This window comes from Podarcis vaucheri, assembly GCF_965113315.1.
Source record: "Podarcis vaucheri genome assembly, chromosome: 2".
Classification (NCBI taxonomy): domain Eukaryota; kingdom Metazoa; phylum Chordata; class Lepidosauria; order Squamata; family Lacertidae; genus Podarcis; species Podarcis vaucheri.
The window spans coordinates 60,903,161-61,024,499 of record NC_138760.1 but is presented as its reverse complement, the minus strand read 5'-3'; the positions used below and the strand labels follow the sequence as shown (position 1 = coordinate 61,024,499).

At 42.3% G+C, this 121,339-nt stretch overlaps 1 protein-coding gene across 1 annotated transcript; it reads left to right on the top strand.

Moving 5' to 3' along the window:
• Window positions 1-51,212: 51,212 nt before the first annotated feature.
• On the top strand, window positions 51,213-112,263 carry PDLIM4 (PDZ and LIM domain 4). Its single transcript, XM_082210994.1, has 7 exons — window positions 51,213-51,505; window positions 66,469-66,620; window positions 76,285-76,369; window positions 104,093-104,271; window positions 105,838-105,995; window positions 109,112-109,232; window positions 110,225-112,263. The coding sequence occupies exons 1-7, from the start codon at window positions 51,413-51,415 to the stop codon at window positions 110,427-110,429; spliced, it is 993 nt and encodes a 330-aa protein (XP_082067120.1). The 5' UTR covers window positions 51,213-51,412; the 3' UTR covers window positions 110,430-112,263.
• Window positions 112,264-121,339: the final 9,076 nt, after the last annotated feature.

The window sequence follows — 121,339 nt, the reverse complement described above, 5'->3', positions numbered from 1 at the left end:
TACAAAGCTATTGTACTACCAATTTTACTGTATGCTTGTGAAACATGGACCACTTATAAGCATCATCTCCTTTATTCTATCAACGGTGTCTCCGAAAAATTCTACATACCACTTGGGAAGACAGGCAAACTAATGCCAGTGTAGTGGAAGATCACCAGTGTCAAAGCAATGTTTCTTCAACATCAACTTCGTTGGACTGGTCGTGTTGTGTGGATGCCTGATTATTGTCTTCCAAAGCAACTACAGTGGTACCTCGGGTTACATACGCTTCAGGTTACAAACTCCACTAACCCAGAAATAGTACCTCGGGTTAAGAACTTTGCTTCAGGATGAGAACAGAAATCGTGCTTCGGTGGCGCGGCGGCAGCAGGAGGCCCCATTAGCTAAAGTGGTGCTTCAGGTTAAGAACAGTTTCAGGTTAAGAACGGACCTCCAGAATGAATTAAGTATTCTATTCCCAACTTAAGAATGGAAAGTGTAATGCTGGTGGTCAGCAAAAGAGGTTTAAAGACTCTCTCAAGGCAAATCTTCAAAAGTATAGCATAAACACCGACAATTGGGAAACACTGGCCTGCAAGCTCTCCAATTGGAGAACAGCCTTTACCAAAGGTGTCATGGACTTTGAAGATGCTCAAACTCAGGATGAAAGGAAGAAATGTGCTAAGAGGAAGGCATGCCTGACAAACCCTCACCATGATCAACTCCTGCCCAGAAACCCATGTCCTCACTGTGGAAGGATGTGTGGATCCAGAATTGGCCCCCCACAGTCACTTACAGACTCACTGTTTAGACTGTGTTCATGGAAGACAATCTTACTCGGCTACAAGTGATCACCAAAGAAAAAGAGATGCTCTTGTGGGGGTGGGGGGCATTATCGCATTCTAGGAGGCAAGGTGAGGCGACCGCCTCAGGCAGCAGGACCCATGGGGCAGCAGATCTTAATCTAGACCTTTGTAGGAGGTCAGGTAGGAGCAAGGGGCAAAGAGACAGGCCTAAAAAAAGCACTGGCAAGTGTGGTGGTGGAGGGTCATACTTTTGTATCTGAACTGCAAGATGTTGTCCTGTGTGCATGTCATTTACGCTGTGTGCATGTCATTTACCCTGATGGCCAGAAGAGAGAAGTCTGTTGTGTTGTGTTTTCATCTCTCTCTCTCTCTAAAACTGGTGTGTGGATCAGGGTGGCATCTGAACATGAAGCATAGAATTGTGTTTTGAACATGTGCTCCAGGTGTCATTCTGCTGCCTCCGCCTTCAGTGAAGTTATCACATTATAAACAAACTGACAAGTGAGCTGATTGAATGCTCATGTTAACAGACAGGTCTCAACCAGCTGTCTACAGGACGCTGTGAGGAAAAACACACTCACTGTTTCCAAGGTAAAGAGATTGTTTTACGTTGAGAAAAGCTTACTGCAGAGGAAGATATTGAACCAGATGGTCCTGGAGCCTGCAATAAAAGAATGTGAAACAGAAAAGTTGATCCTTAAAGTACACTCTGCTGATCACAACCAACCTGCTTTCGGATGACAGTTAGAGCTGCGTGTGGGCGGGCATCTGTATAGCTCTACATTCTTTAAACTTGCAACATTCTATTTCTGCTGCAGCAACATCTAGCACCTTTGGGGATTGAAGAACTTAACAGCCATGAACAACTTCATGCATGCTAAGGGGGGGGGGGAGAGAGAAAGCTTTGACCACTTCAGACTAATTGCAGCAGATTAGAGAAGGGAATTCCTCGTGGTCCTTTATGGCCCTCCACCATATTCCTGGAAGCACTTCAGTCTGGGAAGTGATACACTTAACAGCATTAATTGAAAGTGAAGAAATTATCCAATCCAAACCAACACGAACATCTTTGCAGTGTAAGGAATTTAGTTCAGTGTTTGCCTGTCTATATAATCAGCATGCTTTGATTTTTGGCTTCAGATCCTGATGATTTTCACAGACGACTGTGTGTGGTTCATTCATGGAAAACAAGAGAAGAAATGCAGAAACTACCTCTAATAGAAACAACTTTCCAATGAATATATTGTTATGTGTTTCTGGGTGCCAGACTCCACTGGGTTACAAGTTTCTGGGTGCCAGACACTGAACCCCTGGATTCAGCAAATGTTAACATATAAGCCAGGCCAGTTTCCTGGTGAGGAAATTTCCTGGGGTGATGAGCCATTAAGGAAGCCAAGGAGAGGGGTGTCTGAGCCAGATGGCATATGGGTTGGGGGCCCTTCTCTATCTTGGAGAAAGTGAGAAGAACAAAAGCCAGAGTTGAGGGTTTGCTGTGATGTGACCTAGAGGAAGAAGCTGTAGGCTGGAAAGGCAAAGAAAAAGACATGGCTAATTCCTGCTTGAATCCAAGGCTGTGACTATGGGAGAAACAAGATCCCCTGGGGGTGTTGATGCTAATAATAATAATTTATTATTTATACCCTGCCCATCTAGCTGGGCCTCCCCAGCCACTCTGGGCAGCTCCCAACAAAATATTAAAATACAATAGTCTGTTAAACATTAAAAGCTTCTCTAAACAGGGATGTCTTCAGATGTCTTCTAAAAGTTCGGTAGTTATTTTTCTCTTTGGCATCTGGTGGGAGGGTGTTCCACAGGGCAGGTGCCACTACTGAAAAGGCCTTCTGCCTGGTTCCCTGTAACCTGACTTCTCACAGCAAGGGAACTGCCAGAAGGCCCTCCGCACTGGACCTCAGTGTCCGGGCAGAACGATGGGGGTGGAGATGATCCTTCAGGTATACTGGACCGAGGCCGTTTAGGGCTTTAAAGGTCAGCACCAACATTTTGAATTGTGCTTGGAAACAGACTGGGAGCCAGTGTAGGTCTTTCAAGACCAGTGTTATATGGTCTCTGCGGCCGCTCCCAGTCACCAGTCTAGCTGTCGCATTCTGGATTAGTTGTAGTTTCCAGGTCACCTTCAAAGGTAGCCCCATATAGAGCACATTGCAGTAGTCCAAGTGAGAGATAACTAGAGCATGCACCACTCTGGCGAGACAGTCTGCGGGCAGATCGTAATAGTCTCAGTTTGTACATATGTGTAAATAAACCAAACATCTTAAAGGCATCACAGTCTCCACTGTTCCTCATTCCCAAAAGCTGAAGACAAGGGGGAAGGTGATGCCTCAGAGAAGGGTACACAGGCTGGAGTGGAGGAGCTGCTTCTCATTGAGTTCTCTCCTCCCTGGGAGCCTGCTGTGAAAAAGGGGGTGCAGGAGGGAAGTACTGCAAAGAAGGGTCAGCTGCCTGGAGCTGAGGAGCTACTGCTGATTTGATTCCTCCACCTGTTTCTGCTGTGTCTCATTTCCAGAAAGAAACACAAACCCTAGCTGAACACCTGGAATCTCACACTGCTCTGAAACGGGGGTAGTGGTGGTCTTGTAAAACAACTTTTAGTGAACCTTCTCCATTTGTCAAACCACATAACAGCCTTGCTTTGTTGGTGGACTTACAACAAACAATTGTGCTGCTACCTACAGATATATTGCAATGGGAGCATTTAAGTAGAAGGATTAGTATTTCCTTTACGCTGCTTTCAATACAATACATAAGAAGAAAACACTTGCCTGTATACTATTATTGAATCTGTCAGTAACATGTTGACTGACAGCCAGAGGAAAAGCATTCTTAGTAAGACTTCTTCTTACTAAAGGATCCTGTTCTTAAGGGTTGTGTTCATGTTAAATTACAAAACAAGAAGAGCATCTGGTTTGCAAATCATCCTTCAAACTTGCCTGGTTTGTTTTAGATTTTGAATTACTAATCAACAGCGGGCACTGTTCCTAGAACAATCACTTTTAAAACATACTGGTTATACTGAACAATGCACAAATCATGCTCTGAATGTTTTTCAAGGTTCTAGTCTTTTCGTTTAATAGTCTTTAATTTTCTTTGATTGCAATTCATCTCCTTTGTATTTCTCTTAACACATTTTTTCTCTCCCTCTGTTAAATACAAGTTTGTGTATTGATGTGACCCATGGGAGATGCCCAATGGGGTAAATATTAGCTTTAGATGGGGCAATTTCAATTGGGTGGTAAGGAAAGTCTCAAATCCCCTTTCCCCTCATACCATGATCCTACTCTGAATCAGGTGCCTGCCTGCCCCTACAACTTATTGTAAATTGCTACTATTTTAAAACAAACCCACTAGAAATCCTACTCACAGGTCTCCCTTGTCATGTTCAGTTTGGCCTTCAGTGATCTATAAGGTAATTGTCTTCATGTGCTTGCATTCCTTGATGGCAGAGATGTAACCATGAAATCAAATTGCAGAAATTACGGCAGCAGAATTACATTTCCCCCTTTTAACAGGTAGAAGCAAGAACTTAACTGACCAAAACCAAACTCATATATGATAGGAAAAAGCCCTGTTCAACAATAACATTCTTTTGCTTCTGCTAAATTTAAGAAACCAAGTATTGGCTGGCTGCAAAGTAACGGAAGCATTTAGAACCAAACCCAAGGGATGGTTTTGGAGGCTCATTTAATGTAATTATGGTAAAAGCAAATGATTCTCTGGCAGCCTTAGAAAGCATGCCCTCCTGCACGTTCGCAAAGGCACCAAACTGACATTTGGAATATGGGAAGCCCCAGCAATTGCCTGTGGCTTGCTTTATTTTTAAAATGTCTAAATGTTACCATGTGGCCAGACATGTCTCTGAGAGGTCAGAACCCACGGTGCATGTAAGGAGAAGATGGATTGATTTGTCTTTTTATGTGCAACAAATATAGCTTAAACGGTTATCACAAATGTTAGCATTTATTGTTATTCCACACCGGCAAAACTTTAGCAACGTTGCTCAAATCCTGTTTTGTACAAGGTCATAGATCTGCATTTTAAAATTGAGACATGATCTGATTCTCTCTTCTGCAGGAGAAGCCCAAGCTGGGCTCTACAATTTTTGAAGGTATATATCAAATGGAATTTTCCCATTGTCTTCAAAGCGATGTAAATTACAGCTGCTGCTTAAAAATAGGCATGACTACATTTCTCAGTTTATAGTTACACGCTACTCTGTGTTGAAAAGAGATTTTGGAATATCTGAAGGTCATAGTCTATTCTTTGCTGCCAGCTATATAATATTTTAACAGTATTTCATAAACACGCCAGAAATACACACCTCATATTGTGCATGAGTGATGCCATTTTGGCCACATAAGGATGGCACTTGGAGAATGAGTTCACTATTAGTTTTTTTGGGGGGGATCCCCTTAAATTCCTGGGTCTAATAAAAATTAGAATGAATCAAGGTTTGATTAAACTGTGCCAAAATCTGCTGGATTCAGTTCATGCTAACAATCCAGCCCAGCCTGGCATAGCTTGCTGAGTGTGGGTCATTGGAGGAACAAAGCTAATAAGGGCTGAGCCATTAACCCATCAAGAAAGCCATTAGGAGAGCAAAGACTATGGCAGACAAGGAGGGGTAGTACTCCTCCTCCAACTGTGTGCTAGTGGACAGAGATAAAAGGGTTTAAAGGGGGTAGGGTTTCAGTTTGGATGATGTGAGCGAATAGGAAACAAGGGTCAGTTTGGGAAGCTGGAGGGGGGCAGAAAGAAAGTGGGCTCAGTGGCAGAGCTTTATACTCTGGCATGGGGGGGGGGAAGAGCAGGCTGGGCTGGGGCTGGCACGCATCCTGGGGGCGTGGCACACATCCTGGGGGCGTGGCACACGTCCTGGGGGCATGGCACATGTCCTGGGGGCGTGGTGCCCAGCACTGGCAGGGGAGGCAGCCGGGATGACACCCCACCGGGACTGCACTGCTGGGAGCGGCGCGCTCCCCCTGCACTCCTCTTCCTCCGCCAGTGGGTGGGCTGTCTGTTTTATTCTGCAGAGAGGGTCAGACATGATTTTGGGGGGGGGGGGAATCGGAGGCTGCAGCAATGGAAGGAGCACGGCCCTATTAGCAAGTGAATGCTCTGTACTCTCTCCATCTAGACGCAGATTGTATATATGTGCAAATAAACTGTATATCATAAAGACACCACAGCGTCCGCTGTGCCTCATTGTCCAAAAGGAAACACAGACTCTGCTAAGCGAATCTGGTACCCTTGGAATCTCGCACCGCTCAGAGATTGGGGGTGACATGTAACACTACTATGATAAATGGCTAGTCCATATAGTCAGAAGCCGTGACTCATTACTCCCCACCTTAAATTAGCTCAAAATCTGATACAACGGTGTAACATGGAGAACTGTACGGGATTTGGCTTTCCCTTCTGACCACACAGCATTACTTATTTCCATGAGTCATGCTGAAATATTGTCATGCACTAAAGCTGTTCTCTGTGGAACACTGTAGTCTGAAGGTGTAGTTGATTCTGGGATAGGGGAGCAGTTGGTGGTTTTGACTTTGGAAAGGGAGTTCAGTTTTGGTCTAGTACAACTGTGATTCTGTTTTAAAAGCACTTTTCTCTCTCTACACATGAGCAGAATCCCATGCATGTGCTACCCAAAACTAAAAAAATATTTGATACTTTCAATATCCTTGTCCTCAGATCTGAAACATTTTCAGTAGCTTGATTAGAGAAAAGAAATTATTGCTGAGGTATCCTCAAGGTTAAAGCAGTAGGTTTTCTTCTTTGCCTTGTCAGTCATTAGCAGGGGAAGGGAATGAGGTAGATTCCTCGAGAAATGGTTAAGTGATGGAGTTCGAAGAGTGCTTGCTGAAGTGTTTTTTGATTTTAAGCAAACTTCCTGGAGTTAAACTATAACGCCTTATTCCTTGTTGGCAATTCCTTGGGCCCTGTTTGCACAGCAGAAGCAAATAGGTGGATGACTGAGCATGTAGACTCTTCAGAGGGCTGATTTATTAAATAAATTAACCAGCACACTTCACAGGGGCTTTTAGAATACGAGAAAGGGATTTCTCCCCTCTAGTGTTCATACATCAATACACGTGCAGTTTCTGGATTATTTTGAAAGGGATTTATTTTTATGTTAATCTTAGGATTTATGAGTAGAAATGCATACTTTGTAAAAAATAAATAAATCAGAGTTTGAACTCTTTCGTAGTTATGTACAGTGGTACCTCGGGTTATAGACGCTTCAGGTTGCAGACGCTTCAGGTTACAGACTCCGCTAACCCAGAAATAGTACCTCGGGTTAAGAACTTTGCTTCAGGATGAGAGCACAGAAATCGTGCTCTGGTGGTGTGGCAGCGGCAGGAGGCCCCATTAGCTAAAGTGGGGCTTCAGGTTAAGAACAGTTTCAGGTTAAGAACGGACCTCCAGAATGAATTAAGTTCTTAACCCTAGGCACCACTGTACTTAAGAGTACACTCTAGAAAGTTATTTTATAACTTTCTAGACCAATTAAAAAACTTTTAAAAATGGAATAATTCCTTCCTCTCCCTTGGGACTGTGCACACACCATACCTTTAAAGCACACTTGGAGCACATACTGCCCCCCAAGAATTCTGGGCACTGTACAGTGGTGCCTTGCAAGACGAAAAGAATCCGTTCTGTGATTCTCTTTGTCTAGCGGTTTTTTCGTCTTGCGAAGCAAGCCCATTGAAGGATTAGCGGATTAGCGCTATTAGCGGCTTTTAGCGGCTTTTAGCGGCTTATCTGCTGATCGGATCAGCTGATAAGCGGCTTAGTGGCTTAGAAAAGGGGGGGGGGAACCAGTAGGAACTCGCAAGACATTGTTGTCTTGTGAAGCAAGCCCATAGGAAATTCGTTTTGCAAAGCACCTCCAAAACGGAAAACTCTTTCGTCTAGCGAGTTTTCCGTCTTGCGAGGCATTCGTCTTGCGGGGCACCACTGTAGTTTGTTAAGGGTTGCTGGGAGTTGCATCTCTGTGAGGGGTAAACTACAGTGCCCAGAATTCTTTGGGCTAAAGAATGTGCTTTGAATGTGTTTTAATGGTATACTGCATACACAACCAGGGACTAAAGGTTTCCCCCCCCCAAAAAAAATACTTATCCTCAGCCCCTTTGCGGTTCCTTTTCCCTGTACTACACTACAGTCACACATGCAGGGGTAATACAGGTTTTATTTACCACAGAAGCAAGCTCATCCTGCCTGTACCATAGATGTCAGCTCCTAAGGGTCGAGGCACTTTCACCCCCCCCACCCCCCCACCCCGTGTTTGTTTTTTAGGGGGCTGGGCCCTTCAACGGTTCAGAGGACATTTGGCTCTGCCCCTGGCTTCACGCACTAACACTAGCATGACTTCAAGAATCACATTAGGTCCCCTCAATCATCTTGAGAAGATGGCACCTCTGGCCTGTACCAAGGGCTTCATGCTTTTAGTATGTACCAAGAGTGGCCTGTGTGTAGGGATGGCGCTGTGGAGCCACTTTCCTGACACCAAGATTGTTGCACAGCTACACGGTATGGTAGAGCTGGATTGGCTCCCTCAAAGCACCCACACAATCCCATCTACCCACCACCCTGTCCCACCTCAACCTCCATACAAGTGAGCTGCAGCAGTGCTGGTGTCAGAAGGGTGGCTCTGTCCATGCCCCCCCCCATGGGCCACTGCATGTATGCGGCTAAATATATAACATGTGAATACAACACACGTGTCTTTGCAAACACCAGTGTTACACAAATACACTAGACAGAGGAGTAGGATAGGATATGGCTTCCTGTCAAGGGTCCATGTGGTGGCAAACCCAGGCATGCCCTCAGTGTCATGTGAGAGACAAGCCCATGGTGAAATGAAGCCCCTGGGATGATGCTTATTGCACAATGCCATTTTAGCCAAACGTTCATACAAAACTAAAGGTTCTGCAGTGCAATCAGAGTACAAAATTAGCGTGGAAAATAATTAGTTTTTCATTGAATGTGCATGCTGTTGTTTCCACACTCCTGGGTGTGTGGAGTGCCGCAGGGCGCAATCCTCTCCCCGATGCTTTTTAACATCTTTATGCGCCCCCTTGCCCAGATTATCCGGAGCTTTGGGCTGGGTTGTCACTAATATGCTGATGACACTCTATCTGCTGATGGATGGCCATACCGACTCGATCCCTGACACACTGACCAGATGTTTGGAAGCTGTGGCTGGATGGTTTCGTGGGAGCCGATTGAAACTAAATCCTTCAAAGACAGAGGTCCTCTGGCTGGGTCGGGATGGTATGAGAATGAGGGACCAACTCCCTTCTCTTGCGGGGGCCCAACTAGTGACATTGCCTTCCGTTAAGAGTTTGGGTGTAATCCTTGACGCCTCCCTTTCCAGGGAGGCGCAGGTTGCAACAACAGCCAAGGCAACATTTTTCCACCTTCGCCGCATCAAGCAGTTGGTCCCTTACCTTTCCCGCCCCGACCTGGCCACAGTAATCCATGCGATGGTCACCTCCAGGCTTGACTACTGTAATTCGCTCTACGCGGGGCTGCCCTTGAAGCTGTCCCAGAAACTCCAGCGGGTGCAGAATGCTGCAGCGAGGCTCCTCACGGGGTCTCTGCCATGGGAGCATATTCACCCAGTGCTTTTCCAGCTGCATTGGCTCCCGGTGGAGTACAGGTTCAGATTTAAGGTACTGGTTTTGACTTTTAAAGCCCTTCACGGCCTAGGACCCTCGTACCTATCGGACCGCCTCTCCTGGTATGCCCCACGGAAGACCTTAAGGTCCATATATAGCAACACCCTAGAGGTCCCGGGCCCTACGGAAGTTAGATTAGCCTCAACCAGAGCCAGGGCCTTTTCAACACTGGCTCCAGCCTGGTGGAATGCTCTGTCTCTTGAGACCAGGGCCCTGCGGGATCTGATCTCTTTCCGCAGAGCCTGTAAGACAGAGTTGTTCCGCCTGGCCTTTGGCTCAGAATCAGTTTGATTCCCTCCCCCTCTTTCTTTTTCCTTTCTCCTCCTATGAAGAGATTGCTCCCTAATTGTTTTAATGTTGTGTCTTAATCTTTTAAATTGTATTTTAATCAACTTGTTTTTATTATTGGTTGTTAGCCGCCCTGAGCCCGGTCTTGGCTGGGGAGGAGGGGTATAAATAAAATTTATTATTATTATTATTATTATTATTATTATTATTATTATTATTATACAGCAAGAGGCTCTCAATCTCTTGGACATGGGTTCAAGTACCATCCTGGGTGAGGTGACTCTCATGGTCTTTTCCAACTCCACAATTTATGATTCTGTGATTCTATGAAATGTAGTTAGTAAATAAATAAATAAATAAATAAATAAATAAATAAATAAATATTCCTGAACTAAAACAAAGTAGGACAGCTTGGCTTCCCTGCGGGTATCACTGTATCATGGGCATAGCCAGGTTTTTTTATTAGGCAGGAGGGCAGGACTTTTGTTGGGCGGGGCAGAACCGAAGTGATTGGTCAGTTAGTTAGGTATTCTATTGTTTTACTTGAGATGGGGTGGCGCAGTTGCTCCCCTGCCCCCCTTGGCTACACCCATGCAGTCTATACTGTTCATGTATTGCCTATATACAAACAAAACAAATTCTCATACTTTTAGAAACTCCCATCTGATCATGATACTTGACTGAACCTCAGCTTGAAACTGACTGCTGCTCTAAACCGGTGGTTAGCTGGCCCAAAGCATCCTTCCAAGGAATGAACTACAGTATGTGTTAATACAGCACGATTTTTCCACAAGGGGGCACCAAAACGTATGACACTATACTGTATAGTGGTACCTCGGGTTAAGAACTTAATTTGTTCCGGAGGTCCGTTCTTAACCTGAAACTATTCTTAACCTGAAGCACCACTTTAGCTAATGGGGCCTCCTGCACGATTTCTGTTCTCATCCTGAAGCAAAGTTCTTAACCCGAGGTAATATTCCTGGGCTAGCAGAGTCTGTAACCTGAAGCGTATGTAACCTGAAGCATATGTAACCCGAGGTACCACTGATATAGCTAAAACAGGGAAACAACTAAATATGAACTCTTTCTTGCTTGGGAAATAGTTGCTTTTCTCTCTTCAGATTATAGGCAAAATACATTCATTCTATTCAGTATTTTATTTAAGAATAGGACCAGAATACAGAACACTGCTGCAGTTTTCTAGGCTCTGATTTATATTTTCTATGTCACCACAGGACTTTGATGGATGTGTATTCTTTCCTGGCAGACCTTGATGATGGGGAGAGCATCCATCCGGGGCGGGGGGGGGGGGGGACAAAGGAAAGGGTGTGGATTCTGACATTGAGTTTTCCAATCCAGTGCTCTGAGTAACAATATTGCAAGGTACTGAACAAACAGAAACAATGGATGGCAGTCACAAATTACAATCACATGCTCAATTTAAAAAACAGGTGATTTCAGTGTCGTATGTTGTGAATAACAATGTTTGTGCGTTCCACAAGTGGAATTTAAAATATTATCATAGTAAGGTTTTATGTATCAGAGCAGCATATTACAACATGCAGCTGAGTAATCAAGAATATATAGGAATGTTCTGACAATATTGGGCTACATGAAGGATACAGAATAAAAATGAGTCAGAGGAGGCTAGGAAGAGAACAAAAAACCAGCAGAGACAAGTAGATAGGTATCTGGGACACCTGAATTAAAACCCCATCTTTAGCTTCATCCTGTCTGGGTAGCCTTGGGGAAAAGCTGTTCTCTGTCCATTTTTATTTCCCCATCTATAAAAGAGGAATAAAGTTAACTTAATTCAAATCGCAGGCAGTAGTGGCTGGGACTTGTGGGGCTGAAGGCAGGGAATCTGACAGTGGGTGGTACCAGTTATAGTTTTGTCCCCATCTTTCTTCCTACTGTGTTCTACAAGGGCAAAACTGAGCCTAAGGAAGAAGAAGCCAGCAGTCAGGTCCACCAGCCCCTACTGTGGATGTAAGTAAGAAGGCAGGGAGGTGGAGGCTGACTGAGGGCCAGTGGAGGTTGGTGGGTCAGAGCCCTGTTTACCTTAGTGGATGGGTAATAAATGTGACCCCCACTGGTCATGGGGATGTAAGTAGAATGAACAAACTACCGGATCTTAACAGTGCCATACTATGCCTAAGGCTGCAATTGCACAATTGTTCTGCTGAACTCCACAGCGCTTACCTCTGAGCAGGTAGGCAAAGGATTGCACCAGAAACCAGTCAAGCATTTTAATTATTATATGCATTAATAATGATTAATAGTCAATGACTAATGACTAATAGTCAATGACTAATGACTCGTTCTACTGCGACAAGTTTGAAAAATGAATTTAAAATGCTAGGTTCTCTTGCATTCCAATATTAAGCCACATATGACTTGCTTATTTTTTTATATTAAAAGAAAACAACCAGTGTTTCTGTTGCATCTTTCCTAAAATGTACACAAGGAGATGTTAACAGTATGGCCATGAGGGGGAGCCTTGGCATTACAGATTCTCATCTGCAGAAATTCCACTATGAAATGGTAAAGGAACAAAGAGCAAAGAGCAAGGCTTTACTAAAAATGCCTACCAACAATAATACTAAAAAATTACTTTGGGTAACCCCCTCAAGGGTCCTTAATGTGCTCTCAGTTTTGCCCAGTGAATGCAGCTGGAGACATGGGACGCATGCCTGGGAAATGCAGGTACTTTTCCCTCTCTGAGAGTTCTACCTTCCAAACAGGAAGATGGGCAGACACTGTTTAGATCTGTAGCAGTTCCTGGCAATAGTGAGATCTGCAGTTTCTGTCCTGGGCTCCTTTGGGAGGAAGGGCGGGATAAAAATTCAGTGAATGCAAACAAACACTGTGGACCAAAAGGGGAGCAATGTAGGCAGCACTGCCCTTTTGGCATCACTGTAGCATGCCAGTTGCTGGGGAGCAGAAGTGAGGAGACTATTGTTGTACCCGGGTCCTGATTTTGATCTTCCCAAAGACATCCTGTTGGCCACGATGGGCCTTTGGCAGGCTCTTACTAATGTTGCTACTGCAGTGTGTGTGTATTATTATCATTATCATTATTATTTGAATTTATATACCACCCTATACCCAAAGGTCTCAGGGCAGTTCACATAAAAAGATCACGGTATATAAAATTAAAATAAAAACAATAACCCAATAATACCCTCCCCACAGAAAGAGCCACATTTTAAAAGGGTATGGGATGTTGAAACAGTGCAGCAGCTCCCTACACCTGGGATTTGTGTTTGCATCTCTGATACAGAGTGAGGAGGGTGATAGGGAAAGCATATAGCTGCTTCCCATCAACAAAACCCATCTACACAGTTTTGCATTTTGCTCCTGTTGCAGAACAGCTATGCAAGGTAATATAGGAAGCTGCCATGCACCAGATTATTTGTTCATCGAGCCTGGTATTGCCTACTGTGACTTCTGAATTTCGGAAAAACATCTTCCTACCCTGGGAGAGGCCAGAGACTGAACATAGGTAGTTCTTTCGCATGCTGAGTGTGTGTTCTGTAGTATTAGAGGAGATGGGCCTGTGCCCATCAACTGTCCTGCCAGCAAGGCAGGAAAGCCAAAACATTTCCAAGTATAACTGTAAATGTAAATGACCAGATATTGCGTTATCCTGGCAGATAGCAGAGCCAGGTGTCCCTGTCCAGCATGTCAGGTTTAGGATGCAGCTTTAGCAGTACAAAGCTTGCCCAATATGTGCTTGTTTGGACCTCCCAGTTTCTAAAATGTCAAGATTTACAATACAAATATGAGAACAAAGCAAAGAATGCCAGTACATTATCCAGGAGCAATCTCTCCCAATTTCTTAGGAACCCACACAGACTTGTATTCTGTGTGCGCAAAGGGGCTGAATGGGGTTGACACCCAACTGAAGAAATGTCGGTTAGTAGTGCGTATAGCAACACGTTAATCAATTAGTCCGTCGATTCAGTCTGCAGAAATGTATATATGAATGGCAATAGCTGTAAAGAAAAACTGCATTTTGTTCTTCCATATGTAAGGCAGGAGGCACCATCTTAGGAAGCATTCTCTCCTGGGAAAGAGGATGGCCACTGTGTCCCCCACAAATGGCTATCTACATATTAGCATGTGGGTGAATGGTAGTCATTTGCAGCACTTTTAAAAAGATGTGGGTCTCTTTCAATGAAACCTAGCGGGTGGAATTCAAGGATGCACGCTTCCGCTTGTTCCATCTGCACAAGCATCCCAGTTTGCCAGGTCTGCTGCCCTATCCCTGTACAGTCCTGGAGTTGTTCACACCCCTCTGAAACAATTTTGGGGTATGTGGGTACAGGGTCCATGGGGGGGGGGGAGAAAGATGGAGAAAAGCCCCACCGGGCAAGCAGAAGTCCTTGTGCAGGGTTCCACTGACAGGGCTTGTCGGGTGAATCCCGCCTGGTGGCTTTTCCAGAATATTGAGAACTTATTTTGTAAAGAGTTCCAAGGCATCATGTGGATTTACCACCACTGGTATGAATGAAGCTTAAAGATTAACAGCCACTGCATTTAAACTGGTTCTCTCATATGCCATAGAGAATTACACCAATGCAGACACATAAGCTGTTCTGACATACTCCCCTAATGCTGATCAGTGCCTTTGATGCACTCTCATAAAAACCTCTCTTTGTGGAACTAAGCCAGGGAGTTGTGGCATGAGTACACAAACAAAGCCAGGTCATTGAGATGTGGCTGACAGCTCATTTATAAACCTTGGCATTGCGTCTCACTTGTTATTTGCATGCCACCGTCAGGTTTGTTTATGAAATATTTCCTGAGATTCAAGTCATGGGACTCTCTTTGAAAGTTGCGGGAGTCCTGAAGCAAACACCACACCCAGCTTTTTGAAAATGGCTACATTCCATCCTACCTCACAAACATTAAGCTTTTTGTCTCTTAATGTTTACTATTGGATAAATCCTATGGGCCTCAATCAATATTTTGTTCACCTTGGAAACAACACTTAACTCTATCAAAATGGCTGCCAAGCCCAACTATCAGTGCCTCCTTGAAGGCCAGTTGTGTGTCGAGACCCTGAGACCACCCCCTTGTTGATGAATAAGACACAAGGACACAGATATTAGGTTAATGTTATTGGGCAAATTTAGGCCACAACTTTATGGGTTACAGAATGTGAGCGGTATTGGCTTAGGCATTGGAATTGACCCAACTATATCTGACTCCTGCCGTCATGCAGGGAGTCCAGTAAGGGTCAACCCAGTAGGGGGAGCCCCATCAATGCAAACCAACTCGAGTTCCCTTGGGTTCCCGTGGCATGGCCCTAGCCCAGCCCCGGACTTCGGACAAGATCCACACCCCTGGATTCCTTTAACAGAATACCCTTAAGATTGGAGGGGCGGGTGATGGCCACACCTCCCCTCCCCCATCATAAGTTCAACCAATGCCTAATCACCAAACCTGACAAAGCTGTGATGATTGCTACAAGGTAGGCGAAAACCAAATGGCCCATGACAATTTGCCAAATGGAAAAATTCCTACCAGAAAATATCCAGGGACAGAGAACATCCCTACTGAAAATACTAAGGTGGAAACCAGTACAGTGCAACCTGAACAGCAGGAAAAGCTGGATGGAGGGAAATACATATTGAAAGCAAATCCCCTATTAGAATTGTTAAAAACTGAGCTGCACAAACAGTGCTGGACCCCTTCATGTAGCTATGACTTTAGGCATGAGAGTAGAGGTCCAAGAGCATTTTGCCATGCATGGCTTTCTGAATGTTCCCCTTGGTTAGCCTTCTCTGTTGTTTTGAAAGCACCTGTGTGCTGTTATTGCATTTTATTTCCCCACAAGGGGTACAGGGCACATTTAATACCAAAGTCTGTACCAAGTACAAACAGCACTTACAAAGTCGATGGCATAAGGTTTCACATGAAGATGCTTTTATCTTCCTTTCTATCACGAACAGGAAAAAGGTGTCATTTGGCTTAATAAATCAAATGCAAGAGCTATCGAGGAAAATAAACAGAAGCTATATTCTAGATAATATCAACCATTGTGTATTGTGGATGACTTGGCTTTGCTCTTTCTTGGAAAACCAGTACAACAGGTAACAGGATAGACCTTTTGAGTTCTTGCTGAGGAACAGGATAGAATATTCAAAAAACAGTTGAAAACAGGCAGGAAATACTAAGCACACATTTGCAAGAAGGCACAGAATGAGTTAATAAATTTGTGTGGCCAAATTTTGAGGGAGACTCTCAGTTTTAGCAGATGAAGCAGCATACATTTCTAGCATAGGACTGTCTCTTGGTATGAGATCTGTGGTTGACAGTGATGGGGATGCATATGTACATGCTGAATTCTTTGGGTTCATTTCAATCTCAGACCAAACTATGGTAGGCATATAGGCAATGCAATTTGATATACTTTCTGGTTTTGGACTGGTGGAGGCAGAGTGGTCCCTTGTAAGGGACCGTAAATACAATAAACACCAATACATCCATCTTAATTTACACATACAGATTGATTGTATGCCACCCAGAGGTGCCTTTTATGCCTCTTTTCCAGCTCTGCAACAACCTTTGTGGGAAGCAGTGAACAGAAACTTGTTGGTGTTGAAATACCTTTTTGTATGGAGGAGCATACAATTGTGTGAGCCCCCAGCACAAATAGAAGAGCCCAGACATATTTTTAGTATTTTGGTGCCCAGCTCTAATTGTTGACACAAGCCTCCAGGGTGCAAGCCAAACTAACAGTTAAAGGATTTGTTTGTTTTTTGCTCCATTGCCTCCTGCTGTACACTGTAAATTATTCAAAAAAGGCTCCCTGCCAGCATTTTTTTTTAAAAAAGTCTCTTCATTTAAGCATTATTTATTATCAAGGTTTATAAGCACAGCTGGGCCTACCGGTATCTCCAGTGGCACCCACAAAAGGTTTCAGTAACTGTTTCCTCAGAAATCCACAGCACACAAGAGACTGTTCGCTTTTCCTGCTCAGTTCTTGTCTGCACTGCCTCAGTTGCTCTTACGTCGAACGCGTCTGATTAACATGCCTATGTTTCATTGGATGCCAGGATTGAATGCTCACCCTCCCATCTGTTCTGAACAAAGAGCTTATCTCTGTGGGCCCACCCCGCCGCCGACATTGATGGGGTGGCTGATGTGGGGTTAAGGGTTGGTGAGGTATCTTTTTCTGCTCTTGTAGACCCATTATCCCATGGCAACCATTTTCTCTCATGCCACATGCTCCACATCAGCCATTTTGTGCTATGCAGTTCCCCCATGGCAGCCATTTTGTGATCTATCTGGCCTAGTGCCCATGGCAGTCATTTGTAACTAAAACTAGAACTTTTTTGATGCTCCTTTGGCTCAAAAAGGTTGGCAACTCCTGGCACATATGATTCCCTTAGCATCACTGTTATGTATTGGGTTTAGCACTTTTTATGTTACGAGGTGCGTTCTAACCAATCATAATAAAAAAAATTCCTTCCAGTAGCACCTTAAAGACCAACTAAGTTGGTTCTTGGTATGAGCTTTCGTGTGCATGCACACTTCTTCAGATACACAGTGTGCAGTGTGCATGCACACGAAAGCTCATACCAAGAACTAACTTAGTTGGTCTTTAAGGTGCTACTGGAAGGAATTTTTTTTATTTTGACTATGGCAGACCAACACGGCTACCTATCTACTACTCTAACCAATCATATAATTGTTGGTAGACGAATGTTCTAATGGCAAGTAAGCGCATGCACTTTCAACTGTCAACTGTCAATGGTCAGTTCATGTTGGGGCTTTTATTGTGTAGTCCTGTGAGTTCGGGTTTTGTTTTCCTATGAGTGAGCCATTGTCACTGACAATGTTGAATAAACGTAGTTGAGGAACTTATACTGCCTTGGGCTTCTGACTTTTCCGAACATTTAACATTGGCAATGAGGATGGGATGTATGAGCTCCCGTCGGCTGCCAGAGGCCCAAGACCGCACCGCAGCACCACCGCCTGCCACCTCGCAGTAAGCGTGACCTTACTGCCCCGCTGGACTCAGTAAATAGTCCTGGAAACAAGACCGTGCCTGCCGCTTCTTCGCAACCACCCACAATCGCACAAGTGACTGCTCCAGGTCTGAGGATGGCCACCAGTCATAGTTGGCCACCACCGGACTTCGATATGAGCCATCCTGCAGAATGGCCGCAGTGGCTCCGCTGAATAAGGAGCTATGCCCGACTACAAGGCTTCACTAGGGAGGCAGACAAGGTGGAAGTGCTACTGACAGTGCTGGGAAGTTCCGCCATCACTCTACTGGAAGGTCTGATGGCACCCAGGGACACAGAGGCATGCAGTTTCGATGAGCTGGCACAGGCTATGACAAGACACCTCGCGCCCCAGCCAACTAAGAACCACCGCCACTATGACTTTGTGCACAGAGAACAACAAGCGCAAGAGTCAGCGAGTGAAAACATCACAGCGCTCCAGGCGATTGTGATGTATTCAAGAGAGCAACAGAATTCACGAGAGTAAATTCAGAAGGATCCCTCCCTGCCAAAATCCTGTTGTTGTTTTTTATTTGATGGGGGAATCTTCAACAGCAGCAACCCTACTGTAAATAAACTATTGACTCTGTGCTATGTGTATGTCAGATATCACTTGTGCAGGAAAACTGAAGGGCTGGATGTATAGTAATTAAATATATTCTAAAAAGTGGCATTTTTTATTTTAAAAAAGCCGTGCCGAGGAATTCCACATTTTCTAATGTCATTGCAAGCTAAAATGACACAATGCTCTTAAGTGTGCCTGTGTTTATCAGGTTCCTGTTCCAAGTTTCCGACTTTGTTTTCTGGGAATGGGCACTATTTCATAGAAGACACACCAGAGAAAGACAAAATAAAAGTGAAGGCAGCATAGTGTATGTTGTCTTGCTTATAAACAGAGGGGTAACTGTAAATATGCAGACTGCAGGTCAAACGTCTTCCAGAAGTTGATGAGAGCAGCAATTTATATGGAAAAGGTCAGAGTGAATTAAGAGACTAGCAAGTGAATGAAAGTGGTAATTAGTCATTCATATTTAGCTTCTTAGTTTTCCAAGACCAGAGCTCACTATGTGGCCGGCTCAAGATGTCAGCCTTCTTCACTGTAACCCTTTGATATTTTTGGTGTTCCCACAGCAACAGACGTTGGGCCATTATTGTTTTTTTCCATCTGCTCACACAGTTTCCACTAAGCTTTGGAATGGAAACCTATGTCACCATGTCTGTGAGAGAAGAAGCATGCCTGCATACAGCATCTGAAATGCTTGCACAAAGCTCAGGAGGAAGCTAAGTCAGATCCTCACCAGGTATAAACTGCTGGAACTCATTTGAATACTCAGATGCTAAATTTGATTTCTAGCACCTTGGTTTGGTTCCCATTCAATGTGACGGCAATGAAATATGGAAGCTAAAGACAATACAAAATGGAACAAGTTTTTCAAGAGCTTGCTTAGGTATCGGCCAGATCATGAAGGGATGCAGATCAGTGCATGCAAAGGTCTGGGAGAGACACTTATCCAGAATCATGAATAGTCGCTGCAAGTCAGTGTGGACCAGCTTCACCCATATGTTGTTGAACTCCAGATCCAGATCATGAAGAATGATGGGAGCTGTAATCAAAGAACATATGGAGGATACCAGAGTGCTGTAGACAACACTGAGCTTGTGGTCCTTCTGTACCATTTCCCCTGATTGTGGGATTGGCATCTTTAGAGCTTGTTTTGTTCTGGAGTCATACACTTGCTTACATCTTGACAGATTACATCTTGATCAGTCAGTAGAGCATGAGATTCTTAATCTTAGGGCATATTGGGCAAAAGATTCCTGCATTGAAGGTAGTTGGGCTTGACAACCCTCACGATTTCTTCAGATTCTATAGTTCTGTGATTTTATTATTCCCTCTCTTCACTGCAACACGCAAGAAATAAAGACCAGGAAGCTGATGCCCAGAAGTCCATGGCTGAAACCAGTGGCGTAGCGTGGGGGGTGCAGGGGGGGCCGGCCGCACCGGGCACAACATCTGGGGGTTAGGGTTAGGGGGCGCAAATCCACGGGTTAGGGGCGCAAATCCACGGGTTAGGGGGCACAAATTACTTGCCTTGCCCCGGGTGCTCACAACCCACGCTACGCCACTGGCTGAAACGATAGCTCCAAGGTAGTGGCTAGTTTCTTCAGGATTCTGAAGGGGAAAAGTACACCCAGTGCAGGCCAGCTAATTGGGTATGCCCACATTATGAATAGCGTAGAAGTAGACAACTTGCCAACTGAGAAGAGTTAGAACCAATCAGCAACTCTCCCCTCTTCTACTTCCCCACTGAGCTCAGACTGCTCCAGAGACAGCTAATGAGTGCTTCGCACAGTCGCAGGAAGATAGTTCCCTAACACCAGAGGCATTTTCAGGGAATAATGTTGAAATATGAGATGAGCCAAAGGCAATTTATTGTGGTCCGAGGCCGTTGCAATCCGTTCGTTGAGCATGCTTATTCTACACAAAGGCAGTTAATATGGAAACTGGCCCACGGCCAAAAAGGAACAAGAATCAGAAATAGACTTTCTGGTCCAGCAACATGTTTATGTTTGGGGATTTGGGGTTTTTTTTGGCGGGGTGGTTTCAGATGCTGTGAATCCCTTGACACTACATATCATTGTCTGCTGAGTTAAAGCTGAAGTCATTCTAAGGTAGGAGGATGTCAAAGACTGTTGTGAAGATGACTATTAGAGTTAGGAGCTAACAATCATTCACAATGCATTCAGTGATTTTTCAATTAGGGCATTTGTTATGGGGGCGGAGGCAGAAGGTGAGAAGGCAGAAGAGTTGGGTTTATTTGAGGGCAAGGGGTTTGGAAGGAAGGCTATTGACAGTGTTTGTCTGTTTTTACACTGCCATCCCTTTCTACACAATTGTAGCATAGAATTCTCAGGCTGAACTGTCTCCTGAAAACTAATGACACCATGCCAAATAGTTCAGAGCAGCTGAAACCATATTTTGTGTGATCAACCTTCTGCAGGAACAGACTGCCAAAACAGCTAGCAGCAGGCATGCAAGCAATGCTGTGGTTGTTTCACACAATAATCAGATCTGATCCACTCAAACATGCTTTAATTTCAGAGAGCAACTGTTGTAGCACTGTGGCAAGTCAGATGGTACACATCAGCACAAAATCAGCATTGCCATTGCTAACTTCATTCCCATGGTTTAGATTTGGCCCTGGTCCTGCCATCACTGCCAATATGTTTAATACCTTCCAGAACCACCACTGATGCACTGACATCCTGGCTGGTGGAACCACTGTGATGTGGTTGCAGAAAGTGCTATATGCTGCTGAGTCCTTTAATTGGGATGGGAATGAGATTCTAGAGAAAGTCACTCAAATATATGCAACCTCCCTTGAAAGAGACACATATGCACCAGGAGAGTATATGGACAAAGTGATGGGGGACGTGCATATGTCTATTGGAACACAGAAAACTGCCTTATACGGAGTCAAACCACTGGTCTATCTCACTTAGCATTATAAACAGTGGCTCTACAGAATCTGAGACAGGAATATTTTACATCCCTCTACTGAAGATATTAATGAGTGGGAAGGTACGGTACATACAGGCAGCAATACAAGTATCTTGGTCCAGAGCCATAAAGGGTTTTGCATTGGGCTCAGAAATGAACTCAAAACCAGTGCAACTGGTATAATATGATAATAGCACCCGGGCAGTAATCTAGCTATCATGTTCTGAACTACAGTTTATTGTACCAGCTTCAAAGACAGCCACACATAGAGTGAACTATAGCAATCTGTCATGGAATGGTTGGGTGCAGAGTAATGGTGGGAGGAACCATCTGGGGAACCCCCAAGGGAAGAAGGCTCAGAGCCAGGGCATTGGTGGTAGGACAATGACAAGTGGTCAGAAGGAGAAGAGGGAGCAGACTGTCAGAGGCAGAAGCTGAAGCAGAAGAGGAGGGAGGCCAAGAGGCAGAGATGAGTCTGGCTGGTGAAGAGGCACAGGTGTCGCCTCCTCCTGCTGTGACAAGCTCCCCTCCCTGCTGGTCTCCCAGAACCAGAAGAGACATGAAGCGGGAGGAGCAAAGCCTGACATGCAGGTGTAGTCTCAGATTGCTTGGGGGCAAACCCTGAAGAGGAGGGGACTTAGACAGCTGTGAGGAGATGAGGACCTTCAGTCTCCACAACAGCTTCATAGGGGCAAGACCTGCCAAAGAAGAGTTGCTGTGTTTGTTAGGCATGACACTCTTGAGCAGATTCTGTTTTCTTTTCTTTTTCTAATGAAGAGTTAACTCCACTTACTTTGTGTGATTCACTGCTGGGTGGCTTGCTCCTGGCACAATCTAACCTGGAAGTTATCAGAGCATGGATCACTGAGGGATGGAAGTCTCTGCCCAGGGAGTATTGCAGATGGCATACCAGCATAGACTGTTAAAGGGTATTCCATATCACAAAAGCAAAATGTGCCTTCGGTGGCAAAGATGGATCATGGAGCACCCTCAAGGGCCAACCTGTTGCTTTAGGGAAACTGTGGCACCTTCTGACAGCGGATGAACACACTCCTTGGGGAAAACGAACCCGTCCTGTGGTACCGCCTTCTTTTTTTTTTTTTTAATTGAGGTTCAGTTTATTTGCCTCCAGCCCACCAGTTACTGCAGTTAGGCACTGATTTAGCACTTTCAATATTTCATCAGAATATGATTTTTGGGGTTGTTTGTGTTTGTTTCTAGGTCTTTTTTCATTTTATTGCATTTTGATATTTTTATTGTAATTCACCATGCTGCTAATTTATGAAAGGTGGTATGAAATAAAGGATGTCCATATAAACATACACACAAGTAAATGTGGGCTTTCCTAAAGTTGGGCCTCGGTTTCCTGCTGTGAGAAGGCTAAATTAGTATCTGTCCCTGCTTTTTCTGCTTTTGTATATGTAACATGAGGTCCTGGAAGTCTTTACGTTGTCTCTGTTTTCCAATTGGAACATTCCTGTCATTTTGCATCATTCCTGGATCATGTTTTCCATTAATATAAATTAACATAGCAACACACTGGCTTCAAAACTGGCTTTCCCCAGCTGAACATCTGTTTCCTTATGCACAATTCATTTTTGTCTTCAGGAACCTGGTAAGAGAAATGCCACAAGATTTCTAATCTTAAACAAATCCAGGCAACAGATTTTTATACCCACCTAAAAGCTTGCCTCTCAACCCTCTCAGTATACAGAAATGGATTCAAGTGTTTATTTCAGAATGTATGCCTATATCGTCTCGGGCCTATCTAATGTGTAAAGTTGGAAAGACTTCTTCTTCCCAACAAGCCTGAAGTTCTTCTAGTTTAGAAAGCAGCTTTGCTTGGAAGAGATGCACATTTTTTATTTTCTCTGCTCAGAGGCGGTTTTATGGTAGTGTGACCGATTATAATAAATCATAATAATAATTTCTTATTTATACCCTGCCTATTTGGCTGGGTTTCCCCAGCCACTCTGGGCGGCTCCCAACAGAATATTAAAAACTTGATAAAACACCAAACATTAAAAACTTCCCTAAACAGGGCTGCCTTCAGATGTCTTCTGATGGGAGGGTGTTCCTCAGGGCAGGTGCCACTACTGAGACAGCCCTCTGCCTGGTTCTGCTTCTCACAGTGAAGGAACCACCAGAAGGCCCTTGGCACTGCACCTCAATGGCTGAATGATGGCTGTGGACATGCTCCTTTAGGTGTACTGGGACAAGGCCGTTTAGGGCTTTAAAGGTCAGCACCAACACTTTGAATTGTGCTTGGAAATGTACTGGGAGTCAATCAGGACCAGTGTTATATGGTCTCAGTGGCCACTCCTCATCACCAGTCTAGCTGCTGCATTCTGGATTAATTGTAGTTTTCAGGTCACCTTCAAAGTAGTCCCACACAGAGTGCATTGAATTAGTGCAATTCCCTCACACTGGGCACTGAGTCAGTGTCCGGTATGCACTTTCCTGGCTATGGGAAGGAGGCATGAAGGCTCTGACAGGGTCCTAGAGTCCCTCTTCCCCCTTCCCAAAGCCTAATTCAGGCTTCCTCAACCTCACCCTTCCAGATGTTTTTGGCCTACAACTCCCATGATCCCTAGCTAGCTGGACGAGTGGTTGGGAATGATGGGAATTGTAGACTCAAAACATCTGGAGGGCCAAGGTTGAGGAAGTCTGGCCTAGTTAATGCTTGTCCAACTTTGGGAAGGAGATGGGAAAGCTCTAGGACCCTGCCAGAGCTGTCAGACCTCCTTCCCAACGCCTGACATGGTGTAAGGGGCTGGGCAGGTTGGGAAGCAAATATTGGCCTAGCTCAAGGAGCCATAGTATCAAAGTCCACCCCTGCTCTGCTATTGTCCAGTATATGTCCAGTTGCATGCCTTCCTGGCTACTACTCATGATGGCTGTACCCTACTAACCCAATGTGTGTGAGCCAAGACATTTTGATAATCGGATCACTGGATCATTATGCTTTTCCACACAACTTGTTACAAATTGAAAGGCAGTCTCCTAAAGTGGGGGGCCTTATCTACTTCTGAAGGCTCCTTGCATTATTTCTTTAAAAAGTTAGAAGAGGAATCCATTGGAGTTGAACTAAGGTACTGGGCAGGGTTTTATAATCCACTCCCTGCTGTTATTTTTGCAGTTAAAAAAACCCCACCAGAAGCTATTTTCTCCATAAGGGAAAGGTTCCAAGTAGTATAGGAGAAGAAAAAACCTTTGCTTTGAACAACACTATATGGATTCATTAACAAAAAAAACCCAGTATAGGTAAATAAGCCCCTTTTAAAGATGATTTCGATTGGGGAAATAGCATAGGCTGAAGAGGCTGGGAAACCAAAGGAAAGTGTGGCTATATGGAGGTTAAGTTGTAATTAAGCAATCACAATATAATTAATAATAATAATAATAATAATAATAATAATAATAATAATAATAATAATATCTTTATTGTCATTGCCCCCTTCGGGGACAACGAAATTACTTGACTGCTCCATAAAAACACTAATTAAACAATACAGTATAATACAGCAAGGGAGATTAGATGACTTTCAAAGTCCGGGCTTCCCATTCAGGGCCGAGATCGCTCTGGAGAAGAAGCTGTTCTTAAGACGGCTTGTTCTTGTCTTCATCGTCCTGTATCTCCGTCCCGACGGCAAGAGCTCGAAGAGACAGTGACCAGGATGCAATGGATCTTTTACTATGTCCAGTGCCTTCCTATGGCACCTTGTGGCATAAATCTGCTCTAAGGTGGAGAGTGGGCAGCCAACAATGCTCTCTGCTGCCTTAACAACCCTGCACAACCCCATCCTGTCCTGGGTAGTACAGCTTCCGTACCACACACATAAGCCATAAGTGAGCACGCTCTCAATGGCACAGTGATAGAAGGCAAGCAGCAGTTTCTGCGGAAGATGGTTTTTCCTTAGTATTCTCAAAAAGTACAGTCTCTGCTGCGCCTTCTTCACAAGCCCCCTTGTGTTGACACTCCAGGACAGATCCTCTTGTAATTCAATGCCCAAAAATCTGAACGTTGTTACCCTCTCCACACAGACCCCATCAATCAAAAGTGGCTGGACATTGCTCTTCTGTCTCCTGAAGTCCACCACAAACTCCTTTGTCTTCCTTGTATTTATGAACAAGTTGTTAGCTCTGCACCACTCTGTCAGCCGCTCCACCTCATCTCTATAATCCGTTTCACCCTCCCTTTCAGGGATGAGCACAATCACAGTTGTGTCATCTGCAAATTTGACAACCCTATTACTAGGGTGAGTAGCGACACAATCGTATGTGTAGAGAATATAAAGGAGCGGACTGAGTACGCATCCCTGTGGTGTTCCTGTGTTAGTCTTAAGCATATTAGAGGTATAAGGGCCCAACCGAACCCTCTGGGGGCGGTCTGACAAAAAGTCCAATATCCACCCACAAAGTGATAACGGAAGCCCCAGATCTTCCAGTTTAGACATCAGACGTTGTGGTAGAATGGTATTAAATGCCGAGCTGAAATCTAAAAAAAGCAGTCTGCTCCAAATGTGCAAGGACGGCATGGAGGGCAATCGCCACAGCGTCCTCTGTCGATCTTTTCGTTTTATAAGCAAATTGGAATGTGTCCAGTCCCTCTGGTAGGCAGGCAATGACATAATTGCGTACCAGCTTTTCAAAGCACTTCATGATTATAGGTGTGAGTGCTACTGGATGAAAATCATTCAGATCTTCCAGGTTAGATTTTTTTGCTATTGGAACGATAATAGAGGACTTTAGGCAGGATGGAACATATGACGTGAGAAGAAGTATCCTACTTATACTGCAGGAAGGAAATTAAATCTGGCATTTTAACTTGCTATTTCTATGTTTTTGGGTGCAGGAGTGAATTTGCAAGCACCTTAATTGTTAGAGAATTTTAGAATTGTATTACATCTGTTTCTTTAGCTGTAAGGTAAAGGGATAAAGGGACCACTGACCGTTAGGTCCAGTCACAGACGACTCTGGGGTTGCGGCGCTCATCTCGCTTTATTGGCCGAGGGAGCCAGCGTACAGCTTCCGGGTCATGTGGCCAGCATGACTACACCGCTTCTGGCGAACCAGAGCAGCGCATGGAAACGCCATTTACCTTCCTGCTGGAGTGGTACCTATTTATCTACTTGCACTTTGACGTGCTTTCGAACTGCTAGGTGGGCAGGAGCAGGGGCCGAGCAACGGGAGCTCACCCCGTCACAGGGATTCAAACTGCTGACCTTCTGATCAGCAAGCCCTAGGCTCTGTGGTATAACCCACAGCACTTGGCACTTAGCAATGGAATAGCATGGAAAGCCCCAGTTTAAGCTGGGGAGGGAAACCAACGGACTCTAGCCTTTGTTTCGGGTCCAGATACTTGTGTTTAGTTTCCTGTTTAGTTGCTTGGTTATAGATATGTGGTACAAAGGCAGCACTTCTCCTTATAATTAAAAAGAAGAATAAATAATACATTGGGAGAGAAGCCTAAGAAGGTGTTACAAGAGATTTACTATGGAAGAGAGTTCTAATGATTCATCCCAAGCTAAATCCTTGTCCTCTGAGTGCACGTAACTCCCATTAGCATTCCTGGGAACTTTGCCAATGCACCAGGAAAAAATGGAATAAACAGTGCTGTTTGCACTTGAAAATAGTGTTGCTTAGAGAGTGCGGCATAATCCTTTAAAACAGCTGGAGCACGTGTGCAATCGATCTCCCTACCACCATGACACTCTTTGTTTATGCTGAACATCAGGCTTTCCTTGTCAGCCCGCCAGGGTTGGACCAGACTTCTTTGAGCAGATACTCAGAGCTAAAGTAGTCAAATATGCATGTGAAGCTTAGCAGATCTCAACGTATTGTTGGCTATACAGATATTTGACTGCTGCCATTTGCCACAATTGTGCTTCAAGGAACGTCAAAACTCAAATTCTACATGACTTTCATTTGTTTCATGGAACAAAGTCCAGTGGCCTTTCCATCAAGAAATCGCCAGCCTTGGCAGCTTGAATTAGGGCGCGCAATCCAAATGATATAACAAACACTGGTAGGGCAGATCTATCTTTACTAGATAGGCAAAGAGGTAAAGTAGTGCCTCCCAGATGTTGTGAAATACAACCCCAGCCAGCAGGGTCCACCAGTGGCGTAGCGTGGGGGGTGCAGGGGGGGCCGGCTGCACCGGGCACAACATCTGGGGAGGCGCGCTTGCACTCAAGTGCTAAAATCCATGGGTTAGGGGGCGCAAATTACTTGCCTTGCCCCGGGTGCTGACAACCCACACTATGCCACTGGGGTCCACAACATCTGGAGGGCAGCAAATTGCAGGCTCTGGTATAAAATCATCTCAAGGCACATTCATGAGTATTTAACCAATAAGGTTTATTAAATCAGAGCATTATGCAACCACCTTTCTATATCTCACATGCAGGTTTTCATTTCAGGGACAAATTTGCAGAGAAGATCTTCTAAGAAAGAGCTGTCAGCCTGACACTAGACTCACTTCTGCTCCTAGATGCTTCTTGTAGAAGCAATATACTTTCGTATTGACAGCACAACGTTTTTCATGTGAATATTCCTCTCTGCTGGGAGAGACAAAATTTACATCAGAATCAATACATTTTAATTTTCTTTAAAAGAGGGTTTCCCCTGAGGTAATCCAAAATGACGGTGCACTGTTATCCAGAAGTCCGTAAGATTCTTCTGCCTGATTTATGTTGGGAGGGCCAAATTCCTCTTAATGCCACAGGATGTTTCTGTGCTTTGCACCTCCAGATTTGACATGGGAAGCTTTTCACCTTATTACAACACTGATACAGCAAAGATAGCGTGGCTGCCTGTGATGGGAGAGGCAGAGCAGGCGAGGCGGTACCTTTTCCTGGAGCAAGAATGTGCAAGTTCCAAGGAGGTCATCTTCAAACAGAAAAAGAAGTTGGGTGCAGGGAGAGTAAGCAGGTTTAGACTGCAATGAGGAGTAAGCCTTGTTGAACACAATGGGCCTCACTTTGGAATATGCATGCCTAGGACTGAGTGGTCAGGAAGCAATGGAGTGTTCGAACAAATGGCTGAAATTCTGGTCCACTATTGCAGTCACAAAGAAGTCATAGGCTGTGCACACATGACAATGGCATCTTTCCTCCAGAGAGGTCAAGGTGGCATACATGGCTCTCTCCCCACCCCCATTTTATCATCACAACAGCCCTGTGAGGTAGCTTGGGCTGGTCACCCAGTGAACCTCATGACTGAGTGGGGACTTAGTGCACTCATTAAACACTTCCAGCAACTCCTCCAAGCTAAATTCACACACTCCACACGGTGTGCTGACTTACACCAGATGAGAATTTATGCCACAGAAAAAGACCACTTGACAGTTTATAGTCAATGAGGCAGAAACTGATTTAGAGGACAGCTTCCAAATGCCTTAAGAAAAACCTAATAAAAAATGCCGTGTCTCCTAATCCATGTCTACTCATTTTTTGGGAAAGAGTTGAGAAGATCCAAAGCCAAACCTCCCAGCTGCAGTCACTGTGAGAAGACAGGCCAGAGCTCATGGTCTTCCATCTGAGAGATGTATGGACATGTTTTCTTTAATTCTAGGGTGCAGCGTCAGCAGGCCTGAAAAAAAGAACAGCTGGAAAGACACATCATGCTAGCAGCTGAAAATAAAATGCCATTTCAGCTGTCTGAATGTAGCCCAATAGCAATGGAGTTGTGTTATAACAGTCTTCATCAGCTAACCCCATTCGTAACCCACACCATCCCTACCTGGGCAAACGGGTGCAGTATTCTGCTCCAACAGCAAGCACTAACTCATAAAAAGTTGCTGTCCAAGATTTGAAATGGGTTTTTCTACCAAGTGAGCAGAGGCAGTGCTTAGGAAACTGCAGGCTACATCTGGATAATTTGGCTTCTTTTCTTTCAAGAAACAGAACCCCGGAAGCCATTTGCTATGGCAGCACTACAGTTTTTCTGCTGGTATCTTGTAAATAATATTTGGCAAAACAAGTGGATCCATTCTTTACTGCTACATGCATGTTATTATTTCCTCCCTCCGGGATGGAAAAATTATGGCACAACACGCGATCAACTTCTTGCTTTCCTTAATTGCACAAGTAGATAGAGTATGAACCTGGAGACCAGAATTATTGATCAGTGTCACCTCAACTGGAAACTTAATAGCATTCTGATTGCATACTTCACAAATTCCTTATTGTTTTACACACACCTATGATGGTCTGGAACACACCATTCAGCAAAGGCAGAGGACAGCCATCTTCTGTGTATTCAAGCAGCATCTAATTAGTCATTTCTTCAGGAACACACAATGCTAGTTATGATGAAAGAATCACAAAACATGGTCTTAAACTGTTTTATGTAATCAGGTTTTTTTGGTAATTTTTTAGATTTTGCCTGCAGCCTCAACCAAAATTTCTTTGCCCCCCCGGCCTGAAACAGCACCTCAGATTAGAGCATGAAATCTGATGAAGTCTAGCCAAGACGGCAAGCTCTGTAGGGGGAGAACTACAAAACACAGACCCCAAGAAGCTGATGACACATCCATGAAGTGGTAATGACAGAGAGACATGATACTCTGTTGTAATTGCTGCAAAATATTTAGGAAGCCCGAGCAGCATTTACACGGAGTTGAAAGGTCAAAGGTCAACACGCGTGAGAGCGCACATAGATCCCACTGGACTAACACATTGCTATAGCATAAACCATTCCAGATGTCCAGAAGAACCTCCGGCGGATATTCATTTGTGTCTGGGATCTGTACAGCTGAATTCCTTGATAACATCTGCCCATTGGTGGTCCAGGAAGACTATTTCCTATAAAAACAAAGAAATAAGAGGCAAGACCTAGACTTTTACAGGTCATTTCATGGCTATCTTTGACAGTCTGTGCAACTAGAAAAACAAAGGCATGACTCGGCATGCTTAAAAGCACAAAGGGGGTGGAAGATTATGATCTAATTATGATCTAAAACACCACTATGTTTGTTTACTTTGTTTCCAGTAAAGAAGTTCATGAAGCAAGCCATGCACGGTCTAATATGAAACTGAGAAAAATCCGAAATGATTATAGATAATAGCTGTGTTCAGGATTACCTTTCAGTGTTCAGCAAACAAGTGAGGGGCAAGAAGTGGGAATGGATGTGCTCCCTCCCTCCCACTCATCGTCATTTCTTCATCCTCCCTCTCAGCGAGGGCAACTTTCTGAAGCCAGGAACCTCCTAGACCTTGGGAAAACAGGGTTCAACTAAAAGGTGTGGGGTACCTTCATTAGTTAAGAGTGCTTCCACTTCTGCAATGGTTTCCCTGCATTAGTTGGAGAGCAACAGAAAGCATAATTGAAGGGGTCGAAGGAGACTGGGAATGGGGATTGAGAGGGCAGGGGGTCAAAGCCTGACATTTCTTATTCAACATTCAGCTCTCAGTGGGAATGAAGAGCTGAGACAGTACTGCCTCCAAACCCCCAGCTTTCTTAATGCACTGTGCCAAGCTAATCTAAGTGAGGATAGCTTTTGCATATCCGATAAGTTGAAGGTGATTTCATGCAGTGATATTTATTACAAGGGCATGCAAAATGCGTGTTCTAGCTATGGATATCCTTTTTCAAGCAGAGGATTGGATTTAGATGAGCTACAAGGCCTTCTCCAGCTCTGTAAGTCTATAAAGATTCATGGTTGCATCCAAAAGCTTCACTCCACACCTCCCATCCTCCTCTTTCATTGGAAAGATGTGGTAGAACAAAATACGTCAGATCTGATGTCATATTACATCCTTTGTTTGAATGCATATTATGAGGAGATAAGAAGAAGAGACACAAGACTGTGGCTTTTGGTGGCAGCCACACAGTTCCAGCAAAACCAGGTCTTTGCACCCAGAAATCATCACTAATCTTCAATTAGAAAGTGATTTGATTGCATCACTCTGTTCAATGAGTAGGATAGCATATGAGGCAGATTCTTGTTCATTTAACTTAACGGTTTTTTAGCAGCTAATAGTGTAGAAGTTAGAGGTTAGCCCTTTTGAAATAACAGTGTATAAGGATAGAAGGTCAAGCAGTACCAAATACAGCTTCAGTGAATCTAACAAAGTCACTACTGAGAATCTGATATTTTTAAGTAGTCTCCCAGCTGGAAAACTGCATATAAATCTAGCACTTAAGGAGTTATTTGGGGGGTACAAAATGAGCCTCCTAACTTGATTGGATTATCATAAAAAATTTCTCTCATCTCTAACAGCCACAAAGTAATGCAATATCCATGCTGAAGTAAACGAACTCCATAAATGGAAATATTAGCAAGAGTTCAAATTCAGACCAAAATCAGCTCTGTGGTTTTGCATAGGCTTTGTGCCCTGAATATTTCATACTGTGATTAAGTACCAGAGAGCAGCTCTCCTGCTCCAGAAAGTTCTAACCCTCAGAATTCTTGCTGAGATATTATGTTCTGTGTCTTTCATACACATTTATAGAAAATAATTAACAGAGTAGCAGCATAAACAAAAAGGAAATAGCTTATGACAGACAGGCAAATAGGCAGTCACCAAGTAAAAGAAATGTCACTTTGATCCATCTTGGTATATCTTAGAAAGTAATGTTTCCTAGTAGGAAATTCCTACCTTTATTTCAACTACAGTGGTGCCCCGCAAGACGAATGCCTCGCAAAACGGAAAACTCGCTAGACGAAAGGGTTTTCCGTTTTTTGAGCTGCTTCGCAAGACGAATTTCCCTATGGGCTTGCTTTGCATGATGAAAAACGAAAATGTCTTGCAAGTTTGTTTCCTTTTTCTTAACACCGTTAATACAGTTGCGACTTGACTTCAAGGAGCAACTCATAGAACGCGGTGTGGTAGTTAAACTTTTAAAACTTTTTGGGGGGTTTTTGGATTTTGGGTTGGGGTGTTTGGAATTCAAGGACTTGGTGTTGGGGAGGGATTTGCAAGAATCTGGAAGCTTGTGTGTTTTCCCCCCTGCATTTTTATGATTTTCTGTGACCATTGGGCCACTCTGCTGTTTTTTTAAAAAAATTCTGGATTTGAATTTCTGTGTGGTGGGTGGCTGGGGGAACAGTTGAGGAGGGGGTTCTTCAGCAAGAAGCAAAGAGTGGAAGAGGAACCTTCTTTGAGTTGTCCCCCAGAGTCTTAGAAAATGTACTGTACACTTTGTTGATTTTTAAATGTTTTTCTGTCATGTTTAGAAACTTAATTTATTGTTCCTTCAATTTTTGAAATGTTCTTTACAGTATGTGTGACTTTAAAGAGCACTTAATAAACTCTTGTTGTACCAAATTTGGCTTTGTTTGGACTTTTTTTTTACCATAGGAACGCATTAATTGAATTTCAATGCATTCCTATGGGATTCCGTGCTTCGCAAGACAAAAAATTCGCTAGACAAAAAAACTCACGGAACGAATTAATTTCGTCTTGCGAGGCACCACTGTACTTGCAGCTACTGCATAAGTGCATGTCGTTTCAAGATATCTGTGAAGCCTGAAACAGTGCACTTGTGGAAGCATTGAATTAGGCTAATGTATGGAACAGTGGCCAGTGCAGGAGTGGACAAATTTCAGGCTTGCAGGATCTGCTTTGTTTTTCACTAGAACCTGAAGATCCACCAGCTGGAGCCCAATGCAAAAGACATAGACTTAGAATTACAGAATTCTGAGCCAAAGATTTTTTTTATTATTCAAGTGCCAGAACTAAACAAGAGTCAACAGGCCTTCCACACAAAAATAAAATTATTGTTACCATCTTCCAGCTTTCTTTATTTCAGGAAGGTATATAATTTAGGGGAGGAGAATCACTCTGCTGCTACCATTGTTAAACACCAGTAATGATAAATCCTTAATGATTTCATATCACCCAGAGATCTGATTTACTTCCTGCCCACCCTTGCTTTAGGACGCAGGGCTTTGCATCCCCAAAAATGCTTATATCCAAGAAAACTCATTTAAAAAATTGACTCGCAGCATCCAGTGAACTTTTACAAGCGCCAACTATCCAAAATATCCAGCACAGAGGATGATTTTAACCCAAGCCAGAACCAAACCTATATTTAAGACTGGACATGGACTGCAGCAAAGCAAAAGTTTAGTTGAAGTTCTGAGCCACAGAGACTACTGTCTATCCCATAAGGCCAGAGGGCATTTTATTCAAACTGAGTCCTTTTTCTGGTTCCAATACAAGAGAAAAGTGCAAGCAATGAAGAAACAACAGAGAAGGACTAAATGAGTTGTAGAACATGAGGGAATAGAGTGATAAAGAACAGGACCAGAGAAATAAGGAGCTTTTGAAGAAGTTCAGAAGATGAGGCATTTCCTAAATTTAGAGTAGTCGGATCCCAGAAACAGTTGAAAAGTTGACCTTGAAGGGTAAGTATTGACTAGAAACTTTCACACCAGGTAATATTTAAAGAGTGCTGATGTGTTTGGTGTTTGCTTTGTGTGCCTAATAAAAAGTTACATCTTATTTGCAAAACTGGCCAAAATCAAATATTGTCATTGGAAGTACACATGATTATCACCTGGCCTGTTCCTGCACTTTGCCATTTGATTTAACACAACCAACAAGTCCCACTTAACAGGAGGAGCTAAACATTGCCACCCACTAATTGTTGTTCTTCATGAAGCTGTGAAACGTTGGGTTAAATCTGTACTTGTTTAAGCGTGTATGATGGCCGTCTCAAATGTTCATTCTCTTCCAAAGTATGAAGCGAATGTGGCTTCAGTTTTCTAGCTGGACTGAGGCTGGTTTGAGAGGGGTGCAACAAATAGCAGTATTTGCCAAAAAGCTACAAGATCACTATGGATTGTGGCCAACATCATGTGATCGTGGCTTCAAAAACTAGCAATTGGAACACAATGGATGCAGAGTAAGCAGTAATTCGTTTGTTTTTTAAGGCCTTGCAAAATATACATATATTAGGATCAATAAGCTGGAAAATGTCCTCCTACATATGTTTCAAAGGCTTACTCTTTTCCCCGAGATGTTCAGAGCATGCATACTCTCGTAACAAAAGCAAATGACAACATTATCTGCCCATCTCTCTCTCTCTCTCTCTCTCTCTCTCTCTCTCTCTCTCTCTCTCCCCCTCCCTCCCTCTATGTGTAGCAAAATTGATACCTATCAAAGTAGTTGTGAAATGAAACCTCATTGAGAAATATGATGCTCATTATTTGGGGTGTCTCTTTAGAATTCCAGATAGAATACCAAGCCACTGATAAAATGGGAATTTGCCAAGTTCTTTGATGTTGCAGCATTCATAGCGCATGCAATGGCAAAATATGGTAGTTTACAAGCATTTTACTCTTTTACTCTCAAGAAACATTCAAGCCAGTGGTACACTGACATAAACCTTCTGGAAAGTGGGGGAGAGGGAGGTAACCTGATCGTTAAAAGAACATTAAAGCCATGCTGAAACTTTAATCTTCAAAGCTTCCGAGATGAATTAAATACCTAACTTATTCGAGCTTGCCATTTTATGAGACACAAAATTACTAGCTTTTGCTTGATCTTTGTAACACCCCCCTTGCCTTACCATTCATAAGCACCATAAAAAGCAATATTCCTTAGCAATCTTCTCCTATGTTCCATATCTTAATGATATAATACAATATTTATTTTGATGAATTAAGATCCCTTTAAGTACTGCAAATTAGTGGCTTTCTGTGTAGGTCATGTCAGAAAAAAATACTTGGCATATAACCTTTGATGTGCCTTACACTCTGCTTCAATGAAAGATGAAAGCTAATAGAGATGTGTTCCTTAGCCTTAGAAGTTATAAAGAAAGCTTTTACTTAGTTTTGTACAACACTGGAGTTCTTTTAAAGACCTTTAAAGTGAGTTTGGATTAATTCGTTTTGTGGGGCATGTTTTGATTAATTCCCAGAGAAGTGAAACACTGTGGAGGTAACTGTCTGGCCCTTGACCATATCTGGTCCCAGTTCTCTTGTCTGCTGCAGATATTCCTCCTGGAACTTACACAGGGTGACCAGGGGAAGAGCTAGCGCACTCATCCACACTCCTCCCCTCATATGTTCATTTAAGCCCCTATATCACGTGCGAAAACCTCAGGACTGAGGCAAAACATGACCCTTCAAGGCCTTTCTGTCTGGCCATTGGAACTTCCTCCATGACACACCTTTCCTTCTCATGCCACACCCCTCAGAGCCCTACACCACTTTTAAGTGCTTCTGGCCAGCAAAAACATGGCATTGCCTCTTGCTTGCCTGGATGGAAGAAGGAGAAGTGAGTGAGTGAGTGAATGAGTGAGTGAGTGAGTGAGTGAGTGAACACCTCTACTCTCTGCCTGTTTGGAATCCACCCTACTATACAAGGGTAAGAATCATAGAATTGTAGTGTGGGAACAGATAATGACAGTCATCTAGTCCAACCCCCTGCCCAACATGGGGCTTGAACCCATAACCTTGAGATTAAGAGTCTTGTACTCCTGTCTGCAACAGGTTATAGCGAGTAATTGGAAAAATGCAGAAGAGCTAGGGGTGAACCAATGGAGGAAAAAACTGAATAATATTATAATTTTATAATACCTAACTGTGAAGATACATAAAATGAAAGGGTTTAAGGTCAGTGAGAAAGAGGAGGATTGGTTTGAGAAGATATTGAATTATTTGAGTAGGTTTGAACAATTTGGGGTAATTAAAATGTTAAAAGTTAAATAAACCTTGTGGAAGGAGGAGTGTAAAGGTATATAGAAGTGTACGTATGGTTGATTTGAATATGTTATTATTGAATGTTATTAAATATGTAGATTATTGAATATGTATACTGTATTATACCTAACCCTGGGGGGTTTCACTGTTTGTGTTTTGGTGGCTGGTAATAATAAAATATTAAATATTAAAAAAAGAAAGAAAAAGAGTCTTGTACTCCACTGACTGAGTCTCCTCTGTTGCTGCTTTACTTACTTTTTGCTTCAGGCCACTGACATAGGGTATTAATTACCAGGCTCCGTAGTCAGCACGGCCCATATTCACAATTTAAAAACAAGGTACATCTCTATCCCTTCTACGAAAACAGTTAAGAAACAAAATGTGCAGGTACAGAGGAAAAGGGCTTCCATGTAGTGCTCACTTTTTATGTATAGGATTGTGGAGGAGGAAGAGCAGCAGCAGCAATATTCAGTTATGGAAATCAGGGGTGGGGCACCTGTAACCTTTCAGATGTCAACGGTCTCCAGCACTGGAGCCCCAGCCAGCGTGGCCAAGAGACAGGGAGGATGGGGGTTTGTAGTCCAGCAACATCTCAAGGTCCCCCAGCCTGATGTAATTTCTGAAGACTGAAGTGGTACCTGTGGGACTCAGGATTACCAATTTAGTGTGCTATGTGAGACCTATGCCCGAGTATAAGTTATTTTATGTAAACTCTTTAAAAATACTGCTTATATTCTACAGTCCCTGGATATACAGTGCAATGTTAAAACATTTCACTTTCACAGTTCAATTTTTAGAAAATCTATATACACAAAAGCCAAATATAAAATGCTTAAAATATTAGGATTTATATGAGGCATGAGGGACTGGAGTTACAGCTGGATAAACCTAAGTCTTTCCTCTGTTGCCTCAAGTGAGAAATAATATAAACATTTAGACAATTCTCCAAAGCATAAGTTGCTCATTTAATAAGAGACAGAATTCTTTATGTTCTAACATCTCTCCTAATTTATTAACAATTCTCACCTTTAATGCATTAAACATGTTGTCATTTTCAGGATCAGCATGTGCCTCAAAAGCCCTTAATCCAACTTTAAACTAGAAACAAGGAAGAGTAACATGGAATACGTGCAAGGAAATTAATATATTACGAACTAGATTTCTTTGAATCCCTGCCAAAATGGAAAGCAAGACTTAATTACAATTTTTCCTCAATTTCATGGCTATGAAAGGCAGTCATATTGAAAACTGATTTGTGACTATTTGATTCCAAGCATCTTCAACACAAAGTTAACTTAGAATTGCTTATCTTTCGACTAGACGCATCTGTGTGCTTTTTTTATTTTTCTCCAAGAATGACTCACTGTTGATTTAGATTTCTCTTTTATCTCCAATTTGATGGAGGAGTCTAAATCAACTAATAAAAGCTGTGAAACTAAAGATCTAGAGCAGCCTTGGCCAACTTGCTTCCCTCAGTCTAGCTGTTTTTGGACGAACACTCCCATCAGCCCAAGCCAGGTTGGAAAAGGTTTGCCTAGCGAGAGGTATGGGAGTGGTAAGGTGGTGATTTCCATGGGATGGCCAGCTAAGGTTGCAAAATGTTTCTGAAAACCCATCAAAGCAAAAACAGTCTGGAAGTATTTGGAGCAGGGAAGAAAATGGGAAAGAGTAAAAGCTCCTACTCGCTCACTCCCAATCACAGCCTCTGGAAGCAGAATTTCCTCTTCTAAAGAGCTGTCAAGCTATCAAACATTTTGAGGTAACAATTAAAGGGTAAAGGTAAAGGGACCCCTGACCATTAGGTCCAGTCGTGGATGACTCTGGGGTCATCTCACTTTATTGGCCGAGGGAGCCAATAGTCATGTGGCCAGCATGACTAAGCCGCTTCTGGCGAACCAGAGCAGCGCATGGAAACGCCGTTTACCTTCCCACTGAAGCAGTACCTATTTATCTACTTGCACTTTGATGTGCTTTCAAACTGCTAGGTTGGCAGGAGCAGGGACCGACCAAAGTGAGGTAACCCCGTTGAGGGGATTCGAACCACCGACCTTCTGATCGGCAAGCCCTAGGCTCTGTGGTTTAACCCACAGCGTCACCTGCGTGGGTTTAGCCCTATTTAGGTTAGCCCTAAACCAGAAGACACACAAGACTGATTACAGAAGGACTATTTGACCTGGTAGCTCTAGATTTGTACTTAGGTCACTCTATATCTGTGTGAACATTCACATGCATGCCCACACATGTACAAACACACTTGTGTTTATCTTCATTTCTCCAGTCCTGGAGCACTTAAATCCCCAAGGCAGGGATCTTCAGATTTGTATGAAGAGTGGCTAACACAGCAGAGAAACAAAATGCTTCCTGAGGTTTAGAAAATTTCTCCTCTTACAAAATACAACAGTAATGCATGTGTCTGAAACAGAAATAGAACAAAACAGGACAGAGAACCATTGTTCAGCACAGTGCTATCCTGCAATTTATATCACATTAGAAGTTTTGACTTTCCTCACCCAACTACTGTTTCTTACAGGAAATGGATCAGTTTAATCCCATAATAAGAGTAATTAATGTTTCCAGAAAAACCCGCCACTGGCATAATTATATTGTCAACTTTGAAAATTACAATAGCATTTTCTTGGCCTGTTTTGCATGTGTGCAATCATTTGGTTAGCTGCATAATTTATGGAAGCTGTGCCCTTATTTGTCAAACTGACCTTCCTATGGTAACTCATGACCTGGTGACCCCAAAGCCGAGTTCCCTGTAATTACCTCCTGTGTATGTTTCTCGGACTTGTTCAGAATGTGCCAGCATTGTTACTACTTTTCCAGGCATCCACGACTAACTTATAAATTATGCCCATCCTGGATGTCAACAAGCAAAGTCAATAGGAGCTTAGACTAGAGTGGGGAGTCTGTGGTCCTCCAAACCTTATTGGACCCCAACTCCCCAAAGACCTAACCAGCATTCCCAATAGTCAGATATGTTGGGAGTTGTAGAGCTATAGATTCCCCATTCTGGGCTCAGGATAAGAACACAGATCATCTGATTTGTAATGTGCTGCAAAACTAGAAAATAATAAATGGGTAGAAGTGAGAATTTTGTCAGGTGACACTAATGGACCTTTCCTTAATATCTGACCACAGACAGTAGATGATAGATATAATTAAACAGCACCAATGTTTTAAATGATCATTTAACCTCTCATTTCAATATCCCAGGAATGTGAGAAGAGGCAAGACAAGGTGGAAACCTGTAAGCAGTAACTCCCTATCCACATCTTTATTCAGTTCAGTGACCTTTTAGCCAAAAAAGAGCAAAAACTGACCAGACAATTCATTCTACATCCTAAATAGGTAGTAGTGCCGTATCAGCTAAGAACCTTGGGCATCATTGTCTGGGAAATTAGGATGAAAATTAAAATTATGTACAGTAAAATAAACTTGCTACACTGTAAATGGTTTCTCCTTTGAGAGACTCAAGAGAGATATACGCACCATTGACCCAAGTGAGGTGGTGTGAGTAAACATGCATAAGATTGTTCTGTATACCTTCTTTAACCAGCCTTGTTGACTTATCACACCTTGCCTGGCACTGCTGGTGTGAACATACACACACAATGAAATCTGCAACCATTTTTGACCCCTACATACACTCTGGTAGGCCAGTTTTGGGTTACAATCAATGATTAAGGAAGCATTTTGTGAAGGATTTGTCTTTTTCTAATGACATTCGGAGGAATTTGTAAAAAATAAAAAGTAAAAGCCCTTCAGCTTTAGTTCTAAGTACTACACAATGCAAAACATTGACTGACAGGTAGAAAAAAATGCTTCAGCAACTATACAAAGAATATCTTCAAAGTAACTGTCAAGTTAAGCATGTTTAATAACATACCTCTTTTTTTCCATTTTGCGTAAACACATAAATTTTCCTAACAAATGCCTGCTTCTCATTGCTTTGACTTGTTTTTGAAAATATGGTTCTGTAGGCAGATAGATACGTGAAAATGTATTTGGTCACCTGTTTTAGATTTGTGTTCATTATATTTGTGTTCATTTTCATTTGACTTACATGTGTACTGTTTAAAATGCCTCAGGGGCCAGAGCACTTTAGAAACTCAACGATATGAAACATTGCTATTCATCAAATGGAGGCTAGATAGGACCACATGTCCCTTTCCACCCCCATCGCCAGCCAGAAGCTAATTCATTTCCCAACCATTCATTTTCTCAAGTTCTTCAGCTGGGTCTGATGGCAATTTGGGAGAACCACAGTTGTTCCTTTTGTACGCCACCAGATGTGTGGCCAATAGGTTTCTTGTCTGAAGGTTTGAAAGGCTTAAAGAGCACCACTGGGGCTGATACTGACCCTTTTGGTGATTACCTGGATATAAGAGCAGTTGTGTTCAGAACTAATGGGGGAGGGGTGGAGATTGTTGAGTATAATTGTACATTGAAATGGAGAATAACTCTGTATGTGTATTGCTAAAGGGAACATGGAAAATTCCAGTGGAGCTAAGTGCCTAATAGGCTGATAATTAACTGAGAATGTATTTCTGCTACTCCCTCTCGTTGTGTTTAACTTAGATCACATGGGAGAGGTATTCAGTAGCAAATCTCTGTTTTGTGTCAGCTCGTTCTCTTTGTTCTCAAGCCACCAAAGACAAAGGGTATGCTAATGATGTCTCTCCTGGAGAGAACACAGCCTTGGGCTGTAATGGAGTCTGTGTGGAGAGAAAGAAATTTGATTTCAGTTCAGTTTGAAATAATTTTATATTTTACGATGTTCAGACTGTGCTTGGACTATTTGAATGTATCAATACTGTTGAAAGTCTGTTTTGGAATAAGTTCTGTTCATAAAGCTTTGGTACCATATTTTTTGTCTGGATAATTTTTATCTCAAGAGAAGTCTGTTTTTATTCACCCTGTTGCTTCCATATGTACAATATGAATAACCACATGGACAAATATCTAGACCTACATGCTCAGCCCCAAACCTATTGCTGGGCCTGCCCTGGATAAATCTCATTTCTGTTAACTATAGCTCAAATGTAAGCCACATAATTAGAAGCATATCCTATTCTGGGACAGGGCATGACTAACCAACAAGCAAAGTTCTGGTGTCCTGAGAAGGCCTAGACATTCCCCAAGGATGTTTTCCTCCATTTTGATCAAGTCTCCCAAAACCTGCAGCTTGTCACATGGCAATCATGAATTCATGGGTTACAAGAACGTTTGACTCCTCTGCTGATTGATGGCATGCCTCCAACATGTTTGCACAGACCCCCGTTCCCTTTCGCCCTGCAAGTAAGAAAATGTCCAAGTAACATGTACCTGCCTAATTGCCTGTTTTCATCCTTGGGCACCATTCCAAAAACACACTATAGCATTTAAAGGCTGGTGAAACAGCACATCAGCATGGATTTGTCAATATAACAAGCCTGAGCCCTTCAAAACTGAACTTCAGCAGATGCATGGGCAGGAGCCTCTGTATATAACTGGGCCAGTAAGACCCTAGGTCAAAGGGCACATTTGACCCAACAAGTATTCAACTATATTTTATTTAGAGTAGATGTATTTGTTACGATATAGAAGCAATACAGCCGCGAGCTGGTAGCTTGAAAGCAAAACATAATGGGAATGTTGGGACTGTTCCGTGGGAAACAGAGGGACACTCTATTCACAGTGCGAAGCACCGGAATTAGCTCAGAGTGTAATATGAGCTGTACAGGAAGTACGGGAGGAGTTTGTCTCTCTGCTGTTGGAGTTTGAAGAGAGCAGACGTGTTTTCTGTAACGCTGCAAAGACAGAAATAAAGGCATGTAAATACGTTTCTGTCTATCTCTTTCCCCTGCCCGGGGGGGGGGCAGGAAAGAGTGGTGTGTTCTTCTCACGCTGAGGAGGATCGCTGATCGCGACCTAGCCTGTATCCTGCCGGGGAATGCAGACAGGGAGGTCAACTGGAGATCAAGCCGGGTGCCTGGAGAATGGCCAGTTTCTCCTGAAGGCAGGCTTGAATCCCAACAGTATTGACATTAATTAGCATTACTAAGCTAGGTTCATTAATTTCAACATGTCTACTCTGAGTCAAACTTACCTGAATACCACCCAGAGTACTGAATCAATAGCATAATTCACTGAAGCTCATCAAGGATGTGGCAAGATATATTCCATCCTGTATTCCCAAGGGACTTTCCTTGGCTCCACCCCAAATGGGGAGAGGCACAAATTTTGTATTTGTTGTTAGATATGCAGGCCTAAGACCCTCCCCCTCCTTGAGGTCCTTAGTAACCTGCTACGTTTCTTATTAATTGATTTAAGGAAATTATACCTTGCTTTTCATTATAGCATCACATCTTGCCTGTGGGCCAGAAGTTCTCCACTCCTAGTTTATAGCATAAGAAATTCTAATATGGTATATAAGTGTTTAAAGTTATTTAATCTTTTACATTACCACTTGGCTTTTTTGCTATATATCAGTCTTATGTAAATTATTATAAACATTTTATAAATGTTTTAAACACACATGTGCAGCCACAGCTCTCGGCACATGAGGATGTTCCAAAAACCTTTCAAACGGCAAAATAACTCTAAGCTGAAAGTTTCTGCAGAGCCAAGCCTATAAATTAAGTAATCCTTTTCAAATCTCAAGTAAATTCTGCCTTAGGGTTCAGGTTTGCTGGGACATAGTCCAAACAATGAGATTCAAAGATTTGTCTATAAACTCTCTTGCAAAGATGCCATAATTTGAAAGAGTTATTATCAGGCTGTTCATTTAGGTTGAATTATTGTCAAACTGCTGAGTTTGGGACTGGGTCACTGAGGTATATGGGGATGAACTGAATTATACTAAGTAATCAAAGCATTATTGTTGGTCGGACAGTGGACATAATCTAAAAAGAAAAGACCACCAACTAACAAAGAATTAAAAATACTATACAAAAGGAAGAAGGATGGTTGAACCAGAAGCTACAGTTGGTGTAAAATGTGATGGCTTGACTGCTCACTGGAACACAATATTGCCCATTTTACCCCACTGTTGAAAGAATTCCACTGGCTTCCAATTCTATTCTATTCTATTCTATTCTATTCTATTCTATTCTATTCTATTCTATTCTATTGAAATACCGCCCTATTTTATATACTGCCCTATACCTGGAGTTCTCAGGGCAGTTCACAGAACAAAATCAAAATATAAAACTACAAAATATATAATAAAAATGAAAACAACAACCCAGTAACCCCCCCAAAAAAACCCCCCACATTTTAAAAGGGCATAGGATGTCAATCAAATCAATATTACATATTGGCTAACAGACTAATTTCATAGCACTGGCAGGGCTTTTTTTTTTTCTAGAAAAAGAGGTGCTAGAACCAAAGCCATTGAGCTTACCTCCTCCACATAGCCCCAAGTGCAATGCCGGGGAATGGCTATGCAACATTGCAGAGGTGCTGGAATGCATAAAAGAGATGCTGGAACTCAGTTCCGGTGAGTTCCAGCTGAAAAAAGCCCTGTAGCTTGGGACCAGTATACCTGAAAGATTCTGTGACCCCTTATATACCAAATCCGTCACTGCAGGAGGTGAGGGCTTCCTGCTGTGGTTGGTTGGCATCTGTCTGTCTTGAGAGGTAATGGAAAAGTGTGCCTTCAGGGATGAAGTCAAACCATTGGCGAATTACAGTGCCTGTTGTGGCTGTAGAGATCAATACAGGAGAGGCTGGTTGTGTTGTTGTTGTTGATGATGATGACTTCATGCAGGTGTACCATGGCGTTACTTCTTTCTGAACTCCTCCCAGTGGTCATTCCTCCTCTGGTCACTGCTGTGGATACGCGACCTGTCTGTCTCCAGGCGCTTTGGTCATCTGCAAGGGATTCCCACATGGCAGGCCTGATATGTGACAGCCGTCACGTTTGCAGACATCTTTGTAATGCAGAGTTGGAGTGCCAATGGGCCTGATGTCGGAAGCCAGCTTCTCACAGTGCACGTCCCTGGGGATCCTGCCACCTTCCATTCTGTGGAAGTGACCAAGCCGGCATAGATGTTGCTAAAACAGGAGTGTGAACAGGCTGGGAATGTGGACTTGGGACAGCACATCTTTTGTGGGATGTGAAACACAAGACCAGTCAAGTACAACATCCCTAGAGTGAACATAAAAGAGGAAGTCTGGACCAGCCAGTCGGAACTTCCTGTTTCTCCTAGGCTGGGACAGACTTCCTCCGCATGTGACTAGAGGTGGGTGTGACCTCACCTGCCCAGGTAACAAAAGAGCAGGACTGGTCAGCCATCTCTCTCGCTGACCACATTCGTCGAAGACGCAACATCTGCTTAGGACAAAGGGACTTCTCCTTATGGGATAGTTTCCAGGTGTATATTACTTTTGTAACTTAAAGTCTGCCTTCTGGGATCCATTTGTGAACAGAATGTGTGAGTAAACTCATTTTATACTTTTATAGAAGACTGTGTCGAGTCTATCTTTTTATGAGGGACTAAAGGGGAAATTATAAACAAAACGTATTTTAGAGGCTTTAGCGAGCCTGAGCAAATGCATCTGCTGTGCAAGTTTAAAAAGGGGAATTTTACTCTGCTAAATTGTAGAATTTGTTAACACAAGTTGGAAAGGATATAATCAAACAATATATCCTCTCCCGCATCCCTGAACATTCCCACATCTTTGAGACTCTGTCCTGCCATGTGATGCCCGAAATCTTCCTAACACACAGCATGTGGTGTCTCTCCTGGTGAGTGCAAGTTGTTACGATATAGAAGCAATGCGGCCGCGAGCTGCTGCTAGCTTGAAAGCAAAACATAATGGGAATGTTGGGACTGTTCCGTGGGAAACAGAGGGACAGTCTATTCACAGTGCGAAGCACCGGAATTAGCTCAGAGTGTAATATGAGCTGTACAGGAAGTACAGGAGGAGTTTGTCTCTCTGCTGTTGGAATTCGAAGAGAGCAGACGTGTTTTCTGTAACGCTGCAAAGACAGAAATAAAGGCATGTAAATACGTTTCTGTCTATCTCTTTCCCCTGCCCGGGGGGGGGCAGGAAAGAGGGGGGGTGTTCTTCTCACACTGAGAAGGATCGCCTATCGCGACCTCTGCCTGGATCTTGCCGGGAATGCAGACAGGGAGGTCAACCGGAGATCAAGCCGGGTGCCTGGAGAGTGGCCAGTTTCTCCTGATAAAGGCTTGATTCCCAACACAAGTTGCCCACATATCACTACCATAAAATAGAGTGCTCAATGTACAAGCCTAGTAGACCTTCTTCTTGGTGCTGACTGTATCCTGCAAATGCAGGAGACCTGTTCTACACAATGTAAGAATTGGGCCTTTTATGTTGTGGCACCTTCCATTGAATATCAGGCAGGCACCATCTCCATTTCTTTTCAGTGTCTACCAAAGACTTTCCTCTTTCAACAAGGCTTTCAACAAAGCTCTTTCCTAGCCCCCATCTGTATTGGAATTGTTTTAAAGTGGTTTGTATTGTTTTATTGCTTCTTATTTTGCCTCCCTGAGCTGCCTTGGAAGGGAAGGATATAATTTTTTAAAATATATAATGAACTCAGTTATAATAGTGAGCTAGTTAGTGTAGTGGTTGGCATGTTAGAATTTCGCTGAAGATACTTACCTTCACATCCCGCATGTGGCAAAACTGAAATCCTGTGCATGGTTACCTGGGAATACATTCCATTGAACTCTGCGACCCCTACTTCTGACTGTGACCCCTACTTCTGACTGCAACTTGTATAAAACACATTGTGGTTTTCATGAGAGTTCTTCCGCCATCTGAGATGCAGCCATTAGCTTTTAATTAGAAATGGAAACCAGCAAATAAATATTACCATTTAAACTGCTCCCATGAACCAGGAAAAGGTACCCAGCCTCTGCTTGATCCTTTTCCTCATTCCCATATCCTCTACTAAGCTGTTACAAACAACAGTAAAAACATGAAAAGCTTTGTTATCACCTCATTCACTTATCAGAGCAAGGAGGGTCCATTAATTACCCTGGTGGACCAAGTGGCCATGTCATCACTCCTGCTCTGAACATGTCCCAGAGCTGTGTTGCCTTCCCTCTAGGCCTCCACACCACTGGCTTTGAAAGGGCCTGCAGACCATGTCTTTATTTTCCAGTCCTAGTTCTGCCTATTGAATGATCTAAAATAGCAGCTTGCTTCCCACTGATGGGAAATGTGTCAGTGTTAAATGGAGCAAAGCAATATTAACACCACTAACAGAATAAAAGTAGCTGATAAATGTGTGTGCTTAATTTTTTTGTGTTGTCAGCTGCTTCCCTTGAAGATATTTCCAACTTTTCAAATATGAAAATTGTGTTCTTATTAAAATATGCTCCATCATCCTTAATGATGCTTACATAATAACCACAAGTATACAAAATTGTTATTGCGATGGAAGAAGAAAAATCACACTCTTGTACCCAAAGGTAAGGCGTAAGGCAGCGGAGCTGTAAAAATATCCCCCTCCTATTCTCCTTTCCCCTTTGGCTTGCAAGCAGACTGTTTGAACTCTCAAGAGATAAAATTAAATATAGTTTGGTGTTTCATGTCTGCCACATTACATCTGAGTGCAATAAGAGCTCTTTCAGAAAACTCATTCAGCTGGAACCTTTGAGTGAAGTAACTATAACAAATGTTGCTGAACTTGATGGATGTCATTTTAAAAATGACTTTTCAGAGCCTGTTATTTTTCTTATTAAATAGGAAAGCACAGTTCTCTGAAATTTTGGAAGTTGCTATCTACTTGCGAAAGAAAACATGAAAGGGATATATGACAGATCCAGTTGGAAAGCTGCAATCATTTCATCCGTATAGAAGAAACAGGACTGTTTTACAGTGCTCAGAATCTTTTCTTTTTCAAGTTTATTATTTTTCCTGCTACTACAGTATAGGAACAATGATAGCCATGCACCTTCATAACAGCATGGCTGGGAAATTCCGGACATATGGCAACCCTACCAGAATGGTGTGCCAAATGGGAAAATAGGTTCCCGTACTTACCTCCAGCCCACTATGATACAGTTGGTTTAAGGAGATGGAGTGGAATTGCAATATAAAGGCCAGCGACTTTCTGTCTGTACTTATAATTATATGTACCAAATGATGTAGCTGTGATTTTCATAACATTATGAAATCAGTTAATCTTGATTAATCTCAGAACTCAGCGTGTTGCCTCAGACTTCATAGCTGACTTCCAATCCTGATGCTGATGAAGGAACGTTTTGAATATATGGAAGTGCCACCAATGGGGCAACATATTCTTGTTGTCAGGATGATAGCTGTCAGCTTGAGCTTCCATACTGAATCAACACCAACAGAGGAAATGGAGGGAAATGCTAGCTTAAGACTGGTCTTCAGCCATTCGCCTGAGAAAAAGAAAACCTTTACTTCAACATGTGGGTGGCAAATGGAAATAGTTCGCCTTAAAAATAGTAAATGAAGTTGGACTTTGTATTAAACACATGCCTTTTGTGGACAGATGAAGGGAGATATTTGCTTTAAAAGAAGACCAGAATGGAGCATTGAGATAAAGAGATGAAAGCCTTGCAGTAGAAAGAGGAATGGGAAACAAGCGTTTATCAAAATTCTGGGGAGGCAAGAGGTGGGGGGGGGACACACCCATCTGCTGTCAGAATTGTTAATAAATTCTATATTTTGTTTTAATGGCAAATATAAACATGAATGAGCAAATGTGTAACCTTTGCCTGCAGTTTCTACATCGAGGCAGCACACAATAGGGCTAAACTAGTAATAAAGGAGAATTATATTTCAGTAAAGTCTTTAACAGCCTATCATTTCACGCTCTGTTGATGCTTCTCAAGTAAGACAGGTGTTACTTTTCAAAAGGGACTCAGACTTCAATTACATATTTTAATGACTTGCACTCCCATACAAAGAGTGACATAGACAAGGAACTACTACCATAAAAGAAATCATTGGGGGAGGCTGCTGCTCAGTCTATGCAGGATGTACGGTATGTTCAAATCCCAGCATCTCCTGGGAGGCTGAAGATCTTGGCTGCAGTTCTGGAAAGCTGCTACTAATCAGTGTAGATTAGGGGTTGCTAATTTGGTTCCTGTGGATGCACAGGCACTCATAGAGACCTTCCGAGGTGCCCAAAGGGTCCTATCTTGTTTCCAGCTGAAACTAGGATTGAATAAAGAATTTATTGAGGCCAATAATATAGGATGTGGCTTGTGCTTGTTTGCAGTGTGGGTGTGGTTGCCCGTGAGTTTCTTCAGTTTGCAAATGTGCCCCCAGGCCCCCAGAGATTGGCAAACCCTGCTGCAGACAATACTGGGCTAGATGAACCAATGGTGTGACTCAGTATAAGGTTTCTTACTATTCTACTGCGAGGTAAATGGCTATGGGTCCCGCCCCCCTGCCCACAGTCTTGTCCATTTTGCTTAGCATTCTCTGTTCAGGATACGCAAAATTATTGCAACATATGATAACTGCCAATGTCTCTTCTGCCACATAATTACAATTCCTACAGATCCTGCCATCACAAATCACCAGTGGTTATAAGAACTGTCATGCAAGTGGCAGTGATATATGGAATCAATAAATCCCCTTGGGCAATCTGCACGTAAAATGTTGAAATGTGCATTGACAATACTAGGCGTACTATTGTGATTGCATCAGCAATCATATCTTAGTAATGAGGTTTGCCTAAGGTAGGCTAGAATAGTTAGTATACTGTTACCCAATATGGGCCTTTACAACAGGGTAGATTATAAATCCAGTCAATCAATCAGACTGCAATATCACTTGGGAAAGGTTTATTACTAGGCAGCTGCCTTTAAATATCCATGGTGTTAATTTTATGTGTAAGGACTTTTTTAAAGTGTTGTGCTATTTTGTTTTATTCTAATAATATGCTGTGCCCTATCTCGTGTCAATGACGGAGTTGCCTTTAAAACTTCAGTAATGAAAGGAAATGTGATTGCCAGTGGGGCACTGTGGCTCACAAAAGCTGCAGAGGCTGGGAATTTTATAAGTTACTGCATTCCACTAGCCAGAAGACCACAGCCACTTCTTTACAAAACTTGCACCTCTCTCTAGATGGGGGGGGGGAGTGATAGAAATGGAAAATGAAGTGGCATCAATTTAAAGCACTGTTTTACTTAAGTAGCACAACATATGAAGAAGTAACTTTTTTTTTTTTTACATCATTGTCTTGGAAAAGGTAATTTGATGTAAATTCACTATTTGAAATTGGGTTGAATATCAAACCACTAAAATCAATGAAATCAAGTTTAGTCATGGCAGGTTAATTTCAATGGAAACTTAAGTTCTACTGATTTCAATGGGCATTATCAGAGGGGTGAAAATGTGAGGGAGTTCAGGTGAAATTCCCAAATTATGTGAATTCCTAAACTAATTATGAGGTTCCTCAACGCATGACTATATATGTTTGGAAATTGCATTAAAACATTTGATACAAGCAAGCTGAAAGTGTGCAGAATCTGATAAAAATCAAATGAGCAGATATGAAGAAAGTCCAGTTTTGACACCTGTGCCTGAACAAGTTCTCAGTAGTAGATCTCTTGGTATATCAGGTTCTCTCTCTCTCTCTCTCTCTCTCTCTCTCTCTCTCTCTGTGTGTGTGTGTGTGTCTCTCAGAGTCCATTTTCATAGAATCATGTTTCAAACAAAGGCAAGTTTGTTTAGACTTCCTTGCAAGAATGACTTTCCTGTTCCTGCCTTTACTGGAAAATGAGGGGTTTTCCACTTCACTGGCAATGCTGATGTATTTCCTTCCCATAATTTCCATGCAGGTTACTTCCATGATTCCTGCTAATTGTAGTTACAGGTGCCAGGAATTATTTAACTCACCAAGACAATGTTCAGAAGAAGGTGATCACATATTCTATTTTATTCTCTCTCTCTCTCTCTCTCTCTCTCTCTCTCTCTCTCTCTCTCTCTGCCTTTGCTTTCTCTATTACCGGTAACTCATTCTGTTGCAAAGGAGAAATTAATGGGAGCAAGTCCTTTCCTCCACACTCTGGGACTGCAAGAAGGATCAGATAAAGAATTGTTAGAGCCTCTCACAACTGCAACCCAGGTAGACTCTTTATGCCATGCTACCTCTGAGAATGCACAGAGACCAGGTCAAGTAAAGGTCACAGAGTTGGGTTGCAGGAGCATTTGGCACCTTATCAATTATTTGCACAACAGCCACCAGTGAAGACAAGCCTACAAGTCTATGTGCTTGCAGGGAGCAGGTTTGCATGCAAATTCTCCTGTCCACACATGCAATGTCAGCATGTGGTTGAAACAAGAGGGCATCTAAGGAATCTCCTTTCATGTCTTTGGGTTTTGGTTCTGTGCCCTAGACACGGTGATTCCCAACCTGCCAAAAATGTGCATGGTGCACTGGCATAGACTTTTCATGACCTTCTTCAATTATGCTACATTCCAAGAGGCAGGCGAAAAGGCATGTCACACAAAACTCCTTATTTTGCAAGTAGACAACTAATCAGAAATAGGTCTGTGCATGGGGGAAGTGACGCTATTGTTTTTAGAAGTCTATGATATGGCTAATTTGGGGGTCTGGTTAGGGGCTGGGGCTTGTGGATTTTATTACTTTATCCAAGCACCTCCTTTAGCAGAGGTGCTTTACGTATTCACAAAGCAGATGGGGACACCTGTGAGGTTTAGACCTTGGCTTTAGGACCCAGCCCCTATTATAATCTCTCTCTCTCTTTTGACAGCAGGTGAGCTACTGTTTGCCAAGTTATTTTAGAAGCCGTTTTCGTTAGAATTTTCCCTGGCTCTGCTCTTTCGTTTTATGTTTTTAGTCCGACACTCCCTCACTGTATGCTTTCAGGTGGCTTTATCCAGCATTTATCTGTCCTGCAGACAGTTTTAATCACACTTTTGTAGGCCCCTGGGGAAAGTTTTCTATGAAAGGAGAAGGTAAGAAATGTTCTATATACATAGCCCAGGCTGCTCATTTCTTCTTCTGGGTAATTCGAGAACTGGTGAGCAACCCACTAGTCCTTGGTGAGAAAACAACAGGTAGGAAGGGCTTGTGTGTGTTGCTATCTAACTCCTACAGCTAAGAGAAGGGCCCTGAGCAGAAAGCCTGAGAGAGAGAAGTTCTCCCGCTTCTCCAACAGGGCTCCTTGGAGCGGGAGGGTCATCCTGAGGACACCTGAGAGCGACCCGTCGGGCTCCGAAGCCCCGACCGCCCTGCGCGCCAAGCGACCCGCCTCTCCCCGCCTCTCCGCCTCCTCCTCCTCCTCTTCTCCCCGAGGTGGAGAAACAGAGAGACGTCAGGCCGGACCGGAGATTAGCAGTCGCTTTAAGTGGATTAGAAAGCAGCCGAGTTTGGGAGAAGCGAGCGGAGAGTGAGCGGAGCAGGCGCCGCTTCCCCTCCTCAGGCTTCAGCCTCTCTCTCTCGCTCGCTCGCTTTCTCTCTCGAACTGAGGCGCCCCGCCATGCCCCAGACAGTGGCTCTGAGCGGCCCTTCGCCGTGGGGCTTCCGGCTGGTCGGGGGCAAGGACTTCAGCACCCCGCTGACCATTTCCAGGGTAAGACTCCCGAGGGAGAAAGCGCGTCCCTTTCGTTTTCTTCAGTGTGGGGGGGAAGGGGCGGGCTGCTGGCTTGAGAAGCCTCTCAGGCACCGGCCGGCGCGAGGCTGTCACCATGCCCTGACCCGCGTTGGGCTCAGCTGGGCTGCCTTCTGAGGGGACGGCGACTTGCGCGCAGCTAGGCGAAGAACTCTGTCAGTTTGGGCAGCGCGTGAGGCGAGGGAAACCAGCAAGCCTTTTGCGCCACTGGGCTCTCAACCGACGGGGGGTGGGGAGACGACGGTGCCCCGTCTTCTTGCCTCCCGGGCGCCGCAGCCTCTGAGGCAACTGAGTCGCGGCGGGGAGCAGCAACGGCAACAAAGGCGGCATTCCAGGGACGCCAAGCGCTCCGCGGAGCATCGCTCCCCGCAGAGGCACTTGTTGCGCGCCTCGAGTTCCGCTCGTCGCTGCTGGATGCGGGAGGGTGGCATGGCTTGTGAAAACTTAAGACGACAGAGGAGGCAGGATCAAGACCCGCCTTCAGGGGTGCTGAGGCAGGAGGCTGGTTTTGCCCAGCTGCTTTGGTTTCAAAACTCAGGAGTTTCCTCTCTGGTGCTGTAAGTGGAGAAGTGGGATATTATTTGGGACCGGAGTGTGCGCTAAGCAAAGCTGGGTAGCGACTTAGATTTAAAGGAGAAGGAGAACCTGGAACCGAGCTGAGCGGACCAGGAAAAGATGTTCTCCTTTAACAGCGATGGGCTGCTGCTGCTTCTAACTAGCGGGCTGGATCGCCTGAGATATGTTCCAGGGAAGCAAGTGAAAGAGTTTGCACAAAGTGGTCTGACTGGGTGTTGTGTTTGGCCCACCAATGAATGCAGCGCGTCAGCGCAGAACAGGGAACCTCCAGCCTTTGAAGCGATTGGATTTATCTGCTGTTTATCTCTTTTCTGCTTGGGTCTCAGCATTTTCGAGCGCTGTGCAGGCAAGGCAATCCTTGGACCAGTTATTTATCAGGAATGGCTCTCCTGAAATTATACCTGGGGTGCATGACTTTCATATCTGGTTTAAACAAGCTGATCCCATTCAGGTTGACTGGGAAGTAAGTTTTCCTGACAGTCGTGGGTCTTAGCTATGAAGTTAACTTGTTTTGGGTTGGACTGATCACCTCAGCTTACAGTCCTAAGTATACAACAGGGCAGCGTCCTAAAATGTCTGAGAAACAAGCTTAGGATAATTCATATGAATGAAGCTTAGGACTCGTATGAATAATAACCATTACTAACTATTAACCACCCAAAGAAAATGATTGAAGGGTGACTTGAAATGCCTACTGATTAGAATGTTTGATTTCTAGAAGTGTTTCAGAAAAACGCAGGTCTGACATTGTATAATGTAAAAACGGGTTGGGATAGTTATTTCACCATTTAATTTTATTTATCCCAAGGCAGCATTACACTTTAGTCAGTTTGGCCACTGTGAAAACATCCGCATCTGGGTACTGTAGATAGCATGGCACTATTCCTGCTATGTTTCATTCTGGCACAGCTACTCCTGAGCTATCAATGTAATACTGTACTTACCTTTAGGATTGTGGCATTATATATTGGAGATCCTGTCCTGAAGTATTCTGGTTCTTTTGCTCCATACAAGATCTCTGGATTTCCTTGTGAAAATGGCATTTATTTCATTTTTTTACTTTGTTGTAATGAAAAATGTCCTCTGTTTGGCCCACAGTTCAGTAAATCACAAATCCCTCCTCCAGATATGGATATATGTACACTTCTTGAGCTTCATTAAGCAAGTGAATGTACCACAGGGAAACAGTGGTTTTAAGAAATGAGTAAAACTCTTTCCAACAGGAGCCCAGTAACTGGCAAGATGTCCTTCTCTCTTGGAATTTTTGAAGTGCCTACTTCAAAACATGCCTCTAACAGAAACCATAGATTTAGATACTAGAGAGCATCTGATTCTTTCCCTCTCCCCCATCCAGCCACACAATGATTGCAATCCTATACACGCTTTCTTGGAAGTAAACCTCTTTAAACAGAGTTAAATACATTTCTGAGTAAACAATGCATAGGCTTTGGATGCAAATGTCAACTCAAAATGCCATAAATATTTTCAGTGGTTCAAATTTGAAATACATAAATAGAAACCTATGCAAATTTGTGGATGTAGTTTTCTCTTTTGCTCTTACATTTGCCCTGTTCACATATACACCACCCACAAACCAAATGGCCTGCTTGCATGTTTTCCTGTCGCCATCTGGTTGGCCTCTGTGACACTAAAATGCTGCACTGGGTGGGCCTGATCCACCAGGCTCTACTTATGTTCCTACATAAAAATGCAAAGTGCATGGAAGGAGTACCCCCCCTTCAACCGGCACCCTTCAGGCACTCCTCCCACTCCAGCTAATTAATTTCCTGTTTGACTCTTTCTGCAAACCATTCCTGGTGCCTACCATAATGGTATTTTAAAAGCAGTGAATATGTATTTGTTGTCATTTTTCAAGGGGGAAATGTAACAGGGCTTGCTGGGAGAAGAAAGAAAAGGTACAGCCAGTCTAGGCAATGCCTGTCAGACTGAGTTTTCCACAGATATTAAGAAAGCTAAAAAAGTAAGGCATGAATTGCTAGACCAGACCAGGGTCCATATAAATCTGTGGTGTGGAAATTTGCAAGCTGATGTAGAGGTAATGAGGGATATCTATCATTTCTGCCTAGGATCCAGCATTCTGTACTTCTAAATATGGAGTTTCTATTGAGCTACCGTAGTTGCCAGCCGCTGACCAACTTTTGCCCCCTGAACTGAACTGTTGCAATGTTACAGAAATATGGGGGTCATAGGTGCCAGAGATATGCCTTAGTTTTATTGTAGAGGCCACATGTGAGTTCCTAAGCATAGTGGCCTGAAGATGAGATGAGAGAGGAACAGAACACGAATGAAATTTCTGAGAGCTGAAAATTTCAGGTAGGAGGAAACTCTCTCATTAGATCTGGCTCTCAGCCAGATCTAATGAGAAGAAAAGCTCAAGGGAGGCCTTCAAAGCAAGAAGCTTTTAGCCACCTGAACTTATCACAAAGGTGATTTCACTGTGCTGGAGGATTGAAATTCATGTGATAAGACCAGCAGCAGGTGATGTCAACAGAGCTTGGAGCACTTTGAAACGGAATGAGCCATAGAATACAATGGTACCTCTGGATGCGAACGGGATCTGTTCCAGAGCCCCATTCGCATCCAGAGCGGAACGCAACCCGCATTTGCAGGTTGCGATTCACCGCTTCTGCACATGCGCGTGACATTATTTTGAGCGTCTGTGCATGCGCGAGCGGTGAAACCCGGAAGTAATGCATTCCATTACTTCCGGGTCTCTGCAGAGCATAACCTGAAAATGCTCAACCTGAAGCAACTTTAACCTGAAGTATGACTGTAATAGAGGGACGCGGGTGGCACTGTAGGTAAAACCTCAGCGCCTAGGACTTGCCGATCGCATGGTCGGCGGTTCGAATCCCCGCGGCGGGGTTAGCTCCCGTCGTTCAGTCCCAGCTCCTGCCCACCTAGCAGTTCGAAAGCACCGTTAAGTGCAAGTAGATAAATAGGTACCGCTTTATAGCGGGAAGGTAAACAGCATTTACCGTGTGCGGTGCTGGTGCCGGTTCGCCGGAGCAGCTTCGTCACGCTGGCCACGTGACCTGGAAGTGTCTGCGGACAGCGCTGGCTCCCAGCCTCTAGAGTGAGATGAGCGCACAACCCTAGAGTCTGTCAAGACTGGCCTGTATGGGCAGGGTACCTTTACCTTTATGACTGTAATAGAATTGTAGAGATGGAAGATATCATGAGGGTCATCTAGTCCAACCCCCTACAATGCCAGAATCTTTTGTCCAACATGGAGCTCAAACCCATGACCCAGAGATTAAGAGTCTCCTGCTCTACTGACTGAGCCATCCATCATGAGCCATCTTGCCAGTCAGTGATCATCAGGACCTGCCAGTCCTGTTAATCAGATCAAAGCTTGTTCAACTTCTGTTAAGCATGGAGGGATGCTCCCTTACTATTTAGGAGGGTGCCAAATGGTTGGGTAGTTGTAAATATTTTTCTTGTAGGCCTACTGCAAGCTATGCAAGGAACCTGGGCAGACTTTACATTGTGGTGGCTATAGTCATGGCTGTAGTCATGCCAGCTTTTTAAAATCCCAGCACTCTTTTTTTTGGTTTTTTTTTCCTAAGGAGAAAAACAACAGTGCTTTGGAATACCAAACAAATCATCCGTTTAAAATAACAGAACTTTATATTTTAAAGTCAGCTTGAGAAAGGGAATCAGTACAATAATCTCATGTGATAAGAAAACAATTGAGGTACTATTTCTTATTCACCTGGAAACACAAAGCACATGACATGTGACCACCTGGCCAGCAGCTTTCCAGTGTCGCACTAGATTCCGCCTGCAGCAACACTTTTGAAATCTTGTTTTCATAAACTGAGTTTCAGGGAGAGGAGACAGTGCAGAATTTGGCACGTTGTGTGCTACAGGCTTGTTAATACAAAGTTAACCTTGCTATGATTTAACCCAAAGGTTAGTAATTAAAGAGTAGGGCTGCATTTTGCCTTTCAGAGAGGCCTTTTGAAGCAGCTTCATCTGCGATTATGACCATTTTAGTAGTTAATAAAAATTAACTTTGAATCCTCCTCCCCCAAAAACAAAATGTTTACGCTGCTAAAGCTAAGCTATCAAACACATTCCAAGCTCTTTTCCTAATATAGAACATCAGCTACTGTCCCAGAGACATAGGGAACATTTAATCTCAAACTGAAATATAAAGTACTCCTACAATAGGTTGTTACCCATTTCTTCTTCAGGCTGCTTTGAAAAATGGACTTTGAAAAAAGTCTTATATACATTACAAAGCAATGAGGAATTTTTTTTTAGTATTAAAGCAGTATTTTGTCACAAAAATACAGATCTTGGTAAATGAGTTAGCAGACATGGTACTATGCTATTTAGGCCATTCCATTTTGAGTATTTGTTGTGTCAAAAATACTGACCTCCTTTGTCTTTTCATTGCAAAAGTTTGCGAACTTTGAATCTTGGGAGTGTCTTAAAGGACTGAACATTTCTCTTTGAAGTCAAATAGATAACTTGCCTTTTTTATATCACTTTTGTAGCCATTTTGTGTTTGGGATAGGTATACATAATGGCTCATAAAGCTGTCACATACATTGCAAGGAGAAACAGCTGCTAAAAGGTGTTTCCCCCCATGCAGCCTGCAAAATTCATTCTCTGTAGCTGCATTCAGTCTGGAAGAAGTCGCTGCAGTAAATGGGAATCACATCCAGCAATCCTAAAACAAAATGTCAAAGACAGGCAAATGAATAACTTTTCAAAACTATTCTATTTGTAATTGTTACAGTCAATTTGAATATATTTGGCTGCAAAACTCTATATATTCTTAATTTAGATAGGTTTTGCACAAATCCCATTATTTTAATGGGGGGATTTTAATAACACAGACCTTGAGTAGTAGCAGGCAAGGAACATGTGACAAGGTACTGATGAGGAGTGAGTAAAATAATGCAGACATCTGTTAAACAAGCACATAATAGATATGCCCAGAGGGAAAGCAATTGGTCTCTAGGCATCAACACTTTTTGTTTATTTAAAAAATGTTTGATAGCTCTCTGTCATTCTCCTTGCCACCCTTTGGTCTTAATGGAATTTATCATATCCAGAGAACCACCAGATAACCTATTCTTAAGCGGTTTTAAGTGTGATCCTCTTCAGGTTCACTCAGAAATTAGTCTCACTGTGTTGTGAGGTTTATTCCCCAACAAATGTGCATTGGACCACAGCCTTACAGAGCAATCCTATGAATGTTTACTCAGAATTAAGCCCCACTAACCAGGCACTGTGAAAATTTTGGGCCAGTAGGCACATCTGGAATTTGGACAAAGGGCTAATCACAAAGTTGCTGCCATTGGGGCATGGTGTCAGGGGCGTAGAGTGGGTAGCTGGAGCCTGGGGCAGGGCAAGTGTTGCATCCCCCTGTGTCAGGAGCTGGCTGGATGAGGGAGGAAGAGTGGTGGAATCCACCCAACCAAGAGCCCCACAGGGAAGGCACAGAAGAAGAGGATCTCATGCCTGGGGACTGGTGGTGCGACTCTGGTCTTACCTCAGAGGAGGGGAGAAGCTGGGATGTGCTAGAAGTAGGGTGCTTGTGGGATAGTAGGGTGCTTGAGGGATAGCAAAGAGAGGACAGGGAGAGGAGGTTCCCAGTTTTGATGTAGGTGCTGATAGTGATGACAGAGGGGAGGTAGAACCTGCAATTCTCCCTCAAGGCCGCTTTTCTGCTGACAGCTTCCTATGCCCCACCGAACAACTGCTTCGTTAAGACAGGATTGCCCTCTGTGTGTTCTTTGTTCTGCTTCCTTAATAAAGAAACTAACTGCAAGTTAGCCAAGTGTTTCTCTCTCTTTTTCTGACTTGCAAACAACCTGCTCTCCCTGTCGGCTTCCTGACACCCTGGTGGACTGGGCAGCAATCAGTTCATTTGCTGGCCAGCATCTAATCAAGGGAGTCTCTCCTTGCAAACTAGCCCCAAGCTGGGAGCAGAAATAAGGCAGAGAAACGTGAAGCCAATAGCAATGCTGTGTCGCCTTGACCTCCTGTCCTTGCAGCTAGGTGCTTTGGGCAACACACGTGGCTCTGGCATTGCTTTCCCGCCTTCCTCTTCCTCCCTGCCTCTTCTGTGGGTGGTGGTGGCACAAGTGCAGCTGTCCCTCTGCCAGCCATGAGGAGGCACTGCCACTGCCCAGCACCAAAGGCCTGCCCCAGGTGTGGCTTGCCTCCCTACAGCTCTGGCCTCAATGTGGGAACCTGTTGTGGAGGTGCCTGGTTGCACCCCCTCATAAATTTGCGCCCGGGGCCATGGCCTCCCTGGTCCCACCCCCACTACATGACATAGCACAAACATGGCTGTCATGGCAGCATAGTGTAATGGCTGCTTCATCAAAGAAAGCACAAAAAGAGACAGAACTATAAAATAATGCAGGTTTCTCCCTTCGCCATCAATGGGGGAAATGCGCCTACATCAGCCACTGTCAGAGGAGATGGTAGGATGAATGTCCAATCCTGGCATCCATGAAATGTGATCATGTTTAAGGGAGCTGAACTAATGCAAACAGGAGCTGAGCAGGAAGTCCAAGCAGTCTCTCATGTGGATTTTTGATGGAATATTTCTTGAAACCTTTCATGGGTATCATAGGATGTATTGGTGGGCACACTGATGCCCATGAGCATCACATTGGCAACCCCTGTGCTAAAGGGAGATGTTTCCAGCTCATGAATATCACAGTCATTTGTATTTAAGTTGGGAACATGTGCCAACAACTATCAATGTCATAAAACATTACAGATATATACACTAGAGCAAATCTAGCTTTTGAGTGTTAATTTGAAGCAAGGAAAATATTGGTTGGCTGGCATCCATCTGTCTTGGGAGACAATGGAAAAGTGCCCTTTCAGGGGTGAAGTCAAACTGTTGGAGAGTTACAGCACCTGCTATGACAGTAGAGACCACAAAAGAAGCCTTTGTGTCTTATGGCTGGAATATGCTTATAGATCTACTTGTGCACTATCATGTAATCCATGTGTATAATTTAATCATGCAATACAGCATGGGTGGTGTTTCTCAACAAAAATGGTGTAGCTGCATTAATGGTTATTATTTCCTCTATTTAACAGTGGTTGGCTCCTGATAAATTACTAGTTTTTGGATTTACTGTAGAAAATTCAGTTGTGTTTCTTAAGTAGTAATGTGCAGGTCTTTGTGACTCAATTTTAAATTTCCCTTCTTTTGAACATCATTATGAACTACCCTTACCTTATGCACTTAATAGTGCTTTTCCCCCACAGAAAACTAAGATAATCTTGACTTTGTGCATAAAATGAATTACTTTAATTAATCAGTCCCACTGATAATCTGGGATAGGAAATCAGACGGAAGGGATGATTCATGTTGTTCCATTCCTTCAAGGTCTGACCTTGGTGGAAGCTTAACAAAATAAACCTCACACACCCTAAACATTTTCAAGCTTTGCCAAGCTGGACAAAACAAAACACATTCAGCCTAATGGAGGGGATTTACAGAACTTTTACAATGTTAGTGTAATGACATCAGTATTTTAAAAACAAAGTTTAAACTATTGTTCTCCTGACGCAGGTGCTCCAAGTTTCTGCGGAAATAATATGCAAACATCAAGGTTCCCACTTTGAACCAAGACCTGAAACCATTCCATCCATTTCTCAAGCAGACTGTCATGATTTGACATTTTCAACAGAAAAACAACCAAAAACATTTTAAAATAGAAAGTGTCACTGAGTCCAAACCTTGTACCTTGAAATAAAATGGGAATAGGACAGGTTCCCAGTTTATGACAGTGATGCTGCTAACACATAAGTATATTTACAATATGTAAATTTAATAGTTTGGTATAGTAATCAGATCAGTCCAGCTACTCTGCTTATATTTATTCAAAAGAAGCAAAAACAACAACATCCAGTTTTAAAAGGATTGTTTTCATACTCAACCATTTGTTGTGCAAAAGCTCTAAAAGGGAATAAACAGAGGGCAGTGAATTAAATTACAGAAATGGCACTAAGAAATAATATATATATATATTATTGCCAGTGATAAATTGATACACAAAGAATATAAATATATTTATATTGTTAGAGACATCTGAGTGAGTGCATCAAGAGGTACTAATTATATGATTCACAAATGAGGGAGATTTGTTTCATTTAATTAGATAAGCACAATGGCTTTATTGGGCTGGGTGCATGTGGTACCTCTTGGGCTCTCTTTAAAAATATTTTTTCAGCACTGGGTGGCACAGGGTAAACACTCCAATAGGAGTAGAGATTCCTGTAAATAAGGGTCCCCTGCTTTGGCTTTTGAGCTTGGCAGATGGGTTTGAAAAGTTCTTGTAACAAGTCACAGTCACCAGATAGGTCCACTAGGGCTCATCCTTGAATAGAAGGCCCACTGAGAAAGGAAAATGCTCTACATTTGTGCATTCCCTAACAGTCAGGGGTGGCCAACACATGGAGCCACGTGAGGTGATTGTCTCAGGTGGCAAGGTACCCAGGGCCAGTAGATCCCAATGTTGATCTTCCTCTCTTTCCCCCAATCCATTCCTAATGCTGACCTTCACTCATTCCTTCTTCACTGGCAGGCAGGGACGCGGACTTATAAAAAATATTGGGGGGCCCCGGGAAAGCTCATGAATAATAAATAAGCTCATGAATATGCAAATAAAGTGGCGCCGCCTCCTCGTGAGCGAATAGGGGAGAGCGTGCTGCGCCTATTAATCAGCTCCGGAACAGGTGATATGCGGGAAACGTGGGGCTAGCCGGAGAAGAGAGGGCGAGCCCCCTCCGCTCCGGCCCTAAACCGCTGAAACCGCCAGGAGGAAGGAAATTCCCCCCGGCAGTGCCTTGGCAGTGGCGGTGGTGCTGCGAAGCAGCGAGGCAGGAGCCCCCGCCCCCAGGGATTCCCTAATCTCGCGGGGGACGGCCGGGGCTCTCCGACTAGGGTACACGGCTGGCTGGCTGGCTGGCGAGGGAGCAGGTGGGGAGGAGGCGGGGGGCGGCGGCGGCGCTCTGCTGGAAGGGCGCCCGAGATTATTGGGGGGGGGGCTGAGCCCCCCCAAAAATTTTTTTGAGGGGGCTCGAGCCCCCTCAGGCCCCATGGAGTCGGCGCCTATGCTGGCAGGGAGAGGGGTAGCTCCATTCTGGGGTTGCCTGAGGTGCTGAAATGTCTTGGGCCAGCCCTGGTTACAGCCCCCATGCTTGCCACTGGCCCTCAAAAACACCAGCCCTATGTCTCCACTTCCTATCTTTCCCATAACCTTTGGTATAAAATGTGTGACATGATGTCACTGAGCTGAGAGTCTCTTTATCCATTCTCCAATTGATTCCCTTGGCTTTCGAGGGTTGGGATTGGCACATTATATGCTTTGTACTGTTAAATGTTTGCCGGGGGAGGAAGGGAGAAAGAGCGGTAAGGTTGCTGCTTTTGGCAACAGCCGTATGATTCCTGTAACTGAAACATATAATTCTACCATTAGAGGATGACATAGATGGGGGAAGCCAAGCACTGTGGTGCTCTGCTTCCTTTTTCCTCACTCGTGAGATAACTCAGCTCTTCTTGGCTGGCAACAAGATTCATAACTAAAACCATACATTTTAGCATCAGGCTCTTGCAATCTCTGGAGAGGGATAGCTTTATACTGTGAATGTGAAGGAAACGTGTCAGTCTCCAGGGGACAGAGCTGAGCACTCCACACATCAGCAGATGGAAGCAGCCCTCACAAAGGCAGTCATTGATCCTGTTCTCCCACATTCATGGCTAGAAGAGAAGTTGTGGGTAGTAGCATTCAGAAGGTTGGAGGGATAATGGGATTACAAGAACTTATAAAAAAACAAAAACACAACCCCAACTCTTGCCTTTCCTTTACCAAGCTCGCACAATTAACTGGAAATATTTAGTGTTCCTTTGCCACTCATCGGGTTGGATTCAAAGAAGAGCAAGCAGAACTCCACTCATGCAGTAAGGCTTTCCTGGCTCCTTCCACCGTTGTACCCTCATGCACCCTGCAAAAAGACATTCTTGGGAGTTGAGGGACCCTTTGGAACAGCATAGGGTGTTTGCAAACAAACCAGTATAAAATACCAGCCATGCATTGTACTGAAATATGATTTACTCAGGACTCTTTTCTATATTTTGCAAGAAAAAAAAAGCAGGGAGAAAAATTACAGCAATAATTAGCACAGAAAATCATATTATCATTGACAGCCAAACTACATGCAGCACCATTTTAACAGTAAATAGCATGTTTAGGAGGGTTTGATCTATGCTGGAACCCTAAAGGGATAGTAGGTGGCACTAACCTTTTGCCCCTCATTGTGATTACAATCCAGATTGGGTACCCTGTGTCTGCCAACTGCCACGCAGTAAGCTCTTTCTGATTCATAGTTCAGTCTGTAACACTATGCTAAACCAGAGAAAATGCAAACAATATATCTTACCTTCGGAGGTCATGACTTCATTTCCCTCATGTGTCAACCCAACCATAGTAATCACGCAAACAGATGAAAAGCAAGGAACTAGGCTGGAGGATGCCTGGCATCCCTTTCAGTCCTGCAATTAAAGCAGAAATGAAGGTACCATTGTCTGTTAAATAGCCCTGCTGTGCTTGGCTTTCTACAAAATACAATAGAGAACTTTCAAGTTCAGAAACTTTTCTAGTCTAGACAAAACATCCAAAGGAAGGTGTCTGTCATGCACTGACTCACTTCATTCAGAATTATGTAAGTTCATTTTAAGTTTTCCTTTGGCTTGCATACGTTTTCCACCCCCATACCAAGAGAGTTAAACTTGCATGATTGTCAATTGCAACTCATCTGCTTCTTGCCAAAACTGCCTGTGGCAATTGTAATCAATAACAGTCAGTGATATTTTTAATCCACTAAAACAAACTCTTCTGTGTTGTTTTAATGGAACCCAGTTAACGAATCTTGTTAAAAGCATATGCTTATTTTAATACAGTGGTACCTCTGGTTAAGAGGTTAATTCATTCCGGAGGTCCATTCTTTTTTTTTTAAATAATTTTTATTAATCAGAGGTCCGTTCTTAACCTGAAACTGTTCTTAACCTGAAGCACCACTGTAGCTAATGGGGCCTCCCACTGCCGCCACACCGCCGCCGCACAATTTCTGTTCTCATCCTGAAACAAAGTTCTTAACCCGAGGTACTATTTCTAGGTTAGCGGAGTCTGTAACTTGAAGCGTCTGTAACCTGAAGCGTATGTAACCCGAGGTACCCCTGTACAGTTTTTGTCTGGTCTCCTTAAGGAACTGCTAGTTAGGGACAATTCTAAACTTAAACCATTTTATGGAACATTTTAGTGTTTGTGTTTTGGTTAATAAAAATATGTTGCTACACAGGTGTTCTTTTTTATGCTTTTTAAAAATCTAGTCCTTTAAAAGTCAGCAATAAGCTATTTATTCAACTTCCTCTCGCCACCATCTCAGTTCTGAAAGAAATGGGCCTATAAGGGGTTTAATAAAAGGCAATGGCTAGAAGGGTCAGACTGAATGTTTAGGTTTCATGACACAGCATCTGTGTAGTATTGTTAAGTTATTCTATACAACATCTGAATAGAAAAGTGACTCTGTCAGTACATACTTCCAGGGTTGCTGCATGGGAGTGTTTTTTATGAAATAGAAAGCTTGAGAAGCTGAATAAAATGCTTCTTATACAGCTGCTGAGGTGTATATAAAGTAGGATTATAACAGACAACCCAAGACTATAGCAGATTAGATAGCAGCCAAAATAGCTAGGGGAGTTCCAAAGCCTGATTTATTTATTTATTTTTTAAAAAGCTTTAAGTGCCTTCCTAAAGGTAAGGAGTGAGGGGGCTATTCAAGAGGGGAGAGTTCCAGAGGTGGTGGGCCATCACAGAAAAGGACCTGTAGAGTATTGTCACTTTAGGAGTACCTGAAGGTATGGTTAGAAAGGCTTTTAAATCTTGGGCAGGATTATAGTCCTAACCTGACACAGTTCCAATGGACAATTCTGCAGTGCCAATCTTGCATACGCTTGGGTGCTGATGTTAATGGGGGAAGGGAAGACAGAGAGATGAGGGGAATTGCCTGAAAGGCAAGGAAGGAGCTTGCCTTCTGTGGATTGAGGGGTTTGCTAAATTCAAACAGAAAATGGTGGGTTTTTGTTTTGTGGCTAGGACCCTACCTCTGTTTTATACTTAATTTTGTTTTGTGATGGCACCCTCAATCATTTCTAAAAAAAAACCACTCATCTAACCTAAAGAAAGCAGGTTTCCAATCTTACATCATTCATGTGCTATGCAATTCGTTTCTGAAAAGCCTGATTCAGAGAATTCTGCTCTTTTATTGTTTGTTGTTTATTTGTTCTGTTACTTTAAATTATTACTGGCATTCTGTGAATTAACAGAAAAGTCGTATATAGTTACAGTAAGCTATTAACTAAAAACGACTGTGGTGAAAGTTTTGTCATCTATGATCCATATTAAGCAGCAAGTGCTTATTTATTTGTAAGAAAATAATTCTCAGCTTATTTAAAAGAAGTTACACATCTCTTGAGGAAACAGAATTATGGTTATTGCGATAAGAATGATCTCTTAACACAGCAAGATATAATTAACCAAAACTCCAGAGAAATGTTTCATTAGATAACACTGGGGAAACCCAGCCAGATGGGTGGGGTATAAATAATAAAATTATTATTATTATTATTATTATTATTATTATTATTATTACCATAGTAGTCTAGCTTTTCATGGCAGTTGTGCTTGGAAGCAATAACAGATGCTGTGAATGACTGTGGAGAAAGCTAGAGGGTAAACATGGAGTTAAATTATTCACAAATTCATTGGCCACTGATCTACTTCCATTATATCATAATAGATTAATCTTGTGCACGAAGACTATTTGTTCTGATACCCAATGGTTCAAGGAAAACTTTGTTTCATTTTGGAGTGTAGAATCCACTCCCCATTTTTCTTTCAAATTCAAACTACAAATTCAAATTACAGGATGTGTCATTAGCCTCCTTCAAAGGGAGTTACAAGCTTTGCAAGATTTTGGCATTAATACAAAAACAGCAGGAGGGGAAGCGATAAAGATTTAATAAACAGCATGATATTTCATGCATGACTGGAAAGTGACAGGTAATCAGGGAAAGTTGTTGTGGAAGATAACACCCTGGCAGAAGGCTGTTAGAATAGTTGCCACCATGTTAACTGTTTCTTTCAATTATAGAAACAATTTCTCATTTGTCCCTTGAACTGAATGAGCTGATCTGAAGCATGTTACAAAACAGTGAACCTTGGCAATAAAAATGGGGGTTTCCAAGGGCCAAATGCATTTGCAGTCTGCTCATAGTATAAGATTCAGCTTGGATTTATCTAGCTTCTGAATGAGTCTCAATTGCAAATCCCCACCCCACCCCCAGAATATCACTAATAAGTTAGCAAGGTGCAAGTTATATCCCTGTGGCTGTTGTCTGGTGCTGGAATGCCCAAGCTGAACATCTACATACTCTGTCTTCAGCTGCATATTGGACAGAAAGTGTGCTTTATCACCTCTCTGCTAGTACACACCTCCCCCATAATGCAACACTGACTTCCCACTACTCTATGGTCCTTATTCACCAGGCCATGGAACTGTGTTGGAGTACAAATCCTGCACTGGTGGACTCTTGTATGGCAACCGCCGGATGCTCTCGCAAACAAGGAGCATGAATACATGGTGCTGGAAGTCTCTACTGGATCAAAGAGCTTGAGAACATTGTTGGGTGAAACCTAATTCAGTACAGTGAAATTTCAAAAATCCAGCAGAAGCAGATTCCACAAGCATCCTTAACACTCTTTATTGACTCCAGTGATTCTCCAGTGATACTTGGCCATACAATCATGGCCTGGGTTTCAAGCTTCTAACCTGAACTATTGTCAATGGAGACTAAGTTCACCAAGCTGTTTAACTCGAAATAGGCATCATGCTGGCCACATAACATATGGCACTCTAAAGAGAAAGAAAGAGAAAGAAATAAGTCAATACATTTTAACCTTAGTTACAATCCTTATGAGCTGGAAATCGTTGCAGATAGACTTTGGCCGTTTGTAATGGATCAGCAGTTTTCCTGTGGGTTTCTCTGTTCTTTTCTGCTGGCTCTCTCAGTTCAAAGCTGCTTGCTCAGGGAAGCTCTAAAAACAGTGTGCTACCAGTTTCTACTCTGCTTTCTTCACTCTCACAACCCCAACAAGAATAAAAGTCAATAAATGTCCTGGACCTGCTTTTTCTCCACATGCAGTTTACATTGAGGAACAAATCTGACTTGCTCGCTATTAAAACTTCATAGTAATCAAACTTTTCTTTCTCTCATGCAGATTAATCCTGGAAGTAAAGCCGCCCTTGCCAACCTTTGCCCAGGTGATGTCATCTTGTCAATTAATGGTGAGAGCACAGAAAACATGACACATCTAGAAGCACAAAACAAGATCAAAGCTTGCCTGGATCAGCTGACCCTATCTGTGAACAGGTAAACTATCTGTGCTTGCCTCTTCATGCTGACGCACTACGTCTGTGCACATTCACCAAAATGTATGTACTGAACCTGTGGCTGGACAGTGGGATTATGCATCTGCTTGCACCTCACTCACAAATTTGCCATGTGTAGTATCCTAAATGTTGGAGGGTACATTCCTATATCCATTGAGTGGTATTCAAGCAGGTTTTACTCAAGAGTAGACCCATTAAAATAAATGAACATGATAGGCTCATTAATTTTAATGGGTCCACTCTGAGTAAGACTTAGTTGAATACTGCCCATTCTCTCAAAATGCTCAACTTTTTACTTTCTAGGAGTAAATATGACCCTTTTAAAAAAGTCAGCATGCATAGGGATGTGTGCATAGACATATCAGAATGTATGAAGCAACTGACAGAGCACAATCAGTCGGTCATTTCCTACCTAATGTTCACGATACACACTTGTGGGTTGTATAATGGATTTTTATCACACTACATTTTCAAGTGCAACCTGTCCTTCTCTCACCCCGAGGGCAAGTGAGCAACCTGCCCCAACAAGGGTTGGAAGTGAAGCTGAGGCCTTTTGAGCCTCTGCCTCCTAGACTCTTCCCACCTTTGGAGAACTAGAGCAGATCCACACCATACATTTAAAGCACATTCAATGCACATTTTAAAGCGCATGAATTCTAGCAAAGAATCATGGGAACTGTCAGGGCTTTTTTTTTTCCTAGAAAGAGGTGTTGGAACTTGCTGAGCACCCACACAAAGCTGTTGAGCTTTTTTTTTTTTAGGGGGAACAGCTACTTTTGGCAACCCTGCTGCCGACTTCCACCTCTGGCGTGCAGCCACAATTACATTCACTGTGCCAACACGATCGCTGCAGCAACCCAATCGTCACACTGCACAGCCACAACCCTAAAGGGCTGCTGGAATGCACCTAAGAGGTGCTGGAACTCAGTTCCGTTGAGTTCCAGCTGAAAAAAAGCCCTGGGAAATGTAGTCTTTTAAGGATGATAGGAATTGTACTCTGTGAGGGGGAAACTACACTTGCCAGAATTCTTTGGGGGATGCCATGTGTTTTAAATGAATGTTGAATGCGCTTTAAATGTATAGTGTGGATCTGCTCCAAGTATTTTAAAGCTCCAGTTGCTGCCCTTAAATATTTGCCGCCTGAGGCATCTACCTCACTCTGCCTCTTGGTAGGGCTGGCTCTGTAGAAATGTAGAAAAGATCAGAGTGGTAGTAGGCGGAGGATATTACAGGGAAGTGTCTCAACTCTAATGATAGCTTAGCAATAGAACACCCTCAATAGAGAAGCTTTAAAATGCAAACTGAATTATCATCAGTTTCAGTGAATTTAAGTATTGCAAGTCTACAGATACGCTAGATGATATCTGGGGCCCTGTTTCTTGCTATCATTCTCATATTGTAAGACAATGAGCTATGTGGGGGTGTTTATCTCTAGTACAGCAGGTCTCCAATAACTGTGATTGAATGAGACCACATTGTTAGAGACAACATGATGTAATGCTTTCAACACCACATGTGTTTTCACATAACTTTAACTAGCATATTTCTGCACCGAAATAAACTCTATTGTGGCTAAAGTAGATTTCTGCCCTTTTGATAAAAGCTTAGCTGAACCAGGGAAATGAGTTTTGTAAACATTTGTGCACCCCTCAGAAACTGCCTCCCATTTTTGCTTCATCCCACCACCACCGCCCTAGAAAGGATATAAAAGCATTTGCCCTGGGGGAGGAATAACCCTTGCAATATCTGAGAACTGGGAGGGCAGCTTCTGACATCTTTGCTCCATCTGCCTTCAGAACCAGTGAGAAAGTCTTGGCCTGTGAGGAACTCAAACCTAGCTGCTTATGCAGCCATGTTTTCTAGGAGACCTCCAGCCAATTGGTAATCAGAACATCTGGCATTTTTGCTACCCAGCGCCTCCTGCATTTGCACTGACCGCATGTCACTGAGTAGCTAAATCAAGTTGGCTCTATGGCCCCAAGAAGTCATCACAATAATTACATGGTCTCTGAAAATTTTATCAATTATTGAAGGAGAAATTCATGGAGGACAAGCCTATCAATGGCTACTAGCCAAGATGGCTATGTTCTGCCTCCACTCTTGGAGGCGGTATGCCTCTGAAAGCCAGTTGCTAGGAATCATGAGTGGGGAGAGTGCTGTTGTGCTCAGGTCCTTCTTTGGAGCTTTTCATTGGCATCTAGTTGGCCACTGTGAGAACAGGATGCTGTACTTCATGGGCCATTGGCCTGATCCAGCAGACTCTTACATATTTAGGAAGACAAAGCCCAGTTAAAGTGTTTTTTTTAAGTGCCAAAGTTTGAGGGAACAATGGCTGCAAACGTAATTAAAACTGGAAAGAAGAGTTTGGGGGAGTGCACACATTCTCAGATATGTGTGAGAATGAAAATTCAACATAGTTCTAATTTTGATCACAAATCTTTTGCTTTGTAATTCTCCGATCTGTTGGAGAATAGAGCTGTTACTTTTCCACAATTCCTCACTATTGTACTCTGCTCTTTCTTGTAAGGATTTGATTCCTGTCATGGACCTACTAACATTCCTGGATGATACAGGAGTTGGGGTTTCTTTTGTTCCTTTCACTTCTCCATGTCAGGTCATTATTGCATTTATGAATGCTTTATAAAGAATTTAAATCTAAAATATATTTGCCTCCAAAATTGAACAACTGCCTCTTTGTAAAAAGCAAGGTCTCTCCTAATGGGGAAAATCAATTTGTTTATTTTGTGCTTCAGCTAAAGCAACTACAGTAACATTTTTATTGATTCTGTTTTTAGACTGGACCAAATTAAACATAGGGGTGATGTGGGTTTTTTTATTTCTCCACTCAGCATTTAGCAATTTGTTGGATTCCTAACCATTCTGTCTGGCCAATAAAAGTTAGTCACTATTCAAGCCACATCCAGGTCTATTTTGTCACTGAGAATGAGTCATCCTTGCATAGCAACGCTTCTCAAAAGAAATGGGAAGCTACTCTTCTGATAATTAATCTAGACCTCCCAGATCCAAATACTTCTATAAAATCAGCATGTTTAACATCCATTCCTTACCAATAAAAATACATATGTGTTTTATGTCCACAAAACTCCTGCACTGTGATGTTCAGACATCAGAAGCACAGAATGCATTTGCTTTCATTTTCCTACTTTCAGAAAAAATATTGCATTCAATTACATAAAACGGATTTAGCATTTACACTGAGCTGACTTTCACTTATTAGATGATTAGGAGAAATGTTCAGCTTACTGTTAGGAACTGGCGTAACCTACAAATACCTTGCATTTCCCTCCAAAGTAAGTCCTGTTGAGTTCAATTGGACTTCAGCCTTGGCTGCATCATTGTAAAAAGTAATTTAAGGCCCAGTCTTCAGAAACTCTATTCAGTTTGGACCTCACTGAAAGGAATAAAACTTGCAAGTACTTAAGAGTTCAGTGATACACATTCCACAGCTTATAAACTGGGGGCTACTGTTTTAAGAGCATTAACAGTTAGCTGTCATTTATATTCTGTGATTCAAAAAATGTTTTTTGAAGGATTCCTGTTTATGTTTTAATATAATAGCCTTCTGGAACCTAGTGGATGCCTCTTAATGAAGTATGTTGTTCTTCTTAGTACTTCACAAAACAGATATCATAGCTTCTCATTTTATATTTTTAAAATTCTGTTATTTCTTACCTTGGCAGACTTGAGGGACTTCAATGAGATTTGAGATATTAAGTTCCAGTGCCAATTGGAAGTATGATGCTTTAGTTTTCCTTCAGGTTGGAAGGATGATTATATTTTTATTTTTTTAAAAAAGGCCAGTCCTGTAGGCCAAATTCTCAGCTGGCATGTATTAGGATAGCTTAGTTGGTACTAAGATTTTCACTGATTGCATATGTACCCTTTAGGTTTGGATTCAAGCTAAACTTCTAAGAAAACACAGACAGGGAGGCTGGCTGTTCTTAATAGTTTGGATAAGTAGTTCCTGTAGTTTTGAGACACTGTGTTTTCACACACATGCATTCCTATCAATGAATTATGTTTCTGCTTTCCTGTTTATGTCCCTGACATGTTCTACTTTGTTTTCTTAATTTATTTTCTACCAGACAGAAGGGAGGGAGAAGAGAAGTGAAATAATAATAATAAAACCACTTTCCTTATTTTCCATTTAGTGAGAGTTAAGAAAAAGCGCTGGGGGGACTTCTGTAGACCAATTCAAATAGCCTAGTTGTTTATGATTTTGTTTCTCTTTATATATGCTGAGTGAATCCTCATGGAATTTGTTGCTGCTCACTCTTTGCCAAATAAGGTTCCATGGATACCCAGCTATGGCCATGTGATTAATGGTCATGTCAAGAGAAAGGACATGTCTCAATGAACATCTTTCATCCTCTGGCAATTGTTTTTCCATCCACTGTCCTTCATTAAATGAATTATTCCCATTGTGATATGTAAGAATCGCCCCTCCCGCGGCCCCTCTTCATACTATGTTCAGCCAATGCCCTTTCACTCCCATTGGAAAGTTCAGTAGGAAAATAGCAAAGTGACAGAATATTTCCATGTTACCAGTAAAATAAGGATTTTAGTTTTGAACAGTGGCTGGGTTAGACACCAGAATCATTGTTCTAATTTCAGAAGTGTGCCTTAGTTATCATTTTGATATATTTCCATATAATAAAATTTGATTTTATTTATTCATATATTCTGCTCTTCAAAGATTCTCAGAGAAGCGCTCTCTCTCGCTCTCTCTCTCGCTCTCTCTCTCTCTCTCCACCCAAACACACATTCATTTAAGTGTAAATGAAACTATAAACAATAAAGTTAGGAATAATGAGAACAGCACTGCAGGGACAATGCAAGCATTAAACAGACGTCAGACTAACAAATCTCAGAGACCTGCTGCATTCATACATTATATTTAAAGGTGTACACTTAAAAGCATCCTTGGTGTACATCTGAATGTATGAAGCGGCCACAGGTAGAACACCCACTGACTTCAAAGCATAAGGATTAAGCCATAGATATGTGAGACTACTGTGTTGACTGTGTAAGACAGTAGCCCATTTGTTCAGATATGAGGCAGTGGAAAATTCTGACCAGTTCCAAACACATGCAGCTTATGGAAGTGATTCATTTGTGGTAACTGACATAGATGAGGAATTACCTAGACATCACCATGAAAGCTAGCAGATGGTAGGTCTAAAGTCCTTTTAGACGCAGGGGCAAAACGTCAAGGCAATACAGTAGTAAGGTGAGCTAGGAGTAGCACACATCAACCATTTTATGTGGGAGAAAGTAAGTGATGGGGGTAGGTGAAGTTTTAGCAGAGCAATTTAGGCTATAAATCAACTTATTTGCTTCTGTGTCTTCTTTGAGCCAGAGTAGAACATGGTTTCATTTATTACTCTGATGTGGCCAAAAGAGACTAAAATGTCAAGTTTATAGCAGATGTTTAAGGAAAGTTTTCTAACACGATTCTCTATGAATTCTGGTTCACAGAAATGCGATGTAAAGATATTTGCTGTTTAGCTGTTAATGATGCATTCAGGGGACTTTAAGAAAACATTTTCTTTAATAATTCTTCTTGCATGTCAGCTTTATGGACAACTGAAGCTGTTTTCTTCAGTAAGTAAAGAAAAGCATTCCAAACCAGTAAAGAATGCATGATATAATGCAGAGAATTGAAACAATATGGGTTTAGGAATTGACCTTCCAAGTTTCCTTAGGCTGAAACTCTGAAGGGTACTACTGAGCACAGTGGTCACATAATAATGATGTGTAGTGCGCAGAAGGGGTGCAGCATGTGAGGGCAGTGATTTGTCATTGGGATGAGTAGAGGGAATGCCGCACTCTGTGCTGTGTGCCCTTGCCAGCCCACTTCCTGGCAGAAGGAGCACAGGAGGCAGGAGCCAATTCCACTTCATGGCAGCTGAAAACCACAGGCCCAATCCATTAATTTAGGCAGTGTGTTTGCAGCACATTTGGGTATAAAGCAAGGCTCCTTTGACAGGGATGCCCTATATATGTTCGTTCTGTGCCGAGTATGGAAAGTGTTACTATGCATGACAGTCTCAAGTTTCCAAAGAAGGTGCCACTGAGAAAGTGAATCACACAATTTTCTTCTTGTAACTCCTCAAATAAACATGTGTGTGTGTTAAAAGTATGCAACTAATGGTCCAAGGGCAATATAGGCAGCTATCAATCAACCATTTTAATTAAAACCTATTATTAGGAGAAAAAGAGATACTACCTTCTAAAAAGTTGATGGGCATTTCAAATAGTAAGCAGAATTGGACAAGCAATCTCAATAGTTCTGTGTATTCTTTTTATAGCATGAAGGAACTCTCCCACATACATGTGGTTCTCCTCTGATGAGGACTAAGTTATGATGTGACCAATTTGCATCCCATTTTATACTAGACCAAGACTTAGGGTTTGTGAGTTGGACACCCCATATGTGAAGGTACAGCGCTGCAGATGTATGCCCTCCCCCTCCATTTTTCCAGGGCTGCTGAAGTGGGCAGAAAGGATCTCCGTGTCCAGCCCCAATGATGTGCAGTTGCCAACAGTCAGATCTCATGATGGAATAGAATTAAGCTGAAGTAATGCATTTGTCTGGTGATTCAGAAGTGTCTGGTTGGAAGAACTTTCATGGTTGTTCTCCAGTGCTTTTTTCACAGTGCTGTAAATCAGTAATATTTTTACCAAGAACTTTACAACTGAGATGAAGAATTGTCTCACTGTAGTTTGTTTCAGACAGCTGTATGGCCAAAAAATGAAACTCAGAAGCATTGTCCTTGCTTTCCTTGGGCATTTTTGTATACCACTGAATCAGATTGTTTTCCAGTGTTTCTAAGTAGAAATTTTGATGGGGAGAAAATGTGTCAGCTTTGGCCCTGGCAGCAACATTCACAGCTATACAGATTCTTTGCAAGCCCAAAATCTAAATTTCTATAATACCCGTAATGTCTCTGCTGTTCTGGCTTTAAACCTAATTCTGAATACATTTACTGACTACATTTATTTGTATTGTTCTTCTTGATCACAGTAGAACTTGCTTCCAAATACTGTATGTCTGTTTAGAACTCAGTTGTGGGCATAAATTCTTCATGCAGCTGTGGAAGAGTTTATTTGTGTGTTTCATTGTATCTTTCATTGTGTCTATTTCCTGTTCTGCTTACTAGCAAGATTTATTTAAGGATTTTAATTATTTAAAAAAACCACTTACTTGCCGTTTGATTGCAATCAGAACACAAACACTGATTCTTGCCACAAGCAAATATCAAACTAATTGGGCTCATTCTGATGTAGCCTGAAACCATGGACTTTATTTGGGGGTAAACAAGCTTTGAGTTTCTGTGTTCCACATTCTAGACAAACTGGTTAGTTTTAGCTATGGTTTAGGGAAACAAGCCGACTTCAAATCATGGTTTATGATCCTGGTTTGCATTTCTAAACCATTTGTTGTTGTCGTTTAGTCGTTTAGTCATGTCCGACTCTTTGTGACCCCATGGACCAGAGCACACCATAGTTAAGGTTAATCATGTCTTCAGGTTCATGCCTAACTATAAATCACAAATAATTGAAAATGGAAGTGAAAGCTTCTTACCTCCTCATGGCCGCACCAGAGAGGGAGGAGGGCACTAGACCAAGGGTTGTACATATGACACTGAACCATAGTTTAGCATTACATTTGAGCCAGATCAAATGGATGGATGGAAATATATACACACTGCCAGTCTAAAAGGAGAAAGTTACACACACACACACACACACACACACACACACACACACAATTGCTTACGTACACCTACAAGGATACTTTCTTTTTGCAAATGCTGGCTAAAACCAAAACAGCAACTTGCAACTGATTATTTCAGTTTTAGATGCCAACAATGATAATGCGGTTTCTGTTCAATAAGATACATAAATGAAAATTCAACTGTGTTAGGCTTCACTCAAGAGGAGCTTAAAGCATCAGAACCCTTCCCATGGGTTTCAGTGGCTCTTCTATTAGACTCAGCATTCTTCAGAGTTCTGAAGTTAAAGCAAAAATCACATTAGTTTTGAAATAGAAGCCCCTCGGCAAAATTTCCTTGCTTAAGTTGCACATGTGTCCTACAACCTTGCTGCTTAATAAATGCCATCAATTCATGCTAAATACAACTGTAGTGTTGGGCAGATTGGGACTGAAATCTAAATAAAAGATTATGGGCTACAACAGTAAAGCTGTACCTACCAGGAACAAGAAGATCCATATTTTCCAAAGTGACATGCATAGGTCTCCTAAGGCTGAATGGAAAGTTACACGTTATACACAGAAATAGTCCAGTTTTTCCCAAGATTCACTTTCATGGCCAAAATGAGAAATACAGAGGCTTGGATCCAGACAAGTGCCAATGGAAGGAGGTGGGTGGGAGCTACTCACAGGAGGTGCCTCAACCCAGTATTCAATGTTCCCCATTTCCTACTCATCCCCCTTTCTCCTTAGCCTACCCTGAATTCAGGAAAGTCTTGGGGGGGTATGTTGGCAGAAGTCTGAGAAAAAGCTCTTTGATCCAGCGGTGACTTCCATCAGCAGAATGGGAAAGGAGACAATTATTACAGTATTATTATTAATAATATTACATATATATTTATACCCTTCTTTCCTCCCCCCCCCCCGACAGGACTCAAGATGGCTTACAGATAAAGACAAGAACCGCTAAAAATTAAACACTGATAGAATTAAAACCATATACATATAAAAGCCCAGTAAAACCATACAAGTATTTACAATACAATACAGCATGGCACCAGCCCTTTCATTACAGGGATCCAAACTACAAGAAAGAAGATTCCACCTAAACATTAGGAAGAACTTCCTGACAGTAAGAGCTGTTCGACAGTGGAATTTGCTGCCAAGGAGTGTGGTGGAGTCTCCTGCTTTGGAGGTCTTTAAGCAGAGGCTTGACAACCATATGTCAGGAGTGCTCTGATGGTGTTTCCTGCTTGGCAGGGGGTTGGACTCGATGGCCCTTGTGGTCTCTTCCAACTCTATGATTCCATGATTCTATGAATTCCAAAGACTGGGAGCTGCCACCAAGAAGGCCCTCTCCTGCGTCCCTACCAAGCTTGCTTGTGAGGATGGCAGGACAGAGAAGGGCCTCCCCCAAAGATCTCAAAATCCGGGCAATTTCTGCTGATCCCTCTCCCCACCCCCTGCCACAGACCCCTTCCCATGTTCTTCTCAGGGGTTCACCAACCCTTTGTATCAGTTTCTCAGCAAAAGCTAGAGTTCCGTGGGCAGCAGCCTAGATGGGGGAATAGGGCTGCTGCCCATACATCTATGTGATTGGTGTTTGTTGTATTATGGTTCTGTTCTGGGTATTTCAATTCCTGCTCACACTGGGGGGGGGGGAATGAAGCAGGAGGTATCCTCACATTCACAGTAAACCATTCTATGGCTTACTACAGCATGTAAACTGGGCCAGTCTCCTCCAGGCTATTGATTTGACTCTTGGATGTGTATATATTTTCATTATACCATTATACACCAATATCTTAACTCTGCTCAACTTCAAGTTTACTGCAAAGTAACAAGCTATATTGTTATATAAATATATAAGTTATATAAATATATGACTTTGTGTTTCGTATTGCAGAGCTGAAAGCAAGGCTTTGCCCCCTAATATTTTAGAAGATGGAAAAGCACAAGCTTATCGAGTCAATGTAGAACCAGAGCCACAGGTATGTGACCCTTTGACACTATACTATCTGTGCCATTTTATAAGATAAAGCAGGAGGCTACTTCCTTTCACCAATTAGCTGATCAACAAATAAATAGACACATGAGATGAAATTTTAAAAGATAACATTTTAAATGTACAAAGTGCTTTCACTCGTATCCCATATACAGTGGTACCTCGGGTTAAGTACTTAATTCGTTCCGGAGGTCCGTTCTTAACCTGAAACTGTTCTTAAACTGAGGTACCACTTTAGCTAATGGGGCCTACTGCCCCCCCCCTGCTCTGGGTTCTGTTCTGGATTCCTCCAACCCTCTGGAGCAGATTTGGGGAGTGTGCAGTAGGAGGGGGGAGTCCTCTTGCACAAGCAGAAATCCTTGCCCTAACAGGGCAAGGGAGTTGAAAACATTTACTGTATTTCATTCATGTTCACTACAAACCTTGGCTTAGCTACCCTGCCACACTGAGCTAAAATCTTGCTTTTCTCATGATATGTGACTGGAATCAATTTGTGGTTCTCTCAAGCACATGTCACAACACACAATCAGTTCAGTGACTAATGGTACATTGTCCTATGAGGCTCTCCTCCAAGACTCTGGCTGAAGTGAGGTGGGCAGCAAGGGGAGGCAGGGGCTTTCCCATTGTGGCACCTTGTCTTTGTAGTTCTGCCCAAGACAAACTTGCCTGGCATACTGTCAGTTCTCTTTTTCAGCACCACTGGCATGCGCATTTGCACACATACAAAGTCAAATCTTTTGTTCTTCATCAGGTTTGCTTCTCTGGTGATTTAACATGAGAAGCAAAGTGGCATTTAAAGATGTTGTGGTGGCTAGAGTGACAGAAATTAATCCGCCTACTACCTGCACAGGAAATGGTGGTGATAAGAAATACTTTGTTCTTTAACAGTTTTCACTTTTTCACTGTAGTTCCTGGATTACTGGAGAATTTGACTGCTGGTGCCAAAATGGGGTTCTGAGTGCATCTTGTGCTAATTGCTATGAATGTCTGATAGCAAATTAGACTGAGTAGGAAGTTCAGTTTCAGTGACACTTTAGCCAAAGCAGCTCAACACTTCTGCCTGAACACTTCTGCAGTAGAATACCAAAAGCCCAAGTGCACAAACAACCTTTTAACATAATATTTTGCCACTCAGTTAAATGAGCTCCTGCTGACCAAATGCGCAAGGGACTCAACAGAGAGAGAGGGTTAGTCACTAAATCAGATGGTCATTATGTACAAGGTGTTGAATGATGATGTGTACATGGGGTGTGTGTGCTTTAAGTCATTACATTTCTTGCTTTTCAGTTTACATTTTCCTCTTAGTATTTTTGGTGATATGTACAATGACTTTGTATGTGGAGCCAGCACAATCTGAAATGAGGAAGGGGGAGGGGGACAGCAGAGATGGTGAGGACTGTAAATCTCTGGATTTATGGGAGTTACGGTAATCCATCAGACAGATTGGAGTAACACCCTGGGGTGGGGGGAACAAAGGCTGGTTATAAAGCAGGCACAGGAACGTCTGTCCACTTCTGGTCCTTATCGCATTTTTACCCATAACTGCATTCAATTTCTGCATTATTTTTAACAATCTAAAAAAAAAAAAAGTTCCCAGAATACAAGAGGTGCGGATCAGGTCTTTCCAGATAGAAACTTGTAAGCATCAAATCCCTCAAGAATTCCTACTGAAGAATATTAGGTGCTCTGACTGAACCCAGTGACACTTTGTTCTGAACAGACTCGCATGGGATTGTGCCATAACAGACTGAGCTGTTGGGCTAGGTCCTGAGAGACCAGGATTCAAATCCCCATTCTGCCCTGAAGCTTACTGGGTGACCCTGAGTCCATCGCTGTCTCTCAGCCATTACTTACCTTCTAGGGTGGTTGTGTGGATAAATTAGGGAGGAAATGTGGAATACGAATGTAACAATAACAACTCTCCTTTAAAAACTACAACACCTATCTCTGTACCCGAACACAGCCATTTTCCTCCTCTAAAATAGAAAGAATGCCTGTGCCACTGAGGAAAGGAAATCATTAGTATAAACTCTTCTGTGCTTTGTCTCTTATAGATTGTTTTTTAGTCAAAATACACCCACATGGTGCTAATAAAAGAATGGGTTGTTTGCTTTCTTGACCACTTGCATAGTGCTGGATTTGACAGCTTGCTGGCATAACAGAGATTGGAAACTCATGTTTCAAACTGTGAGGTCAGACTCTGTTCTTGTTAATTGACAGTAGTTGCTGATTCCTGGTCATTAGGGAGAAGTGGGGAGGGGGGAGATTGCTGAAAAATGGGCATTAGCTTTGTGGAAATTCACAAGGCTGAAACTGGAACAAGGAAACAAAGGGTTTGGCAATACATTGCAGAGCCTTTCACTGCACAGACACTGGTTCGTTTCCACTCCAAAATAACAGTGATCAAAAGGTTTTGGTGAATTTAGTCTTGGGTGTCTGTGGTCAAAGATCCCTGACAGTAATAATAAAAAAGTTAGCCAGCCAATGGAACCTGGTATTTAACTATCCATTCCTCTTGATTACAGCTTTATCAGAAAGGCCTTGGGGTCTCAAAAGCAGCACACAGAGCCCAGATTTGTTTGCTTAAAGTACACATCACTCTTGGCTTCCGGTGAAATAAACAGCTACTTTTTGTTGGGCCAGTCATACCACCCACATAAGTGTCTTTTCATTTGTCCTTTTGAAGTCCTACAGGACAATAGTTATAGCATTAGTGTCATTCTACTAGTCAAACATGCCACTTAGCTGTGTTTATTTCCTGTGGAACAGAATTCTCTTAATGGAAGCACCATGAAACAATGAGTTAAATATTAATTATTTTTTAATAGATGTAGCTCCAGTTTCTCCTCTTGGACAGAGAAAGAAGATAATGTTTCATTTAGAGATGATACTTAAAGCATGTTTTCAGTTGTTATTCTTAACATAGAGTAAAAAAAAAGAGAGCTATAAATGAGCCATGACGTTTCTGAAATAAATGGCAGGTTGGGAGACGCCACTAAACCATTTTGAAAACAAATTCCTGCTTCACTCATGAAAATTGAGCAAGCCTAATTATCCCTGCATTTCATATGAAAACAAGCACTACATCTAACGCATACTACATCTAACGTATGTTTCATTCTGCTGTGCTAACTGTAATTGGTTGCATATGTAGTAGATGTATTTTGAAAGCAAGGCTTTAAAACATAGCTGGTTTTAAAGAATTTATCATAGAACCTTAGGGATGATTTCCTTTACCACTTGAAGCTGCAATGCATATTTGGTTTATTTCAGTTCACACTAATGCCCCAGTTCTTTGCAGGTGCCACACACGTGGGACCAGATTTTCTGCATGACATTGGAAAAACCACCCTAAATCCATATTTAGATGGGATGGAATTCAGGGTGGGGAGCCATGGTCCCCCCCCCACTTATTTGGGGCCTGCCTTTGTCTTGAGTTAAAATTCCATCCTGGGGTACGAATAGCTGTGTGCTAAAACTGGGTTCCTGTGCTTGATGGTTACTGCACAGAATCAGTGGGCACAGCAGTTCCAAGTGGTCACCATGTGCCCATATGATTATGTGAATGGACTTTTACTCAGGATTGCTTCCTTGGTTATTCTTTTTGTTCTCTTACTTCCCAGTGATAGCAGACTTTTCATAATTTTCATTGCAGTTAATATGGAGTAAGGCATAGAGGTTAATTGTCATTGTCATCCACATGTCTTGACTAAGAAGCTTTGGAACAGATTTCTCTTATTAGCTGACAATTGGAATGAGAATGTCCCATCTGTATGGAGTGTTCTGTTCTGGCAACCTTCCAGTATTAGCTGATGTGGAAATGATCCCATGATATGGAAGTGGTGGTGGTCCCTTTGGGGATATACTTTATAGTGGTGGTATGGAGAAGATCCCACAGAGTCAAATTAAAGCAACATAGTGTTGCAGGCCACCCCAGTCTCCGAGTGGTGTGAGATTCCAGGAGTTCCAGGGGTTTGTGTTTCCTTTGGAATGAGAAATAGTAGAGACTGTGGCATCTTTATGATATATGCTTTATATACCGTATTTATACATATATACAACCTGACCCTACAATGGAGGAGTTCACAGCATAAACACTCCAAAGAGTCTTGTTTCTCCCATAGTCTTGGATTCAAACAGAAATCAAACATTGTTCCTACACTTTCTCCAGCTTGCTTTTCCTCTAGTTCATGTCACTCCAAGACTCTGGTCTCAACTCTGCCTTTGTCTTTCTACCTATTTGCAAGTTGGGAGAGGGGCTCCACTCAATTGCCATCTCACACAGAGCCCCTTTGTTCCTCTTAATAGCCCATCACCCCGGTGATTGCCTTACCAGGAAGCTAGCATAGCATGTATTTTAACTCCTGCTGGATCCAGGGCTTAGAAGGGTCTTGGTATACAGCCTATTTTCCCCTGCCTAAACTCATAACATGGGACGCAGGTGGCGCTGTGGGTTAAACCACAGAGCCTAAGACTTGCCGATCAGAAGGTCGGCGGTTCGAATCCCCGTGACGGGGTGAGCTCCCGTTGCTCGGTCCCTGCTTCTGCCAACCTAGCAGTTCGAAAGCACATCAAAGTGCAAGTAGATAAATAGGTACCGCTCCAGCGGGAAGGTAAATGGCGTTTCCGTGCACTGCTCTGGTTCACCAGAAGCGGCTTAGTCATGCTGGCCACATGACTCGGAAGCTGTACGCCGGCTCCCTCGGCCAATAAAGCGAGATGAGCGCCGCAACCCCAGAGTCGGTCATGACTGGACCTAATGGTCAGGGGTCCCTTTACCTTTACCTTTAAACTCATAACACTACATCAGTGGCTCCCAATCAGCTAATTACCCTTGTTTTTCAAAAGCTAACTTTTGAAAATGTTGATATCTCTATGTAGTTTTTGTTATGTGAATGGTGCCACGGACCCCCTGGGTGGGTTACGCCGACCCCGCAACTAGGAACCACTGCACTACATAATATGTGGGTCAGCATGGGTGACAGGGCTGCCTAACTACTGCGTACACTAGGAGCAGCTAACCTTTTTGAGCCCAAGAGCTATGTAGACCTCAGGTCAGCTCTCTAGGGCCCATATATAAGTATGCATGGCCATAGCCAATTTTTTTTTTTTAATGAACTTAATTTCAACCACTGACACATTCTTCTTATTCCTCACCTATTTTGCAAATATAACAGGAGAGAGGGGAGATTTAAAAAATTCATTGGCAGCTGACATTGACAATAAGAATATTCCACCAGTGGTAACTTAAATGGGATAAACAGTCCATATGTCCAAAAAGATATCTAAACAGGATTGGTGACTATAAACATAGAAAAGACTATGAAATTTTCAGTCCACTGAGTAGTACATGGTGGTTGTTTATAATTCCAGCCCTGCACTATATGGGTTGTATTCAACTAAGTCCTACTCTGAGTAGACCCATTAAACTTAATTGGAGGAATTCAACAACACACTAATGAAAGTCACTTAGCAGTGTACTGTTTATGCTGGAATGGCTTGCACCAGCAGAATGGCTTGTGGAATAAAAGGCACAAGAAGTCAGCATGGTCCTTGTGTCTGATTGCACAACCGATACTTCCTGTTGAGCAAAACGTCACACAACAAACCTCCGCTAGCACAACCACTGCACTGCATTTCATATTGTGCAACCTTTATTTTTGTCCTTATGCTAGGCTAGCACAACAACTTTTGCGCTGACAGTTGGAGAATGTTGACGTTAGGTCAATAAACCTAAGTCATTTGTGCCCACTAACTTCAATGGGTCTACTCTGACTAGGCCTGGCACTGAATACCACCCATAGTTTCTTTGCAACCATAAGGCCTCACAGGATACACTTTGTTCATTAGTCATTACTAACATTAAATATTAAATTCAACAATTTATTAAGAAAGCACTAGCCACTAAACCAAGAGCGTCCCCAAACAAATAATTATTTTAATTCCACTTCATAGCTGGAAGCTGCTTTCCCTCTTACTCACTCACACAATTAATTTCATTTCAATTTACTTCTGAGCTATAAGCACCCTGTACCTCCCCCACCCACATAATTAAATTCATTTCACAAAGCACTGGCCTGTTTACTCATTTCACTTTACAAAGCAGTGACCTTAAATTACATTGAATTGTGCTATTTAAAAGTTGCTGTTCAGTGTCCCTTTGGGTGCCTCTGAATGCTTGTTCTCTACTTTGGTTGGCATCAGCTGTCTCCAATTGCTGATGGAGAGATATGATCTCTCCTGATTGTTCCTAAGGGGAGCCAATGCATGAAGCAGCAGGAAAAACAACATACTGAGGTTTCCAACTGCTGCAGAAGCCCTTGTCAATAAGGAAGTGACAAGCAACTTACTGGATATGCTGCTGCTCCCACTTCTAACAACTTTAGGGGATAGGTAGCCGTGTTGGTCTGCCATAGTCAAAATAAAAAAAAATCCTTCCAGTAGCACCTTAAAGACCAACTAAGTTAGTTCTTGGTATGAGCTTTCGTGTGCATGCACACTTCTTCAGATACACATGTATCTGAAGAAGTGTGCATGCACACGAAAGCTCATACCAAGAACTAACTTAGTTGGTCTTTAAGGTGCTACTGGAAGGATTTTTTTTATTTTAACTTTAGGGGATTTTAGGGTGCTTTGGGACCCTGTGAAAACTCACTGAACAACTAGATATGACAGTGGGAGACAGTAAGGAAAAGGAAATGATATTTAAATAGATTTCAACAGAGCCACCCTGGAATGGCTTGGTGACATGGACTGGCTAAGCACAGAAGAATGGTTTTTATTTGTTTTCATTATTTATGCTCTGTAAAATGTGTTCCTAATGTTGTACACCGCCCTGGGATATTTTGGTAAAGGGCGGTATATAGATCTAATAAATAATAATTTTTAGTTGGAGTTGCCTCTCTGGAAATCGAAGGCAGGATCAGTGGATGTGCTACGTGTTGTAAGTGTCCATTCATTTCTACTACATTCTACCTATATAATTGCAAATAAAATAATGAAGATAATGTAAGTCTTAAGTGCTATCCCATTCCAAGGAAACTGTGCCCTGAAGCACTGGCCCCAAGTCTCTTCAGCACTTCAGGAATTAGGAAACAATATTATTGCCAGCATGAATTGAGATATTAATTGTACCATTCTCCTGGGCAAATATAGTTTTCTTAGTTATAGTGACCTCTCTATAAGATACAAGCTGGGGTGGGGGGGTGTAGTATTGTATATGAATCTTTTTGGGAATTATACAGTATCAAACAAAAACAGCATATACTGCATAAAATCTCCAAATGAATTCAGTTAAATGCATCACCAAAGAGAAAAAATAGTTTTCATACTTTTGAGAAAACAAAACATGAGATAATACCCTGGCACAGTCCTAGATTCCCAATCACACGGGAACTGCAGGCTTGACTGAGGGCTGATTTAATGGTAGAAACATGCAGAAGCATTACAGCTACTGTTATTCAAATCAACCATGAATGGAAGGAATTTGTACAGAGTTCTCTCCCCACCCCTCACCCCAACACCACAGCCATTCAATGGCATTACTATTTTGGAGACAACTAATTCCTTCAGATCAAATTGCTAGAGTGAAAAAATGGCAACAAAAAAGATTAACAGTTTTTTGCTTCTTCATAAAGGTCACATTAAATATTGCATCAAAGCAGGATAAATAGTATAATATAATGATGTTCTTGCTAGTACTGGCAAGACCACTAAATTAATCTCAGTTATATAGCTTAGCCTGTTGACACTATTAGGAAAGTTTTATTTGTGTATTGTCAATAGAATCATAGAACTGTAGTGTTGGAAGAGACCCCGAGGATCATCTAGTCTAGCCCAACTCCCTACAATATAGGAATATGCAGGTGTCCCACATGGGGATCAAATCTGCAATCTTGGCATTATCAGCACTACACTCTAACCAACTAGGCTATTCTGCTTTTGCATCACGACCCGCATCCCATTGTTTTGCTATATTTGAGCATCGTATGAGCCATGAAGGGTTAAATAAGGAAATGGCCGGGGGCAAGTATGCCCCCCAACTTCCTCAAGCTGCAAGAGAGTTTTTAAGTGAGTTGAGCTGAATTCCTTGGTTTAGTCTTGTTTTGGTCTCTGTGCAGGAGGCAAGGGGGAAGCTAGATATCCAGTACTGTACAGGTGGATAGCCAACTCCAGAGGATTGAGGAAGTAGTCCAGTATCAGGGCAACCCAGAAACAGAGGGCCTTAAGAAGAAGCCAAAGCCAAGTAGAGTGAAACAGTTTAAAAGTGGGCACGATGTAACAGCAGGGTTGTGAGACAATGCCAAAGTCAAACACAGCACAGCAGCCCGAGGTGTAGTGAAGATTCCAAGAGCAAGGTGATAGCAGAGGTCAGTAGCACAGTATCAGTTAGGACAGGCATCAGAAGCAAGAAGCTGGGCTGCACAGAGCTAAGATCCTGCACTGATCCAGCAGGCTAACACGTCTGTAGCTGGGGTCACCCAGCCCCTACTCAGGCCCAGCTGCAACTGGTTATCTCAGACTTCCGGGTTCCTTGCTTCCAATGAGTCCTTTGCTCCCAAGGATGACTCTTACTCCTGAGGAACCTGGTTCTTTGGGGCCTTAAGGCATGCTCTCTGTTGAATGAGAAGTCAGTAGGGCACCTCCTACAAGAGCACAGCCATTGCAGGGAGCATTTCTAAGTGCATTCAAGTAAATGTGCTTGAAAGCTATCTTCAGAACTTTTTGCTAATCACTCAAAGATCCCAAGAGCAGCTGGTCTGCTGCGGGATGTGGGGAATGGGGTTTGTGTGCCCACCCCTGCCCTCCCCCCTGATTTAATGCCTGCACGTGGCTATTGTTACCAGCACATACCAAAAGTAGGGATGTTGCTAAAATAAATGGGGGGAAATCCAACAGCAGATTGTTGGGTTCAACTTGAAAATTTGGGGGAGTTCTTGGGTTTACATTTCTTGGGTTAAAATGCAGCTGCTGCCACCATGATCACAAATAAGAGGGGATGAGTGAGCACGTAACTACTCCGTGGGTTACAGCAGTAGCATCAATAGCAATGGTTTGCTGGCCCTCGCAAACCGATGTTTGTCATTGTCATTATTAACATGGTTGGCACCTCAGGGTGTCTAGTCCTAGAATAATCCATATCTCCTAGAGGATTTCCAGAGTTTCATCAGATATTCTCATGAGCGTAGCCAAGGGGGGACAGCTGCCCCCCTAAATCAGTAAAAGTAAATTAAAAAAACACAGCTAACTGAGGTTCTGCCCCCCCTAACAAAAGGCCTGTCCCCCCAACAAAAATCCTGGCTACACCCATGGATATTCTTCATAATGAGCAGCAACGCTGTATTATTTTCAGACCTGGTTCAGTGGGGTTGACCATCACAAGTTTTTCCATCTTATTTAACCAAAATTCTCCCCAGATAAGGAAAATCTGGAGTGGCTGAATCTCATGAATGTTAGATTTTCAGTTACATTACAGTGAATTTGTATAAGCTGTCACTTAACCCATTTTTAATCTGCTACAACTGATACCTATACAACAGTTTCTCTCAAATCGACCATCTTAATGCCAAATAATTACAGTATATGTTAAAAATGCAGTATTTCGCTCAGGAAAGACTTGTTTCCAACTGAAATGTCTTTGTAGTCAGTTCTTTTTCCTGGCTTCCATACCTCCTGCCCTGGCTGCCATAAGTAGGCAGCGCTGTGGATGTGGTCCTGGCTGTGCCACTTCATCAAGTATTACTGGCCTAGAATTGTAGGCAAATGTGCTGCTTGCAAATAGATTTGGGGAGAAGAGTTTAGTATGCTTTCTGTTGCTAAAATTGCTACAGTTGTGTAAAGTTCAGCTCCTTAGTTTTGCTGTGCTTTACCTATGTGGCCAAAGCCCATGGGAGACATAACGATGGCCTTGGTTAATAATGTTTCTCTGTTTTCCACATAGTCACTTCCTGTGAATTAAGCACTGTGTAGTCATTTGTTACCATTTTCATACAGCTCCATTTGTAACCAAGCAACCAATATTGTAGGTAAATAATTCTGATCACGGTGCAATACTTTGGTTATTCTTCAGGGGAAAAAATTCTGCAATTTTTTCCCCCTTCCCCTTTTTAATGTGGCGCTGAATCATTTGGAAAATCCTGTTTTTCATAATAATATAAAAGGGTAATTTGTCCTGTGTCCCAGATAAGAAAAGTTGTTTCTCACAGTAGGCTCTATGCACAAATCTTATGATTATTTACTAGATATGCATTTTAAATTATTATTTCAAATATCCAATCATTAAGGTTACCATATGTTCATGGGCTACATTTTAATTAATGTATTTTAAGACTTTTAAAAAAAACACAACTACCACCACCTGGAGTCAGAGTCACTTGAAATAAAACATTAGTATAATATATGTCATGGACCTAGGAAAATGCAAATAAATGTCTAGTAAAAACAGAGGTGGTTTATTTTTAAAACAGGATTATATACAAACTTGAAAGCTAACATTTAGGCCACTTTATTATCTTCTCTGACTGTTTGACACAATCTAGTTTAGAACTTTAGGTTCCTCACACCATAATTTTAAAACTTTATCAATATGAATATAGAGATTTTTCATTATTCCAGATTCATAGTTGAATTCTGAATAAAAACTGCTTGTTGGCTATGGTATTCCATGCAATCTTGATAAAGGAAGAAAAAATATAATTAAAACAGCTTTTTCAGCAAAAGATGAACATGCAGATTTTAAGAAATTAATGCTATATTCAGTTTCATTTACCGGTAATATGACTACAGAATTTATTATCTCTTAGGAAGTGACCATCGGGCCCACAAACAAACAGGGCCACAAATGATCTTTGTAACTCAGCCATTTCAGTCTAGCAGTTGTCAGAATTTTTTTATGTTAGTAAATTAGTAGATCCAGATGGACAATAGAAAGTGCTTGTGTTTAATATTACTCAATGATATATAATCAGTGAAGTACACGTAGAATGAAACCAGTTGAATAGAAATGGAATAGAAAAGTCCTTATAAAACTGAAAACTAAATATCTAGAACCAGGCACTGACGTTGGTGGTGTGATACCATATATAGGGACCAGTAACCAAAGGCTTAATGGCCAAATTTGGACCTCAGAGGAATCCCACCTACAGGGGCACCCCTTCCTGCTTCACTACCTGAGATGTAATGGAAATATGTCCCCTTGCCCCCACACTGCCTCACCCTGCCCCCACCACCTTTGCCCCCACTGTAATGCTGCCCCCTTTCACCGAACCCGTAAGGCGTTGCTGCTCCTCTTCCCCACCCTGGGGAGGGGAAAACGAGAGGCAACACAGCGTACCAGAACACCTTCCTCTCACCAGTGAGAGGGGGCGCTCTGGCAGTGGTAGGAAAGGTGGTGCTGCCGGCTACTACCTCTTATACTTCCTCTGTCTGAGGTGGGTGCTTTACCCTGCCTCATTGGTGGGCTGGCTCTGATCACCTGACAATACAGAGGCAGATGGTCAATATAAATGCATTACATGTACGTGGAGAAGGCAATGACTGTAGATGGCAGCAGAATGTTCTGCAAGTCTTCATTGGGAGTGGAGGTTAGGCCTAGATCACCACTGCCTTCATCTCCTCCTAAAACTCTTATATAATTAGCTCTTGCCGTCTATGGACTGATTGTTGTTAGAACCATTTCAATGCAGAAACAAATCTCTGAAGCATCCTGGTGACATGAAAGTTGCACCCAAGATTAAATGTTCTGTTAGTAAATAAATGTTGAAAGTACAGCATTGGAAAAGTTACTGTTTTGTTTGTTTGGTGTCTTCGGTGTGACTTGGCATGTCATGTCCCATTTTGCAGAGGATAATGCAGTATTTGGCACAACTCTGTGCATTTGGAAACTTACATATAAGTGCAGGCCTGCTTGCTTGGATTCTGTAACCTTGATCCAAATGGCAGTATTTTCCTTTAGAAGTGATATATGCTAGATTTAAGAGCCAAATGAAGTGAGAACCTTATGCTTATGCCTGGTGTTTTGTATTCCTGATATCACTGAGTACCTGGAGTTGAGTAGGAGGGACAGTTTAGGAGATATTCTCTTATTCAGCATGGTTGCAGAACCTAAGCAATCTTGAATTACTATCATGATTCTTACCATTTTTGGATTCCAGTCAGTGATTAAAGGGATGGGAAGGCCTTCATTCTCTTCCATAGAACGTGTTCTGCAAAACTATTTAGAGCAAACTTTTACATTATTTGCGGTATTTATTAATTCAAAGATAATTAATAGTTATCTTTGGACATAAGATGTATTGTTCTGTAAAGATTGTAGATTTGGGGTGAATAGTGCCATAATTTTATCCATAGAAAGATACCTTTTACATTTACCATCTAGGTTTATTCTAAAATCCTTCTAACCCTATTTTCCAACTGTTTTATACCTTTAAATATTGCATATCAAAAATAATTTTAACCACTGGGATGTACAAAATAGAAAAATATAATATGAGTGTTACTACAACTTGTTTGTGAAATATTTTAATGCAGTTTCTTTTAATAAATAATTTTTAATAAAAAGGATATCAGTTTAAATCTTTCAATCATCCTCCATCCCACTTCAAAGCTTGTGAAACCTATTTTGCCTTTTTAAATCACAGTTCATTAAGCATTACAACCACACAAGCCCTACTGAAGTTAATGAAGGTTAGGCAGGAGTAGCATTTGGTAGATTTGTATCCTATGTTACGATAGTACTGGAGTTTTCTCAGCAGGAATTTGAGTACTGAAGATATATGAGGCACAGTAACAGAGCATGATTGTTTAGGCACAGAAGAATGACTTTTCTCTCTAGACCGTACTTTCACTAGAGATGTGGCTCAGATTTGTCTAAAAAATAAAGTACTAGGCAAATAACAGAATAAAAAAGACTTAGTGGTGCAAGACAAAGGTTGGCTTCCTGTCAGAAACAAAAGGAGAGCACAGCAAATAGGAGAAATTATTGGTTGCCTTTCAACTTCATGGGGGGTGGGGAATGAACTGTATATACTAGTATCTTCAAACATGTTTTAGGAAGAAAAGGTTTATATATATATTTATTGAAAAGCCTATGAGCTGACTTTGGTTGTTCCATTCCATACATCTATTTGAATGGAATGGAATGGAAAATTCTTTGTTAATTATGCTTTTCAAGGGTGTAGAGAGACACCACTAAAATTTTATCTTGTGCTGGATCGAATACTTGTTTGAAAGCATTGCAAGCATACAGGGCAAAAAAGTTAGCCTAAATAAAACACTGTGTACTGTGTTACAGTTATTTGAAAACATGCCAGGCATATTCTTCTAGCACCCAAGATGCCAACAGCCTAACATGTCAGAATTTGGTCCATTTTATTTTACTGTGAATGCTTGCATCTGTATAAGCGCTTATTCGGTTCAAAAAGTTTGAATGCTTCCAGAAATGAGTTGGTGCAATGAAGTTGTTTGAGAAAAGGTGTTACTGTAATTTCTTTTCTCAGTTCATATATACATTGAAGAATCCAAATGGACAACCATTTACATTATGTCAGTATAGAGGTAGCCCTGCCAAGTGAGTTCTGGAATGGTCTTCCAAATAGTTCAGCTGAGATTATTTCCAGTACTACACACAGTGGTTAACAGTGGGAAACTTGGTAACAATGGAAAATAATGACCAATGTCCATTAGGTCCAGCCGTGGCCGACTCTGGGGTTGCTGCGCTCATCTCGCTTTATTGGCCAAGGGAGCCGGCGTACAGCTTCCGGGTCATGTGGCCAGCATGACTAAGCCGCTTCTGGTGAACCAGAGCAGCGCACGCAAATGCCGTTTACCTTTCCGCCGGAGCGGTACCTATTTATCTACTTGCACTTTGACGTGCTTTCGAACTGCTAGGTGGGCAGGAGCAGGGAACAAGCAATGGGAGTTCACCCCGTCGCAGGGATTTGAACTGGCGACCTTCTGATCAGCAAGTCCTAGGCTCTGTGGTTTAACCCACAGCGCCATTCTACTATTAGCATCTTATAATTTTCCAGCCGCAGAATTTTTCTGTAGACAACATGAAGAAGTTGTAAGGGCCTTCTCAGTATTGGTGCCTGCCCTGTGGAACTCCCATCAGATGTCAAACAGATAAATAACTATATGACTTTTAGAAGACATCTGAAGCCCTGTACAGGGAAGTTTTTAATGGTTGCTGTTTTATTGTGCTTTTACTATTTTCTTGGGAGCCGCCCAGAGTGGCTGGGGCAACTCGGTCAGATGGGCAGCATATAAATAATAAAATTATTATTGTTGTTATTTCAATTTACAACAACATTAATATAAGTATTTTCAGCTTTTGTTAAAGATGAAAGGTTATTCCAGTTGTTACAGGGATTCAGACTGTAAACATCACTATTTGGTTCTTTGTTTCCAAAGTATTAGTTTCCTTGGTCATCTTTCAAAGGTTTTGTCGATGTTCCTATCAAGTATGGCAGCCAAAAATGTTTACAAAAGTTGCATGAAAGGTGCAGGCAACTCTTGTGAATAATTATTTTTCTACCAGAAAGTGCATTCAAAATAAGACTGATTTATCACACACAATTCCCACCCAGATGTTTCATACATTGTAGCAGCTTCAAAGTTATTGAAAATATATGGGCATACTGTGTTGCCACGACCATTTCAGCATATGGAAATGATGGGGAGGGGGAGCTCAGCACCAGTGGAATTCCAGTTTCACCTACCCATGACAAGACAATTGCATACATGTGTTTGCAAGATGCTGAATTCAATCCAGATCAGCTTTTGTCATGCCACCACACATATTTCATTACGCTTGTGCTGGCAGGCCAAGGGCCAACTCATGCTCCGTTCCATGCAGGGCGGCAGTGTGCATGTGGCTGCCTTGCCACCAGCTGAACAAGGATGAAATCAGCATGGGTTGAACTGTTCCCTGACCATCACATGGTGAATATAATTATCAGAACAGGCAGTATCTCGACTTAAGCAAAAGTGAAGACAGTCCTTATTTATGTAAAGCACAGCATCTTTTTTTTTGGGGGGGGGGGGAATTGAGATCAGCTAGTTTCATTATGCTTCCACTTTCATGATGTATATGAAGACTGATCTCCTGACACAGCTTCCTCTCAAACTTTTACTTGACCTGCTAATATTCTGCTAACATGCAAGTATGCAGAAACCACTTTTGTTATAATCAAGCTGCTGAACAACGCACATAAGGATTGCATTGCAGATTTCAGTTTCATGGGTGAAACCACAGATCATTGAAATATGTATTTCATAACTTTCACACCAGCCTAAACAGGGAAATCCCAGCATCCCAAATCAAATTCTTCAGCCAGGACTTAACTCACTCTGTTTATATATTCTTATTACAAAATGTAAGCCTGATGCATCTGGCTTTGCCGTTCAAGGTCCTTTAAATGTATTTTGAAGCTCTTTCAGCTATGAATGTTTTGATGTGGATATATCTGGAGCAGTTCAGTTTTCCATGTCCCCCCCACCCCCAAAAGCCCAATACATTTTGCTGCCTGAGGCAGATTGGTAAATTGCTTCCTACCCCCACAAAACTCAAGGTGCAGAGTTGCCAAGGCAAATCAAGTTATTTTAACACCGGAGGCTAAACCTCCCAGGAATGTTTTTTTCCCTTTCCCTGGCAGCAGAAGCACAATAATAATAAATAAAATAAGTAGCCCTTTCATGAAAATCGGTTGCCTCACTCTGCCTAATGGCAGGGCTGGTATAACAGCATTCTTCCTAACCCCATCAACTTATTTTAACAATAATATTTTTAGATGGTCTGTGAACATCTTTTTCTCCTATACCCTGTCATATGGAAAAACTGAACCTTTTCTGATGTTCAGGCCATCAATTTTCTTTTTCTTTTCAGAATTCATTAGGCTGGGAACAGCTAAACAATTCTGCTGGAGTAATGTTCACTGATGGCCAGGCCATTAAATTTTTGTTTTTCTCCCGACCTGTGTTTGCTACCAGCTGGTATTCAGAAGCACACTGCCTCTACTACTGGTGACAGTGCACTGCCACCATGACTAGTAACCATAGATAGCCTCATCATAGCTGTCAACTTTTCCCTTTTATTGCGAGGAATCCTATTCGGAATAAGGGAATTTCCCTTTAAAAAAGGGAAATGTTGACAGCTATGAGCCTCATCCTCCATGAATTGATTTAATCCTCTTTTAGAGTTTATGGCTTTCATTACCTTTAGAATAGAATATTGAAGTCTGATAGGAAGTATAGGTGGGAAAAAGAAGTCAAGCTTCATTTTGTATTCCTGGATTTGTTACATTGCACTTGAATATGCACAGTAGCATATAGTAAAGAAGTATGATAGGGTAAAGGAAAATGATATTACACTGATCCTGCTCGAACATAAAAAAGAAGAATCTGAATGCTGGATTCTAACTCCTACCAGCCCTAGCTGCCATGGGCAAAGGTCGGGGTGATGGCAGTCCAGCAACATTTGCAGGGCCACAGGTTCCCTACCCTTGATGTAGAGAGAAAGCCAAGACTTCAGAACAATCTCCATATTAGAAGATTAAGTTTTAGAACAACTCGGTTTAAGCTTTGCCTTCTGGGTACAGTTGCTTTTTACCTATTTACATTTCAGCTGTTTTGGATTTATTTCCTTTTGAAAAATCCTACAGCTGAAGCACATTTATTTCAAAAGGCAAGAAGAAAAAGTTCTCTAAGCCATATAGAAATGGCTTTTCTCTTGGTTACTTTTTCCTTTCTGTTTTAGGAATCAAACATTGCTGCAATTTGGGGGCATTTTTGGTTTTGTGTGTGCCTGAGGGAAAGCTTGTAAGGTTTCAATTCATCAGTGCAGAAGCATGGGGGAGTGTATATCATTTCAGTCCCTGCTCACATCATCGTAGTTTCCTTTCCCAAGTTTTGTCTCTTATAAGGATTTATTTTTCCTGAACAGAATATACACAGTTAATTCCCTGCAGGAGAATTAAATTGCACTAAGTCTTTATGAGCTAGGGTTTTGGAGCTGATTTCAAGTACCGCTATTCAAAATTGCTCAAAACCAGAGGTTGAAGGAGCAACCCTGGGAGGGAGAAGCAGTTTCCAAGCACTGCCCATTGGCTGATGGGTGGTGGGAACATGTCTTGCTACAGCAAAGAAACAACTGTGCGCTCAATTTATGATCAGGAGGTCCTGCATATTCCTTTGAAGCCCGGTCCTTATCTGCCTGTATGATGAACAGGCATGGCTTGCCAAACATGGCCTTGCTGGCAAAATGGGGCGGCCAAGCAGACTAAGTTTGGAGGTTCTCCAGCCTTGGTATAATGTCTGCTTAAGACACACGTTAGCAACATGGCCACAGGATGAGTTATAGCTGACAGGGAACTCAAGGGAAGGTAGAATGGAGGCCGATGCTTAAAGCAAGAATGCAGGTGGGTCAGTGGGCAAAAAGAATGGAATGTGCACACCATTTGTGCAAGGTCTACAATGGCATAGTCACACCACCAAGTAGCTAAGTTTGGATCCTCATCAGACCTCATCTGCACCCAAGCAAGCGACTGCCAAAGGTCCTCCCACCAGTGGCAGATAGCAGAAAGTCCAGAATGGGCCTTTGGAGGGCACTGGAAGCTTTGACATGCAGGATCCTAAGGGACATGACACATGAGCTGGTGCAGCAAAAATGGATGGAAAACAACCATCTCCAACCCACATCTTCTGCCCTGACAGGCAGGAACCAGCTGGGCCCCAGATTAAGTTCTTCCAATCCAATGACCCCTAGTCCCATTGAGGATGGCTTGACCTGCCAAACAAGGGGGCGGGTGGGGGGCGGGTAGCAGGGAAGTGTAAGCTCTATGAAAGAAGTAACAGACAAGACCTTCAAAAGACTATCTCATCTGCTAGCTATATGTGTACTGATAGAGATTTAGGAGGGCAAAAAAGCAAAGTGCTACTTATTCCAAATATTTTAGAAAAAGTTATCTGATTAAAAAGCCTTCCAAGCAAGGAGAACACATGCCAAATAGCACCGAAATAGTTCATGAACATGGTGAGATACAATGTTGGCACCCGCCACATCTCATTGTTAGTAATTTAACTAGGAAGATAGAGTAGTTCTGATTGCCAAGGAAAGGATTTCAAATGCAAATCCCTGACTTAAGATCTTTTGAAATTTTGAATCCAGCAGGATTCCCCCTAGGCAGACAGTCTTTCAGTCTCAGGCTCTCAATGTCAGATATTTTTAAACCTTAATATGTTTTATATTTGTGTTGATTCCACATAAATAAGTCTATAAAACATGACAAGTACTCCATTCTCAAAATGTGTATGAGAGAATACTTTTCTACTCCTTTTCCAAATTCCTTGCTGATGACACCCCCCCATTATGGGACCCAGATATTAATATTAAAACTGTTCCGCTTGATGCAAATGCTTTGCTTAAAGATTGGATTTCATATGTTAATTAGGAATCATAGGGATTATTAAATATATAATTGCTTCATTCATTCAACTGGGTCAGAGGTCATTGTAAAACCTTAAATAGTCTAATAAAAAGCCGAACACACATTCCTCTTGGATATGTGTTTCAAAATGTAATAAGAGCCAGATTATATTCTCTCATTGGGCATTTTAACCCTCTCCTGCCCCACTTAATTATTCTGGTATATTTCTCTATTACTTGGCCTATCCCTTCTACAAAAATGGATGACTATGAAGATGCTATGAGTGAACAGCATTGGCACCTAAGCAGAGTGCTGAAGTTGAATACAGTGGTACCTCGCAAGACGAATGCCTCGCAAGACGAAAAACGCGCAAGACGAAAGAGTTTTCCGGTTTTTGAGTCGTTCCGCAAGACAAATTTCCCTATTGTCTTGCTTTGCAAGACGAAATGTCTTGTGAGTTCTTGGGGGTTTGTTTCCTTTTTCTTAAAGCCGCTAAGCCGTTAATAGCCGCTAAGCCACTAATAGCCGCTAAGCCGCTAATAGCCGTGCTTCGCAAGACGAAAAAACCGCAAGACGAAGAGACACGCAGAACAGATTAATTTCGTCTTGCGAGGCACCACTGTACTTACAAAATAGTACAATAGTACAAAATAGTACAATAGTACTGTGTCTGCGGCTAATTTAAAAATTCAGAACATAAAAATATGTCATCTCTCTGAAAAGTAAAATAAGACCATTCTGAGCACTTGTACAGCAACACTGTCTCTTCATTTGAGACTTTCCATTTGCTTCAGAAATGAGGTATTTTTTTTGTTGAGCCACCATTTGAGAAAGCTTTATGTTAACAAATAAAATTCCTGAGACTAAATGCTGCTACTAGAGCCAAAGTTCCTTTCTGGTTATTTGATTTTTCCATTGATCATCTGCAAAAACACATTTTGAATACACATTATTCAAGCTTTAGATTCTAAAAATTCTGGGAGACACGGCTGCCCTTATAGTTGTTCTTTTTGTGAATGTCTGCACACGAGATACCACACAGAATGAGAGACTGACTCTCCAGAAATGCCATTTTGGCTGGATCTGTGTGCTTTTCAGAGGGTGTGTTTCTTCGTGTTGGGGTGGGGAGTTGAGAGAGGAGGGAGATTCCATGACTATAAACACAGAACAGAACAGAATTCCGAGCCACCTCCTCTATAATCTGATTTGCCTTTTATATGTGGTTAACTCATCTCATATGTGCTAGATTACTGAAAGAAGCTTCCAAAGCCTTTGTTTGCTCTTACATTTACTAGCTAAACTGGTTTGATTCAGCTGACCTTTTAACGAGTAATCAACACAATGAATGGCTTTTCAGTTGACGTTATATACACCTGCAGAAACTGCTGCTGAAAGACTACTAAGAAGTAGTCTTAATCTATTTATTTGTTTATATGCAATATAAATACACATATATATTTAGTATATTCTCTTTCACTCGCAAATTACTTCTGCAGAATTAAAGGTTTTACTGGTGTAGCTCAATCCTATGCATGTCAACACAGAATGAATAGACTTTTCAGATAATTGAACAATCATTCTGACTCGTTTACACAAAACTTTGTGTATAGTTTATACAGCATTGCTGTTTGTTAAGCATTCATTCTGATTGTTTGCAGGGAGGTTACTGGATATTGCTTGACATTGTTGCTATCCCATACATTCCAGTACAGCTTCCTGTCACTTTTCTGTTTGTTTGTTTTTAATTCGTTCATTGTGCAAAAGCACCAAATTCACTTTAGTGGTGCATCCTCAATTTGCTGGTATGTAATTGAATCGTACCCACAAATAGTGACTGTCTGGAAATGGCCTAAGTCCAACTAAATGTAAGTGAGCGTAGAATTGCTGCCCAAAGCCACAAAGAAGAGGCTTCTTGCATTCACCCATATTTTTGAACCTTTTGAAACATCCCCTGCATTAAAGTTGATTGATTGGAAACAATTGATTCATTGTTTTCTTTCTTTCCTGAAGGTTTTTGTAATATGATGTTGGATGACCTCACTAACTCTAATAGGAAAGGAAATTGCATGTATACACCCAAAGCCTTTTTCAGTTCAAACAGAAATGAGGCCAAGTAATCATGAGCCTCCCCCCCCCCCGCCTTTTTGGAAGCCTACCACAGTTTCAAGTAAGATGCTGCTGAACATGTGTAAAATGTGCCAAACATAGACCTTAATGAATGGATTTATTGGAAGGAAATCCAGTAGCTTTGAATGCACCAGGCAATACAGTACCTCTCCAGAGACAGCACTTAAGTCAGCCTGTGATACTAGTACAGTACCTGCCTGCTGATAGTGTTGCTATTGCGTGGACAGGCGGAGTCCCCAGATCCCGAGCGGTCCCCCCGTCATGTGGAATAACGACTCAAGACAACGTGCTATGGGATTAAATTGGCCACAACTTTATTAAATTTCAAATGTGGGTAGACCTTGGCTCAGGCATTGGGCGTTCTCCCTCCCCAGTCCCCAGCCGGGGACCTAGGGAGCTTCAGGGTTATCCAGTGGGGGGGGGATGGGCCGGCTCTGGAGAATATATGTTCCAGCAGAGATAGCCGCCCCCGTTATGCCGCCGCCGCAGGGGAGAGCAATGACGACCTTTCGGCGTACAGTCAAAGCCTCCCTTCAGAAACCCCTTTAACGGGGAACCCTGGTATCGCCACCGCAAAGAGGAAGATGGACTAAAGGATTCCGCCCAAGACCTGATACCGCCAAAGTTGTGACGTTTTGCTATGGGAAAGGCGAAACCTGCCAATGCAGAGAAATTCCTTTCCGGCCCTTTAACAGCGACCTTAACAAAGCAGCGCCCGCATACCTGTGAAGAAAAGTTAACCTGCAAAACCTATGAAGAAAAGTTAACCTGCAAAAGAAGAGATTAACTGAGGGTGGGTAGGGTGGGAGAAGCTCTGGAGCCAAGTGAGGATTCCCAGGTAAGATCCTCCCTCTATTGTGTGGGCAGGTAATCCCTCCCCTACCTGGCCTGGTCTCCTTGGCAACGCTTCCCCCAGGTGGGATTGGACAACTGACTGAGGTAGGCGGAGACCTCCAGGTATCCCACCTGAGGGAAGGCAAAGCCAAGCCTATGCTGTTGGGGCTGCTCCAGATCTAGGGCTGTGTGCGTCCACGCAAAGGGCGTCCCCCGTTTTAAGCGGGGAGCGGTCATTACTATAAAATGCATATACAGTGGTACCTCTGGTTACTTACTTAATTCGTTCCAGAGGTCCGTTCTTAACTTGAAACTGTTCTTAACCTGAAGCACCACTTTAGCTAATGGGGCCTCCCGCTGCTGCTGTGCCGCTGCTGCGCAATTTCTGTTCTCATCCTGAAGCAAAGTTCTTAACCCGAGGTACTATTTCTGGGTTAGCAGAGTCTGTAACCTGAAGCGTATGTAACCTGAAGCATATGTAACCCAAAGTACCACTGTACTTCATGCACAGCCAAAAACAGTGGATGCACATTTTTGGTAGTCCCTACTTTCTATAACTTTTGACAAAACTTTTTTAAAAAACAAAACACCTCCAGGATACACAAGTTTTATCACCCAAATGCAAACTTATATGGTGAGTGAGTAATAAATCACGGCATGTATCTTAAAAAAGAAAACTGTGAACAAGTTTAAATGTTGCTTAAGCAGAAAACAATGACTATACAATATGTGGTACTTGAGCTGTAAACAGCAGTGGTAATAGTGATTTCTTTTTTAAAAAAAGTTTTGGTTGCTATGGAACAGTTAGTTTGGAAAACTGGCACAATCTACCCATAAGCTGATGTGGAGGAATCTATTTTCCTATAAACATTCTCAGTGTCTTTGTCTTCCTACACAGAGTAGTTTATACCTCCGGAGGTAAAGAAGTATGTGACTGTTTCTCAAACAATGGGGAGACAAAAATGATATGTAAAGGGTTAGCCTAGAGCTAGCGATGAAACATGAGAGCTAGTAGTGTTCATTTAATTCATTTGTAACACTATGAAATAACAATAACTTTGTTGCATTCATACGGGAAACTTCACTACTTCAGGAACATTGCATTTGAAACCACAACTTCTAACTCTTGATTCTGCAGTAAGTTTACCTTTTAGTACAGATAACTACCATTTTATTTTCATTCATTCATAGAGAGATAAAACTGCCAGTATCTGACACATTTGTCCCAGTACAGGCTTTCCACTTCATATGTCTGACAGGAGAGGAAGATTTTCAGATGACACTGACAGGTGGAGAAATTGGTTGCCAGCCTTCCCCCAACTGGGTGGGACCCAACTGCAGAGAAGAACTTCTGGCAGGTCACAGGTCCTCTGGTGTCATTCAAAGATGGTATTAACCAGAGGCACAGAAATAGTACCTCGGGTTAAGAACTTTGCTTCAGGATGAGAACAGAAATCGTGCTCCGGTGGCGCAGCGGCAGCAGGAGGCCCCATTAGCTAAAGTGGTGCTTCGGGTTAAGAACAGTTTCAGGTTAAGAATGGACCTCCGGAACGAATTAAGTACTTAACCCGAGGTACCACTGTATTATTGTTCCTGGAAAGTGTATTACCTGAGCTCCTCAGCACTCCTGTGTATGACAAACACACACATTTCTCTAGCAGGGTGTGGTGGGTTGACATCTCTGTGTGCAAAAAAGATTAATTTTAATTTGAAGAATGGCATTGCTAAGTGTCTTCTCAAAAGCATAAAAACAAAATAAATCAAGGCACAAACTCCTTTTTTAAAAAAGATTTTTTTTTCCTTTTTAAAGGAAAGGGAAAAGGAAAATGCACCAGAAATTTTATACAAGTCAGATCAGTTAGTCTCCAGACTGAGGATGTGTCTGTAATTTTAAACTTTGAAAGCAAGAGAAGAATATGTCCCAATATGTTGCAGCTACTCCATCGGAAATTGTGGGGGCAAAGGGACCACAATCCAAGAAGGAAGTCAGGAAGGAGAATAGGCAAAAGGCATGGATAAGAAAACCTGCAGGGCATCCTATTTCTGAAACATGGTTCCCTGGATAGTTCGAAAGCCATTGTTTTCTTATTATCAGGTGCCTGCTATTTATTTATTGCCCATCATTCACCATTAAGGTCCCAAGATGGGTAACAGCATTAAAAACAATTTAAAACAACTTACTAATACTAATACAATTAAATAAATTTATTTTAAAGTTAAATTAATCCCAAACCTTGGCTTATCAGGGACTCTCGCCAAAAGGGTTTTTGATTATGATGATGGCAAAGAAAAACTTGAAACAAAGATGCTGAATTTTGGCTGTGTAGTCAAGAAATGTTAACTTTCACTTGAGAAGCCAAGTATCTGGCAAAGCTATTACAGTTATAAAAGTGCTGCGTACTAGTTGACATGACTCAGCAGGAAATACGATAAAACATAAGAAAGGTTTTCTTCTGGGGGAATAAATCTAGTTTATAATGGTCAGTGAAGACAAAATGAATCATAAAAGAGACTCATGAAGTCTACTTTGGTAACCAATATAATGAGGGGTAAGGGCTAACCAGTCTAGACTCCTAGGCAAATTGCCATGTACCAAACGTGATATCCCAAACATTTTAAAAACATAGATTTCTGAGTTGGTCTTTCTTGTACAAAGCTTTGTATTTAGGCATGACCAAAAGCCTTATTTTCTGCCTCTTTCCATTTGCCTTCCCTGCTCCTCTGCTATAATACAGGGGCAAAGAACAGGAAACATATGCAGACAAAGTTAAGTCGAAAGAGAGCCACAGGGAGTGGGAAAATCTCAATAGGTTTGGAAGCTGGAACACATGGGGGAGAAAACATGAAGAAACTGGACACTTCCAATGGAAGGGACAAAAGTTGATATTGAAACCGATAGCTCCAAGTCTGGCAGATAAATATGAAATCATATCACTTCTCATAAACCAGTTCTCATAGTTGCTCTTCCCACCAGCTTTTGTACAAAGTTAGTACCGTTGAGCATACAGTAGTAATAAAACTAAGACCTTTTATGTGATTGCTTATGATGGCTATTTGGTAGTAGGAACAAAATTAATTTATTAATCTGAAAATAATAAATCCTGCTCTTCAGCCAACAAGGCTCCCAGAGAGGCTCACATAAGATCAATAAACGTAATAACAAATCATTAAACCATACAAACTGTTATGTATTCAGTGGTTTGTGACTTCACAAACTGCACATTGTCTTTAGATACCTTATTTAAATAACTTATTTAAAGAGGTGGCAATGATAATACTTCCCTTTGCTTGCTGCTGTTGGTCCTGAAGGTCTCTGTGGCAGACAAAGCTCTTTCAGCCGAGCCCCAAACCAATGGACAAGAAAGATGCTTCTAATCTCTTTTACGGTATGCTTCCTTTTTCATAGTTTCACAACGAGCAGGGTACGCTTCAAGAAACAGAGGAATTGTGTGATACCCACTGTGCTACTTTACAAGAGAGAATGGATATTTTGAGGCATCAAATGGGGCAAGGGAACGAGTGGCCTTCCAGATGTTGAATGATCACTCCCATCATCCATGACCACTGGCTGGAGCTGAAATAATTTCGAGTCCCACAACATCTGTAAGACCACAGGTGCCCCAGTCCTGTAATAGGGAATTATGTGAAATTGCTAACCATACTTGCTGAGATGAAATGCTCCTTTGCTATTTATAGTAGGACTCTGGGATTGGCGACACAAAGTTTAAAGGGTTGTTTTTCATGTTCAAATGATCCTGATTTGCTGTTGTCCGGCCACAAAAAAAGCCCACAACTGGTGAAGTCATCCCTTGTAAAGGTGTATTAAAAGACCTGGTATTTCTTTACAGATAAATGTTGTTTTTTAAATTGCACAGTGTAGCATATTTGAGCAAAACTCCAAAATAATCTCACCCAGTGCTTTTTTTCTATTTAAAAAATGTTTAGGGGTATGTTCATTTTGACTCAAAAAAATCACCATTTTATAGTTCAAATCAGGGAAAATAAATACAGTAAATGGACAAAAGTACAAAGATTCACAAAATGTTTAGGGGTATGCGTCCCCCCTGCATCCCCCCAGAAAAAAAACCACTGATCTTAGCATCCTTATGCATATCAGTGAAGTTTTATGCCATCTGGAAAAAAATAGAGGCAATAATTATAGTTTTGTAGTTATTCAGTGTGGATTCAAAACTCATTTTGTTTAATACTTGGTGGTTTACAAAACGCCTAGAATTAAAGGAAACCACAGAGAATGTGGGTTAAAGCCTCAGCGCCTAGGGCTTGCCGATCGAAAGGTCGGCGGTTCGAATCCCCGCGGCGGGGTGCGCTCCCGCTGCTCGGTCCCAGCGCCTGCCAACCTAGCAGTTCGAAAGCACCCCCGGGTGCAAGTAGATAAATAGGTACCGCTTACCAGCGGGAAGGTAAACGGCGTTCCGTGTGCTGCGCTGGCTCGCCAGATGCAGCTTTGTCACGCTGGCCACGTGACCCGGAAGTGTCTCCGGACAGCGCTGGCCCCCGGCCTATAGATGTGAGATGGGCGCACAAACCCCAGAGTCTGTCAAGACTGGCCCGTTCAGGCAGGGGTACCTTTACCTTTACCTTTACAGAGAATGTGACTCTCTGGATTATTTACAACACAATTAATTTTAGTTTAATGTCATTGCAAGGTTTTTAAAAAAGTAATATCTCGTTGAAAGAAAAAGCTGTGTGGTTGGGAGGCAAATGAAAATGTAAGTGTGGTGTAGTGGTTAAGAGCCAGTGTGGTGTAGTGGTTAAGAGCGGTAGTCTCGTAATCTGGGAAACCGGGTTCGCGTCTCCGCTCCTCCACATGCAGCTGCTGGGTGACCTTGGGCCAGTCACACTTCTTTGAAGTCTCTCAGCCCCACTCACCTCACAGAGTGTTTGTTGTGGGGGAGGAAGGGAAAGGAGAATGTTAGCCGCTTTGAGACTCCTGAAGGGGAGTGAAAGGCGGGATATCAAATCCAAACTCTTCTTCTTCTTCTTCTAAAAATGGATGAGGATCAATTTTGGGGTTTCTTTATTCCATCAAGAAGGTATGGAGGTTTGTCAGATTAGTTTTAATGTGAGGAAATGCTGTATGTACATCAGCTGTAAAAATAATTCAGCAGTTTTCTGTAACCATGTCTGTTCTTTTATTGTGCAGTGTTGGGTTCCTTTGGGCATGATGCTATCAGTGACCACCACCACCCCTAACATGAGTAAAGCCACCTCCTTGCCTCTGTCAGCACCATTGCCCTACATTCCCTCTCCCTCTGACCCCAGTCAGCAGCACTGCTCTGATGAAAAGGGCAAGCCTAATGTTGGCTCCTCCTCCTGCTTTTCACCACTTACACTTGGAGAGACCAGGTCAACAAGTAGCAACAGCAAGGAAGAGGAGAGTCTGCAGTGCATTCCCTGTTGGGGTGTGGATCTTGACAAAGTGCCTCAGTATCCCAGCTCCTCACACTGGTCCTCTCACTGGTCCTTTTGAAGAATGGCTGAAAACACAGCCACTCTGTTTAATGAGCTATAGTTAACGTAGTATTTTTTAAGCTTGTATTCTAAGTTCTGATTGCAACCGTAAACACCCTTAAGTGTTGCCCGCTCTGTTATCCGTTTTGCTGTTTATCTTTTGCTTGTAGTATTTTTTCTTCGATGCATTAACAGGCCTTAGAAGTTGATGCAGAGGGATGGGTGTGGAGAGCTGGCCTCTGAAACTGAGTTGAGTAGAAGGAAGAGAGGGAATTGGGACATTCAAGGGGGAGGTATGTTAGAATGGGAGTGATGAGTTGAAGAATTTCTCTACACTCCACCCATAAAACCTGACAGGCACTAGCTAGCACTGTTCAAGAACACAATGTTTCCTCAAAATATAGTAAGATAAAATTGTCTCTCATATACATACTTAATGTCCCACATCAACAATGGCTTGTGTTGGCTTCCCAGTGTTTATGAAGCTCAGCTAATCCCACATGGGTCTGCTCACATTAATCAAGGACCAAGACACTTCTTCAGATACAAACTTGCTGTTAAAACTTGAGTATTGCGGCCAAAGCCTAACTAAATGCAATACCTCGAAAAAACAGCAGCAGTCATTCCACAAGAGCTACAAAATGCAACAAACATTTATTTCCTCCTCTTTTCTCTCTGTAAATTCTTTATCCACCAATAGCAGGCTGCATAATACTAAAGCAGTATTGTTAGCAGTTGAGAGGCTCTATGCACAAACTGCTGTTGCAGACAGGCGTGGCATTTAGCAGAAGAGGTTGCTTAATATTGGCAATGACAACTAGTGTTACAAAACCTCTGCTTCTTTCCCTGTTTAGGATAATGGACCTGTTCCAAATAGAAGACCAGCGACATTTTCAGCTGGAGGAAGTCCAACAGACAACAAACAGATATCAAACGTCCAGTACAATAACCCCACGCGGCTATATACAAACAACAATGCAGATTCCAGTTTACCATCACAGATGAGTAGCCTGCATATCACATCTCCCCACAGGTATGAGAGTCAAACATGACATGGTGATGGAGATTTATTTTTATGAATAGCTGTTGTGGGTGGGGAGAGGGCTACACTGTGGCAGCAGGGAGGTTAATCCCTTCTCTTGGACTATTCTTTCAATGAAAATTGCATGCAGCCACCTCAAAGCTGCTATTTGCTTCAACTGAAAAGCATGTGAAGCAACAAAGAGGCTGGCATACTTATACAATACAGTGGTACCTCGGGTTAAATACTTAATTTGTTCCGGAGGTCCATTCTTAACCTGAAACTGTTCTTAACCTGAAGCACCACTTTAGCTAATGGGGCCTCCTGCTGCCGCCGCGCCGCCAGAGCATGATTTCTGTTCTCATCCTGAAGCAAAGTTCTTAACCCGAGGTACTATTCCTGGGTTAGCGGAGTCTGTAACCTGAAGCATCTGTAACCAGGAGCGTATGTAACCCAAGGTACCACTGTATAAACATACCAAATTATTAGGACCAAAACACTGCCACAAAAGGGATCCATTCATGCAAAAACATACCCATTTCATTTGAAGAAAACAGCTTGTTTAATTTGCTAGAACATACTGTTAAAATGGAATTTTAAAACATTTTTCTTTTTAAAAAAGGCTGCTTAGGGACAAATAGATGAAATTCACACTGGAAAGACAAATGTGAGCACTAAAGAATCATCATAAAGTAGGATTGCCAATAAAAGTGCTAAATCTCATGTTTAGGGGCCTTCAAAGCAAATTTGCCCTAAGGCTGCTTTGTCCATTTTAAGAATGAGCACAGGAAGCTGTTCAGAGATGGCAGAACACATACATTGGAATGACCCCCCCTCTCCTCCCCTGCACACAGTTCTGGGAGTTCTCCCGACCCACACAAGCCAATTTCAGGGGGCCTGGAGGGGAAGGAGAGGTTACATGAATCCGACCCCTAGTATTTTAGCATTGTTTAAATCTTGAGGCTTTTTAATAAATAAATATTATGGGTACTTTAGAAAATGTGGACTAATCCAGGAGGAAATGTGCTACAAGGAAGTATTTTAAGACTTTTTAAAAAGTACCCTTGAGACCATGTTTGGCAAAAAAAACATATAATGCCCTAATTGCCAGATATTTTTCAATGGTTGGGTGGCTTCCAGGTTCTTCAGTAATTTAATTTAATGCATTAAAAAAAAGATCCATGTGTGGCATAGTAATTCACAATGAATAGCAGCAGCTGGCCTGTCTGTGGTACATATGTTCACAGGTCACTCAAGCCCCACTGCACAGGGGCAAGTAGAGTATGGCTAGAAAGTTTGTCCTTCATAGTCTCTACAATGATCTCTACATTAATAAAAAGCTAGTTCAGGAAAAGGAAGCATTGTTAACTAAATCCCCATTAAAATAAGCATAGGGTTTGCTTAGGGGTGACTTATGAGTATTCAGTGCACTGTTGCCTTGTGATGCAAGAAGCACTAGAAAATTTTGTTTAAATAACCCCTCACAGTTCACAAAGAATTAACTTTCCCCCCCTAAAGAACTGATTTTATTTCTCTAGTGTACAACAATCCTTTGACCTTCATTTTGTATTTAAATAGTGCTGACCCTTTGAGGTCCCTACCAAGAAGCAGAAATGGAATTGACATGGACTCAGATGTGTACAAAATGCTGCAGGATTATGAAAGACCAGTTTCAGAACCCAAGCAGTCAGGATCTTTCCGATATCTGCAAGGCATGTTGGAAGCAGGGGAAAATGGTAAGGAACACAACATGTTCATTTCAAAAAAATTGTTTAGTATTTCCCCCTCCCTCGTACTTTATTTTAAATTTCAAAGGTGCTTACAAGGAGTAATTGTGCCCATGAAGGACCAGGTGCCCAGCCTGGCACATGGGCAGCTGTCCAGGGCAGCTGTCTACCAGCTCCATCTGATACGCAGGCTGAGACCCTATCTACCCGCAGACTGTCTCGCCAGAGTGGTGCATGCTCTGGTTATCTCCAGCTTGGACTACTGCAATGCGCTCTATGTGGGGCTACCTTTGAAGGTGACTTGGAAACTACAACTATTCCAGAATGTGGCAACTAGACTGGTGACTGGGAGTGGCTGCCGGGACCATAAAACACCGGTCCTAAATGATCTTCACTGGCTCCCAGTACGTTTCCGAGCACAATTCAAAGTGTTGGTGCTGACCTTTAAAGCCCTAAATGGCCTCAGCCCAGTATATCTGAAGGAGTGTCTGCACCTCCATCATTCAGCCTGAACACTGAGGTCCAGCTCCGAGGGCCTTCTGGCGGTTCCCTCCCTGCTAGAAGTAAGGTTACAGGGAACCAGGCAGAGGACCTTCTTGGTGGTGGCACCCTCTCTGTGGAAAACCCTCGCATCACATGTCTAGGAAATAAACAACTATCTGACTTTTAGAAGACATATGAAGGCAACCCTGTATCAGGAAATTTTTAATGGCTAATATTTTACAATTTTTATGTGCTGTAAGCCACCCAGAGTGGCTGGGGAAACTCAGCCAGATGGGTGGGGTACAAATAATATTTTACTACTACTACTACTACTACTACTACTACTACTACTACTACTACTATTAAGTGGCTAAGATTCCATGGCTGCTCTTTGTTTGGGGCACAGCTAAAAGCAAATGGGATGGAGGAGAGAGACAAGGAAAGAAAAGGTGAATGTGATCAGACACATATTTCAGACTTTGCTCTTCTGTTGCCCTTTCTATACTGCCAGTGTACTTCTGAATGTGTCTTACAAGTCCTACAAGCAGTTTCAAATTGTGCTGAACTGATTAAAAAGAAGATTTTAAATTTTTTATGGGAGAGAGAGAGAGAGAGAGAGAGAGAGAGAGAGAATTACTCTCACAAAAAACCCCAGGGCAACTAAAAGTATCAATAATTCAACAAATGCAACACTGTTACTGTCACAAATACACATTAAAATGCAGTGCAACAGTCACTGATAAAATAGGCAAATAGAGCCACTATGTTCTGAAGTTCTGCATAAATAAATGAGTTTTTAGCTGACACCTGAATGAAACCAATGTGCAGGACAGCCAAGTCTCCCTTGGGAGAGGGTTCCATCTGCTTTATAAATATGATTGAAGGGACGCTTTCTGGAATGATGACACCCCATGCATTGTTCGTACTTAAATGATTCAGTTTTAATTTATCAATTTTCTTACATGGATTTCCATTTCTGTTGCTTTAAAACTAAATCTTCCATTCGTCTAACCTCTCTGATACAAAGCCACTTATGAAGTACCTATACGCAATCCCAAAGAAGTTAAGAAACTCCTTAGAATGTTATGTTTCTCCCCCAGGAGCTCTAGGGTCTTTTCTTTCTTTTCTTTAATGAGCAGCAACACACTGTGTCTCTAATAAGAAATGTTTCCTGCAGGGAATCAGAGAGGATTTGTAAGGCAACATAACAGTTACCTCGGTAGGTGCCCCTCAGCCATGAAAGATGAGCCCTCAAACCACAAAGCAGAGAAAAGAATGTTTGGGGTTGTTCGATCACTTTTTGCAGAGTTTTGTAGCTGCCTAGTTGAGAAGTTGAGGGACATAAATTTGGGGGCAAGAAGCGTGGGCATGCAGAAACAAAGGAGAAAAACAGCCACGAATGCAGCAAAGTTCAGCATTACTTTTAAACTCCTTCCTCGCTCCCTAAGCTGGTGAGGAGACTTTTCACTAAGTGCTCTGTAAATTGCCTGCCATTTTGAATCCTTTATCATTGACTAGAGCTTCTGGGAACCTTTGCAGTAAATGTATCAAGAAGCTATAGTCACCTAAAGCAAATTAGTTGAGTGAATTTACTTCAAAAAAGGAGGCAGAAGGGATCGTGTGGCAGATGTTGGAGTCCCATCAGTCCTAGTCTGCACGGCTAATAGTCATGAAGGGAGTTGCACGGCTAATAGTCATGAAGAGATGTTACAATGCAGGTATCATAGTGCTGCTTCACTATTTCATTTTTGAATGAAAGTTTAATGTAAGTGTCCTATTTTGAGTTTATTCCCTACCAGTGAAAATTCCTTTTTTTAAAAAAGCACTGCTGTGAATTTCCAAATATACGCACTTGTGTGAATATATACATGAACATTACAGGATGCATTAATAGCTTGCCAACATACCCCTTTGTACATAAAGATTTCATTGCTTCCCTTTTTCTGGTTGTTTTTGAACACATATGAAGCAAAACCGAACGCCAAGAAAAGAGCCAGCGTCTAACATGCTGCCTTACTTTTGTTACAGACTCTTAAAGGTCTTCCTGAGTCATGACATTCAATAAAACAAATAAATCTCTCAAGTAGTAAAAGTGCACTTTAGCAGTGTTATTGCTGGGCTTTCCCCCCCTTGCACAGCAAAAGGTTTTAAGCTTTTTTCCATGGGGTTGAGCATATATCAAAATCTTACTAAGTTAGACAATGTCTTTTGTTCTTCTATGGTTTCATGTATGTGCCTCTTTTGTACCAGCTCTCATTCTTTTTCCTTGGCATGCTTCCCATTAAAAGGTCAATCTCTGGTTTATCCATTTAAATCAGAGCTCATGTGTTTGCATGCCTTTTTATTATTCTTATGGTCATTCCATCATTTCATTTTTTCAAGTATTGTTGTTAGCATATGGAGCCTGCTTACCTAACACTACTAGGATCAGAGCACTTACAGCCCCGTCCTAACCATGTTCACTCAGAAATAAATCTCACTGCTTCCAATAAAATTTACTTCCAGGTAATGATACTGTGGAGTGCATCCTTTGTCAGAGTTTAAGAATAAATCACCCCTTCAGTTGAGAAGCTTGTGTGTTAGCAACATTCCACATCCCTTAAACAGATAACTCCAAAAACCCCGTCTTAAATTCTTGGCAGGTGAAAAACATGACAGGCTGACGAGTCCAAGACATGTTAAATCTCCAGTATCCAAATTGGGTGTAGCCATGCCTGGCTTCCAGATGCTCCCTGAGTGCACCAGATGTGGCAATGGAATTGTGTAAGTACATGGATCTCCCCAAGAGCCTTGACGTTTAATATACCGTACTTTTCCATGTATAAGACAAGGGGGGTTAAAGTTGAATTAATGTGTAAAAATTGGGGTCGTCTTATACACGGGTAGTGCCGTGTTGGGACGGGGGAATGGTTGCTGCCGTGAGCAAGAGATTGTCGGCGGTGGCTGTGCGAGTGATTGATGGCTGCGGCATGGGCTTGCATTGATGGGCTGCTGCTGGAGGCAAGCGGTCGAACATTTGGTGTTTTTTTTTTGCGTCGTGTGCGAAAGGAAGCATTGTTCAGGCAGGTGAGTGATTTTCAGCAATCCCCTCCCCCCATAAGAAGCTCAACAACTCTGGGCAATCCTTCCCCCAAAAAAGCTCAAGAACTCTGGGCAATCTCCCCCCATTTTCTATATTTTGAGCCCCCCAAAATAGGAGTGTCTTATACACGGGGGTGTCTTATACACGGAAAAGTACGGTACTTTTTGGTAAAGCTAAATAAGGAACACACCACCTGCTTAACTGTAAAATCTTGTTATAATGTAATTCCATAAGGCAATGTTACTTGAAGGGGGGGAGAGAGACATACACATGTAACATGGCATTTGTGCTGCATGTTACAAAGAGCTTTTAATATTAATCAATGTTATCCTCTTGATCCAAAGCCACTTGGTTGCTCCAAAGTGCACGTGGAAGCTCCATACAAGAAAGAACTGTCCTGCTCACTTACAGTGCTTCACACACAGCATTTTATTCTACGGCATTCAGAATGGAACAGCTCCTATTTATATATATATATATAATCTGCACCAGATTCCTTTAAGGCAGGTTATACAATACAGGAGAAACAATACTGTGTTGTAGATGGGGAGAGATTTGTGTAAACAGCCCCTTCTGTGGGGCCCATAAAAGGCAAGCCACTAATAAAAACCTGAAATGAATAGTAATCGTTTGAAATGTTTGCATTCTAATCTTATCTTCTTTCCTGCGACAGTGGCACAATAGTGAAAGCCCGCGACAAGCTCTACCATCCAGAATGTTTCATGTGTGATGACTGCGGCCTCAACTTGAAGCAAAGGGGCTACTTCTTCATTGAGGAACAGCTGTACTGTGAAATGCATGCCAAGGAAAGGGTTAAGCCGCCAGAAGGATATGATGTGGTTGCTGTTTATCCCAATGCTAAAGTTGAACTTGTCTAAATAGATGCTCTTATTTCCTGGAGAGGTCAAGAGGTGGCACACCCACCCACAGGCACAGGCACTGTTTTAAAGCATGGCTGTAATCAACTCTGATTATTCAAGTCTCAGTAAAATGTCTTTTCAGAGATAAAATGGTTTGCACTTGGGATCTCAAGGGGATAGTGCTGAAAGGCCTCTGAAAAGGATTTCTCTTTCCTTTTGACACTTGCTTTGGGGTTGCTGTGTTGCTGTTTGGGTGGGTTCTGTTTTGTTTCATTTTTTACTGCACATAGTTTCCATCATACCCCAGTCCAAAACCTGTGTACATATGGGTGCTTTTTAAAACACTGTTTCATATAAAACCAGTATTTCTTTTATTCTGGACTCAGCTCGACTGGTAAAGAAAAAGCGATTTATATGTGTTGTATGTGTGATATAACATTGTGTCACCAGGTGGCGACGTGGAGTCCAGTTTTTCTCTATCTGTTTTCCCTGTTTAAATTTACAACGTTTTAAAACTGAAACGCTTCTTTGGTGTGTCTAGATCCAGCCTCTGTCTCATTATAAAATATAAAGAAGACTGCATGAAAGCTCCATGAAAAGAAGGCACTTTAAGAAATGACATTGACATTTTACATTTTAAAGCATTGCATCACATTTACTTTTGTCAGTAATAGAGATATGCCACAAAGATTGCTTTGTGGCTTTCAGAGTGATAGAAAACTGAGGCCACGTGTAATGAGAATTTTAAATATGAAGCTGGCTGCATGAGTTTCACCAAGAAACTTGGGAATGAACAGGTAAAGAACTCGTAAGAACACAGATATATATATAAAAGGTAATGTCCTGGTTGCCACTTCCAAACAATACTATTTATTACATGTAAGTCTAATCATTAACATTTATCATTCTGGCGATATCTGCCAGTAGCAGCTAGAGCTATCCACTGGGGCTTGTGCTCCAATACTGCCTTTCTTGTTATACCAGAGAAAATATCCTGGGAATCCCAATGGATGGTCCCCCATTGACTGGTAGTAATGAACAGGCTGGAGACCCTGTTAAGTTTCCTCAGGTCTTTCCGAGCTCAAGGGGACCCTAATATAATTCCCATTGTGGCACCAAACTATAACTGTGTAAACCACTGTTGTGCCCTGCATTAAAATGTTTAAGAAAGATTTCATATATATATATTGTACATGTGGTTTTCAGTCTCTCATCTTTGAGAAAGCATGGCTTCTTTTGCAGATATTCCTGGTTACTGAATCATCTAGGCACCTGCATTTATTCTTTCTTTTTCTTTTTTTTAATAAAGCTTTGAACAAAGGGCTTTACATGCCAGCCATAAACACTTTACTTAAAACTGCTTTCAGACACAATGGAGTTGACCTGGTCAACACTATGTGCAGAACATCTAAATCCAGCCTAGGATGAAAGGAAAAATAATTCATTCCAGATTCTGTTCTTAGGGCGAGGCATCAGACCTAAATATCATAGACATTTAGGAGCTTTCAAGACAATCATTGTGTAGCACAACAATTGCACATTTGTTATTCATTTGTTACATCTGAAATTGTCATGATAGACACAAATTGTTCATTTCTTGAGAGGAATTATGTCATCACCAATCCTGATTACAGAGCTATTGGGGGAGGGAACCTCTGCAGTTTTTGAATAGAAGGATATGACCAAGACCTTACAGAAGTCAACTCCTGAACTCAAGTATAAACAATCCAGATGTGAAAATGAGGGTGGAGTGCTCATTGGCCCTTGTGCTTTCTGAAACAGTGATTGCCCTGGGCAGCCAAACTGCTAATCCTAAATCTAAAGGGGAGGAAATAAACTTTCTCTGTCTAAATGTTTAAGCCTCAGCTGCATTTTGGCAACAGCTTATACACCATTTTTAAAAAAAGACAGAATGCATTACATCTTAGGCAATACGGTCACTTTATGGAAGCGGATCCAGTATGATGTCGTGGTTCAGAGTTGGGAGGCCAGGATTAAAATCCCCACTCAGCCATGCAGCTTGCTCTGTGACCAGGTGACAGTCACAGTCTCTCAGCCTAACTGACCTTACAGGGTTGTCATGAGGATAAAGTGGGAATGGAGTAAACCGTGCAGAACACCCAGAGCTCCTTGAAGGAAAGGTGGCATAGAAATGCAAATCTCTAATGAAACTATGGGCATATTCTGTTCAGTGGAAGGCTCTGCACAAGTAATGCTATGAGTCCAATTCCTAGTTAAGTGCTAGGCACATGTAATACCCAAAAATATAAAGAATGATCCATCAAGCTTTGTATCAGCAATGTTGTTTGGCTCTTTGAGGGGGCATAGGCTTTTCTCAAAACACAGACATACCGTAAATTTCGCTCTATAACACGCAGATTTTTTGTCCTAAAAAGTAAGGTGAAATGCCTGTGCGTGTTATTGAGCGAATGTGTGGTCCCTGGAGCTGACTCACGGAGTGCAGGGGCAAAATAGGCAAAAATAAGATCGGGCGGGAGGATGGAGGGAAGAGGGAAGGCAGAAGCTTTCCTGCATTCTGCCTCAGGGTCTTACTGCCCGCCCGCTTCTGTTGCTGCGTTTGCTCAAACTCAACAAAGAGCAGGGAATCCCTTGTCCTCCTGGCAAGCAGAGGGTTAAGGAAAGGATCGCGTCCTTCCTTCTAATCTTCCCTAGTCACACTGCGTGCAGGCTCCAGCCCACCACTTCCTCCTCTCCGTGCTCTAGGGACTCACAGGCAGCCGAAAAGCAAAAGCATGCAGGTGGGAGAGAGAGAGAGAGAGAGAGAGAGAGAGAGAGAGAGAGAGGGCTGGCTTGGGTGGTGGTGGGGGGAACGACTTTTGCTTTACAATGGTAGGTTTCTCATTTCTTTTCCAAAAGCAGAGAGCCCTGCCCCCAGGCCCCCTCCAAATTACAGCTTCTCCAAGCAATGTACTGCTGGAGGGAGACAGTATGCTTGTTTGGAAGAGAAACCCTGCTTCCCTGCTCGTAAGTAACAGCAGGCTGGATTGCAGAGTGAGACATGGAAATCTCTGGATTTATATGCTGTATATCAACTATCTTGGCAGATGAAAAAAAGTGTGTTACATGCCCTATTGCCCAAAAGTGTGCAAGCACAGAGCAAAGGTTGCAGTGACAGAGGTGGCAAAAAAACAACAACCGTAAATAAAAAAGAAATCATACTTCGTATATCCTGTCTGGCTTGGAGGGGGGGGGACTTTTGCTTTCCTTCCCTCCCCATTTAAAACGTGGTGACAAAGCACGGATCCACATGGATCCTCAGGATTTTTGCATTGGGTCACCCCAAATTCACCATCAGATCACATTATATGTCCATGGCTACAGTCTGTACCAAAAAAATCACGCACCCACTGTTGCCTGGGGCTGCAATGGTGCAAAAACGTGGTTACAAAGCATGGATCCACAGGATCTTTGCACTGGGTCACCCCAAATTCACCATTAGATAACATAGCATGTCCATGGCTACAGCCTGCACCAAAAAAATCACGCACCCACTGTTGCCTAGGGTCGCAGTGGTGCAAAAACGTGGTTACAAAGCATGGATCCACATGGATCCTCAGGATTTTTGCATTGGGCTACTCCAAACTCACTGTCAGATCACATGTCTGTGGCCACAGCATGAACCACAAAAATCATACATCCACTGTTTCATTTAGAATATTTTTTTCCTTGTTTTCCTCCTCTAAAAACTACGTGCGTGTTATGGTCAGGTGCGTGTTATAGAGCGAAAAATACGGTATATGAAATTCAACCAGGACTGCTTAACCCCCCCCCCCCCCAAGATGGGAATGAAGGGAGAGTTCACTGTTTGCCATTCTAGATTTATGGCAGCAGAACATCAACAGAACTCAGGGTAGAGAAAAGCAACACTCACAGCATTATTATCCAAGGGTTCCACTATGTGGCCTGCAGGTATAATTTTTTTTTAAATATAATAAGCAATTAAGGTTTTGTGCAAACAGAACAGTTCCATTTGTTTTAGGAACTAAAGACTCCTACACCAAAGGGAAAGACGTGTACTTTGCTTAGAAACAGTATTGCTTATCCATTTCACAAACACCATTGCTAGTAAGAACAAGTGTGAATCCACGTTGCTCTGTGTGAACAGATATAACTTAATTAAGAGAGAGAAATGTGGCAACAAGCTAAAAAATAATTTGCTGTTAGTTAATCCATATTGCTCTTTACAGTGAATACAGTTCTGTGTTTTCTACCCAGTTACCTTAGCTAATTAAACAGATGAGGTTCAACTCATTAATTGATTGATTAAATATGCACAAAGTTGTACAGTATATGCAAAATATTAGATTTAAAAAAGCATACCGTCAATGCCTTTGGATGATGTATACATCTGCCACAATAGGGATAATTTTCAAAGAAGTCATTCTTTCTCCCAAAAGGGACTCCTCTTATGGTGAAACTTGTCATCTGCAGTTGTTATACAGTGCTTCTATTAAAAATAATCTCAGTTTTTAAAATTCTTTTGACCCATTAATTGGTGATTCCTTTTTAGTTGGTCAACATTTTTGTCGATTAATCTAACTGATTTACTAAGCATTGGAACCATTAATATTTTCACATTATGTCTGAGCAAATCTAACGTCAGGTGATCTTTGAAATTCTACTTTGAAATTTTTGAAAACACATTGAAGGCAGCTTTGCCACCAATGTAGTTTAGGTTTGCTGGTCTAGGGGTTTTTTGTTGTTGATGATGGATCCGTATCAGTACAAATGAACTGAAAAATTATAAATGTTTATCATTTATTAATAGCATAAAAATATCGTTGCTGTTTTATTTACTGGTTGCTAACAGAAACATGTTTCTTTGAGATAGTCATGAACATTCGTTTTAATTTTGTTTATAAACATTGTTGGTCCTCAAGGACCCAAGCTAATTTTTTGTGGGTTTCTATATTAACTAGCACTGGAAAATGCATCTTATGAATCTTGTTATTCTTTTCAATAACAAATACACAGTATATTCCCTTTACGAGGTAACTGATCATTCATATGGCTAAGCAAACCTGTCCTTAAAGTTTATCTTCCATCTTTCACTTATTGCCATGAGAAAGTAAGCTCATTAATCTTGTATTGTAGGAGCTGGAATATATTGGGGAAAATTCATTGAAATTAATGTTACAAAGGTTGCATGCCACCCCCAATCTCTGCTGAGTGGTAGCAAGATTCCAGGTGGTTCTAGGCCAGGGGTCAGCAAACCTTCAGCAGGCGGCCGCTCCACTGTCCCTCAGACCTTGTGGGGGGCCAGACTATATTTTGAAGGGGGGAAAAGAACAAATTCCTATGCCCCACAACTAACCCAGAGATGCATTTTAAATAAAAGGGCACATTCTACTCATGTAAAAACACGCTGATTCCCGGACTGTCCGCGGGCCAGATTTGGAGGGCGATTGGGCCGGATCCGGCCCCCGGGCCTTAGTTTGCCTACCCATGTTCTAGGCACTAACCCAGGGTTGTGTTTCAAATGGGAAATCAAGGCACAGCGGAGACTTTATTGTACCCATATTTACCCGTGGGTCTACTTTGGAGAGAGTTCAGAGCATTACATCTCAAGAGGAGCTTGCTCTGACCTCCATCTCCATGCCTCTGTCCCAGCCTGCCAAGATGGCTCTGCCTTCACAGCAGCTCATGGAGTCCTCTCCCTTCTTCCCCAACCTCTGCATTTCAAAAGGATGCATTTTTCCTGTGTAACCTCTCCTTCCCATCTTTGCTATTTACCCAGAGCTCAGGCAGAGGGTCAATGACTGGCCATTCTCCATGATGGCCCTTGTCCCCAGGTGATTTCCTTGTTTAGCGTGCATTTTAAATCTAAGGTCTGGCACCCAGGAACTTTAGGCGATCCTTGCCCCCTGCAAACCCATGACAATAATATCAAAGCTCTCGTTCGTACAGCTACGACTTTGCCTTCAGTTGTAATCCTGGAATTCTATCGAGTGACTGCTTCTGGCAAACTTTTTGCAACATCGACTTGTGGCATTCTCCCTATGATGGCAATAACATGATTTTACAGGAGTTGATGGGAGGCCCTGCCACCCATATGCCTTGCTATAATTTTTTACAGAAATGCAAAGTTTTCTTTTTAATCAAATCTGCTTCTCTTTCACCAGACCTCGAGTCCCTTCCTCTCACTTGAAACAATTCTTCCTTTCAGGAATTCACAGCATGGTCCCATACAATAAAAAGACACAACCATATGTTTCACCATGTTTGCTCGGACTATGAAGACCCTGTTTCTCCTTCTCCTTCTTACATATGTTTATTATCTGTTTAAAAGCTACAAACGCCAATCGTATATCTCATTTTCATCGTACTTATTTTCTCATTACTCAGCTATTTGCAGCAAGAGAACATGAAGACTAAAAGGCCCCTATCTAATGCATGTGTAATAATAATCATATGGTTACTTAACAGAAAATAGGAAATAGTAGAAGTTTGTAAACAAACGAATCCACCTACATCTCAGTCAGAGAATGTGTCACAAGCCTCATGCAACCAGCTTTTTCTCATATAATGTGAGACCTACATTTTTGACATGTCAGACCAGTCCCTTTTGTTACCTATTCAGCTCCAATTCTAAGGCCATTTTTCACCCAGTAGGTTCCACCGTCTACCTCACATGTGTTACAATAGTACTAAAATATGTACCCATCTTAGAAATTCATAAGTGGTTCCATTACCCCTGCATCCAGAGATTATAAATCACAAAAACCTGTTCGGGTAGGTATTCTTTGGCGATCTTTTTCAGACTTCTTACAAATAACAACCCTGGCAAAGAAACAAAACATTCTTGGGCTCCCATCTGAATACACGTTCTTTTAGGAATCAGAATTTCCACACATTTTTCTCCTGGCTATGTGTGTGTTTTTATGAATTGACAACTCGCCAGATTTTCCCAAGGCACATCAAGAGAGCTGCCTTGCACAGTAACATCCTGTAGCTAACTGCCTTCTTTCTAGATGTATTTTCTTGTGCTGTGTTGAACTTGTCACAAATTACAAAAATGAGAATGCAGCTTTACAAACCTCTGCCAGCACAACCGAGAAAGAATCTTTTTTATTATTGTTAAGTGGCTGCTTAGTAATGCAGCAAAGCATTTTTAGGGAGACAGTTTGTAATAGGCTTAAAATGTATTACTAGTCCTTTGGGCTATCAAATTAATTGTGAATGGGCAATTAACTTTATCACAACTGCAGAGGCCATAACAATCTTTCAACAGTATATCATATTTTATACTTGTACACTGAAGAATGCTGCATGTGGTACATACATTCCAGTCCACCTGGGCCTTGCCACTACTATTAATCTATTTTTCTTTGATTCTGAACACATATTTAACTTCTATAACAGGAATTCCTCTTGAATAATAGAAAAGCAAATAAAAACATGTAAACAGACCTGAAACATTCTGAATATATAGTGCAGCTTACTATCTAATGTGTATATATACCTTTTTAACACAATTAACTGGTTCTTAATAACTGTTAGGGTTTTGCAGCAGGCAGCTGTTCTGAAGCACTGAATGCGCCAGTGGTCTTCATCCAGATGTTAACAGGCAAGTGCCCATATTACATTCAATCATATGTAAGGGGAAAGATCAGGAAGGAAATGGGCATAAAGGCCATGTCCATAGCACAGTACAGTAGTACCTTGGTTCTCAAACTTAATCTGTTCTGGAAGTCTGTTCCAAAGCCAAAGTGTTCCAAAACCAAGCCACACTTTCCCACAAAAAGTAATGCAAAACAAATTAATCCATTCCAGACTTTTAAAAACGATGCCTAAAACATCAATTTAACATGCATTTTACTATCTCACGAGACCATTGATCCATAAAATGAAAGCAATAATCAATGTACTGTACTATAAAATAAATAAGACAGTATTGTAGATGATAAAAATGAAAATTAAATTTTTTCTTCTTCCCTGCACTGATGATCATCATTGTTTGGATTGGGGGGGTATCCCTTTCCGCAGTCACTCAATCAATCAATCAATCAATCAATCAATAGCTGAACTGGGTTCCACACAGTCACAAAAACATATTAACTGAAAAAGCCTCAAAAACAAAAATGGCAAATGTAATCCGTTCTGGAAGTCCATTTGACTTCCGAAATGTTTGAAAGCCAAGCTGCAGCTTCTGATTGGTGCAGGCGCCCCAGAAACAATAGCCGACAACCACATCGCACGGTCGGCTTCCAAAAATCATTAAAAAATCGGAACACTTACTTCCGAGTTTTCAGAGTTTTAGAACTAAAGTGTTTGAGAACCAAGGTGTTTGAGAACCAAGGTACCACTGTACATACTTGCTGCTGCAGCATGTCTATGAATGGAAGAAACTGGAATAGCTAGACTTGGCATCATGAAACGAAGACAATGGTTTATATATGCTCCTGAAAGCAGCAGACTTAGCAAAATAAAAACCATGAGGTTGGAATCCCCTGTTGTGTTAGGGTAGTAGGAAAACAGGCAAGGGCAAGGCTTAAGTAGGTCTTTGAAATGCAACTCTCTCTTATTGCTACATTTCATGTCTGGGCTAAACTCCACCTATAAACATGCAGATTACAGGAGTTCAGAAGCTCCAATGAACACTAATACTGAATCACAGTGTCACCATATAGTCAACGAGACCAACCAAAGTGCAGCTAACCTAACATACTCAAGATGTGTAGGACAATCCCGTGCATATTTACTTAAAAGTAAGTTGCAGTGTGGGATGGGGGTGGCGCTGTGGGTTAAACCACAGAGCCTAGGACTTGCCGATCAGAAGGTCAGCAGTTCGAATCCCCGTGACGGGGTGAGCTCCCATTACTCGGTCCCTGCTCCTGCCAACCTAGCAGTTCGAAAGCACGTCAAAGTGCAAGTAGATAAATAGGTACAGCTCCGGCGGGAAGGTAAACGGCGTTTCCGTGTGCTGCTCTGGTTCACTAGAAGCGGCTTAGTTATGCTGGCCACATGACCCGGAAGCTGTCTGCAGACAAATGCTGGCTCCCTCGGCCTATAGAGCGAGATAAGCACGCAACCCCAGAGTTGGTCATGACTGGACCTAATGGTCAGGGTTCCCTTTAAGTTGCAGTGTGTTTCCTGTTTGTGGACCCATGGAATTTACTGCCAAGTAAGTGTGGACAGGAAGAAGCTGATTGAGGCTGCAATATCCTGGGAATGTGTACACAGCTTGTGTGTGTGTAACCAGCAGTATATTGAGATGCCCCCATCCACCAATAGCAGGAGGAAAGAAACCTGATGTGTTAGGGGAACCACAAAATTCACCAAATCATTATTTCAGACAGCAAAAGGCATTCTAGTTTGGGAGAAATTGTCAGTTTCTGAGCTCCTTCTGGGCTAAAAGAAACACTGTAATTGTGGCAGAGCCGCTATCTTGAGGGAAGATTTCGGAATCTTTGGAATGATAGTTGTAGATTTATTGTACTATAAACCGATGGTCTGGAAAAACTCCTAAAATGGGTTATGGGTTGAGCTTTTGAAACTGCACAGATTACAGGAGCGTGGTAGCTACAGCAGAGTTCAACATAAGGCTTCCAGGTGAAGACACATAATGATCACCATTGCAGCCCCTTCCACAAACTTCTTTATACTATGTATCTCATTCACTTCTCATACAAATGTCTACACTGTGACAAAATATATTTTGAAAGTCAGGGGTGACCATCTTCCAACATATTTGCATGTTGCAGAGGAGCAGAAATCACAGGGTAAAGAGGATTTGCCACCAAATGCAGCTTTTATACCTGAAATCAAAATAACCTCCCACCAAGACAGTCCTGCAAATGGGCTGCATTGCTACCTTGGTCTCAGCCTCACATGTACAGATATCTTCCTGCACAATACATCCCCATTCAAGAGGGCGGCTTGTCGTTGTCCAAAAAGTCGCTTCATATTGGATGTGGCGATAAATGTACAGCCATACACGGCATTTGCTATGTAGCCCTTGCCTAATTTTGGCCCATTGTGGAGAAAATTTCAGAATAGTACATCTCACCAAAATCTGAGCTCTCAAAATTAAAAATAGTAGAGCCTATCCCCTCCTGTCTCTCTTTGTGAATATTGTCAAAAGAAGATTATCCTCGGAGTTTTCAAGGAGAGGCTGCAGGGCATATCAGTGATGCTAGAATAATGGATTTCATTCATCAGCAGGTGACTGAACTTCCAACTCTATGATTACAGGTGTAGGAACCCCAAATGTGGTTCAGGCAAGTCCTCTATGCTCTAATCTGGGCCAATTTATCTGCCAACTGAGAAATAGCATAGGAGAAGGGTGATGCGTCCAATCGATTTAACAAATGCAATGAGGCAAGAGCTGTACATAATGTTCCGAGTGTGGGTGTACCTGCCACACGACGTCTCATATGCCCTATGCAAGAAGGATTTGTGTGCTAATTAAGCAGGGCTATCACTCAAGTAAAGAGATGTTAATGAGTTTTAATAAATGATTCTCTTAAATGTCTTTTTTCTATTAAAGGGGAGATTTATTTGTTTGTTTCTAGATAATGCACACATGTAGCATAGCAACCAAACAGAAATCATTAAGTCCGCAGCTAAATAAATATTAAAATGGAAAAAGCAAATTGCTATGCATGTTGAGGGACTTTAAAGAAGATTGGGGGCCATTTTCGCCTGTGTGAACTAGAGCTTTTCACATGGTATCTGTGCCATGTGCAACGGTAGCGAAGGCAGAAGATAGCATGGTTGTACACTCCCACCGATATAGGTTTTTCCAATTCCATTACAGAAGGAGGCTGCCCCAAAAGCACATCAGCCACTCATGTGAAAATGCCCTTTGATTTAATGAGCTGTCTCCCTAATATAATAAGCCCCTGTTACAGACACTGGAACAAGCTCATAAACTCCAGATAGCAACTGGCAGCTGGGAGCAGCGA

Coding starts and splice junctions, on each gene's coding strand:
- PDLIM4 (XM_082210994.1), top strand. CDS start 51,413: ATGCCCCAGACAGTGGCTCTGAGCGGCCCTTCGCCGTGGGGCTTCCGG. Junction 105,996..109,111: donor GTTGGAAGCAGGGGAAAATG/GTAAGGAACACA, acceptor AATTCTTGGCAG/GTGAAAAACATGACAGGCTG. Junction 109,233..110,224: donor AGATGTGGCAATGGAATTGT/GTAAGTACATGG, acceptor TTCCTGCGACAG/TGGCACAATAGTGAAAGCCC.